This window comes from Thalassophryne amazonica, chromosome 17, assembly GCF_902500255.1.
Source record: "Thalassophryne amazonica chromosome 17, fThaAma1.1, whole genome shotgun sequence".
In the NCBI taxonomy this organism is placed as follows: domain Eukaryota; kingdom Metazoa; phylum Chordata; class Actinopteri; order Batrachoidiformes; family Batrachoididae; genus Thalassophryne; species Thalassophryne amazonica.
In genome coordinates this window covers 44,428,199-44,572,377 of record NC_047119.1, presented here as the reverse complement: position 1 = coordinate 44,572,377, position 144,179 = coordinate 44,428,199, and the positions used below count along the sequence as shown (strand labels likewise).

The 144,179-nt window shown below is 41.4% G+C and overlaps 1 protein-coding gene and 2 long non-coding RNA genes across 4 annotated transcripts; 1 reads left to right on the top strand and 2 right to left on the bottom strand.

The window, feature by feature from the left end:
- Positions 1-42,976: 42,976 nt before the first annotated feature.
- Positions 42,977-44,248, bottom strand: LOC117529230. Its single transcript, XR_004565952.1, has 2 exons — positions 43,202-44,248; positions 42,977-43,088 (listed from the first exon to the last, which is right to left on the bottom strand). It is a non-coding gene; the product is annotated as an uncharacterized LOC117529230 (long non-coding RNA).
- lpar1 (lysophosphatidic acid receptor 1) lies at positions 43,212-142,297 on the top strand. 2 transcript variants are annotated; one of them, XM_034191952.1, is made up of 4 exons: positions 43,212-43,339; positions 94,414-95,169; positions 140,835-140,983; positions 142,078-142,297. In XM_034191952.1, exons 2-4 carry the CDS (start codon positions 94,431-94,433, stop codon positions 142,087-142,089), a joined length of 900 nt encoding a protein of 299 aa, XP_034047843.1. In that variant the 5' UTR covers positions 43,212-43,339; positions 94,414-94,430; the 3' UTR covers positions 142,090-142,297. The 2 variants fall into 2 exon arrangements, with proteins under 2 accessions (XP_034047843.1, XP_034047842.1); XM_034191951.1 differs by lacking the exon at positions 142,078-142,297 and having other exon boundaries at positions 140,835-141,611.
- On the bottom strand, positions 128,403-143,691 carry LOC117529232. The gene is made up of 4 exons (XR_004565954.1): positions 143,519-143,691; positions 134,082-134,085; positions 133,299-133,304; positions 128,403-128,413 (listed from the first exon to the last, which is right to left on the bottom strand). It is a non-coding gene; the product is annotated as an uncharacterized LOC117529232 (long non-coding RNA).
- Between the last annotated feature and the right edge of the window lie 488 nt (positions 143,692-144,179).

Here is a 144,179-nt window from a genome sequence, read left to right as displayed (position 1 = left end):
GTGGTGTTTGAACAGATGTGGGCAGACTGAGCGAGCGCCCAGGTCCCCCCATGACCTGAACATGCACTTCCTGCCCTGAAAACTAAAACCCAGAGAGAACAATCGCAGTCTGTATGCTGCAGCACAAACACACAGTCACCTATATGGTCAGTACGTGAGACATAATCTCCCAAACAGTGCGTGCGCACGCAAACCCCCTCTTTCACAAAACAGTCGGCGTGTGTTTCTTTCAGATAACACTGAACCAACAACAGAATTTATAGCATGGGTTTGACTCCACAGAGGAACTTTTAAGAAAGCGCCGTGCCGGAAAACATTTGTACTTTCTTAACTGCTCCACACATTCCTGGGAAACAAAATTGTGGGGTTTTACTGAATTTTTGAGTGCCCTTGCGTGGTTGACGTCATACCTGACCAGTTGTTCTCACTACGTTTTGTACAATAACACTACCTCTAACCTTAGTGACATGAAATTTGGGGTTCCACAGGGGTCCATCTTAGGCCTCCTGCTTTTCTCCCTTTATATAGCTCCCCTTGGATACATATTGCAGCGTTTTACGATTACCTTTCACTGCTATGCTGATGTTATACACGCCGATAACTACTGGTAATCTCATCCACATAAAATCCTTAGAAGATTGCCTTGCATCAGTGAGCAGCTGGATGTCTAACAACTTCCTACTTTTAAACTCTGATAAGACTGAAATGATGGTTCTTTGTCCAGCAAGACATTGGCATCAATTTGCCCAGGTAACACTTAGCCTAGGCTCGTGTGTCATACATCACACTGAAAAAGTGAGGAACTTTGGGGTAATTTTTGATCCTACGTTGTCCTTTGACCTCCACATTAGAAATATTACAAGGACTGCTTTCTTCCACCTGCCAAATATAGCGAAGCTTCGTCTCATCCAGTCTATGGCTGATGCTGAAACCCTGACTCGTGTTTCTCTTCTAGATTGGACTACTGCAATGTTCTATTTTCTGGTTTACTGCAGTCCAGCATTAGGGCTCTCCAATTGGTTCAAAATGCTGCTGCCAGACTTTTGACACGAAGCAGAAAGTTTGACCACATTACACCCATTTTGGCATCTCTTCACTGGCTTCCTGTCCCTGTGAGATCAGATTTTAAGGTCCTATAAAATTGTTCACGGACTGGCACCTCCCTACCTAGCTGACCTAATGAAACCTTACGTACCGGCCCGGGCTCTGCATTCTCAGGGTGCAGGACTACTTTGTGTCCCTAGGGTGAATAAGAAGTCTGCGGGTCACAGAGTTTTCTCTTATCATGGCCCTGTTCTGTGGAATGATCTCCCTGCGTCAATAAAACAGTCAGATTCTGTGGAGACTTTCAAGTCCAGACTTACTTTCCTTTTCGTATGGCTAGCATACTGACATACTTTGTTACTAAGCTTTTTACTTTTCATTTTATTACGAAACAGAGCGAGCCGCGGCCTCAACTTTATCTAAATTCTGGGTCTTTTAGTGAAGCTTAGGACAGGCTGGTGATCACCTTAGTCATTTCTTTTGTTCTTCTTGTTGCTTAATGCTGAGAAATTATACTGTATTTGTTGTCTTTTTGATGCCTGATTCTGTTTTTTTTTTCCTGTCTGTTTGAGGTGCAGCTCCATCCAGAGATGGGTGTGGTGTCTGTTTCTGAACCCTCCTGCCCTGTGCACCAGCAACATTTCCTGTATATTTGTTTTGTAATTTATGTCTGTAGCATGGCCCAAGCAGAGGGTCACCCCTTTGAGTCTGGTCAGCTTTAGGTTTCTTCCTCAGCGGGAGTTTTTCCTTACTGCTATCACCTGTGTGCTTGCTCTGGGGGTTGGTAAGGTTAGACCTTACTTGTGTGAAATGCCTTGAGGCAACTTTGTTGTGATTTGGTGCCATATAAAATGAAATAAATTGAAATTACTAAAGCATTGGGTGGAGTTTAAGCTGTGAATACTGGTGTTCCTCAAGGATGTGTTTTAGTGCCTACACTGTTATGTGGTTGCATGGACTGGGTCTTGGGTCTGGTTGAGGAAAGCTGGTGGCTGAGGTGCCTAATGAAAGGATTACTGACTTACTAACCAGATGTCATACTCAGAGAAATATGGGTTCCACCAGGACACTTGGACAAACAGTCAAGAGCAAAAGGTAGGAGGACACCCCACTCTCCCCTCTGAGCTCTGCTGTCATAGAAACATGCTTTTATTCTGAAGTACACGGTTATCACAATAGTCACAAATGATTAAGAATTCCTAGAAACTTTACCTCCACAGTTTGCTGGCTTCTGTTCTGGAAAAGTCAACATCCTCAACAAGTATTTCAAATATGGAGAAGCACCCACAGATCTGGACCCGGGTTCATAGAACCAAGGTAATTCTTAGCTATTGTAACTAATGTGACCTCACCTTGGCACTGCAGCATCACAGTCCACAACAACATACTGGCACGCGCGTCTGTGTTTACCCAGAAACACTTGCTGTGAAGCAGAAGATAAGATCAATGGCTTTGAGTGATGGAAACGTTGTTAACGGAGGGAGATGACCTCATAACACATATACGGTTGCTCAGCAGCACCCCCCCACCCCACCCCCACACACACACCCTTAGTGACATTCCCGTCACCATGGTGACGGTGGGTGACTTTGACTGAAGATGGGTGCTAAATGTCACATCTTTGAAGAGAACAAGAGATCCAGTGTGGGTGTTCTTAACTGTAACATACACATTAAAACATTGAAGTTTAGTGCATCAGGCTTTCACAGGAATCAAAGAATTAAACAAAATAAAATCTAATAATAAAAGAATAAATGCCAATAACAACAACAACAAAAATACACTACAACAATGCACAAAAATCCCTAATTAAAGAGCTGATTGTTAAGTTTAGTAATGTCAGAATGAACCCAAATATGCAGGCAGCAACCAAGCGGGGAAGGTGAAAACAAATGTGATTTATTGTGCAAAAACCCCAGAATCCAGTTCAACAAACTGCGAGGTTATGTGTGTGTGTGTGGGGGGGGGGGGAATAGTCCAAAACCACACAAAATGAAATCCAACATGAAGGGTAAAAAAAAAGAACTAACACAAAAACTAGACAGTGAGTAATCGAAGGTGACAAATATTCTCACAAATATACGATACGCACAGAGGAACCAAAGAAAAGGAACTGGCATACAAACAAGGAAAAGGTGCAGGCTGAAATACACAGAGGATAATGAACAACAAGCGACAGGGGCAGAGTTGGTCTTGACCACAAGACCAACCCCCCCCCCCCCACAGGGGTAAGATATCCTAGGAGATGCAAACTGGGAGACACTCAACCAGTGGTGGGCACAGTTCCGCTAATCCGGTAAATGCGAATTAGCGAAGCTATCTTTTTGTTAGTGGATTAGCTTTTCATCTCACTTCGAAAACCATTAGCGGACCAATTAGTTTCTGCTAAATTCGGTCAAAAACAGTCAAAAACATTTGTAAACCTTAAAATCATATGTGTGTTGGGGAAAGTGTAGTGACACGGACCCACAACAGGGGGCGCAAATGAACGGTCAATAGATGAGCCAAAAGGTAACAATTTAATGCTGTGAATGTACACAACGATTATACAGACAATCACAGAATCTGATAGCAGTCAATACACCAAGGTGACGTGTGGGCAGGCTCGAGGATAGAAGACGTCTGTCCTGAGAAGAGCCGGAACCACACTATTTCCTCCGCCACAGAACCCGGTGAATACTGGAGCCGCCAAGTCCCGAATTCCCAGGTGATCACCGTCCCCGACTGTTGGATCTGGTACTGCTGGCGAGGAGCACAAACAGTGAGATGTGGGTGTGTGCACACCCAGTAACAAAAACAGTCAGAAGGTGGAAAGTCACCTCCACCTCTAATCACACACTCGTGCAGCTCCTGATAAACCACCTATCTGGTTTGGGTGTGAAGCGAAGCCGTCGCTGTTCACACCAAACGCCAATCCAGCAGATAAGGCACACCACAGGAAAATGGCTGCAAAAGAGTTCAGACTATTATTCAGTATTAAGTCAGCAGAGAAATTACCTCCACAGGTAGATGATATCTCGGCAACGAGATGGAGATGACGTCCGGTTTTTATGGAGTGAGATGATGAAGTGTAGATGGGTGACAGCTGTCAAGAGATAATGAGTGACAGCTGTCACCCCCGGCTGTGTCCGTGGCAGCAGCGCCCTCTCGTGCCTGAAGCCCGCACTTCAGGCAGGGCGCCCTCTGGTGGTGGGCCAGCAGTACCTCCTCTTCTGGCGGCCCACACAACAATGTGTTAGTTCTTGTCTATTACATGTATTGCAGCTGTCAGGCAGCTGTGAGGAGCTGAGGTGAACTCTACCCCAGCAGAAGGTTGTGGGCTACCAGACTGCTACAAAGAGAAAAAAAAAAAAGTAGATGGCAGTGTTCTATGGATTTTGACCCAAAATAAATAGAACATTGCCATCTACTGGATGGGAGAGTGAATAGCATCCAACTGTCACATGGTAGCTATTCGTTGCGCTGAATCACACTTAACAGAATTTTCAGTTTTGCAAATGCCTTTTTTTTTTTTTTTTACAAATTTTTTTTTTTTTTTACAAAAAATGATAAATACAAATAATTTGTTTGTAAAAACCAACACACATAAGTTACAGTAACTTGTGTGTTGGGTTTTTACAAATAAATAAATAAACAAACAAACAAACCAACCAGTGATGAGGAGGATTGTTTTCCCATAATGCCTTTTGGCATATGTGACTTGTAATGCTCAAACCTTCAGAATTACTGCATTACTTTAAAACTAAAATATATTTGTGATATTTTTACTTTATAAAATGACAGAGTTGACCTTAATGCTGGGGAACTGTCCAGAATAAGTTTGGTTTTTAAATCAAACCATAAGTCAAACCTGCTTTGCTTTTTATGCCTTCTGCCACACATCTGGAGCACTGTATGTTGAATGTTAATGACTCTTCCTTATAGCAGTGGGCAGGACGCACAAAAACAGTTGTGCTGACTTGTTGTTTGTGTTGGGTTTGTGATAGCCTTTGATTCTACTCAAAAGCGTTGGGAGTGCTTAAACTGGCTTGTCAGTAGCTGACAGTTTACTGGACTCAATATTAAAAGTTATCAGTTAGCTGTAGCTTCTGCTAAATGTTTTATCAGTTTAGCGCTATAAAAGTTAACTTTTTAGTTAGCAGATTAGCGGTTATCAAAGCTAATTTTTTAGTTATAGCTGTGCCCACTACTGCACTCAAGGTGATAAACAGGTGACCACGGGACTGAAACATAATGACAAAACACAGAGACAGAGGACCAATAACAAAGACAATGAACAGACAGATGAAAGATGACAAACACGGATGACAGACATGAACAGGGGAGAGGACACAACGAATACAACCAAAAGGATGTGGACAGAAGACAATGACAGATAATGCATGAACCTAGACAAGGAACTAATCACAAATACAGACAGGGACAGGACACTAAAAATACAAACAACTGGACACGGACATGAACAGAGAGAACAATACAACACTGATAATACAGAAAAAAGGTGCCACTTGTACTACAGAAAATAGGGTACACACAAAAGGGTTAGTGTAATTGTTTCCAGAGCAGAAGGTTCCCAGTTCAAGACAACCCATGCCTGTTCTCCATCCAATGTGGAGTCACGTCAGGAAGGGCATCTGGCGTAAAAAGTGCCAAAACAACTTGCAGATGCATCTTGGATCTGCTGTGGCGACACCTCTTCAAAGTGCTAGTGAAATGAAAACTGTTGTGTGGGCCGCTGAAGAGGAGGTACTGCTGGCCCACCACCACCAGAGGGCGCCCTGTCTGGAGTGCGGGCTCCAGGCACCAGAGGGCGCTGCCGCCTCACAGGAGCAGCCAGGGTGACAGCTGTCACTTATCACCTACAACAGCTGTCACCAATCATCTGATCAACAGTGGTATATCAGCAGGACGACATCTCCACCTCTTTGCCGAGATATCGCTCTACCTAGAAGGTACCGTACTCAGCTGACTGTGTTGTCTTTTTTGACAGTAACCCTTTTCTACTTTTGTGCGTTAACTAGCAGACATTCTTCCAACGAGAGGTGGAGGTGGTTTTCCCGCCATACGGATTGCTGGGTGCAAACGCACCCACATTTAACTGTTTTTGTTCCTCGCCAGCAGTACCAGATCCGACACGCGGAGGCAGTGGCCACCTGGGAGTTCGGGACTTGGCGGCTCCAGTATTCCCGGGGTTCGGTGGCGGAGGAAATCGTGTGGTTCCGGTTCTACTTTGGACAGACGTCTCTTATCTTCGAGCCTGCCCACACGTCACCTTGGTGTATTGACTTCTCTGTCTATTGTTGTGATCCGTTGTGTTTGTTGTGCTTAATCACAACAGTAAAGTGTTGTTATTTGACTTCCTCCATTGTCCGTTCATTTGCGCCCCCTGTTGTGGGTCCGTGTTCCTACACTTTCACAACAGAAAACAATCTACTGAATATGGCGTTAGCTCTGTATAAAGATAATACAGACCAGTGGATTAGCTCTCCATCCACTAAAATTATAACTAACTTACTGTCCTTACAAAGAGCAGTAAGCGTCTTCCTCGTGCATAATGTGCAACTCATAGTGTGACGTGGCCTTTTCAGTTTAAGACACAGGCAGACAGACACAAACAACAAACAGATGGACAGCCAGAAAGAAATAAACCAACAGAAAGACCAACAAACAGATTTAGCATGTATATGTTTATGAATAGGCAGTATGGTGGCTTCATGGTTAGCACTGTTTCCTCAAAGCCAGAAGGTCAGGTCCAGGTGGGTAAATATTCCTTTTCAAGTTCATAAAATCTGGATTATTATGTGCTGGTAGATCATCTATATACCTAAAGGCTTCACTAACCTTTCTAGCAAGAATAAGATCTTTGGGATTTTTTAGTGGTTAAGACCAACTCTTTGGAGGTGAAGGTGGCAAGACCAAGAATGGACTGAAGAACTACAACACTACTGAGTACTGATCTAGTTTATGTCTCTATAAGGGTATACTGTAACACACTGAGTAACTTAATGCTTTTTACTCACTGAAGGTGTGTCACGTGAACTGTCTGAGAATCTGGGAAAAGTGATGAGCTAGAGGGAGCTGAACTGTGACTTTCTTGAAGCAGACAAGGGCTTCATTTACCCCCATTTCCTCCCCTTCCTCCCTCCTTTTATGGGTCTTTATATCTTCACCTCCGCCCTTCCTTCTTGCTGCCGTCTTTCTCTTGCTTCCTCTCTGTCCATCACATCTGTCCTCGGCTGACTCCCTCTCTTCACATTCTGGCTTATGAACTGACATTGTGGGTTTGGACCACATATCCTTTGTGTGTGTGTGTGTGTGTGTGTGTGTGTGTGTGTGTGTGTGTGTGTGTGTGTGTGTGTGTGTGTGTGTGTGTGTGTGTGTGTGTGTGTGTGTGTGTGTGTGTGTGTGGTCACCGTGACTTGAAAGCTGAACCCGGATTCTGTCCGCAGCCTTTAGCGTCATATAAATCACACAAACTATACAGCAGCGTCAACGCAAGACGAGAGGAAACACGGGGAAGACGTGGAAATAACAGGACAAAGTGCTCCCTGCCCAAAAGCTTTTCCCCATATTTACCTCTGTCAAAGAGATCAAAGTGTTCATCTATTTGTTGGCAAAGTTTCAGCAGATCTCTGAGAGCGCTGATCAAGAGGACAAACCCAGTAAATGCTGGTGTTGACCAGGACTGGGATGTGGATTCTGCACCACTGTTGGACCTCAGAGGTTTGGATCCAGATCAGTTATTTTTGTTGGAGTTGCTGCCAAATAGTCATACATGACCAGAGGAGAAGGAAGGAAGGTGTTTCTACTGGCTGATATTGTCAGAATTCCCTGTTGGAGCTTGAACTTTCGAACTGTACGCAAACACATCACCAATCAAAATCATTACTTCCCCCTAAAACACCAAAGAAGGTTTCAGGACCTACTGATATTTGGTTTTTCCCTCTTTCCTGATTACTTCCTATGAGATATGTATATGTCACTTACTGTACATGCATGTGCACACCATGCTCTGTCTCCAGCCTTTAAATATAAAATTTGTTCTGGAAGCACATTCCTCAGCCATGCAGCAGGTGGCATGGTTCAGTAGGTCTACGGTATTTCACATAACCAAAATAAAGTTGCCTTTTTGATTGAAGCTGTACATCAAATTTAACCACTGTCTCATAACTTCCTGGACTCAGCCATCAAAAGCCTATGTGTGTGTGTGTGTGTGTGTGTGTGTGTGTGTGTGTGTGTGTGTGTGTGTGTGTGTGTGTGGTGAACGTGGTAAAGTTGTCGTGACATTCACTTATCTCAGCAGGCTTTGTGATCCAGAGACACCTGAGAAAGTTTATGGAGTCATGAGGCTGTGGGACAGAGGTGTTGAAGGTCCAAGTCTTTAAGGTCTTAGTGTCTACTGTCTTACCGTATGGTTGTGACTTGGACTCTGAACTGGTGACCTAAGGAAATCATGGAATGTCTTTGGCACATGGCCTCTTTGGAGATCCTTAGGTACTGCTGGAATTACCTTTTAACAACAGAGCGGTTACTTATTGCATTGTGAGGGAGCATCATCAGCAACATTTTGACCATGTGGCACGTTTCTCTGGTCATAATCCAGCATACAGGTACCTCAGTGTTGAGGACCCTGGTGACTGGAGATGGTCAAGGACACACCCACAGTTCACCTGGCTGCAACAGATACTGTAGATGTTATTTTTTATAGAGGTGGAGACAAACCATTTGCCATCCAGGACCCAGTGTAATTCCGTAGAGTAGTGGATGTGGTGACACGTGGCACCAACACATGCTCCAAAATCGGACCTGAACCCTGAGCAAGACACAGCCATGCTCCTGCTAAATAACCCAGCAACACATTTTCAACAAGTTTATTTCCAAAAATACTGCTGTATCTCAGGTCTAGAACATTTCAGTGGGTGTATCTCAGTAAGTGCAGAAGGCCTCAGTGGGCGTCTTTCAAAGACCAATATAAGTCCATATATGGGCTTCATGTATTATGGCACATATTATAAAGGGGAATTTCTAGAGGCACTGTATTGTGGGACTTTGAAGATGTTTAGTGATGAAACACATTTTGCACGTGATCTTTTTTTCATGTCCACAGTAACAAAGTGGGCTAGTTGTTTGACCCGTGGACTCTGACCTTAATGATTGTTTGTGTTTTAACCACATATTTTTGACAACACCGTGACGTCTCTTGATGTGGGATTTTGCTTGGACGGGACAGTCGTGGCGTGCCGTGGAGATCGCCGTCTCCTGCTGCTGCCATGGCTCCGACGTGGCTTTTTCAGAGCTGTTTGTGTCTAACAAGCGCGTTTAACCACCGATTTTCTTCACATAATTCCTGAGAAGTGCCGCAGTCAGCAGAGCGTCACGACGGGTGGCAAATCCACATCCTCCCCGCCGCCATTAAAACAAACAGCTCTGCAGCATGAGAGCAAGCAGACGTGAGCCGACGCGGACCAACACAAGCACGTGTCCATCTCAGGTTTCTGTACGTGCACGTGCATTTGTAGGCTGAAGGTTTTTGGCACCTCTAGGCAGTTCTTTTTTGATAAGGTATAAAATCAAAAAGAGACATATGACATATTTATATTAGATCATGTTGATGTGTTTTAATTTGGCAGTGATGAAAGATTTGACACTGGATTATTGCATTCAGAGTGTTTCACTATTTATACCAGTGATATACAAGCTGATACAAGTCCTATATCAGCTCTGAGGCTCATCAGGCTGGTGCTTATCTCTGGAATCTGTACCGTGAAAGAGATAAAAGTCTCCACCTCCCTCTAGATGGGATGCCAGTCTGACACAGGTTACTTACTCAGTCAAAGCCAGTACCCATTTACAGCTGGGTGGGCTACTGGGCTGAGATGATGCAGATAAAGCGTCTTGTCCAAAGACACAGTCTACATTTACATGCCGTTAATATTCGGGATAAGGTCAATATTCCGGTTTCTGAATCATTAGGAATAACCTGTTTACATGCTTAAGCAGACAGAGTTACTCCTGTATACATGGTCATTGGTATCATTTGGAATATCCCCATCTAAACAGCGATGCACGTCTTCCACCGGTGCTTGATTTGGTCTGGCGTTTGTGCAAATCCTGCTTTGCGTAACTTTTCGGCCACTTTCTTGTAAATGTCACTATCTCTGTACTTTCTACCATCAATAAAAGATATTATATTCATGTCTTTCATGATACTAATGAAGTACTCGGTTTCCTCCTCACTCCAAAAGTGTGGTGCTGTGCTGCCACATCTGGATTTCCCCATGCTTGTTTACCTCCGCTTCTGTGGTGTCCGGTGGATTGCGCACGCCGCATACAAGTTGTTGCCGTACTCAAAAGACCAAGATTCCTTGCGGACAGGACATGCGCAGAACACAAAATAATGTTCCTTTCTATGGGGATATTCCAATGCGTGTTTATATGACCTGATATTCGGGTTAGAAAAGGAGTAACCCAGGGGTCATATTCGGGTTTTTAAAAACCAGAATATGAGCATATTCTGGTTTTTGAGAGTGTTTACATGGCCGTGCGCAACCAGGTTATTGCTAATATTCTGGTTATGAAAGGGCTATGAAAGGGTTATTGGCTGCATGTAAACATAGTCAATGTCATTTAGCATGAGCAGGATTCAAACACAGGTCTACATATTGGCAGGTCACCAACTTAACATCAATATGGTGCATCTCAGTAAAGATGGTTTGCATTTGAACAGTGCGAATGGTTGCTAATGCGGTGGATGCGAATGGTAAGATTGAAATGGTAATGCTAATATAGCTGGTGCTCTGAGCAGGGCTGGTGGCCAAGACTTGTTTCAGTTCAGGGATCAGTCAAAGGGACTTAATAATATAGCTGGTGCTCTTGGTTTCAGCAGAGTTCCGGTGTCAGGAGCTCAGCACTCGCAGTGTAAATACACCTTGTGAACTATGGACAATAAGACAACATCAGGGCACGGCAGAGGTCCATCACAGGCTCTACACCTCCTCTATCGTCATAATCGCCCGTGAACTCACTGGATCAGTGCCATCCACATCCTTGCTAGCCACTGTTTACATGCGCTGTGAGATGGGGGAACTGTGCTGGCGCTACGGTGCATTCTGGGAAGTGGAGGGGGCTGTCAGGGGGATTATGGGACGTATCAAATGAGGTTTATAGTAAAGCAGTTAATGCAAATACTCATGTAATAGATACTAATGCTCATGTAACAGATACTAATGCTCATGTAAAAGATACTAATACTCATGTAATAGATACTAATGCTCATGTAACAGATACTAATGCTCATGTAATAGATACTAATACTCATGTAACAGATACTAATGTTCATGTAACAGATACTAATGTTCATGTAACATACTAATACTCATGTAATAGATACTAATGCTCATGTAAAAGATACTAATACTCATGTAATAGATACTAATGCTCATGTAACAGATACTAATGCTCATGTAACAGATACTAATGCTCATGTAAAAGATACTAATACTCATGTAATAGATACTAATGCTCATGTAACAGATACTAATGCTCATGTAATAGATACTAATACTCATGTAACAGATACTAATGTTCATGTAACAGATACTAATGTTCATGTAACATACTAATACTCATGTAATAGATACTAATGCTCATGTAACAGATACTAATGCTCATGTAATAAATACTAATGCTCATGTAACAGATACTAATGCTCATGTAATAGATACTAATGCTCATGTAACAGATACTAATACTCATGTAATAGATACTAATGCTCATGTAACAGATACTAATACTCATGTAATAGATACTAATGCTCATGTAACAGATACTAATGCTCATGTAAAAGATACTAATACTCATGTAATAGATACAAATGCTCATGTAACAGATACTAATGCTCATGTAACAGATACTAATGCTCATGTAAAAGATACTAATACTCATGTAATAGATACTAATGCTCATGTAAAAGATACTAATACTCATGTAAAAGATACTAATACTCATGTAACAGATACTAATGCTCATGTAAAAGATACTAATACTCATGTAATAGATACTAATGCTCATGTAAAAGATACTAATACTCATGTAATAGATACTAATGCTCATGTAAAAGATACTAATACTCATGTAAAAGATACTAATACTCATGTAACAGATACTAATGCTCATGTAAAAGATACTAATACTCATGTAATAGATACTAATGCTCATGTAACAGATACTAATGCTCATGTAACAGATACTAATGCTCATGTAAAAGATACTAATACTCATGTAACAGATACTAATGCTCATGTAAAAGATACTAATACTCATGTAACAGATACTAATGCTCATGTAACAGATACTAATGCTCATGTAAAAGATACTAATACTCATGTAATAGATACTAATGCTCATGTAACAGATACTAATGCTCATGTAACAGATACTAATACTCATGTAATAGATACTAATGCTCATGTAACAGATACTAATGCTCATGTAAAAGATACTAATGCTCATGTAACAGATACTAATGCTCATGTAATAGATACTAATGCTCATGTAACAGATACTAATGCTCATGTAATAGATACTAATGCTCATGTAAAAGATACTAATACTCATGTAACAGATACTAATGCTCATGTAACAGATACTAATGCTCATGTAAAAGATACTAATACTCATGTAATAGATACTAATGCTCATGTAACAGATACTAATGCTCATGTAATAGATACTAATACTCATGTAACAGATACTAATGTTCATGTAACAGATACTAATGTTCATGTAACATACTAATACTCATGTAATAGATACTAATGCTCATGTAACAGATACTAATGCTCATGTAATAAATACTAATGCTCATGTAACAGATACTAATGCTCATGTAATAGATACTAATGCTCATGTAACAGATACTAATACTCATGTAATAGATACTAATGCTCATGTAACAGATACTAATACTCATGTAATAGATACTAATGCTCATGCAATAGATACTAATACTCATGCAGCTGCTGCTCATGACGTTGATGCTAACGCTCATGTGGAAACATCCCACTAGTCCGAATGTTCAGGTCAACAAATGAATATAAGAATAAGAAGCACTTTATTAATCCTGAAGAAAATATATTTTGATGCCAATTTCAGTAGGCTGCACTACTAGTAGTATACTTATATGCACTTTTTGTTTCAATTAAAAAGACATTTCTTTCATCTGTGATGTGAGATTGAATGTTACTTTAATTAAAAAACACGTCACATCACGTTATAAAGATGCAACATACAATGTAAATGTCATACACAGTATTATGTAATTAAGACTTTAGCATTGAATTCAAATGGCAATTATCCAGCCTTCATGGGTGACTGTGAATTGTGATGGTTTGGCTTAATTTGGAGTAAATTCACACACAGGCTACTGAATCTTCGGACAAGTAAACCCTCCAATTTTCATGAAGCTGGTGGTGAAACTGATGTTAATGCTTGTTCCAGTGGCAGACTAATTTTATTAAACAAGGTGATTTTAACTTTTAACAAATTTAAAGAAAATCTTCAAACTGAAATGAAAATTCAAGATTTTTAAGATGCATTCTTTAAAAACAAATCCTTAAATGTAACTGAGATTGTTGTCTTATATGAAGTTGTCATGATCTGGCCCTTTAGTCCCTGCTGGTATTGTTCTTGACCCTGTTCATCTTCTATGCTCTGAGCCTTCTGTGTTTAGTCACGTCCAGTTTTCATGGTCATGCTTCGGTTGTAATTGTTTTGTTTGATTTACTCTCTGTGTATCATTTGCTTACCACATTTATAGTTTTACTTTACTGCTTATTGTTTTGCTTTCACTCTTGGTCCCTTTAGTTGTTTTAGTCTTAGTTTTGTTCTGTTTATCACATTTATTGTTTTATGCTTTAGTCTCAGGTTTTGGTTATTTATTTTGTAGTGTTTCTTATCAGGTTAAGTTCTGTTTGTTATTTATTGTGCTTTTCTATAACCTCTGGTTTTGTTTGCTTATCATTTATTTTCTAGTTAGTCATTTGTCTCTTTGTCCTCTTTAGACTAGTCACAGTATTTCTTAGTTCTGCCCCTTTTTGTTTTGCTCACGCATTATTGTTTGTCTAGAACACATCACATTATTCTGTTAGTTCTTCTGTTAGTTCTTCTGTCACCTACTTATCTTGCTTTGCACCACTTTTGTTTTGCCCCCCTGCACGCTCTTGCCTTTTTTCTCTCTTCTTTGTTCACTTAACCACACCTCTTTCCAGAACCTTCCACACACCTGCTTCACATCAACCTGATTAGTTTGCTCCTCTTTAAAACCCTCACAGTTCCACCGCTCTCTGCCCGATTGTTGACTTTGTTCACTTTCTAGCCTTTCGTTCTTGTCCAGTTTGTTCGTGTGTGTTTTGACCTTGCTTTGTTGCTCCGACCTCCGCCTTGCCGTATCCTGAACTCTGCCTGTATTTTGACTCTGCCTTTGTTTTGCCTGCTATATACCTCAACGCTGTGTGAACGAACCCTGCCTGGTTTATGGACCACGTCCCAGCCTGTACCCTGTCTGATACATCTGCTTCCATGTCTGACTACCCGTGTACTGAACCCAATGCCTGGTTTCAAGATAAAGCCTATTATTCAACTAAACCAACCATGCCTGTGAGTCTGCATTGGTCTCCCACTGCTTCCGGTTTCAGCCCACCACCAGCCCTGATAGAACAATCAGGCCAGTAGCAGGAGGCTGCGGACTCAGACCCAGAACTCAACATGTCAGCACTTAAAGAGGTATTCGCAGACATAAGATTCTTTTTTACCTGCTTTCGCCACGTCAGTTCCCCAGGTGAGAAATTTGACTATCTGGATCAGGCTTGTGAAGTTGTTCTAGCAAACACCTGGCTTTATCGCTACTTCCCTGATCTAGAAGATCTGGACAGTTTGTTTGCTGCAGAGAGGCTACCTGATTGGGTCAAACATCCAGAGTCATATCTGCAATTCACTCACCCGCCACAAGATGATGACTCTGACTGGACCGACCTGGAAGAGGATTCCTCGTCAGAAATGGAGGATTCATCACTCCAGAGCAAGGCAGAATTTTTGTTCAAAATTCAGGATTTATTTTTTGAGTTCATGGACAGTCCAGACGAGCGGAGCAAGCAGCGCATTTTGTCTACTGTAGATCAACTACTCCTCACTGCTCCGGAAATGGTTTCTGCATTCCCTGAGTTAACCAAAACAAAAGCACTATTCAAGCAAGGTAAGCTGCCTACCTGCGTCGAGGACCCGATGGACTTCCTCTTTGAAGCAGACATCATAGCCAGTCTTAACACACCTCGCTCCATTACGCTGTCTGACGCCGCAGTATCTCCTGCTTATTGTCACCCGCCGTCCTCTCAGACGATTCTTGCATCATCTCCAGCCTCGTCTTCTGCACCAGTTCCGGCTCCACGGCGCTCCACAGTACAAGAGCTGGTAGAGCAGCCCCGGACAAGAGAACTGTCTCCACAGCCAAGTTACACACTGAGATTGGCGTCACCTCTCCCACCTCCAGTCCCCACTCCACGTAAGCTGGGGCCACATCAGCTGCAGCACCCAGCTCCAATAGGCTCTGCTTCCCGAAAGACTACAGCTCCAACGGTGCCTGAACTCTTGATGGAGGAAAGTTCTCTGGAACCATCAGCTCTGCTTCCAGCTCCTGAACCGACTGTCAAGCCGTTTGGAAGTTCCATGTCGGTGCCGCAAACTGCAGCGCACGAGCTCAGCGATTCAGCTACAGCACCGGAAATGACAACAGCAACGCTAACGGCACTTATTCAAGCCATTCTGCCCTCTTCGGTCTCACCAACCACGGCTTCTGTGGGAACCATGATGATGAGCATGCTAGTCGGTCCTGCCTCGGCGGTGAAGGCCCCAGCTGAACGTACTCCGATGAGTTCGACAACAATGCTGACATCATCAGAGCTGCCTTCTCAGCCCTCCTGGAAGCTCTCACCTCAAGCCATGCCCATGACACCTGCTTCGTTCTCAGTGAAGCTAGAGTCACCGTGTTCTTTTGCCACTCCCACAACGACATTGAAGCTTACGTCACCGGGATTTCCTGCCACGCCCACTCCTACAGAGCCATTGCCTCCTGACCAACTGTCAGCTGAGTCCTTGGAGATGTCCTTCGGAACCAACAGTCACCAAACAGTAATTGTTCTTTTGTTTGTTCACTCTTTGATGATTTTCCTTTTTAGCTTTTTGTATAACCCGTTTTGCATGCAATTTTTTGCTCTACTAATAAGCCTGGTTTGGTTATCTGACAATTCATGCACCCAGATTTTGACAGTCATTCTCCACCTGCTCTGTCTCAAGTTTATTTTGTTTCTCTGGTCTCCTCACAGCTTGCCCTTAATTATGAGACATGTTCACCACAAACAGCTTTGCTTGATTGCTACCTCCGCTGAGTTGTTTATGAAGTTGCCTGGAATTTGCATGTCTTTTCAGCGAGTTTGTCAATTTTTATGGAGTTTAATTGTTGTGTGGGCCGCTGAAGAGGAGGTACTGCTGGCCCACCACCACCAGATGGCGCCCTGCTTGGAGTGCGGGCTCCAAGCACGAGAGGGCGTCAGAGCCGCTGGAAGTGACAGCTGTCACCTATCAACACCAGCTGTCACCCATCACCACCACTACAAAGGCCGGACTGCAACTCCACCTCCTCGCCGAGAAATCAACTACCAAGCAGATAATTTTCTCTGCTGACTTAAACTTTGAGTATTAGTCTGATCTCTTTTTGCAGCCATTTTCCTGTGGTGTGCCTTATCTGCGGAGTTGGCATTTAGTGTGGACTGCGACGGCTTCGCCTCACACCCCACTCAGATAAGTGGTTAACTCAGGAGCTGCACGAGTGTGTGATTGGAGGTGGAGGTTCTCCCTCCTTTACTGCATACAGACTGTGGGATTACTGAGTGTGCGACCTCACACTCATCTGGACTGTCTCTGTTCTCTGCCAGCAGTACCGGGTCTGACTGCTGAAGACAGCGGCCACCTGGGGCGCAGGGCTTGGCGGCTCCGGTGTTCTTCAGCTCCGTTGGCGGTGGAACCTGTGTGGATCCGGCTTTTCTCTCGCCAGGCGTCTTCTATCGTCGAGCCTGCCCACACGTCACCTGGTGTATGATTGACAGTCCCTGTATTGTTTTTGTCTGTACATCGTTGTGTGATTCACAACATTAAATTGTTACCTTTTGGCTATTCCATTGTCCGTTCATTAATGCCCCCTGTTGTGGGTCCGTGTCACGACACTTTCACAACATTAATGAAGCAAATTCTCTTTTCATGTCAGAAATCCCTTGGCCTTTCACACAGTTTTGTTTTTGATGTATCTGTTTTTGATTTTTACCAAAACCTGTTTTCCTGGGTATGCTATCTTCTACATTCACTCAGAAGGCTGCTCAGCATCCCAAAAACATGTTTCACTAGTTTAGCTGGGTTCAGTATCCCCCTCCATCAGGTCCAATGCCAAATACGTTCTTTGATTAACCGATGTCTTGGTTCATGTTTGTCTCGGTTTGTGTTTTTCTACTGTCCAAATAATTGTAGACCTGGAGGGGTTCTTCAATATTTTTGGATATGGTTTAATACAGCTTATTCCTCTTTTTGTTATTTAGTTCGCTTTTCTGGTTTAAATTGCCCCCTGCGTTTGTTTAGTTTGGGATGTGACCTTGTACGTACTTTTTTGACACGATTTAGCGCCCTATGTTGTCTTTTCTTTATGTCTATTATTGCATCTGGCCTTCACGGAACTTCTGTTTGTCAGTTTTTTGTTTTTGTTCCTTTTTTTGAGCACTTTAGTTCTTTTTGTCATCACCGTAATTACCTTTCTCGCCGGGTCCTTGTTGGTATGTTTTTATCGCCGCTGGTACAGGTTTCATTTTGGGTCCTTCGGTTCTGGTTGCGTCTGGGTTTACATTCCAGTTTTCTCCATTGTCTTTTCCCCTTCTTTTTGGCTCACTGAGTTGTGTTGGGATTTGGTTGGTTAATTTTTTGCACCTGTTTCCCCTCTTTAAGTTTTCTGGTTTACATCAGACTTTCTCGGCTCTCTGTCCCTTTCATTTATTGCCTCATCTCCCTGATCACTGTCAGTTCAGTGAAGTTATCAACCATCAGGTCATTGATGTCGATTCCGTGGTCCATCCCTGTTCTCGCTCTGTACCTGCCACGGTGCCTGATCATTCACATGATGGGCCTCCTGAGGTCTCCTCGCACTGTAATAGGCCTAGTGGTCGCCCTCCAGACTTCCCCATATATCAGTATAGGCCTCTGGACCGTTCCCCTGGTTATCATTTGGGTTTCGGACCGTCACATGGTTTCCCGCCGAGTGTTCCATGTTGGTTCAGCAGTTCCCTGCCCTTTGTCCCTGCTGTTGCTGCCCTCCGGCCGTTCCCCCCTCCACCCACCCATTGTCAGTCTTTCTGTAGTTCTCTGGGGACTGCCGGTGTCAGTCCCTTGGGGAGGGGGTACTGTCATGATCTGGCCCTTTAGTCCCTGCTGGTATTGTTCTTGACCCTGTTCATCTTCTATGCTCTGAGCCTTCTGTGTTTAGTCACGTCCAGTTTTCATGGTCATGCTTCGGTTGTAATTGTTTTGTTTGATTTACTCTCTGTGTATCATTTGCTTACCACATTTATAGTTTTACTTTACTGCTTATTGTTTTGCTTTCACTCTTGGTCCCTTTAGTTGTTTTAGTCTTAGTTTTGTTCTGTTTATCACATTTATTGTTTTATGCTTTAGTCTCAGGTTTTGGTTATTTATTTTGTAGTGTTTCTTATCAGGTTAAGTTCTGTTTGTTATTTATTGTGCTTTTCTATAACCTCTGGTTTTGTTTGCTTATCATTTATTTTCTAGTTAGTCATTTGTCTCTTTGTCCTCTTTAGTCCAGTCACAGTATTTCTTAGTTCTGCCCCTTTTTGTTTTGCTCACGCATTATTGTTTGTCCAGAACACATCACGTTATTCTGTTAGTTCTTCTGTCACCTACTTATCTTGCTTTGACCACTTTTGTTTTGCCCCCCTGCACGCTCTTGCCTTTTTCTCTCTTCTTTGTTCACTTAACCACACCTCTTTCCAGAACCTTCCACACACCTGCTTCACATCAACCTGATTAGTTTGCTCCTCTTTAAAACCCTCACAGTTCCACCGCTCTCTGCCCGATTGTTGACTTTGTTCACTTTCTAGCCTCTCGTTCTTGTCCAGTTTGTTCGTGTGTGTTTTGACCTTGCTTTGTTGCTCCGACCTCCGCCTTGCCGTATCCTGAACTCTGCCTGTATTTTGACTCTGCCTTTGTTTTGCCTGCTATATACCTCGACGCTGTGTGAACGAACCCTGCCTGGTTTATGGACCACGTCCCAGCCTGTACCATGTCTGATACATCTGCTTCCATGTCTGACTACCTGTGTACTGAACCCAATGCCTGGTTTCAAGATAAAGCCTATTATTCAACTAAACCAACCATGCCTGTGAGTCTGCATTGGTCTCCCACTGCTTCCGGTTTCAGCCCACCACCAGCCCTGATAGAAGTATAGTTTGATATTTTGACTAGAAAGTAGACTTGGGTCAGTCTCAATACCCTCTCTTTGCCCGTTCTCTTTAGGCGAAGGGGCAGGATAAAGGGAGGGTTTTGGGATTAGACCCTAATAAAAGTTTTTGTTTTTGAGGCATCTGTTGAATGGCAACTAAGGACACAGACTTTCCAATCTTCAACAAGGAAAGAAATTGAAGAATATGATACTCAATATCGGATTTCATAATTGGGAAAGGCTTGTCAACCTTAACTTCCACATTATTCCTCAAGTTATCAGCAGGTAGATGAATGGCAAATGACTGGGTTTGATTCCCATATAAGTTTAAAGGTAGATTACAAAATAAAAGTCTTCAATAGGATCAAATGGATCTCTCTGGATAATGTAAGTTTGAAATCTCTCAAATAAGCCAATAAAGTTCCATCAGAAAACAGACTAAATCAAATTGACAGAGAGGAAAAAACTCAGATGTAGAGATCTAAAGAACAGAAGAACATGTCAGGGAGACTGTGTGCATGTGATGATTACCACAGTGTGATGTGGTCACATGTTACAACACTGCTGTGTTGTAACATGTGAACACAGTCTATGGTTATAACCACAGACTGTGTTCAGCGAGTGTGAGTGACAGCATGTGCCAGGAGGTAATGATACAATATGAAACCTGGTATTTTTGTCACTGTGAAACTTGTCATTATGAAATCTGAGCCAAAATCGATCATATTCATGTTTCAAAAGCAACAGGTTTAAAAACGAAATAACAGTGTGTAAATGTAGAGGAACAAATTTAATTTGGGATTTAGACCAAACTTGTTGCACACATGTAGATGGATACAAGGTCGACCTAAGTTCAGTCAGTCAGGTGAAGCTCGTCAAAGGTCAGGTTTCCACCAGGGTTACCAGTAAACCGTATCATAATCAGAGCGTAACTAAGTCCCTTTGGCTGCTCCCTTGTTCGTAATCGGGGTCGCCACAGCACATCTGAGGTGGATCTGCGTAGGTTTTATGCTGGATGCCCTTCCTGATGCAACTCCACATTACAAGGAGAAATGTGGCAGGAGTGTAGTTTGAACCGAGAACTTTCCACAGTGAAACCAAGTGTACTAACCATTTGGCCACCAGCCCTGCACTTTCTTGTAGATGCTACACTTGCTCAAAGTACCTGCCATAGCCCTTAGTGTCTTTATGCCCATGGGTACTATTGTGGAGTGAAAAAAAAAAAAACCCTATGACCTTCTTCATTAATCGTGATGCTGACCATTTGTATCAACTGTGGTTAACGTTATCTTTTAATATGAAAAGTCAAAGGTTGAAATAAGAATGTGTGGTATAAACAGTAGGCTGCCGTGTAAGGGGCGGTCTTTAGAGAGACCCTTGGGGGGGGGGGGGGCGCTGAGCCTTTCTTAGGTGCAATTAGTGGCGGCTCCAAAGAAAAAAGGTTGGGAACCCTTGCTGTAATGTCATTAAAAACAGCCATGAGCTTCAATGGCCTCCTAATTCACATAAACACGTCTCATGTTGTTGTCTGCTGCTGCTGTGTTAGAGAGCAGCTCCAACATGAGTCCATACATATGTGATGTGGATTGATTCCCTCAGATGGGGACGTGCACTACTACGACATTAACGCCAAAGTGAAATTCCCATAGTGCTTTTGTAGCTATCCCCGCCCAGGGTTGGGTTCAGCACTGAGGTCATGTGATCAGCTTTGTCTGTCTGTCCACACACACAGGAACACAGAAGACAAACTTAATGCTGAGATGGTTTTTCATCTGATTCAAAATATTTGATCTGCCTTCCTATCATCAGAAGCCTACTTTATGACATCAGAAGTCATGCTGCACAATGACCAGATTGAAACCAGTCCATTGTGGGTTGCTGTAGGTTAAGACAGTTGTCTGTTAGTACCCCGGCGGAGGGATGCGCCCCTTGGAGTTCCAAATGTTTGCTTTATATTGAAGAAGGGAGGAAGAGTGATGGGAAATGGAGAGGTTAGAAAAAGAAACATAAATTAGTACAGGGGCAAAAGGGCAAGTAGATGTTATGAGAGGAGTGAGGTTGAAAGAAATCTTTGAATAAGAGGTTAAAAAAGTCAAAGTGAGGTAAGTTATCAGGACAGGGTGGAGGAGATGAAGAAAAACAGGGAGTGAGCCAGGAAGGAAAAGGAGGGTGAGGATACAAGGTAAAGCAAGGGAGGAATAAAGGAAGGAAAGGGAGGGCCAAAACAGGAGCCAGAGTGGGAAGAGAGAAGTGGGGGATGGATGCAGAAAACGGCAGAGGTAGGGGGTTCTTCAGTTCTCTTCTGTGGGAAACATTTGAAGGTAATTGGTTCCTGATGTGAACCTGGGCTTAGTTCTCCAAATAAAAGGCCTTTCTGTCGGCCGTAATGGCTTTTCCATGCTGCTCGCCTCTGCTGAGCACTGCATTAGTGTCCTAGCATAACTGTTCTGCATTAGGCCCAATGCAATAATACAAATGGGCCGACTGTGATGGTGGATCAAGACACGCAGCACAATTGGACGATGCGATCTGCAGACCACGTCAGAATCTGAGAGCTGCTGCTCCGACAAGGCGTCTGTAAACTCTGAGGCAAACGCAAAATATCAACTATCAAAACTTCAGTTAAGTGGGTTTAGCATGACTCAGCATAATTCAACCCATGATGTCATAAATACTCATCTTTGTAAGAAGCGATGACTCACTTTTACTTTGCTGGTCTGGAATACTTCTGAGATTAAAATCTAGATTTCTCAAGTTTCATAAATACCAGCTCATCAGGGAATCCAAAGGAATCACTGTTGCCAGATTTGTCTTGGAGAAACAAGCAACCATTCCTGTGAAAACAAGCACAAAAGAGGCAATCTCCTAAAATCAGAGATGAAGATATTCCCAGATTTACTGGATTTGTCAATGTTGAGTGTACTACAGCACGGTGGCTTAATTGATTAGCACCGGTGCCTCACATCAAGAAGGTTGTAAGATCACTTCCCGCCCTTTGTGTGGAGTTTGTATGTTCTTCTCGTGTCTGTGTGGATTTCCTCTGGGCACTCCGGTCTCCTCCCACAATCAAAACATGCTTATTTAGGGTCTGCTCCTTTCTCTGTCCCTGACCAAGATAGCGTCTCTACATCTGGAGTTGGTGCCGGGGCGCCGGACTGTGGCTGCTCACTGCTCCTAGTGGTTGGATTGTGTATAACAGCAGTTAGTATGGGTTAAACACAGAGGACAGATTTCATTGTACGTATGTATATATGTACAATGACAATAAAGGCACTTCTTTCTTCTTTATTATGGAAAAAATGTTATGTTATATCTACGAGGTCTGTCAATAAAGTATAGGTCCTTTTTATTTTTTTCAAAAACTATATGGATTTCATTCATATGTTTTTACATCAGACATGCTTGAACCCTTGTGCGCATGCGTGAGTTTTTCCACGTCTGTAGGTGAGGTCATTCGCCTGTGAGCACTCCTTGTGGGAGGAGTCGTCCAGCCCCTCGTCGGAATTCCTTTGTCTGAGAAGTTGCTGAGAGACTGGCGCGTTGTTTGATCAAAATTTTTTCTAAACCTGTGAGACACATCGAAGTGGACACGGTTCAAAAAATTAAGCTGGTTTTCAGTGAAAATTTTAACGGCTGATGAGAGATTTTGAGGTGATTCTGTCGCTTTAAGGACTTCCCACGGTGCGAGACGTCGCTCAGCGCTCTGAGCCGCCATCGTCAGCCTGTTTCAAGCTGAAAACCTCCACATTTCAGGCTCTATTGATCCAGGACGTCGTGAGAGAACAGAGAAGTTTCAGAAGAAGTCGGTTTCAGCATTTTATCCGGATATTCCACTGTTAAAGGAGATTTTTTTAATGAAAGACGTGCGGGCGGATTGCAGCGTCGGCTCGCAGCCGCCGCGGCGCTCCGCCACAGGAAAAACACCTCTGTTGGAAGCCTTAAGGACAAGTTGGAACATGTCCAGCTGTTAAACAATTTCTCATATACTCACTCCACTGAAAGCCATCAAAAGCCGCCTGGATTTTACAAATGGTTATCAACACGGAGGTGTTTTTCCTGTGCCGCCGCAATCTATCCTGTCCATTTCATTCCTTGCGTAATAAGATGCTGACATAGAGACAGCTGTTGAATGGAAACAGCAGCGTAATGTGCAAGCAAAGTGAGACGAACATCCCTTGAATTTTAATTCATGACTGATTTGGCGTCTTTCTGTTGTCTTGGCAGAAGTTTGCACTGAAAGTCCTGTGAGTTTGTCAGTAAATGTTCCAAACAGCTTCCCTGTGGAAGTTCAAAGCTCAGCAGCTCCTCAGTGTCTCCTTTCACACTAAGACGTGTTTACTTTATGATGTCATTCATATCTTTCTTTCTCTCTCTCTCAGTCCCCCCGAGGGTGTTTATGTAGCCTTGTTTCTCATCCACATTTTTCTTCCAATTCCTCGATTACACCATTTGTAACCCCTCAGAAAGCCTCCACCAATGAAAGTTGTCTCTAGAACCCCCCCAAGCCACTACCCCCCATGTGTCCTCACATCTTAAGTATTTCTCCATAATTGAATTTTACTCTGTTATCTGACCCCCAGCTTTACTCAACGCTCCAAAAATCAGACTTTTCTTTTTCTTCCGAGTTGATCAGCAGAGGAACTTAATTGTTGTTTAACCAAAAACTGGTTTTCATTCAGTGACATTCTAACTGGCTCTACCAGAGGCTTCATCACCACATGGAAAATACTGATTTTACTCGGCATTGCTGCAGAACTGCAAACTTTGAATTTGTGACTCTTGTGAAGGATTATTTTCCTCATCAGGTAATCTAATTGCTTTTTTCTTTCTTCTTTTTCTGTTAATCTGTTTGTCTATAAAATAGTGCAGGTGCCAGTTTCATGTCATGTGCTGTGCAAGTTTTGGCAACACCTATAAATGTTTTCTTCTCTTCAACTGATGTTGCCATTTTTTCCCCCTTGTTGACCTTAAGGGGTTCATGTCAGCGGTCAAGCTTCTCCAGTGGTCAAATTTCAAATTAGATAAAAGTCTTGTTGAAAAACAGGCCCAAGACTTCCTTTTGTCTTAACAATTCAGAAGAATAGTTTGCCGGTGTGTCGCTGACTGAACGGTCCCCCCCTAAATATCAGTCCACCCTGCCTTCACTACGCATGAGTCATTAGCCGCGGTTCACTGATTAACACCTCATGTCTGCTTAAAACTGCACTCCAGTCATCATCTACCTCAGCAACAGATATCTTCAGTTTTTGTACAACCATCATTTCCACATAAATTCAGCATTATTTCATCATAAAAGATGGAGGAACGTGGAGTGTGCATCGGTCATTTCAAAGCCTCACCGTGTATCGCCTCATTTCTGCTTAAAATTGACTTTAGAATGATTTAAGAGGTTTTACCTTGTCATCTGATGATTAATAATCACATTAATCCATTTGATCACTTTGGATGAAGAGACTTAGAAATAGCTGACACTCTGCTGAGCTCCGAAATGACGCATGTCCAGGGACATAGCGGACCATTCGGTCTGCAACACCATGTCTGTGATGTATGGTAAAAAAAAAAAAGAAAAAAAAAAAGGTCACATGGTGTTAAAGTAATAAAATAATAATAATAAAAAAATGCTCAGATTTTCATCAAATTACACTCAAATTGTCCGTCTTGCAAAACAATCAGAAATGACATTGATTTGCTAGAATGTCTCATTACCTCGGTAACAGGATGAAAGTGGTCAAAGCTCTTTGGATCAAACTGACAGTGATTTATTTTGATGCTTCATGTAAATATGGTGCTTGATGATTTAACAATGTGAGTGATTTATGGTGTTCGAAAGTGATTTGTTGCTGAAGGCGTTTTCTCAGTTCCGCTGCACCGCTGCAGTTTGTTTACGGCTAAACACCTCAGTAAACGTCTCCAGATGAGGCACGATCCTGTGGGTGAAACACATTAAAATAACTCAGCGTTTATAGTCGTAGCAACGCTGGGATGGACTCTGTGTCTCCAAACATCACGACATTTAGGACAAAAGGTTCCAAAAGACTTCTGGAAGACACTCATTAAAACGTGCACATTCACCATGAATGACCTAATGGACAGTATGTACAAGTATCAAAAACACTTCAGAAATGTCTTGATGTCATAGATGGTTACAAGTCTGGCAATGACCAGCATGCATTGCATAAGAGGCATAATTCAGTTGTCTACAACAGCTAACCTACTAGTGGCTAATTATCTGTACCAGCCAGAAGTTACTTTAAAAAAAATACACACACACACACTGGCATTAATTCATGTTATCACATACTGAAAGAACAGTATTCCAGTTTCTTTTTTCTGTTGCGTTGCGAGGTTTTGGCACATTACTCCCACCGTCTGGACCGAGGTGTGTTTTGCATTCCAAGTTTGGAGCCACTCCCCTTGTGGGCTGGAGGTGCAATTGCAAGCTTGCAAAAATCTGGAACCTTCCAGTGATCGAATGCTTACATTGATCAATACATTTTATGGATCTTAGCAGCTCACATTTTCTGCTATAATGTGAACCCACCTCAAAATAGAGGGGCGCTCTGAAGGGCACATACACTCTACCAAGACCTCAGAGATCCAGGACCCATATGCACGAAGCAGCCTAAGACTAAAACAGCTCCTAATGACGTTATTCGAAGAAAAATCTTCAAATTCTTAGACATTTCTTAGACTTTTCCCTTTGTAAGATGAAAGTTGTCTGCAAAGCACCTTAGGCCTTAAGAGAGTGCCTAAGGTGCAAAACTGGTAAGACGAGGGAGGAGGACTTTTAAGAAGCCTAACAGTGTCTTAAGCAGAGGAGATAACAGAAAAGCTGGAGGAAGCAGAGATATTCACCGTATGTAGGTGTAACACTCTACCGGCTTGATCTATATAATTATTTGATGTTAATTTACTGTCTTAATGTATTTATAAATTGTTTAGGTTCTTGTTATCGTATACACTGTTAATATTATTATTATTACATTATTATTATTGGGTGGCAGTCGAGGGCGGGTGGCCCGGCGGTCCGGTCCGCACTCACAGCCCCTGGCTGTTGGGACATGGAATGTCACCTTGCTGGGGGGGAGGAGCCTGAGCTTGTGCGGGAGGTTGAGAGATGCTGACTAGAGATAGTCGGGCTCACCTCCACGCACAGCTTGGGCTCTGGTACCCAACTCCTGGAGAGGGGCTGGACGCTCCACTTTGCCCACGGGGAGAGGCGGAGAGCTGGGGTAGCATTGCTTATTGCTCCCCAGCTCGGTCTCCATGTGTTGGAGTTCACTCCGGTGAACGAGAGGGTCGTGTCCCTACGCCTTCAGGTCGGGGACAGGTCTCTCACTATTGTCTCAGCCTACGGGCCGAGCGGCAGTGCAGAGTACCCGACCTTCTTGAGTTGCTGGGAGGGGTACCAGATAGTGCTCTGACTGGGGACTCCATTGTTCTCCTGGGGGATTTCAACGCCCATGTGGGTGGCGACAGTAAGACCTGGAGGGGGTAATCAGGAAGCACGGCCTCCCCAATCTGAACCTGAGTGGTGTTCAGTTGTTGGACTTCTGTGCTAGTCACAGTTTGTCCATCACGAACACCATGTTCGAGCACAAGGGTGTCCATAAGTGCACGTGGCACCAGGACGCCCTGAGTCGGAGGTCGATGATCGACTTTGTAGTCGTATCATTTGACCTTCGGCCACGTGTCTCAGACACTCTGGTGAAGAGAGGGGCTGAGCCGTCGACCGATCACCACCTGGTGGTGAGTTGGATCCGCTGGGAGGGGAGGAAGCCGGTCAGACCTGGCAGGCCCAAACATATCATGAGGGTCTGCTGGGAACGACTGGCAGAACCCTGTGTCAGCAAGGTCTTCAACTCCCACCTCCGGAAGAGCTTCTCCCAGATCCCGGGGGAGGTTGGAGACATGGAATCTGAGTGGACCATGTTCTCCACCTACATTGTCGATGCGGCCGCTCGTAGCTGTGGTCACAAGGTCTCTGGTGCCTGTCGCGACGGCAATCCCCAAACCCGGTGATGTACGCCGGAGGTAAGGGATGCCGTCAAGCTGAAGGAGTCCTACTTGAAATTCTGGCAAACCGTCCGACGCCTCAGGAGGCGGAAGCAGCTCACCACTGGCACTGTCTACGGTGCGGGTGGCCGCCGCAGGGTGGCTGGGCGCTCCCTTAGAGATAGGGTGAGGAGCTCGATCACTCGGGAGGAGCTCGGAATCGAGCCGTTGCTCCACCACATCGAAAGGAGCCAGCTGAGGTGGCTCGGGCATCTTTTCCGGATGCCCCCTGGATGCCTCACTGGAGAGGTGTTCTGGGCGCGTCCCATCGGGAGGAGGCCCCGGGGTAGACCCAGGACATGCTGGAGGGACTACATCTCACAGCCAGCTTGGGAATGCCTCGGGGTTCCCTCAGAGGAGCTGGGGGAGATGTGTGTGGATCGGGAGGTCTGGGCGGCTTTGCTTGAGCTGCTGCCCCCGTGACCCGAATCCGGATAAAGAGGAACAAAATGGATGGATGGATATTATTATTATTAATATTATTATAATTGGTATATTAATATTATTCTTTTATTTTATTATTACATTTTTATTTTGTGTCATGCATGCATTTTTAATGTATTTACACTTATATTATGTACTCCCAATGAATGTACTAAATAAACTCACACATGCTCGCTTTTAACAAATAGATTTCCAGCATGTGATGAGGTAAGTTCAAACATTTTCAAGCTGTGTAACACTTCATTTAATTTTGCTGGGTGTCATCATCATACAGTTATCCTCACGATTCCACATCTTAATGCAGTTCAGGTTATATGATCAGTTGATTTCACTGTCCATTCATGACTAGGAGGGCAGAGTGCATTTGTTTTTTATGTCTCCTCGCCTTTCTGTGACAACCAATCACAGCTCTTAGAGGACTGTCATACCTAGCAACTGGGTCAACCCCACCTCTCACAAAGATGGGAGTTTCTGTCCTCTTGTTGCTCTCAGACACTGCTGGCTCATTCTTAGGCTAAGATTCCTTGCCAGGAAATTTTAGGCTAAGTTAGGAGCTCTTTGAGAGGGCTTTGAGTTGCTTCGCGGGTACAGGCCCAGGTCATTTTGTGGACCAACGAACACCTGTGGATAGACCATCAAGAGACCTTCGCACTTGCTTGTAATCCTGAGGACTCATCTTTGATCATGTTCATGACCTTTAATCCTAATTGTTGACCATTGATCCTGATTAATGGCCTTGGCTCATAACCTTGAACTCTGAGCCAGACTGATGACCTTTGATGACCTTTATCATAATTCTGACCTTTGATCATAATCTTGACCTTGGAGTATTGACCTTCATTATAATTATGTCATTCCATCTTGACTACTAATCTTGGATCATAATCTTGTCCTTTGAGCCCGATTACTGACGTTTATCATAATTCTGAACTTTAATCTTGACTGCTGTTTTTCAATCATAATCTTGACTTTAAGCCTTATTACCAACCTTTATCATAATTCTGTCCTTTGATCTTGACTGTTGACCTTTGATTATAATCTTGACCTTTGAGCCTGACTGAGTTTTATCAGAATTCTGACCATTGATCTTGACTGATAATCTTTAACCATAATCTTTACCAGAGGCTGTTTGCTGTCCTGTGATCCATATAGCAAAAGTGGGCTTGTGAGCAGCATCAAAGATCAGCAATCAAGATCAAAGCTCACAAGTCATCACCAAATTTGAATCTGCACCAAATTTAAATGGGTGCTTCCTTGACCATGTCCTACCCCTCTACAAAGAGTCATTCAAATAAGTTAATTATTTTTTGCATAATGTTGCTCGTGATCATATAACCTTGTTTTCTAAGCCACAACATGCAAAATATCACATAATAATCACAATAACAGAAAAGAGTCCCCAGAAATGCAGCAGTTTACTCTGTAAATACATTATTTCACAGGCATGAAATTGTGTCAGTCTGGCATATGGTTAAGAATTTTACAAGGTACAAAGTAAAGGTTCTGCAGAACTTAATGAGCCTGCAGAGTGAAGGCACTGTGATGTCATCATCACATCATAAAGAGCCTCTCTGTGCCTCAAGCCCGAGTCTGTGTAGCCGTCAGTGGGATTCTCCTTTGGCGAACTGCTGCATGTTTGCTTTCCACTGTGGGGAGACCACAGTTTAAATTTGGTCTGTTGGTCTACTGTGAAATAGAAGAGGTTCTATCACAACAAGAGCACAAATGCAGCGTAGCGGTTGTGCAAGTATTTTGAGAAAACTCTCAAAGCAAACAGATTTCCCAGAGCTGCGTTCTCTGCGGTTTCACTTCATCCCTTCTTTGCTTTGACTCGGCCGGGCTCCACGAGTCATGACACAACATGACCTTCTGTTTTCAAAAGATCAGGTCCAGTGTAATGTCATAAAACTCTAGATTAAAGACAAACGGAGGAACAACACTTATCATGACGCAGCATGTCTTTCACAGTCCAGAACTAAATGAGCAACTAAACACTTTTACTTGTCCTGCAAAAAAAAACAAACAAACAACTTCTCCTGCAACATCTTTAATATATAATATTTTAAAATATTGAGTTCACCTGGGATTATGCACAGCCCTCACACCAAAGAACGGCCTTGGATCCTGGATGACAACCACCCAGGCAGACAACCAGTCCAACCACACCGCTTGAGAGTAGCTTCAAGCGACTGAGGTCCTCAACACTTGAGGCATCTACATGCTGGATCATGACTAGAGAAGTGCATCACATAACCAAAATGTGATGGAAGCACCAAGACCCTAAGGACTTGGACATTTGTTCTCTTGGAATATTCAGAATCTTACTTTATGTGTAATATTTTTATATACCATATTCATGCATCTGAGGGCCCAGGGCAAGCATCCGCCAACCTCCTTTTTTGAAGAAAGCTGGTTAAACACCCACCTGAAATTAAATTATTATTATTTTTAATTAAAGTATATTGAATGCCCACCACAAATAAATGAATTCTGTGACCCCTAGCATTTGTAAACAGCAAAAAAAAAAAAAAAAAAATCACGTTTTTCTCCTCTTCCATGTCGGACTTAGGACGACATCATCTGTTTGTCCTGTGCTCTTATTGTGAAAGAGTCTTGTGCAAGAAATAAGACGTTTTCTGTGACAATGTGGCTGGCTTTATAGAAGCCCAAAGAGCTACTGTCAGTTTGTGTCCTTTTTGTCTGACAACAATCCTTTTTCTCCATCCAGAAAAATGAGTCCCTCATCACCTGATGTCTGCTAAGTTCTTCTGAAAGTTTTGTGCGCGTTCAGAACTTTGAGGGGATTTCAGACAGAGATCGTTCCTGGTACCTGGACATTTGTTTGCTGTTATGAGTGTGAGTAGGACATAGTGAGAACATGCAGCATTTCTGGACTGAACATAGAGAAAACTGACTTCGCGTGTTGACAGTCAGGGACAGACTGGATGTTCCACTGTTTTCAGTGAGAGGGTGACGGGAACATTTTGGATTTTTTATCTTAAGCAGGAAAACGGACAGTAACAAACGGTTTACTGTATTTTACTGCAGAGTTGCCTGGATTTAAACAGGTAGGAGTTTGGTTGAATCTTCCTCGACAACCAGATGTTTCTGTTTTAATACAGTGCTGTGCAAAATGTTTCAGTGAAATAAACTATTGTCTGTGTGATTAACATTGAAAACTGACCACGCACATCATGTCACTTTATTTATTTAATTTATTTGCTGCAGAGATGGAAGTAGGTTAAATGCCCATCCGAAATTCAGTTATTATTATGTTTTAAATTAAAGTGGTACCTACAGGTCCATGACTTTGTTAGGAAGCAATTTACTCAGTTTCCAACTCTGCCTCCACAACCAGACTCTGACACATTATTAACATTGTTTAAATCTTTTAGGGGAATGATTTCCCCATATGGAAAAGATATACATAAATTCATAAATTTTATAAAGTTTGTATCTGTTCTGTCTGGAACTTGTAAGTAATACATGTGACAGTCAAACCAGATATAAGATCCTTAGTAAATTTGTACAATATGTGACTTATATAAATTGGGAACATAAAAGAACAATATATGACAGTAATTCCACATATCAAACTGAGACTTATAAGCACAACACATGTCAAATATAAAGTTTATTACTGGAACTGATGTAACTTCTTGTAAGTTTTGTCTATTTCTTTTCCATATGGGTCAGTTCTTTATAATGCATTGTTATCATTCAGTGATCCATCTCTTGACATAATAAAAACAAAATGGGAACAGGACCTAGGAAGAGACCTGTCAGGGGAGATATGGGCAAAAATTCTCATTAGGGTCCATATTTTGTTAATCTGTGCCAGACACGGCCTTTTGCAATATAAAATAGTCCATCGGGCTCATTGGTCCAAGGATAGACTATCAAAAAGATTTCCTCACATAGACCCTAACTGTTGTTGTTGTTCATTCAGCTGCTCCCGGTTTTGTTCGGGGTTGCCACAGCGGATACAGCCAGATCTGCATTGGTAATTGGCACAGGTTTTACACCGGATGCCCTTCCTGACGCAACTCCAGTTTTACCTGGAGAAACACACACAGCCGCTGGTGTTCCAAAGAGGTCCCCCATCCAAGTACTAACCAGATCCTGCTCTGCTTAGCTTCTGAAATCTGACGGGATCAGGCTGACACAGAGCAGAGTCTATGCTGCACATAGACCCTAACTGTGATCATTATAAAATAACATGTGGTACCTATTTTAATTTATTTTGGAGCTGTTCAAAATTAATGCCTTTCTGGACAGGTGTGTTTAAGACATTTTCGAACACTTTTAGGCTATGTTTGGACCCATGCCCAGTAGTGGCCCTTTTTGGCGTAATCCCAGACTCATATAATTTAAATAAATGCCGACAGGGCTTTCTGGCCTACTGTCCACTTCTTGCTCGCAGGCAGATTTTGCTAAACTGGAAAAATGCAACACCTCCAACACACTCACAGTGGATTAAAGACATTTATTACTTCATGAGAATTGAAAAGGACAGACATACCCTCAAGGGCAAAAACACAGCATTTTTCGATATCTGGCAACCCTTTCTGAAATATGTAGAAGAAAAGCTTGATTTTACTTTATAAACTGTGTATGAGACACTGTCTAGTTGTATTTTTGTTTTGTTCTTTGTTTCTGTATTGTGTTATCTTAGGGGTGCTTTTGCTTTGTTTTTTACCGTTTACTTTGTATTGTGAAATGCAGGGGTGGTGGCCAAGTGGTTAATGCACTTGGTTTCAGTTCAGAAGGTTCGAGTTCAAATCCCACCCCTGCCACATTTCTCCATGTAATGTGGAGTTGCGTCAGGAAGGGCATCCGGCGTAAAACCTGTGCCAATTCAACATGCAGATCCACCTTGGATTTGCTGTGGAGACCCCGAGTGCAAACAACGGAGCAGCCGAAGGGACTTACTTACTTTGTATTGTGAAATCATAAAATGTTTATAAATAAAGTTTTCCAAAAAAATGAAAGCTTATAAGATAAGATAATCCTTTAATAGTCTCATGACAGGGAAATTTACAATGTTACAGAAGCACATGGACAGTCACCGAACAACAGTGGAAATACAGTAAAACGTGCATATAATGGATTCAGGTGGACCAGCGAATTTTGTTTGTTATAATTGAAATACGTTATATGTATAAAACGGACAAAATCCGTAATGCGTATAAATGGACAAAATCCATATCCTCCTGAAGGATATGTAACGGAGTCAGGAGGCACCAAACGATCTACGGGGAATCCCCAGCACCAATTAGGCTTACGTATTTCCTTTATTAAAAGCCAGACCTTGTATCAAGACCTGCCTCATTTAATGACTGGGTCAAAACTAGGTCTAAAAAAATAAACGCTTGCCTCAAATAAGCTCTGGTGTTGCAGTCTCAACGGCTCCCCTTAAAAATGGTTCCGCCCTGCTTTCACTGTGCATGCGTCATTTTGGAGCGTCAGCAGCAATTCACCGATTATTGCCTTGTTTCGGCATAAAACTGCACTCCACTCATCATTTATCTCAGCAACAGATCTCCAAAGCTTTTGTACAACGAATTACGCTCTGCCTTGGTTAGATCCCTGTGTCTGAGCACGGTTTGAAAAATATAAATGCCGGGTCTTTTAATCAAGGAAATACGGTACCCACTCTCCTCGAATCAGCAAGTGTCAGTAATAAACTTCATTTCATACTTCTGTTACTGTGCACATCCAGACTGCTCTGTCCGGTATATGTGAGGGGCTTTTAATGGAAATATGTGAGATGTTTTGTCAGATGTGAGTGAAAATCCGTGACACATAATCCATCATATATGGTGTTTATTACATGGAAAAAAAACCATACAAAAGCATTGAGACTAGCTTTTGTCCGGTGAGTGCGACTATCCGGTTTATACGATGACTGTTTAGGTGAGTTTTACTGTATGCAAAAATAAGGTAAAAGAAAATAATTACCAAAATACAGAAATCAACTTCTGTGCGGATAACAATATATACCCATGAGTGTTCAAGTGATGTTGTACACAAATGTGACAAAGTGACAAAGTTTTTAAATTGACAAAGTTTTTTATTCGGCACACAAAATATTCAAATAGAAAAAAATTAACAATTCCACAAACAAACACAGACAAAACTAGTGAGTCCGAAAGGGTGTGGGCTGAAGCAAAGCTTATTAGCGCCCACCCCTGCTAGTACAAGTCCAACAATTCTAATCAGTCATATTTACATAAATATAAATTCACTACTACATGTCGACACACAGACATACACATCAATATACTATTCACTTATAATTATATTTATATAGTACCAGATCACAAGAAAGTCGAATCAAGGCACTTTACGCCAGTAAGGACTAACCTTACCAACCCCCAGAGCGAGCACTAGGCAACTGTGGTGAGGAAAAACTCCCTATAAGGAAGAAACCTCAAGCACACCAGGCTCTTGGGGGTGACCCTCTGCTTGGGCTGTGCCATATATACCTATACACATACGTATATACTTTACAAACATAAATATATACATACATATACACAGTCACTTATATACATATACATATACACCTACCCATATCTATATATCTACATACGCATATACATACCCACACATTCAAATATACAATAAGTCCCACTTATAAATTGAACATTCCATATAAATCAAATTATATTTGCTTCTTTATGATACTTAGACATAATGTTCTTTTTGAGTAGTTTCTTAAATCTCACTAAGGTACTACTCATTCTAACCTCTGTTGAACATTTGTTCCATTTCCTCACCCCAACCACAGACACACAAAAACCCTTTACATTTGTTCTTACTGGTGGTTTCATAAAAATTGCACAACCTCTTAAACTATATCTGGATTCCCTCAATCGGAACAGACTCTGGACATGTCTCGGTAAGGCTTGGTTTTTCACTCGAAATAAAGTTTGAATTGTAATGTAATCGACCAAATCAATGAATTTTAATAAATTTAAAGACACAAATAGAGAATGAGTTGGTTCACGATATTGTTTATTGCAGATGATTCGTATGGCTCGTTTTTGCAAAAGGAATATTGGATTGGTATTTGATTTGTGTTTCCCCATGACTCAACACAATACGTATGTATTGTATGTCATATATGGTACCATCAGAGAATGATATAAAGTAAGTAACCCTTCTTGCGGCAGTAGGTCTTTGGCTTTATACAAAATGGCTATAGTTTTTGACAATTTTGATTTCACATAATTTATATGTGGTTTCCAGCTAAGTTTATTATCAATTATAACACCTAAAAATTTATTCTCTGTTACTAACTCAATTTCCTTATTGTTTATAGTTAAAATTTACATTTGGGTGCCTGTTTATTTCCAAATATAATACATTTAGTTTTCCCAAGGTTGAGTGACAACTTATTAGCGTCAAACCAAACCTTAAATTTTTCCAGTTCTTTCTCCACTATGTCCAGAAGCTGTTCAAGATTTTCACCGCTACAGAACACAGTTGTATCATCCACAAAAAGGACAGATCTCAGTGAACTCGACACCCAACTTATATCATTTATATAGATTATAAACAACAAAGGACCCAGCACTGAGTCCTGCGGCACCCCACATGTGACATCCCTGAGTTCAGAATTTGTATTATTGAATTGAACATACTGAAATCTGCCTTGTAAATAACTAGCTATCCATTCATATGCCAGACCTCTGATTCCATATTTCTGCAGTTTACTTAATAGTATTCCATGGTTAATTGTGTCAAACGCTTTCTGTAAATAAAAAAAAAACACCTATTGTGTATTGTTTATTATCAGTTGCAGTTGCTATACTTTCCACAAAGTCCATCAAAGCATGTGATGTAGTTCGAGACCTTCTGAATCCATATTGTTCTTCACAAATGATGTTATGCTTCAGTAAATAATCATTTAATCTTTTAGCAAATATTTTTTCCAAAATTTTGGAACATTGTGGCAGGAGTGATATAGGTCTATAATTAGAAAATGTGTGTTTGTCACCAGTTTTAAACAGAGGAATTACTTTGGCTATTTTCATTTGAGAAGGAAATTTACCAGTACTTAGTGACATATTGCAAATATAATTGAACGGTTTTACTATACAATCAATAACTTTTTTTAATAAAGCCATATCCAAATTATTAAAATCAGTCGATTTCTTACTTTTTGAACCATGAACCAGATCAAGTATTTCCCTTTCATGAGTACCACCAATGAACATTGAAACAGATTTGTTAAACGTTGAATTATTTACCCAGAAGTTATTAGTTGATGAGTCAATCTTACTGGCAAGATTTTTACCCACATTAACGAAGTATTCATTAAAGTGTTCAGCAATAGACTCGTCGTTATCAATCGTGATGTAGTTGTTACTCTGAAAAAATGAAGGATAATCTCTAGTTACTCTCTTTTTTACTATTTCATTTAATATGTTCCACGTGTTTTTGATGCTATTTCTATTTTTGACAAGTAACTCATTATATGTTTTTTTACTGAGTCTCATGATATTGATTAACTTATTCTTATATGTTTTATACTTACTTTCAGCTTCCTTAGTTTGTAGTTTTATGAATTGTTTATATAGTATGTTTTTCTTTTTACATGCCCTCTGAAGTCCCTTAGTTATCCATGGTTTGTTGCTATATTGATTTCTATATATTTTGTCAACAAATGGATAGTGTTTATTATACAAACTGTAAAAAATGGAAATGAAAGCATCGTATGACCTGTCAACATCATCAACAAAAACATCTGACCAATTCTGACTTGATAAATCCTCCCTTAAATTATCAATTGTTTCAGGTCTTACTTTTCTACTCATGAATTTGATATTGCTTCGATACTTACAACAACCCTCCAATGCAAAGACTGAGAAAACTGGCAAGTGATCACTGATATCACTGAGCAGTAGTCCCCCACTAAGATTACCGGATATAACGTTAGTTAAAATATTGTCAATGAGAGTTGTTGAGTCCATAGTTATTCTGCTAGGATGAATGATGGTTGGAAACAGTCCTAAACAGTACAAGGTGTTTATAAATGAGGTAATTTGTGGATGATTGTGAGGGTTTAAAAAATCTATATTGAAATCTCCACAGACAAATAAATGCTTATTTCTGTTGATTTTGTTATACATTCCTAAGATAATGTCTTCAAAGGTGTCAATATTTGTCCCAGGAGCTCTGTAAATGCAACTAACAACTATGTGTTGGAGTTTATAGATGTCATTTCTATGGTAACACATTCCATGATGTTGTCCACTGTAAATGACATGTTGTTAATGAGTTTACAGTTATAATCTGACCTTACAAACAATGCAACGCCTCCGCCCCTTCTCGTCTGTCTATTAACCAGGAACAATTCATAACCATCAAGATATACCAGATCTTTATTATCCTCCTTTAACCATGTTTCTGAAATTGCAATAACTGAAAAACGTTTTTTGGATGTTTTCAAACAATCATTAATAGTGGACAGATTACGAGAAAGACTTCTGCTGTTGAAATGTATAATTGAAAAATCTTCATCATTGATTTTATAATTTTTGAATTGTTCTTCTGTAAAATATTTGCACTGTCTCACAATATTCTCACTGAAAAAGGTATCAGGATCATTTTCAGATTCGAAGGGGTGGTTAGCAGAATTATTATAATTAAATGTATCTAGACAGAGCTCCTGGGCAGAAATAAACGGATCATTATCCTTAGTCATTATGTCTCTCTTGTCTCCGGGTGTAGATGATGTGGATGAGTGGGTTGCTCCAGTCTGCATCATGGTGCTGTGATGTGTTTGAGTCCTCATACCTATTGTTCATATTTGTCCAGCTCCTCGATGTTCCTTATTGCCATAACCTTTGCTTGTTCAGGTGTTCCGTTCAGTTTGATGAATATTTTACAGTTTGAAGTCCATGTGTGCTGGATTTTTCCCTGTTTCTTTAAGAAGCGTGCTTTCCTGGCGATGTCGGCATTCCGTTTGGTGAGATGTTCATTGATGAATACGTTTGTCCCTTTCAGTTTTCTTCCTTGTTTTAACAGTGCTGTTTTGTGTTTTCTGTTGATGAATCTCATGATGACGGTTCGTTTATCACCGTCATTTCTCCGGGGCAGAGGGTGGCACGCTTCAATGTTATTTAAATCCATTTCTATACCTTTAGATAGGAGGAAATCAGCAACCTGTTTTTCCACAGAGCTGACCTCCTGTTCACTGGGATCCCCTCCGCTCTCATCTGTTACCGCCCGTGCGTAGGACCGTGGTTTGATGTGAAGACCTGTGATGATGACGTTGTTGATTCTGGTGTACTGCTCCAATTCAGCCACTCTATTTTCTAGCTGCACCAGATGCCGGTCTTTCTCGGCGTTCTGGAGCCGTAATGCCTTCACCTCCTCCACCAGATCCATAATTGATTTCTGTTGCTGCTTCACAACAGAAATCTCCTCTGATAGAAAGTCCAGAGATTTTTTAATATCGTCACCTTCCTCCGCTGTCAGAACCTTCTTAGGCCCCATGGTCGGCTTATGAGCAGCTTGTCGATCGCCGATGTTAACAGCCTGCGTTGTTTGTCATCGGGATGGATCTGCAGTGCGCTGGTGCCGCGCGGCCTCGGTGTTTCCGCGCTGATGGATCCGCGGTGGCTGCACGAGGCCTCGGGGAAGCGGCACTCGTGACGCGCGGCTTTAATAACGCAGCGCGCGGCCTCAGTGAATTCACCACGTTGGGCGGGCCTCGGACGTTGTTGCTGTCCAGTCGCGGGGCTAAGTTGCCGGTTGAGGTGGTATTCCCACTGTCCGGGTTGGCAAACACCGGCGTGGCAGATGGCAACTACAAACACCACCTCTGAAAACTCAGGTACAAACTTTTTGCAGCTCGCTCTGACGACACGCGTCAGAGAGCTGCGTGTACAAGTACAAATGTACAAGTATTATTGCACAGAATGTGTTGTATTATTGCAAATGGCTGAAAAAGTGTTACTATAACTATATTAATGACTTGAGTGATGTGTGTGGTCTACTGGGAACAGTGGTGGTTGTGGAGTCTGACAGCAGGAAGGAAGGACCTGTGATATCGCTCCTTCACACACTTTGGGTGAAGCAGCCAGTCACTAAAACAGCTTTCTAGTGCAGTTAGGGTGTCAGGCATGGGGTGGGAGGTGTTCTCCAGCACAGATGACAGCTTAGCCATCGTCCTCCTTTCTCCCACCTCCTGCACCGAGTCCAGGGGACTTCGCAGGACAGAGCTGGCCTTCCTAATCACTTTGTCAAGTCTCCTCCTCTCAGTACTTGGTGATACTGCTGCGCCAGCAGATCACTCCGTAAAACCTGGCTGATGCCACCACAAAATCAAAGAAGGTCCTCAGGAGCGCCTCCTGCACTCCAAAGGACCTGAGTTGCCTCAGCAGGTAGTCTGTTTTGGCCTTTCTTATTAAGTGCAGTAATGTTTTTTGACCAGTCTTGTTTATTGTTTAGGTGAACACCCAGGTACTTGTAAAAGTCCATTATCTCATTCCCTGGATCATGGAATGATCAGAGACACAGTCCCTAGCTCTCACGTACAGTGGTCATTCTGTGAGGTAGTTCAAGATCCAAGATGAGAGGTGGATGTTCACACCTGTGATCTCCAGCTTATCCCCCAGAAGCACCAGTTGTATGTTATTAAACTCCCAGTTATTAAACAATTATTAAGCACTCACCTAAAATAAATTAATTCTGTCACCCACAGCATATTGTAAAAAGCAGAAAACATTGAGTTTTCACTATGTTTGTCTCGTCAGCTCTTTGTCCTGTGCTGTTACTGTGAAAGACTTGTGCAAGAAACAGGACGTGTTCTGTGCAGCCCAGTCTGTTTTTTCGTCCTCCCGTCACAAAATGATTCAAATGTCCGTGACGGGGGTTTTCTAAACTCACGATTACTAACCCTACTCCTACCTCCAGCTGTAACCTTAACCATAACCTAACCCTGCTCCTTCCCCTTCCCCTAAACATAACCACCCCTGAAAATATGGAAATCTGTAAATATTACTAAATATTTGCCCAAATTTGTAAAGGGAACCGAGCTAGTGTCATGACCCTGTATTCTTCATAGTGTAATGTCCATTAATTTGAAATATATTAATATAAACAAATATTAATTTGAAACTCGGTCAGTGGATACTTAAGTCCATGACGTGAGTATGTATGTTTTTCTTCACGGTGCGTGCTGAAGATTCCTCAACACGTAGTATTCAAAATCTGTGCAAAGCAGAAAACAATAAAACTGGACCATTTTAAAATTGACCTTTACTCTTGTCATATGATCACACTCATCCAAACAGCTTTTGTACTTGTCCTCTACAATCCAGGAGGACTCTCATCCACTTCTTGCTACGGAATGCTGGGAAAAGCACTGACCTGATTGGCTGTAGCTCCTATAAAGCACTTAGCTGTTGTTGTCTTTACTCTATTTTCATTAATTTGCTGGAAGCTCTTTAGGGAAGAACAAAAGAGAACAAGGAAATGATTGACAGCAGGAAGTCATAATGAAGGACGAACAGAATAAATGAAGTGAGCGGCGCTGTGTTTATTCTTTCAGGAAGTAGCAGTGAATGAGTTGGTAGAGTCCAACTGATGCGAACAATTCCTTCAAGTCAACCGTACACAGTCAACTTCACATTAGGAACTAACATGCTTCCTCATTCCTTAGTGTGTGTGTGTGTGTGTGTGTGTGTGTGTGTGTGTGTGTGTGTGTGTGTGTGTGTGTGTGTGTGTGTGTGTGTGTGTGTCAGTGTATTGTTGCATGTGTGAATGTGTGTGTGTGTGTGTGTGTGTGTGTGTGTGTGTGTGTCAGTGTATTGTTGCATGTGTGAATGTGTGTGTGTGTGTGTGTGTGTGTGTGTGTGCGTGTGTGTGAGTGTATTGCTGGATGTTTGTGTGTGTGTGTCAGTGTATTGTTGCATGTGTGAATGTGTGTGTGTGTGTCAGTGTATTGTTGCCTGTGTGTGTGTGTCAGTGTATTGTTGCGTGTGAATGTGTGTGTGTGTGTGTGTGTGTGTGTGTGTGTGTGTGTGTGTGTGTGTATTGTTGCATGTGTGTGAATGTGTGTCATCAAAGGTTGCGGTTTTTCTCCATCCTGGACTTTTGGGACAGCAGTTATATATGTATCTTGATTGCATGACATGATTCTTTAATCATTTCATTATTGGGTTTTCTTCCATTTTCGACTTTTTGGCTTTGATGTGAGTTTGTGTGTTCTCGTCGTGTTTGCGTGGGTTCCCTCCGGGTGCTCTGACTTCCTCCCTCATCCAGAGACATGCAGGTTAGGTGAATTGGAATCTTTAAATTGTCCGTAGGTGTGCGTGTGGGTGTGAATATGTTTGTTTGTCTATATGTGGCCCTGTGATAGGCTCCAGCCCCCCCCCCTCCCCGCAACCAGCTTAGCAGACTCTACCTGCTGATAAACAATTGAAGATGTGTGTTGTGTGTGTGTGTGTGTGTGTGTGTGTCTTTAATGTAAAGTACATTCAGTTCACTAAGGCTGTAATGAAATGTGCTTTATCAATAAAATTTTGACTTACTGTGAAATTTTAGAAACCTTTCCTCCATTCCTGATTTTTTTTAAACCTCTTTTTTCAGCAACACAGTTTGTGAAGGTCTTTAGCACAACTTTGCACATCACCAAACTCTTAGTTGGTGTCGATCACAGTTTAGTGTTTGGGTCAGACCCCTGAAAGTGGGCGTGCCACTGCCAACAAGGGTAGCAAAACGTGCCTCCCAAAATTTACTACAGTGCCCTCCAAAAGTATTAGATCACTTGGTATTTCACACATTTTAAGTTGTTTATGCCATTTGAAATACAAAAAAAAAAAAAAATCTAAAATTATCTTCTTTAAACTCAAACTGAAAACAAATCTCTACAACCTGATATAAATTAATTAAAAATACAAACGCCAAGATGATGGGTTGCATAAGTAATGGGCCCCTTTGGTATAATATCTGTAAATTTTTGGTTTTATTGCCAGTTTTCTTCAGACATGTCAGGGGATGGATACATGAACATTTCTGAGTCACTGAATATGTCTTGGACTTTATTTACATCAATTATGAATAAATACAAACAGTATGGCACTATGGTAAATCTGTGTGGAGTAGACAGTTCTCAAAAACTGAGTGAGGAAAGCCACCAAGACACTCAGAAGTTATAAGCTTCTGTGGCTGTGATTGGAGAAATTGTTCACAGTGCAGGTTTTGCATTTTGTATCACCAGTTATACAGCTTCAGGATGCAGTGGTTTAGAGGAGGATTTTATTAAAAAGAAGACCTGAAAGTTCAGCTAACAACAATCAAACATGAGTTTTATATTAAATGGTAGAACAAAAAAAAAAGCTTCCTGACCAAAAACATTTTAAGTATTAAAAAAGGGATCCTGAAATTTAGGTACTTTCAGGTGGGCGGAGCCTCATCTTCAGGGTCAGAGTACAAACTTGCTGTATTCTGCAAAAGTTAATGGAAGTGTGTGTGTGTTTAAAGTGTTTTGGTGTTCATGTGTGAAGGTTTCACTGATCCACATGGTGACAAACCCTAAAAACTGGCCTCACTGGTAAAGAACATGTTTCAGTATTTTCTCTCTCTTCCTGGCTGTCTTTATAACAACTTACTGAAAAAAAATGTGTTTCCAATTAAAAGATGGAAAAGTCTGAAGTGTGAACGCTGCAAGAAATACAGGAAAAAAAAATCTGTCAAACAGATGCAGACTGCACTCAGGAGACAATGAGGATGAAAATTGTCTCAGAAATGTTATATATAAAAAACCCTCAAAAACCAAAAAAGTCTTCATTTTTCGATCTAATCGTCTAAAATGTACATTTTCTCAAGAAAAACGTGAAAGCTTGACGCTGTAGAGAAAGGAATGACTTTTTGCAGTGTGTGACGTCACGGGCAGACCTCTCCTGCAGAGTGCGCGCGCGTGTCAGTCCGTCAGTGCCGCCGCGCCGCGCCGCGCACGCAGACAGCAGGGACGCTCCATCTGGGATTAAACAAAACAAAACACAACAGAAAAACACCGCAAATCGGCGGCACACTGCACGGAGCGGCGCGGAGTGCGGGTTTTTGTGTGCGGACGTAAGATGAAAGGTTTACCTGTGCCGGATCGGAACACACTGCTGCGCCTTTGACACTTTGGTCGCGCGCACTGGACGAATTTCAGGCACCAGAAGGATCAAAGTTAAAGTTTGGACTTCTCCAGACCGCGGTCCGGATCTTCACCCCGCTCTCTCTGTAAGTATGACCTCTTTCTTTCTTTCTCTCCTTCTCATAAGTCCGGCCAGATTTCCGTGCGCGCGTCTTTTTACGCGCGCTTGCGGTTTCATTTTTGCATAATAAATTTCTACCTGCTGCCACGTAGACGCTTTAGAACTTTGCATCGGTTCAGATAAAACCCGCTTTGATTGCATTAGCAGATGTGCGGATGCGCAGCGCGCATCGTCACGTCGGTGGGAATTTGCGCTCGGAACGTGCGCCTGGAGTGATGTTGCGCCAGAGCTGGATCCGCATCAAACTGGAACAGTTTTTGTGGAAGGGAGTGACCGCAAAAAAAAAAAAAAAAAAAAAAAGTTTAGGGGGGCTGGGAAACTTTGACGTCTGTGTTAACTTTGTGCGCTTTCACACTTTTTTTTTTGAAGAGAATTCCTAAAAGAAAACTGACTTCTCTTCTTCATCTCGGATTACTCCTGGTAAAAAACCAACACAAAAACAAAAAACAAACAAAAAGAACTAATGATGTGTGATGGAGATGAGGATGAGCAGACTTTGGTTCTTGTTGGAAATCTTCCCAAAGTCAGCACAGGAATCCCAGCAGGCTGCAGCAACCTGATCTGGGAACAACTAGAGCAGCACTCAAAGCAGACTTCTGCCAAAGCAGAGGAACCCTCCACTTTCACGATGTGGTTAATGCGCCTATTTCACTCTGGTTATCTGTCACATGATGCTGTTCAATGCAAACCTTTAGTCACCGCAGGAAAAAAGTTTATATTATTTTTGATCATTGTTAATGAGGGCATAAAGTGCAAAAAGAGTTTGTCAACAATGACAGGAAAAATGTAGCTGTGTGCATGTAGAAACAACACACAATATGTCGACCCGAAATTCCTCATTGGGGACTTCTGTGACACAGACATCCATACCTGCACTCTAAAACATTGCAGCCTCGTTTAGTTATGTTAACATAAAGAGCTCTTACAAGTTTCGGATGTTGAACTCAACTTGAGTTCAACATCCGAAACTGAGTTCTTTATGTTAAAGAGAGGCAGCAAGTGAACATAACTAAATGAGGCTGCAATGTTTTAGAGTGTGGACTCCTACTTTTGTGATGTATTAGCCTAATATTTGCAGTTTGACAGGATAAGACAGTGTTAGTGTTAAGGACTCATGTCACAAGTTAATGCTAGCTTTATGGCCTGATAGGATGAGCTAATGCTAGCTTTACAGGCTGACGTGATGAGCTATAATTGGCTTTATGGACTGCTGTGATGAGCTAGCTTCAGTGACAGAATAAGGTTAGACTAGTTTTATGAATTGGCGGGACAAGCTAACATTAGCTAGCTTCGATAACTGGCATGATGAGATTAGACTAGTTTTATGAATTGATGGGACAAACTAAGATTAGCTAGCTTCAATGACTGGCAGGATGAGGTTAGACTAGTTTTATGAATTGACAGGACAAACTAACATTAGTTAGCTTCAGTGACTGGCAGGATGAGGTTGGATGAATTTTCTGAGGTGACGGGACAAGTTAACATTTGTTAGCTTCAGTGACTGGCAGGATGAGATTAGACTAGTTTTATGAATTGACAGGACAAACTAACATTAGCTAGCTTCAATGACTGGCAGGATGAGGTTGGATGAATTTTCTGAGGTGACGGGACAAGTTAACATTTGTTAGCTTCGGTGACTGGCAGGATGAGGTTAGACTAGTTTTATGAATTGGCGGGACAAGCTGGCATTAGCTAGCTTCAATGACTCAATGACTGGTAGGATGAGATTAGACTAGTTTTATGAATTGATGGGACAAACTAAGATTAGCTAGCTTCAATGACTGGCAGGTTGAGGTAAGACGAATTTTCTGAGGTGATGGGACAAGCTAACATTAGTTAGCTTCAATGACTGGCAGGATGAGGTTAGACTAGTTTTATGAATTGGCAAGACAAGCTAACATTAGCTAGCTTTAATGACTGGCAGGATGAGATTAGACTAGTTTTATGAATTGATGGGACAAGCTAACATTAGCCAACTTCAATGACTGGCAGGATGAGGTTGACTAGTTTTATGAATTGACGGGACAAGCTAACATTAGCTATCTTTAATGACTGGCAGGATGAGATTAGACTAGTTTTATGAATTGATGGGACAAGCTAACATTAGCTATCTTTAATGACTGGCAGGATGAGATTAGACTAGTTTTATGAATTGATGGGACAAGCTAACATTAGCCAACTTCAATGACTGGCAGGATGAGGTTAGACTAGTTTTATGAATTGGCAAGACAAGCTAACATTAGCTAGCTTTAATGACTGGCAGGATGAGATTAGACTAGTTTTATGAATTGATGGGACAAGCTAACATTAGCCAACTTCAATGACTGGCAGGATGAGGTTGACTAGTTTTATGAATTGACGGGACAAGCTAACATTAGCTATCTTTAATGACTGGCAGGATGAGATTAGACTAGTTTTATGAATTGATGGGACAAGCTAACATTAGCTATCTTTAATGACTGGCAGGATGAGATTAGACTAGTTTTATGAATTGATGGGACAAGCTAACATTAGCCAACTTCAATGACTGGCAGGATGAGGTTGACTAGTTTTATGAATTGACGGGACAAGCTAACATTAGCTATCTTTAATGACTGGCAGGATGAGATTAGACTAGTTTTATGAATTGATGGGACAAGCTAACATTAGCCAACTTCAATGACTGGCAGGATGAGGTTGACTAGTTTTATGAATTGACGGGACAAGTTAACATTAGCTAGCTTCAATGACTGGCAGGATGAGGTTAGACTAGTTTTATGAATTGACAGGACAAACTAACATTAGCTAGCTTCAATGACTGGCAGGATGAGGTTGGATGAATTTTCTGAGGTGACGGGACAAGTTAACATTTGTTAGCTTCAGTGACTGGCAGGATGAGATTAGACTAGTTTTATGAATTGACAGGACAAACTAACATTAGCTAGCTTCAATGACTGGCAGGATGAGGTTGGATGAATTTTCTGAGGTGACGGGACAAGTTAACATTTGTTAGCTTCGGTGACTGGCAGGATGAGGTTAGACTAGTTTTATGAATTGGCGGGACAAGCTGGCATTAGCTAGCTTCAATGACTCAATGACTGGTAGGATGAGATTAGACTAGTTTTATGAATCGATGGGACAAACTAAGATTAGCTAGCTTCAATGACTGGCAGGTTGAGGTAAGACGAATTTTCTGAGGTGATGGGACAAGCTAACATTAGTTAGCTTCAATGACTGGCACGATGAGGTTAGACTAGTTTTATGAATTGGCAAGACAAGCTAACATTAGCTAGCTTTAATGACTGGCAGGATGAGATTAGACTAGTTTTATGAATTGATGGGACAAGCTAACATTAGCCAACTTCAATGACTGGCAGGATGAGGTTGACTAGTTTTATGAATTGACGGGACAAGCTAACATTAGCTATCTTTAATGAGTGGCAGGATGAGATTAGACTAGTTTTATGAATTGATGGGACAAGCTAACATTAGCCAACTTCAATGACTGGCAGGATGAGGTTGACTAGTTTTATGAATTGGCAAGACAAGCTAACATTAGCTAGCTTTAATGACTGGCAGGATGAGATTAGACTAGTTTTATGAATTGATGGGACAAGCTAACATTAGCTATCTTTAATGACTGGCAGGATGAGATTAGACTAGTTTTATGAATTGATGGGACAAGCTAACATTAGCCAACTTCAATGACTGGCAGGATGAGGTTGACTAGTTTTATGAATTGACGGGACAAGCTAACATTAGCTATCTTTAATGAGTGGCAGGATGAGATTAGACTAGTTTTATGAATTGATGGGACAAGCTAACATTAGCCAACTTCAATGACTGGCAGGATGAGGTTGACTAGTTTTATGAATTGACGGGACAAGTTAACATTAGCCAACTTCAATGACTGGCAGGATGAGGTTGAGTAGTTTTATGAATTGACGGGACAAGTTAACATTAGCTAGCTTCAATGACTGGCAGGATGAGGTTAGACTACGTAGTTTTCTGAATTGACGGGAGAAGCTAACATTAGCTTTATGTACTGACAGAGGAACTAACTTCAGTGATTTGACAGGATGAACTAACATTCACTTAACATGCTGACACCAGCTGTTTGACGCATCCAGAACTTTTAAATAATCTTCAGACATTGATCATACTGAAGTGATTGATTCAAATGACTGCTGAAAATGTTCAGTTAAACTTGATACGCTGCTCTGTACGCGTTGACTTTGAAGGCATCACAAATGGTTCATTTTCTCTTTGAATGCACATTGACGCCAAGCAGATATTTAAAACATTTTTCATGTGAATCAAATCTGCTTAAAGCCTGTTCAACTTTATTTCAGCCTCATTTTTAGTGTTCTACATTCACTGTTGTGTTTATGAATGAACTTTTCAAGAGAAAAAAAGATTTTCACCTTCTTGGAAAAATGTTTATGCAAAGTCTTAAAATTCCAGATTTGTGCTTTTATACAGAATTCAGCCCAAAATGTAATGAAATAATTTAATACGTTTGTCCAAACACACAGTTCCTCAGCGGTTCAAGATGAAAATCTGAACCCTGACATCACTTTGGGGTTCAGTGTCTTGCTCAAGGACTTTGGCACATAGGCCCAAGTAGTAAGGATTGATCCCCCCACCTCTCTGTTACCAAATCAGTAAACCAGGTGGGTTTTGAGTCACTAACCCCAGGGTTAGTAGAAAACCAGCTGAAATACCAGCTGAGCCCACTTCCCTTTATTATTATTATTATTATTATTATTATTACTATACATTTTTGTGCACTTAAGAGTTTCTCTTCTAGCTCAGACAAAAACTTTTCACCCAGTTTGACGACCGTGAATTGATTTGCATACAAAGCAAATTTTCATGTTACGCTTTGAGTAATCCTAATTTCATAAATACACATAACAGTGTCTAATTAAACTTCAAGTCAAGAGATGTTCGACAAATCAGCTACAGTAAAAATAAAAACAAACAAACAAACAAAAAACCCCACACTCGCCAAATTTCAAAAGTATTTTAATTGGAGCCAATATTTGATTTTTTTTTTATTATTATTATTTATTTCATTGCAACTTTACAATAATTTTTTAAACCAAACAAGTGTTTAAAAAAATCTAATTTTTGACTAGTAAACTTACCACCACCACCACCAAAAAAAAAAAAAATAAAATAATAATAATTTACGACAGATGGGTTAAAAGTGTAAAAGCTACAACCTAAGATAAGGATTCATTTTAGAAAAAATAATTACTTGGATGTTGTTGTTTATTGACTTTTCTGTTGAAGTAATCCTTTATGTACAGCCTTGATGTGGGTCCCAAGAAAATTTCACTTTTTTAGTGAAGGGATGTGATGGTCAGGTGGTTATTGTTGTGAAAGTGTAGTGACACGGACCCACAACAGGGGGCGTAAATGAACGGTCAAATATGAACACTTTACTGTTGTGAATGAGCACAACACAGAGGAATGTGAAATTTTACAGACAGTCAATCACTAGGGTGACGTGTGGGCAGGCTCGAGGATAGAAGACGTCTGTCCTGAGATGAACCGGCTGCACCAAAACTGGCGCAGTAGAGAACCGTCGTTTCAACTCCTTGAACGCGGCTTCGCACCGATCCGACCAGGTGAAGGGGACTTTTGGAGAGGTCAGGGCTGTCAGGGGGCTAACTACCTGACTGTAGCCCTTAATGAACCTCATATAGAAATTAGCGAAGCCGAGGAACTGTTGCAGCTTCCTATGGCTTGTAGGTTGGGGCCAATCTCTCACCGCCGCAACCTTGGCCGGATCAGGGGCGACGGAGTTAGAGGAGATGATAAACCCCAGGAAGGACAAAGAAGTGCGGTGAAACTCGCACTTCTCGCCCTTCACAAACGGTCGGTTCTCTAACAACCGCTGCAGGACCTGACGTACATACTGGACATGGGTCTCAGGATCTGGAGAAAAGATGAGAATATCGTCCAGATATACGAAGACGAATTGTCCCACAAGACGTCGTTAACCAAGGCTTGGAACGTCGCGGGGGCGTTGGTGAGGCCGAACGGCATGACTCAAAGTGACCTAACGGGGTGTTAAATGCCATCTTCCATTCGTCTCCCTTCCGGATCCGAACCAGGTGATATGCATTCCTAAGATCCACCTTAGTAAAGATTTATAGCAGTGAGTTTCTGACCAGAGGAGCCTCAGTTCGATTCTCCATTAGGCTGCAAAGTCACTCATGGCTTGGGCAAGGTCTATAATCCCCAAGTTATTCCCAGTGTGCCGAAGAGCACCTTGCGCGGTGGCATTCTGACATCGATGCTTGTGAGGTATCAATGTAAAGCCCTTTGACCATGAAATTACTGTATAAATTCAGACCATTTACCATCACTGTCAATGGGCGGAGCCACATAATAACTATACTTTAAATGTATAAATGGTTGTTAATATTTGTCCAAATTATTAGTTTATCAATTAAAATTCTAATGACACCCCAAAGATTTGTTGTATTAATTTCCCATTTAACATAAAGCTTTCCCATCCTTTTTTTTTTTTGATTGTGACACAACACTTGAGTAATTTGCATCACACCTAGCATCACAGATGCCAGATTTCCTTGGTAACCACAATCCATCTTGGCCATTAGAGGTTGTGTTTTGAAGCGATTACTGTAATACTGGTCTTGACATCATTCCATTAAATTTTAATGATGGTGAAAAATGCTGCATGAGTCCAGGAGGTGAGACCAAAGAGATGGAAGGTTCTGGTGAAAGGGTAACCCCTTCAGGAACCCCTTCTCTTCACAAGGACTGTTTTATGTTTCCCCCCATGAGCTGTGACCTCTGTCAAAGGAAAACCAGCCGTTGAATGTTGTAACTGCTGAAGGCCTCACTCCTCCACCGCCGTCTCTGTGGACCTGCATTCCACCCATTCCTGCTACCATGGTCGTGTAGGTACCACATAGTGTGTGCATAGGAGCTGTGGAACTCACACTGTGTACATGATCCTCTGGATTTTTAATCGAACCCAGAACTTCCAACAACCCCTGAGAAAGTTTCTAGTTAAATCCAGTTAATTCTTAAAACATCCAAACCAGAGTTTCCAAAGATCACAACTAAGTGTGCTTTTATTTTGAAATGCAACTCAAACATAGTTCAGCAATAACAGCATTTGCTTGTAATACCGTTATTTAAAGGTGAGGTGATCTTTCTGGTGAGAACGGGCTGTTTGCTTCCTCCACAGAGTGTCCCATTATGTTCAGGTTTACTTGGACACATGCTGTACCCACCCCACCCCCCCCACCCCGTGCCCCCCCTACATACTCACTATTTCCCAAGTAATAATAATAATTATTATAATAATTAATAATAAATAAGGATGATGTATATAACAGCAGTTAATCAAGAAAATAATTGTTAATTGATTATGAAAATAATCGTTAGTTGCAGTGTGTGTGCACAGAGGGCGATATAGAGTGCTCTCCAAAAGTATTGGAACACTAGGTATTTCACACATTTTAATTTGTTTATGCCATTTTAAATACAAAAAATAAAAATTTCTAAAATTATATTCCAAAAACTCAAACAGAAAGCAAATTTCTACAATTTGATATAAATAAATTAAAAATATAAAAACCAAGATGATGGGTTGCATAAGTAATGGAACGCTTTAGTATTATACCTATAAATAATCAGTTTAATTGCCGGTTTTCTTCAGCCAAGGATACATGAACATTTCGAAGTCACTGAATATGTCTTGGACTTTATTTACATCAATTATGAAGAAATACAAACAGTATGGCACTCTATGGTAAATCTGCATGGAGTAGACAGTTCTCAAAAACTGAGTGAGTGTGCAAGAAGTAGAAGAGTGAGGAAAGCCACCAAGACACCCAGAAGAAGTTTCAGGCTTCTGTGGTTGTGTTTGGAGAAACTGTTCATAGTGCATGTTTTGCATTTTGTATCACCAGTTATACAGCTTCATAATAAAGTGGTATAGAGGAGGATTTTCTTTCACCAAAACATCAGCTCTAGGCTTGCATCTCTAATGTACCTTCTGGCAAATTGTAGCTGAATTTTGAGGTCTTCTTTTTAATAAAATCCTCCTCTATACCTCTTAATCATGAAGCTACGTAACTGGGGATACAAAATGCAAAATATGCACTATGCAAAATTTCTCCAATCACAGCCAGAGAAGCCTATAACTTCTTCTGGCTTGTCTGGGTGTCTTGGTGGCTTTCCTCAGTCTTCAAAGGTTGTTTGAGAAATGTGAACTCTATTATAGTGTTGTCGCTATATATAATTGAACTAGCTGGGGTACCCGGCGCTGCCCGGGTTAACCTGTTTTAGACATAAGCCAAATGCCAATCATTTTAATCAAAACAATTGCCCAACATTTGTTTTTGTAATGCTGATGTCTTATGAATATAATAGTTAATGGGCTAAATTTTGTCCAGCAGAACTATAAGAGGTGGACTCCCCAAACTAAGTGGAAATATTTGGTTAAAAGACAAACACATCTGAAGTCCTTCATGGAGACTTTGTTTTGCAATCAAATTTATAACAAAATTACACACAAAAGGGAGGTAACAGTAAATGTAAATATCAATGAATCAAAACTGAGGTAGTGGTGTATTTCACTGTTTTTACACTGCAATTTTACAAACATAAAATGAATGTATTCAGACAGGAAGGCAAACTGGGTTGTACAGGACAGTCAGGTGCTTAACAGTTGAGAACATAAAGCAGCTGAAAGAAAGGGATTAAATAAACAGAGATGGCCAACACATACACAGGGCTGGAAATTTGAATCTGCCTGGTCATACCCACAGCCTCAGCCTAAGCATGTTGTTGTTTGGCTGAGTGTGCTGTAGCTGTGCTGTGCTGAGTGTGCTGTAGAAAGAGATTAAATGAATAGAGATGGCTAACACATATACAGGGCTGGAAATTTGAATCTGTCTGGTCATACCCACAGCCAGCTATTTTGGGGGTAATTTTCAGTTCAACTTTTAAAAAAAGGTACCAGTTTGTTCCCACGTCATGAGGATTGAGAATATGTATTGTTTTTAGGGCTACATATTATAGTTTGGGAGTTTATCCCGGACAGACAGAAAGACAGACAGAAGTGGCAGCATGAAAAGCACATGGTACAACACTGTATGGTCTTACATAAATGGCTATTTTGGGGGGTAATTTTCAGTTCAACTTTAAAAAATGGTACCAGTTTGTTCCCCATGTCATGATTCAGAATATATATAATTTTTAGGGCTACATATTATAGTTTGTGAGTTTATCGCACATGGTACAACACTGTATGGTCTTACATAAATGGCTATTTTGGGGGTAATTTTCAGTTCAACTTTTAAAAAAGGATTCAGAATATACAACCCCTGGCAATAATTCTGGAATCACCGGCCTCGGAGGATGTTCATTCAATTGTTTAATTTTGTAGAAAAAAAGCAGATCACAGACATGACACAAAACTAAAGTCATTTCAAATGGCAACTTTCTGGCTTTAAGAAACACTATAAGAAATCAAGAAAACAAATTGTGGCAGTCAGTAACGGTTACTTTTTTAGACCAAGCAGAGGGAAAAAAATATGGACTCACTCAATTCTGAGGAATAAATTATGGAATCACCCTGTAAGTTTTCATCCCCAAAACTAACACCTGCATCAAATCACATCTGCTCATTAGTCTGCATCTAAAAAGGAGTGATCACACCTTGGAGAGCTGTTGCACCAAGTGGACTGACATGTGAACAACCAACATCTTTTGCAACATTGCGTGATGATTTACCCTCTTTTAAGAGTTTGATAATCCTCTCCTTTGTTTCAATTGACATCTCTCGTGTTGGAGCCATGATTCATGTCAGTCCACTTGGTGCAACAGCTATCCAAGGTGTGATCACTCCTTTTTAGATGCAGACTAACAAGCAGATCTGATTTGATGCAGGTGTTAGTTTTGGGGATGAAAATTTACAGGGTGATTCCATAATTTTTTCCTCAGAATTGAGTGAGTCCATATTTTTTTTTCCCTCTGCTTGGTCTAAAAAAGTAACCGTTGCTCACTGCCACAATTTTTTTTCCTGATTTCTTATAGTGTTTCTTAAAGCCAGAAAGTTGCCATTTGAAATGACTTTAGTTTTGTGTCATGTCTGTGATCTGCTTTTTTTCTACAAAATTAAACAACTGAATGAACATCCTCTGAGGCCGGTGATTCCATAATTTTTGCCAGGGGTTGTATAGTTTGGGAGTTTATCCCGGACAGACAGACAGACGTAGCCCTTTATGTATATAGATTCACATTTCTAAACCAACTTTTGTGTTGATAGAAACATTTTAACAAACACAAGTGTGTCTTTTCACTAGATCTATGATGCATCCACATTGCAACAGTTTGAGCTACATTTGCATGAACTGCAGCAAAGAATGCCAGACGTTCTGCATTTGCAGCAATGAGAGGAACAGCCAGATGTGCAACTGCAGCTTACAAGTTGCAAGCGGGGTTCTGGCATGGGCACCAGTGTCAGCAGATTTGGCAGATTTCTCCCAGCCCATGTCGATTGTTGCTAGGACTTTAGGAAATGCTTTGGGTGCCTGCAGCAGATCTGACTCCTTTTGATATGAAGTTGTACAGCATTGCTTGTTGGTGGCAAAAGCTCTTGCCTCACTCCTTTCTTGAACAGACTGACCCTGGCACTGTCAGTGGTATTGCCAGAAGTGCCATAAACAACACATATGAACTTCTCAGCTTTTGTCCATGTTGCCAGGGTGGGAGGTTCCTGTACAAGGTTTACAAGAAGCACCTTGTGCTGACTGAATACTTTTAGAGCTGTCTTTTTATTGTGTCCAGCAAAGTAGGAAATCGAATTGCTTCCATTGAGTCCATGGAAGAGCAACAACAGCTTAACCTCTTCATCACTCGTGGCATTGGCTTGGATGACATCTTTGATTGGGATGTATTTTGACGTCTTTTAGTACCTTCCTTCATGAAGACAGTCTGGCCTCCCATCTGGCCTCCCATCTGCTGATAGTGTGCCATCAGCAGGAGTAGGACATGTGTCTCTGGCAGACACAACAATGACCCTGGTGTTGGAATTCACGCAATGAAGCACAAGCCGTGTATCAGCCTCTTCATGGCAAGCTTTCAGTGGTTCAAGGTTCACAGCATTGTTGTTTGACAGCACAGTTGTTTCATCCTGACAGCCACTAACAGCAACCATAACTTTGTCCTGTGGCGCCTGCTCAACCTAAGTTATTGCCAACAACCTACACAGGTCTGCCTTGTTCTTGGGTACTGACAGAAATCCATTCCAGTCAGTAGGAAGTGGAACTGTGGCGTGCACTACTCACCTTATTGCTTTGCCTTATTTTGCATCAGCAAACTTATGCAAAAATTTAATAAAAACAGGTAGCCATGTTCTTCTACACAAATTAGAGGCAAATGAGTAGAGATACAGCTTGCCAAATGATTTTTTTTAATTCAGCAGGTCAAAATACATGGCAGTAAAAGCTTAATTTTATTTTCAAGAGCAAATACATCAAATTTGTGGAAAATTTGATAAATTAGGTGGCCATGTTGTTTTATGCAAATTAAGGGTTAAAGGAGTGGAGATACAGCTTTCTAACATCAATTTTTGAATTTGGCAGGTGAAAATACAGGGAATACCTCCAGGCTAAAGTTTTGGCTTAAAAGTCGCCAATGTTGCACCCATGTGTAAATAGCACTGTGAGTGAAAGAGTGAGTGAAGGAAAGAAGGATCGAATGAACGAGTGTGTTAACATACAGAAATTCAGTTTTTAGACTTTGCATATTAGAGATGTGTGTTGGTAAGTGTGGAAATGCAAGAAAATTTTACGTGTGAGAAGGTGGACCAATGATTGAATGAAATGGTGAGTGAAGTTGTTAATTATATAAATTGTTAATTATGTAAATTGTAGAAAGGCCCAACCAGGGACAAGAGTTGTGAATTAGCTGTAGTTATAAACTCTTTGTGAATCACATCAGTTGCAAACACTGCTTGGTCTTTGTCTGATTGCATTGTCCCTCTCTAATAAGCAAGAGCCAATACAAACAAACTTGTGGAAAATGTGATAAAACGACCATGTTGTTTTTTGTAAATTAGGGTGTGAAAGAGTAAAGATGCAACTTGGCAAAAGCAAATTTTAATTCAGGAGGTCAAAATACAAAAGAATCCCTCTGCTGTCTGCTTTTAACAGAAAATGCCTTGGACAGTCTACTTTTCTGAAAATGGAATGTAACTATAATTTTAAAAAGTGCAGAAAAGACAGGTTAAAAATGGTTTAACATTTTGCATTGAATGATAACATTTGCCATATATATTGCACACTGCACACTTTGGATTATATTTCACATTAAGGAATGTATTTCACATGGAATTTATATTGCACATGGCAATGATTTATTTTATATATGTGTAGCCTCTTTTCATATTAAAATGATGAACAAATACTGTTTTTTTCATTAGGAACTGAAAATGTAAACACTCGTCTGTGTGTCCAGTAGCTGCCGAATAATCAACAAGCCTGTTCATGTGTGCATGTTCTGCAACAGAATGCCACAATATTTCAAAGTTCATCAGATGAGCCGCATCTACGCACAGACCACATGAGTGTTATTTCTGTGTAGAGGAAATACACGACATCAGCGTGGCATCAGTTACTGAGCCTGTGAAAATTTCATGATGGATGTTTATTTTAAATTTTTATGTTTCTAACAAACAACGATTTTGTGTGTGTCCCTCTCCTGTCCAGTCAGCACCTCAGAATTGAGCCAAACGTGGCACACACATACTTTGACAAAGGGGGAGTGACACAGGCTATTCAACACTTTAGTAACAGTAGTAGTAGTAGTTAAGGGGAGAGACACTTTTGTGCTACATTATCATTGGCAAGTGTGGTAAAAGGTGTAATGTCATACTTTTCTATCCTCTTTTTTTTTCTTTGAAAATTTATTTTTGCAAGAAGTAGTAGTAGTAGTAGTAGTAGTAGTAGAAGTACCTGTTCCTTAAAGGCCCAGGCACATGGCGATAGCTGAACAAAGGAAAAAAGTCACAAATCATCAAGAAAAAGTGGACAAATGTTCTGCACTTCTCCCATCACCGAAAACCCTGCCAGAGCGCATAAAAGAATGAAACAAATCCAAAACTAACAAAAGAAAAACGAACCAAATAGTGACCTAAACGCTTTTGAACAAAATCAAAACAAAACATTCATGATTACATGACTTGACAGCGTGTATGAGACAGAGCGCCAGCCTGTGATCATTTCTGCAGCCACCCTGCGCTCTCCACAGCACCTGCAGTCATGAGATCTGGTTGTCTTGACAACAGGTTTGCCTTGGCTAGAACATGGCTAAATAATTAAAGTACGAGGTCTATTAGAAAAGTATCCGACCTTATTATTTTTTTCAAAAACCATATGGATTTGAATCACGTGTCATTACATCAGACATGCTTGAACCCTCGTGGGCATGCAAGAGTTTTTTCACACCTGTCGGTTACGTCATTTGCCTGTGGGCAGTCTTTGAGTGAGGAGTCGCCCACCCTCTCGTCGATTTTTTTCATTGTTTAGGAATGGCTCAGAGACTGCTGCTTTGTTTGATCAAAATTTTTTCAAAACTGTAAGGCATAACTGAGTGGACACCATTCGATAAATCCAGCTAGTTTTCGGTAAAAATTTTAACAGCTGATGAGAGATTTTGGTCTGGTAGTGTCGCCGTAAGGACGGCCCACGGCGCCTGACGGCGATCTGCGCTTCGAGGCGGCAGCGTCTCGCCGTTTCAAGTTGAAAACTTCCACATTTCAGGCTCTGTTGACCCAGTAAGTCGTCAGAGAACAGAGAACTTTCAGAAGAAGTCGGCATGAGGAGTTTATTCGGACATTCCATTGTTAACGGACATTTTGTAATGAAAGAACGTGCGGGCAGAGTTGCATGTCGGGCCGGACCCGACCGCGGGGGGTCGCGACAGGAAAAACACCTCCGTTGGAAACCTTAACGGACAAGTTGGAACATGCCCAAGCTGTTAAACAATTTCTCAGTTACTCACTTGTTGAAAGCCATCAAAAGCCGCCTGAATTTTACAAATGGTTTTCAACACGGAGGTGTTTTTCCTGTCGCGGCGCACACAGATTCACCGAGTCACGGAAATGACTCGGCAAATTTGCGCGCACGTCTTTCATTACAAAATGTCCTTAAACAGTGGAATGTCTGCATAAACTCCTCATGCCGGCCTCTTCTGAATCTTCTCTGTTCTCTCACGACGTCCTGGGTCAACAGAGCCTTAAATTAGGATGATTTCAGCTTGAAACAGGCCGACGACGGCGCCTGGAAGCGCTGCACGACGTCCCGCTCCGTGGGAAGTCCTTACAGCGACAGAAACACCCCATAATCTCTCATCAGCCGTTAAACTTTTCACCGAAAACCAGCTGAATTTCTCAAATAGTGTCCACTCGGATATTCCTCACAGGTCCAGAAAAAATTTTGATAAAGCAACGCGCGCCATCTCGAGCAGCGTGTGAAACAAAGGAATTCAGCCGAGAGGGCGGGACCACATCTCACTCAAGGCCTGCCCACAGGGAAATGACGTCACCGACACGCGTGAAAAAACTCACGCATGCGCACGAGGGTTCAAGCATGATTGGTGTAATCACATGTCAATCAAATCCATATAGTTTTTTTTTTTTTTTTATAAAACTGCCGGTTAGTTTTATAAGATACCTCGTAGTTGATAAAACGTTCTTGCCGCTATTGTTTGTGTGTGAAAATGTTGCTTTTCGTTCCATACATGTACAAGTCACATTCAGTTCATCTGAGCTTTAGTTATTGATCCGTTCAGATATTGTCAGTTTTCGTGCAAGATGTCAGACTTGGGAGGTTGGACAAAGTTGGAAGATAACCAAATGGAACGCTGACGGTACGGGAATTACGCAAATGATGAGGAACTGTGAAGACAGAAAGCAAAACGGAATACGGACGAATTGAAGTTGTCCTCTGGATTTGTTCACATTTTTCAACAGTTTGAAAATTCTGATGAAGCACCAGCTACAGGAAAGAAGCTGGACGATGGTTAACCACTGCCCCAGAAAGTCAGCGTAAGTCCAGATTTCTTGTTTTGTTGTGGCTTCGGTGTCCTTCATTAGTGCTGTGTGACCGGGGCTTAAGACAGCTTTAGTTGCACCCTAACAGCTGTCTGGAATCCGGGATAGGTGGGAGGTGATAGCTTTGTTGGCGAAGATGAATTTTTCATTTCAGTCTCTGAATCAAAGTATTCACAGTGCTTCACTTTCTCTATATTTTATGTTACAGCCTTATTACAGAATGATTGAATGATTTTTTTCCTCAAAATTCTACACTCAATAGCACATAATGACAATGTGATGTTTTTTGAAAGATTTTTGCAAATTTATTAAAAAAAATTAAGAAATCACGTACGTAAGTATTCACAGCCTTTGCCATGATCATCCTTGAGATGTTTCTACAGCTTAATTGGAGTCCACCTGGGGTAAATTCAGTTGATTGGACATGATTTGGAAAGACACACACCTGTCTACGTATAAGGTCCCACAGTTGACAGTGCATGTCAGAGCATAAACCAAGCAAGAAGTCAATGGAATTGCCTGTAGACCTCTGAGACAGGATTGTCTCAAGGCACAAATCTGGGGAAGGGTACAGAAACATTTCTGCTGCTTTGAAGGTCCCAATGAGCACAGTGGCCTCAATCATTCATAAATGGAAGACTCCTCCTAGAGCTGGCTGCCTGTCTAAACTGAGTGATTGGGAGAGAAGGGCCTTAGTCAGGGATGTGACCAAGAACCCAATGGTCACTCTGTCAGAGCTCCAGCATCCCTCTATGGAGAGAGAAGAACCTTCCAGATGGACAACCATCTCTGCAGCAATCCACCAATCAGGACTGTATGGTAGAGTTCCCAGATGGAAGCCACTCTTTAGTAAAAGGCACATGGCAGCCCACCTGGGTTTTACCAGAAGGCACCTGAAGGACTCTCAGACCATGAGAAACAAAATTCTCTGGTCTGATCAGACAAAGATTGAACTCTCTGGTGTGAATGGCAGGTGTCATGTTTGGAGGAAACCTGGTACCATCCTTACAGTGAAGCATGGTGGTGGCAGCATCATGCTGTGGGGATGTTTTTCAGCAGCAGGAACTGGGAGACTAGTCAGGATTGACGGAAAATGAATGCAGCAATGTACAGAGACATCCTGGATGAAAACCTGCTCCAGAGCGCTCTTGACCTCAGACTTTGAGGGACTGCTCATCGTTCAGCAGGACAATGACCCTAAAAACACAGCCAAGATATCAAAGGAGTGGCTTCAGGACAACTCTGTGAATGTCCTCGAGTGGCCCAGCCAGAGCCCAGACCTGAATCCGACTGAACATCTGTGGAGAGATCTGAAAATGGCTGTGCAATGACGCTCCCCATCCAACCTGATGGAGCTTAAGAGGTGCTGCAAAGAGGAATGGGCAAACTGCCCAAAGATGGGTGCTCCAAGCTTGTGGCATCATATTCAAGAAGACTTGAGGCTGGAATTGCTGCCAAAGGTACATCAACAAAGTACTGGGCAAAGAGCGTGAATACTAATATACATGTGATTTCTTAGGGTTTTTTTTATTATTATTTTTAATAAATTAGCAAAATAAAAAAAAACAACTTTTTAAATGTTTTTTATGGGGTGTTGTGTGTAAATTTTTGAAAGGAAAAATGGATTAACACGAATATTACTGCTTTCATCTTGCTGTGCTACTTAGAACTAACATCTGACAGATTGTCTTGACTGAAAATCCGACAGTCATCGGACGAGTTGTTGATCTTCAAGTCATTTTTTTTCACCTCCATGATGCTTTGGAAAGAGAGAATTAAATGTTTAGGTTGGACTGTTTAAAACACTTCATCACTGCTATGGTGGAAGTTGGGCCAAGCCTCTTGATCTATGACATCAGTGCAGAGACTCGAAAGTACCCAAACAAGTGTCAGGTGTTCGTCAGGCTTAGTGGGCGGAGCTGTGATTACTTTCCACTCTTTGTTTCTTAGCTGTCGTCTGTTTATATATATATATTTTTTTAAATTCTTATCGTTAACGACTGAGGAATGTTTCAGTTTAGCAGTGCATGGTGATGGACAGTGGTGGGTAAAGGTTTTTGGCACCCCAGGCATTTTGGGTAAATGCTTTGTTATCTCAAAATTAGTCTGACTTCTTGTTTATTCTTCAGGCCATTTTCACCACGAGTGAGTTTTTGTGAACACTGCAGCGCTGATGCAATCCCACATTTCTTCCAAAATGATGTCATCGGTCTCCAAGAGTCTGATTTTATTAGGCGAAGGCTGAACACACCCAGCGTGTGCACACGACCACTGGATGGTGGACATATATGCAATAGAGCCTTCACCCATGACGTCATATTACCCATGAGCCTTTGTATGACCTGTTTCCTGAAGGGACGGCCATACACACAGAACAGCAATCAAATGCAAATAACAGCAAAGAAATGCTCATGTTGAGGTCTGGTATTGAGAAAGAATTATGTGGAGTAGATCTCTGTTCAAACACATTTCCTACGGGATACACCGGGATACAGTGAATTATCTTGTTCACAAACACAACTGCCTGTGATGGTAACATCATGAACATTCCAAAATATCAACATGAACTTGTGTATCATCTGCAAATCAATTTATACTCCACATAAAAACTCTTGTAACTTGACAGAAGTCACTTGGCTCAGTTAGTGCTGATACTAACCTAGCCAGTTAGTATGCAGACTAACTTACTAACAATTAAAAGTGGCTACTTTAAGTTTCCAATTAGTACTAGCACTGAGCCTTATGTAAGAACCGCTTGTATAGATGTTGTATTTGTTCATGTGTCTCATTTAACAGGACTTAACCAAATTCACAAATTATATTGTATTTTCAAGTTTGTTTTACTTTTTGCATGGTCTAGACTACAGCCCGATCAATATATCGGCCGGCCGATTATCGGCCGATATAAGCCCTTTTCAAAGTACTCACTATCGGCTGAAATTTTGCCGATATAACACCGATAATTTCTCAGAAACAGAACAGTTACTGAAATAATGTCAGCAATGTAAAATGTCCTTGCACCGTTTGTCCAGTAGATGGAGCTCTGACTCCATTCAACTGAGAGCTGCTTACACCCCTGCTTAAATGTGTTCATCACCACCCCCGTAGTTCGCTGTCACACTGCACTGATTGGCTGACAAAAGCATACAAGTAAGTTTATAAGGATGTTGTTTGTAATAACTTTGCGATTACATTCACCCCACATTTCTCCCGTTTCAGTTCAACTCAGTTTGATTAACTCAGTTTATGTAGTAATGTGTCAAACAGTGGTGGGCACACTTCCGATAATCCGATAACAGATAATTATCGAAGATAATGTTTTTATTATCGGATTATCTTTTTAGATAACTTTAAAAACCATTATCGGACCAATTATCTTCCGATTAATTTTTGTCTGGTAACTTTTAGACCGATAAAGTAAACAAAGCTGAACAGCGACAAGCATTTTTAAAATTTAAAATCAGTTCAGCACCTACCTGTTAAAAGTTTTGTAACAGATGGACAGTTATACCCTCTGCTAACAGAAGAGAGCTGCTTCTATGAAAAGCATCTCTATCCTCTGTAGACAAAGGCGAAATGGCCCAAAAAAAAAAAAATACCTTTAACACCATACCAATATGCTGGCAATATCACCTAAGTCATCCAGAGGCATACATTTTTTAACTTATGGTTCAAATTTTAACCAAACTAATTTTGGACAGATTATTTAAAATTACTGTCATGTCTGAAGTTTTATAAAGTGAAAATATCAGATATATGTTTTCGTTTTAAAGTAATGTGCTATTTTTTATGGTTTTGTGAGCACATGCTGTGTCCAGCAGTGCATTATGGGTAGGATGATGTAATCTCAGTACGATCACGACAGGACAATTGCATTTCAGACACTCTGTTCAGGCTCCACGGACAACAGCATTAAACTCTAGTGCCTAAAACTCTCGTGAATATATTCTCTGGGTTTATAGACGTTATTGTATTTGTGTTTGTTAAATTCCACGCATTTTAAATGTAGCAGACAGGGATTATCTGGAATTTTGTTTTCAAGGCCTCTACTGCCATCTACTGGCCAGTAGTGTTCATGGCAGTATTCGCCCTAAGTACTAAGCATCTGTGCACCAAATCAACTTTTTGGCTTTGCAAATGGCTTTTTTTTTTTTTTAACAAATGAAGTTTAAAAAAAAAAAACAACAGCAAAAATAAATAAATAAATAAATAACATTACAAGACAGCTCTGCGGTGTTTGCACAGGCACAGTGCGAGCGTTTAGATGCTTGTAGCTCTTCAGCAGCAGGATACCCTCACGACGGCCGACCAGAATAATATCAAACAGGTTTGATTTTCATTGGACCATACGATCGGCGATCAGGAGGTGGTCCTGAGATGTTAAACGCAGCTTGTTACTCCATGTACACTACACGATGCAGGACGCACGATTAATCTGAAACTCGGTCCAACAAATTCCTGCATGAAAAATCATCTTGCACAGTGTAAAGCACGTTTTACAACATCATAAAATGTGCGCACATTCTCTGCACATGCAAAACATTTTGCGATGACACTTCCAGGGCTCCGTAAAAATGCCTATTTTTACAAATAAAAACAATTGAATATTTTACAAAAGCACATTATCTGTAAACACCAACACACGACAGACATTACATTAACGTGTTGGTTTACATAATGAATGACTGAACCATTCAGTGTTTAGCAGAGGCACTTTTACCCAGAATCCTTTGCGATCTGTCTGTGTTTGTTACAAAACCTCAGAATTAGTGCATTATTCAACATTAAAAGATATATGCTATATTTTAACTTTGTACAAATGACAGAATTGACATTAATGGAGTTATTCTATCGGTATTAATGTTATTTATAAATCAAAACCATAAATGAATGAATGAATGAATGAATGAATGAATGAAAACTGTTTATTTCGAACATTTGATACAACAACAATTACAAGATAGATCAGTGAAGACAACAACAAAAAAGTTCCTACTGTGTACCCAACATGTCCGAAAAGGGGTAGGGTGAAGCATCAGCTTATTTTTCCCTACCCCTTCTTCCCCACAACCAGTGATACCCTTTGCCACATATACACATAGATTCCTACACACCTAAACCGATAATATATATATATATATATGTATATATATATATATATATATATATATATATATATATATATATATATATATATATATATATATATATATATATACACACAAACATAAATATACACCTACACATACCTACTTACATACAAAATACTATATATTTACAAGCCGAAGCAAAAAACAAAAACACCCTAACCCTCATTACCCTTCCTCCCTATACCTAGAAAAAAACCATATTTTTGTACCGCTGTTTGAACTGGTTCATGCTTGGACATTGCTTGAGCCCCACTCCCAATCTGTTCCACATCCTCACCCCACAGACAGAAATACAGAAACCTTTTAATGTTGTTCGTGCCCACTGATGCTTTAAATTAAATTTCCCCCTCAGACTGTAATCCCCTGATCTGTTAAAAAACATATTTTTAATATTTGCTGGAAGTAAATTGTTTATTGCTTTATACACGATTTGTACTGTTTGAAAATGAACCAAGTCTGTGAATTTTAAGAATTTGGATTGTAAAAATAGTGGATTTGTATGATCTCTATAGCCAGTATTATGAATAATTCTTATAGCTCTTTTCTGCATGACTGATAGTGATTGTGTTGTACCTTTATAAGTATTACCCCATACCTCTGCACAGTACTGTAAATATGGTAAAACCAGTGAGCAGTAAAGAATGCGGAGTGAGTTGTGGTCCAGAATATGTTTCGCTTTGTTTAGAACTGAAATGCTTCTTGACAGTTTACTTTGTATATGTTTTATATGAGTCTTCCAGTTTATCTTATCATCTATTATCACCCCCAGAAACTTATTTTCATGTACCCTTTCAATATCTACCCCCTCGACTTGTAACTGAACCTGTATGTCTGTATTACAATATCCAAATAACATGTATTTTGTTTTACTTAAGTTTAATGATAATTTGTTTCTGTCAAACCATATTTTCAATTTTCCCATTTCTATACTGATCCTCCTCAGTAACTCCTGCAAATCCCCCCCTGAACAAAAAATGCTTGTGTCATCTGCAAATAATACTAATTTTAATATTTTGGAAACATTGACAATATCATTTATATAAATTAGAAACAGTTTTGGACCCAATACTGACCCCTGTGGGACGCCACAAGCATTGTCCAAGCATGATGATGTATATTCCCCCAACTTCACAAACTGTTTTCTGTTACTTAAGTAGCTTCTCACCCAGTGCAACACCAACCCCCTAATCCCATACTGTTCAAGTTTACTGATTAATATGTCATGATTGATTGTATCAAAAGCCTTTTTAAGGTCTATAAATATTCCAACTGAATGTAATTTGTGGTCTATGGCGTTTGTAATCTCCTCAACTGATTCTATTAATGCAAGTGATGTTGAACTATGTGCTCTGAATCCATATTGACTATCAGTAAGTAATTTATGTTTATTTATGAATTTGTCTAATCTATTATTGAATAACTTTTCTAATAATTTGGAAAATTGTGGAAGCAAAGAAATGGGTCTATAAGTTGTGAAGTGGTGTCTATCCCCAGTCTTATACAGCGGCACAACCTTAGCTATTTTCATTTGATTGGGAAATTTACTGGTTTGAAATGATAAGTTACAGATGTATGTTAATGGTTCTACAATCCATTCAATGACCTGTTTTACCACCACCATATCAATTTCATTTAAATCGGTAGATGTTTTATATTTACAGTTATTCACAATGTCTATAATTTCTTTTCCATCCACTGCTGTGAGGAACATTGAACAGGGATTTCTTTCTATGAGATTATTATCCCAATCCTCAGGTTGGGAATCAGGAATTTTTTCTGCCAAGCTTGGTCCAATATTTACAAAAAAATTATTAAAACCATTGACTACCTCATCCTTATTTTCCTTCTTGATTCCGCCGATGGTTTCTATTATAAACGATGAAAACTGGTAGATGATCACTAATGTCATTGATTAATAATCCACTCACAGTGTTATTCTCAATATCATTGCTGAATATATTATCAATTAAGGTGGCACTATGGGATGTAATTCTGCTTGGCCTGGTGATTTTTGGATATAAACTCATACTGTACATTATACTGATAAATTCATCTGTTGTTTTATGCTTATTTGGATTGAGCAGATCAATATTTAAGTCACCACAAATGAACACAGTTTTTTGATTAGTTTTTGAGAACATTTTTCCCATACAGTCAGTGAATGTTTCAGTACTAGATCCTGGTGCTCTATATATACAGCTGACTAATACATTTTTGCTTTTTTCTTCACATATTTCAATAGTTATACATTCTAATAAGTTATCAATCACAGTTGTCATATTGTCTACTATTTTATAATCCATGTTCTTATCCACATACACAGCCACTCCTCCTCCACTCTTATTCTTTCTGTTTACACAATTAAATTCATATCCATCCAGTTCAAAATCCATTCCTTTATCTTCATTGATCCATGTTTCTGATATAGCAATTATGTTAAATATTTTTTAAATTGACTTAAATATTCTTTAATGTTGTTAAAGTTTGCATATAGACTTCTGCTGTTGAAATGGATTATTGATAATTTGTTATCCGTTTTAATGATCTGATTAAACTGTTCATCTGTATAATAGCAACAACTGTCATTGATATTTGAGAAGAAATTATTGTCCAGGTCTATATCACGTGCTCCAAGTCCAGTACATTGTGGTCTGTGTATTTAAATGTTCTCAGTTCTACTTTTCCATGATCAGCAATCCTTTGAGTTATATCCTTCTTGTCTCCAGATGTAGATGATGTAGTAGATTCCTCTGGTCTGTGTCATGGTGTTGTGATCTGTTTGTGTCCTCATACCTTATTGATCGTAATTGTCCAGTTCCTTGATGTTCCTGATTACCATAACCTTCGCTTGTTCTGGTGTTCCATTCAATTTGATAAATGTTTTATAGTTGGATGTCCATGTCTGTTGAATTTTTCCCTGCTTTTTTAAGAAACGAGCTTTCCTGGCGATGTCTGTGTTTCTTTTGGTCAGATGTTCATTGATGAATACGTTTGTTCCTTTAAGTTTCCGTCCCTGTTTTAACAATGCCATTTTATGTTTTCTGTTGACAAACCTCATTATAACTGCTCGATTGTCTCCATCCTCTCTCCTGGGCAGGGGGTGGCACGCTTCAATGTTATTACAGTCCATTTGAATACCTTTAGATTGCAGGAAGTCAGCCACCTGTTGTTCCACTGAGCTGGCCTCCTGCTCGCTGGCCTCCCCTCCGCTGTCTTCTAACACCGCCCGTGCGTAGGATCGAGGTTTAATATGAATTCCTGTAATAATAACGTCGTTCATCCTTGTGTACTGTTCCAACTCCGCAACACGGTTCTCCAGGTACACCAGACGCCGGTCTTGCTCGGCATTCTGGATCCGGAGAGCCTTCATTTCTTCCACCAGCTCCATAATGGATTTCTGCTGCATTTTAACAACAGAGATTTCCTCAGACAAAACGTCCAGGGACTTCTTGATATCGTCTCCCTCCTCCGCCGTCAGTGCCTTCTTCAGACCCATGGTCAGATAACTCCGCGCTGGCGCCTCGGGCCTCGGTGGAGCCGCGCCGGTGGAAAACAATCCTGCTGTGGATCAGCGAACTTCACACTAATAATGTGATTATTAACTAATCAGCATGACTTTATTTTTCAAGACCTCCGCCTGACCGGAGCGTTGTGATTGATAGAGAGTTGGCTTTATGGCTGCTCTCAGAGTGCCTCTGTGCTGGGAGCTCTGTAGTAAACAAGTGCTTCCAGCAGGGGCAGAATGTTCAAAGACAAAAGTGTGTTCTCATTGTTTGGGTCTGTTGTTACTTTTAATATTACTAGAAGCTATTGTGGCATTAAAACTTAAATTCGTTTTATTAGCAGATGTAAATGTACCAGAGGCAATATTGGAATTTATCAGTTATCTGTAACTTCCGATACATTTTGGGGTGGTTTATTGTTTTATCTTTATCGAAGATAACTTTTCAGTTATCTGATTATCTGTTATCAAAGTTAATTTTTTGGTTATCTGTGCCCACCACTGGTGTCAAATGTGCTTCATTGCATCGGTCATGCTTTTTATTAAGCCCACGTTGTGTAGACCTTATTTCTAGCATGAAAAACTTTCGTTTACTGCTAAGAGGTTGAAACATTCAGATTCACTTGTCGTCCGGAAGGGTTCTGGGAATTACTGCCGTTCACCATTAAACCTCTGGGGCTGATGCCGTCATATACGACGGCTGGGACCAAGCTTTACTAAATTGTAAATAACGTTTTAATGATATGAGATAGAAACTTACTCTTTTTTTGCTGAAAAGGTAACTGCGCTCACTTTCGATCCACCATCGGCCATCTTGGTACTCCTCATAGAAGATGTGTGATGACATGCGCAATGTGAGTGTCCAATCTGAATTGGTTCTCCGTCACATGGTTTTCCAAAATCCAATCGTATGGCAGATTTACCTCACATGATATGGCAAAGATCATTTTCAGGAGTGATATCTTACTAGTTGGCCCGTTTGAATAGCCCCCTAACTGCGCCAATTGCATTTTTGTATTTTTTGAACTTGAAAATTCTTCTCTGTTATAAAGTTAATCAATATGAGGACAAAACATCAGCTTTTAGCTCATACCTTTTTGTTAAGGGTCCAAAAAAGAACATTTTATTCATTAAAAAAAAAAAAATCAGCTGATTTATCGGCTATTGGGCAAATCAGCCAATTTATTGATTATCACCATTTTTTTCATCCAAATATCGTTATCGGCATCGGCCTCAAAAAATCCATATCAGTCAGGCTCTAGTCTAGACATTCAGTCTACTGTCATCCAAGCCTTCAATAACCGATTGTATATTTCATTGTTTTTTCTTATTTCAAAAATCCCACATAAGTCACATGTTATTTTGATGAAATCATGTTTAAATATAATTATTTTTTTAATATCATTCTAAATTTTTTGATACTGTATGGCATCTTGATATGAAGTTAGATGGGCTCTTCATTGCTGTTGTATAACAGCATAAAATCAACATTCATTTTCTGTTGCTGGTCCGGGTCACGGTGGCAGCTCACCGCATATTCCCCTATCCTGGATCAAGTAACTAACTCTTCCTGTTGGATCCCAAGGTCTTCCCAAGTCAGCTGGGAGATGTAATCTCCCAGCATGTTCTGGGTCTTCCCCAGGTCCTCCTCCCAGTTGGACAGACAGACAGACTGACTGACTGACTCATTTTAAATTTCACAATGTCAGATTTGGATCTGAATGTTGGTCATATTGGCTTTTTATTATGCAACTGTCTAGTTTCCCTTTTAAACGCTACCAACAGGAACTTTTTTTTTTATGGTGGCTGTTTTCTCCGAGTCATCCAGGCATTGTACTATTCTTGTTTTCAATTTCTTTCAAATAAGAGATTCATTTGAATCGGGTAAGCGTACCTACAATATGTCTTCATAAATCATTAATGTCCTAAATGTTGGATCTTGTCTTCTGCAGGGAAAAATCTCTTGTGTAGCTTGTTTTTTCCATTCTTGTCTGTTCTAGTCTATTCCAACATGTCAGTTATTCTGTCTAAACCATCAAACAAATGTAACTTTCTCATTTATTCTACATGTCCTCCAGCTCCTGCTGGTAGATCCAAAAGGGTTGCTAGACCAGAAGTGAGTCCTGTAGGTCCTGAAACCTGTTGGTGCCAAAGCTTGTTACTCCTCCCAGATGGGACTCCAGTCCATCACGGGTTTCTTCTTCAGCCAAGGCTGGTACTTGTTAATAGATGGATGAACTGGGACACAAACAAGTAGCATGTTTGGGGATCAAACCTGGGGATCAAACCTTGTTGCTCAGCTCTTGACTCCTTAACTAAGTGAGATTTAAAATCCCTGCACTGATTCTGGGTCTGCCCCAGGGTTTCCCTCTCAGATGGACCAGAAAACCTGCAATGACCATGTCAGCTGGATCCTGTCAGAACAAAAACGTGTGGCCTCTAGTCTGAGCTCCTTCCAGGTGTCAGAACTCCTCATCCATCTCTGAGGGCGAGTCCAGAATCCTGGTTCAGGCACAAAGCCCAGGACCACAGACCGGTTTTGTTTTCCTCACCACAACAATCCAAACTAACGGTTTCTACTGAAGCCACCCGATCCAACTTTCAACTTCATGAGTCAGTTTCACATCACTCGTGGACACACTCTGGTTTAATCTGTTCCAGTTTGTTCTATTCTGGTGATCAACTCTAAACAAAGCATCAGGGATCTGTTCTTAGCTGTTGTCTTGTTTCTACACACCCTCCACATCAGAGCTGCTCGTGTTTATTTTGTCCAAAAAAAAAAAAAATCTGTTGTATTTTTATCGCAGTCGTCGTGGGATATAACTCAGTAAAGTTATTTTGTACTCTGCTTAAGTAACCTAATTTTTAATTTGCAATGATGTTCGTAGGTCAAGAGGCGTTAGGGAAGTTAGGCCAGTACTGCATTGTCTAATATTTTGAGGCGGTGGTTGCGGTGTTGGAGCTTTAAAGTGTTGCTGAAGTTCATGTGATAAATGTGATTTGGACAATTATGATCTCAAAGTGTCACTCACAGCACTTGATTAGAAATGACTGATTGATACGAGCTTTGCATCATCTCTTGAGACCTACTGGTTCTGGAGATACCCTGGAAAATGTAAAAGACTGCAAGATATTGTTGACAACAGTGACCTTTGACACTCACTTCCAGCCAGCTTTGCTGAGAATCTGCTCATTTATTTCTGATTAATTTCATATACAAACACACGAGTGATTCCAGCCAATGTGCAATATAAGTATTGTACTTTTTATTTCATTACATTTATCTGACAAGTTATTTTACAAATGAAAGGTGTGAGGGGGCTAATTTGTACCCTGCACATTCAACACACACCACGATGTAGATGTAAATGTGCACGTCTGAAAAGGAGTTTTTCACTATGTATGACTTCATCATGTGGCTTCTGTGTGACTTCATTATGATGTCATTCATTCCGATCAATCACAAATATTTTGCTGATCAATAGATTCTTCAGATCGCCATCTAGACGTCTTTGTTGTTGAGATATACAAAAATAACGTAGGTTTTTTTGTTTGTTTGTTTGTGTGTGTGAGAGAGACCTTTGACTAAACTACTCAAAAATATAATCACCTATAGATGTGGATCCAAGTAATATTCCCACCATGTTTTTGAGTTATCTTGTTTACACATCATTGAAACAATACTCAGCAATCACTGCTTCGCCAGCACACAGGATAAGTAATATTCAGTGCCTCTATCATGGTGTGTATGCCAGTAATGTGAGTGAGTGAGTCAGTGAGTGTATCCACATTCTTTCAGACACAATAACTCCGAAACTAAGTGTGCCAGCATCTTGTTATTTGCCGTTTCACATGTTGGTACGCAAGACATGATGTGATTAACTTTTGATCAATGTAAGTATTTGGTAACATGTTTAAATATTGAGCTGCCAACTACATCCAGTATGCCCATATTACTTAACCACCCTGAAATGCAAAGAGACAGATGCCACGTGTTCCATATGGCTGATTGGCCTGTAAGTTAGTGTAAATGCCGTACTTTTTATTGTATTGCAGATCTGCCTGATATTTAATGTTTATTGAATGAATTTTTGAAAGTCAAGGGAAAGAAGTTGAATTTAATTGTCAGCCAGAAAAATGACGACACACTTCTCTCACGGCAAGAAGGTCTTGGATTCGAGGCCCACCTCCATCCAAATCTTCTTCTACATCTTGAGTTATGCCATGATGGGAATCTGGTGTGAAACTTGTGCCAAATTATGATGCGGACGTGCTGTGACAACCCGGAACAAAATGAGAGGAGACAAAAAAAAAACCTTCTTAGTTACATAAACTTTAGAAAGTGTGTTAGTTGTATGCAATAAATTAAGCTTTAAATCCGTCTTTTGAAATGGACTTACTCTGTGTCTCCTGGATTTAATTTTTTTTAATATTTAGTTTTTTCATGAGGCAGTGAGTTTTCAGGCCTTTATAAAAAATACAATTAAATTCTGCTTCATTTTGTTACAGTGCAGATGAAGTGGTTCGACACTTGTCTTGAGAGTTTGGGGTTTTGTGTGCTGGCGTGTTTGTAGACGTGTCATGCGGTGACGAGCTGTGACCCGGCCTGTCACGCCCGCAGTCACCCATGACTCAGCGTCAGCTCTGAATCCCACCGTTTGTCATCCTCCAGCAGTGCGAGGTTTGTGTGCATGCACCATGTACACAGAAAGAGGAGTCCTGAAGTCGTGTTTCAGCTCTTCTGTAAGGAGGGAGGAGGCAAACAAAGGACACATTGTGTGGGGAGCTGGCAAGGAGGAGAGAGGGGGGAAATGAGGAGGAGAAGAGAAGGAGGAAGGGTGGACCTGTGTGGAAGAGAGGAAGAATGTGAGTGAAGGGAAGAGAAAAGTGGAGAGAGGAGAAGTTTGGAAAGGAGACGGAGATGGGGAGGAACACAGGAGAAACTGGATATGTGAGGAGACACCTAAACCTGAACCAGGTCAGGTCACGTTTGATAAACAAATGTCAGGTCACGTTTGATAAACAAAGGGCGGGTCACGTTTGATATACAAAAGTCGGGTGATGTTTGATATACAAAGGTTAGGTCACGTTTGATATAAAAAATTGGGTCACGTTTGATATACAAAGGTTAGGTCACGTTTGATATATAATATTCAAAGGTCGGGTCACGTTTGATAAACAAAGGTCAGGTCAGGTTTAGGGTTGGGTATCGAGAACCGGTTCTTTTCGGGTATTGTTAAGAAATTATTCTATCCACCGATATCAATAGCCTTTTTGCTTAATGATTCCCTTATCTCTCCTTCAGAGCGACAGTTGTTTTTGAGGGTGCTTGTTGGGAAAATGATCATTCCTGTACATTGATTACAGACCGTGCAGTGGCTCTGTAATCAGCCGTTTCTGCAGTGCGACTCCACTTTGAAGCGTGAACCAATGAAGCAATGCTTTGATCCGACGGGTCGTTGGTTCTTTGATTCGCTGCTCTTCAGAAGCGGCAAGTCGGCTTCTTAACCCCTCTCAAAGCCATGAAAATATGTCAATCGTGAGTCACTTTTGTGTGGATTAAAGTCAGTAACTGGGACTTTTGTCTTGTTGCAGTCAAGAAACGTCTTCCGTTGGCACAGCTCCAAATGCTGGGCGGCTCTCTGGCGAGACAGAGTCTAGTCAGAATTAATAACTTCAAAATGAATTGCTGCATTAAATAAAATGACACCTCTTTACAAACGCTCTAATACAGACAATAAAACGACAATAGACTAAAACGTTTTTTTCCTCCCAAAATGAGACATCCTGCATTCTTTATGAATTACATCCTGACGTGCAGCACAGCACAGCTGCAAGAGCTCAGCTCAGATGTATGGAAAGATATTCATTCCAATAATGTCTGAAAGGAAATGCTTTTGACAAAAACTACAGATTTTGTTTATTTCTATTTATGTCAAGAGATCAAGGATCCACCATGTAGAGTTTATTATGTCTAGAGTTTCAGTGGTGGGCACAGTTCTGCTAATCTGCTAACCGCTAATTATCAAAGATAATGTTTTCATTATTGGATTAGCTTTTCAGATAACTTTGAAAACCATCATCGGACCAATTATCTTCCGATAAATTTTGTTCCGATAATTTTTAAATCGTTAACATATTTTTGCAGGTGACATAAATAAAGCTTTAACAAATAAAAACCTTTGTTAAATCCAATATCAAAGATTTTAGCACTTACGTGTTTTGTAGCAGATAAACAGCTCTGTTCTCTGTAAACAGAGGAGAGCTGGTTTAGAGAGAAACTGCTCTATCCTCTGCAGTCAGAGAAGAACTGATCACAAGGTCATTGTTCTTGACACCATACTAATTCACCGGCAATATCACCAAGTTATCCAGAGGCATACAGTTTTAACTTTGGACATGTTATTTAAATTAACGTCACTTCTGAAGTTTTATAACGTGAAAATATCAGCTATATGTTTTAGTTTTAAAGTACTGCAGTAATTTTGAAGGTTTTAGTGTGGACATGCTCTGCTGCCTAGTGCATTATGCGTACAGTCACAACAGGAGAAATGCATTTGAGACGCTCTGATCAGGCTCCACACGGACAACAGTATTAAACTCTTTGTATATTGTGCCTGAAACTCTCATGAATATATTCTCTGGGTTTATAGACGTTACTTGTTATTGTGTTTGTTTTAAATGTCAGAAGAAGCTCAGGTTGCTTTTCCAATATTTTCCTGTTTGCTCTACGGTCTCTACTGCCATCTACTGGCCAGTAGTGTTCATGGTAGTATTCGCACTAATTATTGAGATATCCCATAAATTATAATTCTTTACGCTCCTGAGATTTGTTGCAGCCTCTTAGTGCAGCTAAAGAAATAAAAGTATACATTTTGGTTTATAATGTTCATTTACAATTGTCATTGTGGATTTTGTTGTTTAAAAAAAACTGGTACGCAAAGGATTATGGGTAAGGGGCTGAGCATCTGGGCACCAGTCGATGGCAGTGTTCTAAGTGTTTTGACCCCGGTTACATCAGATGGTTTTCAAATCACAACTTGACTTAGTTGGCTTTTGCAAATGGCTTATTTTTTTGTTTTTTTACATATAAATAAAATGGCATATTTTACAAAAGCACATTTAAATACCAACACATACGTCACATCACATTAACATGTTGGTTTTTACATAGAATGAATGAGTCAACCAATCAGTGTCAGTGGAGGCTCATTTACCCATAATCCCTTTCGCATCTGTCTGTGTTTGTTACAAAACTTCAGAATTAGTGCATTATTTAAAATTAAAATATATGTTATATTTTGACTTTGTACAAATGACAGAATTGACATTAAGGAGTTATTCTCTCCGTATTAATTTTATTTATAAATCACAAACCATAAGTCAGCACTACTTTATTTTCCAAGACCGCCGCCTCACGGCGACACTGCTATTGAGTAGAGAGTTGAGCTTCACTGCTCTTCTCAAGTGTTTCGCTGCTGTAAGCTATGTAGTAAACACGAACTTCCAGCAGTTGGCAGGCTGCACAAAGACAGAAGTGCTGACTCATTGTTTGGGTCTGTGGTTATCTCTGACGCTTCCAAAAATCAGCTTGTTAGTAGTTGTAAGTGTACTGGAGATAACACTGAAAAGTTATCGGTTAACTGTAGCTTCCGATACATTTTTTTAATTTTTGGGTAGTTTATTGGTTTATCTTTATAAAAGATAACTTTTTAGTTAGCTGATTATCTGTTATTGAAGCTAATTTTTTGGTTAGCTGTGCCCACCACTGCAGAGTTTAAGGATCCAGTGACTAATTTCATATTTATTTACTTTAAGGCTCAATAAAATGTTGTTGACATAGAAAACCTGTAAAGCCTACTTTTAGTATGCAGAAAATTCACAAGAGGTATCGATAAGGGAATCGATAAGGAATCGGATTGATAAGCAGAATTGATAATGGTATCGATATCGATAAAATCTTATCAATAGCCATCCCTAGTCACGTTTGATAAACAAAGATCAGGTCACATTTGAATACAAAGGTCAGGTCACGTTTGACAAAGTTCAGGTTCTGGGGTGAAAATCAAATGTCTGTGTGTTTATTTATTTCCCCCCAGGTCCTTTGTGCAGTGTCTATAAAGCTTGGTATGCACATTAGGTTTGACCCCAGAATTATCCTGAAATGTTTCATTTTGGGCTAAGGTCAAGGTCATTGGGGTCAAAATCAAGAATATTGACCCACCCCCACCTGTAATCTGGACCAAAATTGGCACCAGCGTGGGAGCATTTCAGACTTACCCTGACAAAGTCAGCCAAATGTCAAGCATTCAGGTGAAGGTCAAGGTCATTAGAGTTAAAGGTCAGGCTCGCACCATGCAGTATTTTGTGTTCTTTAGCAGAAACATTGTGTCCTAAATAAGGTGACCACGTCCTTTTTGGTGCTGTACCTCCTCGACCTGTCTGCCACAGTTTTAACGTTCTCATGGCCATGTGTCTGTAACAAGCAGCACCTGGATGTTGACCTTTCAGAGCATCTGTGTTTATTTTGTGTTCACGTAAAGTCGGCAGGATGATTGTTCTCACTGTCGACAAGTTTTTCCCCCTTTTCAGATGAAACACTTCAAAGAAAGCTGCACAGCTGCAGTTTGTGAGATTCATTTAAATATTGACAAAGTGTAGAAACGTCTGGATTATGGTCCAGATGTGTTTGCTGTAAACGCTCCCAGGAACTCTCTCTGTTTATGAAAAGGAAGAGATCTTCCTGAACTTAATTGATGATGCTGGTAGTTGCTGATCAGATGGCTTTATTCTTCTGAAAAGGTGAAAACTATCTGTGATGATTCATCGCACTGACTTAGATTTGTGCACTTTGTCTTTTTACTCAGTACTTCTAAAATTCCATTTTAAATCATATTTTTATCTCAGATTGGGAAACGTGTCTGTGTGTGTATGCGTGTGTGTGTGTGTGTGCGTGTGTGTGTGTGTGTGTGTGTGTGTGTGTGTGTGTGTGTGTGTGTGTGTGTGTGTGTGTGTGTGTGTGTGGAACTTATCAAAGCTGAGATTTCCCTTCTGATCCTGTTTAAGGTTGTAAAAGAAGACAGAATGAATGATTAATTTTCTGTCCCTTATCTGGTGTTGCCAACCGAACAGGCCCCCCCTAAAAATCGGTCCGCCCTGCCTTCACTGCGCATGCGTCTTTAGCCGCAGTTCACCGATTATCACCTCGTTTCTGCTTCAAACTGCACTCCAGTCATCATCTGTCTCAGCGACAGATATCTGAAGCTTTTGTACAACAATCACTTACACATAAATTCAGCATTATTTCATAACAAAAGACAGAAGAAGCGATCAGAGCGCTGCAGTTACACGAGCTGCTAGCTGATGCGTTCATTGTGCATCGGTCATTTCAAAGCATCACTGATTATCACCTCATTTCTGCTTAAAACTGACTTCAGAATGATTTAAGAGGTTTTACCTTTATCATCTGATGGTTAATAATCTCATTATTCTATTTGATCTCTTTGGGTGAAGAGACTCTGTCTCAGACAAGCTGCTGAGCTCCGAAATGACTCATGCCAAGTGGAGGGGGCGACCAATTTTTAGGGGCAGCAGACCAAGCAGCTCAACCCACACTTCCCTATCCTTAGCCAAGTCCTGTAACGCTTTCTGGTGGATCCCAAGGAGCTCCCAAGCCATCTGGGAAACATAATCCCTCCAGAATGTCCTGGGTCTTCCCCAGGGTCTCCTCCTAGTTGGACATGTCTTGCAGACCTCCCTAGGGAGACTACCTGGGGATATCCACACCAGTTGCCTGGAGCACCTCAGCTGATTCCTTTTGATGTGAAGAAGCAGCGGCTCTACTCAGAGTCCCTCCCGGATAATCGAGCCACTCACTCTGTCCAGGAGTGTAAACCCAGATACCCAATGGAGGAATCTCATTTCTGCCACTTGCATCCACAATCTTATTCTTTCATTTGTTACCTACAGTTCATGACCACAGGTGAAGAATTTGACTAGTAAATTGAGAGACTCTCCTTCTGGCTCAGCCTAAAATTTTAACATGTAATTTTCCCATTTATCGCCAAGAACTCATTAGGTTTTGATGTTGAGCAGATACATGACTGGATTCTCAAAGATTTCACATTGAAGCACTGATGTGCAACTTTTTTGTTGCTGCTGTTATGACAGTTTGATCAATTTGTACAAAAACAATCCACTGATATTAAAAAAGCCTGTCCAACATGTTCCAAAATAATCAGCATGTGAGACGCTGCAGTCACGGAAATGTTCTCATCTATTGGAATATCTCATTCTGTGGTCTTTTCCTGGCTGAATCTCTCTTACCAGACCCACCCACTGTGTATACACACACACACACACACACACACACACACACACATACACACGTGCTGCAGGCCTCTGTTAGGTGTTGGGCATTGCAAGGCCATTGACATTTCCTCCACATTGGACGTCACTGGGACATCTCCACAGTCCCACTGCCTGGTGGTCCACACCAGTAAAAGCCATTAAACACAGATGAGCGCCTGTTCCCTCATTATGGTTCCATCAGCTGCTCCTTTCACTGCTTCTAATGGACAATTTAGTGTGATTTCAAACCTCCAATATACACACAAATTGGACAGTCTGTTTTTCTCTAAACAATTAAAAATAACCACAGACCATCAGAGACCCTGCTCAGTTCATCACGTTTATCTTGTCGGGTTCTGTGAGTGCAGTTTGTTCAGCTCTCTGCAAACAGCCCAGCGTACTTTTAAGTGATGTTGATGCACATCATCACGTGCACCAGCTCAGAAATTGCACAGTGCAAGTACACAGGCTAAAATTTTTTTCCTTTAACAAGAGTTATGCTTGCAGGGAAGCTAACAGCACAGTGGCTTAGTGGTTAGCACTGTTGCTTCACAGCAAGAAGGTCATGGGATCGATTCCCACCTGTGGCCTTTCTGTGTGGAGTGTGCATGTTCTCCCCGTGTTTGCAGGTTAGGTGAATTGGAAACTTTATAATTGTGCAGGTTTCCCTTGCAAAAGAGATCTTTAGCTCAAAGGGATTAAACTGGTTAAATAAAGGTTAAAGTAAAAAAAGTAAACAGCATTTATAAAATAGATAATTGTCCCAGATTTCAAAACTGGTGCAGATGATGACCATAACTAGTACGGATACCAAGTTTGTTCAGGATTGACAAAGATGGATCAAGAAGTTTGTATGATGCTTCAAAACGCACCACAATTTGATCTTTGGGAAGAAACAGGAAGGCAAGCTGTGGAATTCTGTGGAATAGCGCCATTTAAAATGACCCATTTTTGTTACTTTAGTTCCTTTTCTTCTTCTACTGTCTGAGGATTGTTGTTGCTTTGGATTGTTGTTTTTCTTCTGTTGTTTAATGGTGATGATAACCTGCCTCAACTTCCTTTAATAAGGCATTGCAGTCTAGTTTGAACCCTGCATGATATCGCAGGATTTGAGCACTTATGGGGACGCCGCGCCCGCTGTGCAATATATAAACAGCATAACTTCACACAGATAAATGGAGTATTGTTTTGTTTTCAGCTGCAATCACCGAAGCAGTTGCGAAAAGTTTTTTTTTTTTGTTCAGTTCCCAGTGGAGAAGGGAAGACGAAGCGAGTGGGAGACGTCGTGTCGGGACATGTTAGCCTACACAGCTAACCAGAGTAGCTATGTTCTCTCACAGCAAAACCACCTCGACATGTTTGTGCTCCGGGTCATAAACAAACCGCAACACATGTCCACTTTCCACCACATCGTCACTTTTTCTTTGCATTTTCACTTTGTTTGTGTGTAATTTGCCCAAAAACTCAGAGAAAATGCTATGTTTTTTCCCCGGAAGTAGAGGAATTACATCATATGGGTCATATTTTACCCCTTTACTGCCTGCCCTCAAATGAGACTGCGCTGCCCATTTGGTTCAAAAGTCTGAATCATCCAGAAAGTGTTTTTACACTACAATCATTTATTTCAGTCTCTGAATATCTTCTGTTCACGTCCAGAAGTGCTGCACACCTGCAGGCGGCAGTTGTCCCTTCATTCCCTCAGAACTGGAAAACCGATGTATTACACTATTTTTGCTCCTGGATAAATTATTAATTAAATCCATCTTGATCAGTTTAGTCAGTCCATCACAGATCCATTCCACCTCACCTGTAATACACAGCTCTCTTACTGCAAACTTTCAAACTGACGTCATTGTTATGTGACTCCTTCCAACACACACTGATGATGTCGTCACAGGTAATAAGCAGAAGAGACAAGAATTTTTTTCTTTTTTTTTCCAATGTATTGGCGTCACAAAATGTCTTTATTTTATGGTGGGCGTTTAATAAACTTTAATAAAAAATCATTTAATTTTGGGTGGGCGTTTAGCAGGCTTTCTTCAAAAAAGGGGGTGTGGTCTGATGCTCAGCCAGGGGCGGTCCAGCGCGCGGATACAGTATTATTGATATTAGTAACTGGGGCTGTTTTTTGTGACACCTAGAGGTTGGGGGGGGACTTGTGGCCAGAGGACCATCTGTTCAATTCCCCATGTGGCGGTATTGTAAAGCATTTGAGCGTCTGTATCAGGTGGAAAACGCCACCACTGCACTCAGGCGTATTAAAGGTTTTAAAAAGACATTTTGACTGCTGATGATTTGAGATGTCTCTCTTCAATCTGGACGGTTTATTCAATGGGCGATGCTGCTTTTGGCTTGAATAAATATTCATAAATGAGCTGAGTGTAATATTTATAGCACTGGGCAGCGTTAATCGCCCATAAGTCAGTTCGTGATGTGTGCCGTGCAGCGCAGCCAACAAAATCAGACGTAGTGTTCCTTTGTGCAGGAGTGACCAAATATTTCAGACAAACTTCAGCTTTCATAGTTTTCCCCAGAGAATCTGCTGTTTTTGCGTGTGAAGGTTGTTGTAGTCCCCCCCCCAACACTGCAAATGGGTCCAAGTGGAAAAAGTCCAGGTTTGTAAGAGTGTTCTGGAGCGAAGCCCCATCCCCACTCCCGCCGCTGCAGAGACAACAGACTGTTTGAAGGACTGGACGAGTCCTTTTAGAAGACGCATCAAGAGGGAGGCATTGACCTTTTGACCCTAGGTCCTAGCACTCGCGCTTTTATTCCAAAACTCCTTTATTTGAATTTCCTCTAACGCTTTCTCAGACACACAAACTTTGTGCTGGAGCCCTGAGGTCATGTTTCCAGTCTGCAGTGAATCCAGAGTGTGTGTGACTGTGGGGTTGAACACACGTTAACTGTTTGCCATGTGTTTGTGTGACTTCATGCTGAAGCTGCAGACGTTCTCTGTGCCTTGACATGTGCACAGATTTGATTCCTGCACTGACACGCAATCTTGCATGCCAGTGAGTAAATTCGCTGTAAACTGTTGTAAACTGGGTGCAGCTGCATGCCAGTGCTCAAAGAAAATCTTGAAATGTTCAAACCTTCTGGCAGGCATTAATTTTGTGAACTAATCATGAATGTTGCACAAGCTATTCGAAAACACTGTGTGTATTGCGCACATGGAATCTGAGCGATTATAACAAGATGTTACATTGATAAGAAACATAACTTTACAGATACGTTATCAAACTCATAAGAAGGAATGAAAATGCACCTGTTTCACCAAACCAGTACAAATATATATACAACCCCTGGCAAAAATTATGGAATCACCAGCCTCGGAGGATGTTCATTCAGTTGTTTAATTCTGTAGAAAAAAAGCAGATCACAGACATGACACAAAACTAAAGTCATTTCAAATGGCAACTTTCTGGCTTTAAGAAACACTATAAGAAATCAGGAAAAAAAAAATTGTGGCAGTGAGCAACGGTTACTTTTTTAGACCAAGCAAAGGGAAAAAAATATAGACTCACTCAATTCTGAGGAAAAAATTATGGAATCACCCTGTAAATTTTCATCCCCAAAACTAACACCTGCATCAAATCAGATCTGCTCGTTAGTCTGCATCTAAAAAGGAGTGATCACACCTTGGAGAGCTGTTGCACCAAGTGGACTGACCTGAATCATGGCTCCAACACAAGAGATGTCAATTGAAACAAAGGAGAGGATTATCAAACTCTTAAAAGAGGGTAAATCATCACGCAATGTTGCAAAAGATGTTGGTTGTTCACAGTCAGCTGTGTCTAAACTCTGGACCAAATACAAACAACATGGGAAGGTTGTTAAAGGCAAACATACTGGTAGACCAAGGAAGACATCAAAGCGTCAAGACAGAAAACTTAAAGCAATATGTCTCAAAAATTGAAAATGCACAACAAAACAAATGAGGAACGAATGGGAGGAAACTGGAGTCAACGTCTGTGACCGAACTGTAAGAAACCACCTAAAGGAAATGGGATTTACATACAGAAAAGCTAAACAAAAGCCATCATTAACACCTAAACAGAAAAAACAAGGTTACAATGGGCTAAGGAAAAGCAATCGTGGACTGTGGATGACTGGATGAAAGTCATATTCAGTGATGAATCTCGAATCTGCATTGGGCAAGGTGATGATGCTGGAACTTTTGTTTGGTGCCGTTCCAATGAGATTTATAAAGATGACTGCCTGAAGAGAACATGTAAATTTCCACAGTCATTGATGATATGGGGCTGCATGTCAGGTAAAGGCACTGGGGAGATGGCTGTCATTACATCATCAATAAATGCACAAGTTTACGTTGATATTTTGGACACTTTTCTTATCCCATCAATTGAATTGGTTTGGGGATGATGAAATCATTTTTCAAGATGATAATGCATCTTGCCATAGAGCAAAAACTGTGAAAACATTCCTTGCAAAAAGACACATGGGGTCACTGTCATGGCTTGCAAATAGTCCGGATCTCAATCCAATTGAAAATCTTTGGTGGAAGTTGAAGAAAATGGTCCATGACAATGCTCCAACCTGCAAAGCTGATCTGGCAACAGCAATCAGAGAAAGTTGGAGCCAGATTGATGAAGAGTACTGTTTGTCACTCATTAAGTCCATGCCTCAGAGACTGCAGGCTGTTATAAAAGCCAGAGGTGGTGCAACAAAATACTAGTGATGTGTTGGAGCGTTCTTTTGTTTTTCATGATTCCATAATTTTTTCCTCAGAATTGAGTGATTCCATATTTTTTTCCCTCTGCTTGGTCTAAAAAAGTAACCGTTACTGACTGCCACAATTTGTTTTCTTGATTTCTTATAGTGTTTCTTAAAGCCAGAAAGTTGCCATTTGAAATGACTTTAGTTTTGTGTCATGTCTGTGATCTGCTTTTTTTTCCCTACAAAATTAAACAACTGAATGAACATCCTCCGAGGCCAGTGATTCCATAATTTTTGCCAGGGGTTGTATATATATGTATACAAGGTCTGTTAGAAAAGTATCCGACCTTTTTATTTTTTGCAAAAACTATATGGTGTTGGGAAAGTGTCGGTACACGGACCCACAACAGGGGGCGCAAAGGAACGGACAATGGAGTAGGTCAAATAACACACTTTACTGTTGTGAATGTGCACAACAAATACAACAGATTACAACAATAGATCAGAATCAATTCACAAAGGTGTCGTGTGGGCAGGCTCGAAGATAGGAGACACCTGTCCAAAGCAGAACCGGAACCACACGATTTCCTCCGCCACCAGACCCCGGGAATACTGGAGCCGCCAAGTCCCGAACTCCCAGGTGGCCACTGCCTCCGCGTGTCGGACCTGGTACTGCTGGCGAGGAACAAAAACACAATTAAAGGTGGGCGCGTTTGCACCCAGTAATCCGCACGGCAGGAAAGCTACCTCCACCTCTCGTTGGAAAAAAGGTCTGTTATCACTCACAAAAATCACAAAAGGTTACTGTCAAGCAGTCAGCTGAGAATATTACCTTCCAGGTAGAACGATATCTCGGCAAAGAGGTGGAGACGCCGTCCTGCTGATGTACCCCTGCTGATTGGTAACAGCTGTTGCAGGTGATGCGTGACAGCTGTCACCCTAGCTGCTCCTGTGAGGCGGCTGCGCCCTCTGGTGCCTGGAGCCCGCACTCCAGGCAGGGCGCCCTCTGGTGGTGGGCCAGCAGTACCTTTGAATCATGTGCGCTTGCATCAGCCAAGCTTGAACCTTCGTGCGCATGCATGAGTTTTTTCATGCCTGTTGGTTGCGTCATTCACCCAGCTCTCCACAATTTCGACTAAAAAGCCACCGAAAGCCGTCTGAATCTTCTGAATGGTGGAAGACCTGGGCATGTCACAACATGTCCCGTGAGACTTCCAACACGGACTTGCTTTTGTTCTCCACCATTGCAGCTTCATCCTGACGCGCGAATGCCTCTGCACGTCTTTCATTACAAAATCTCCTATAACAGTGGAGTCTGACGAAAAATGGCTGATGTCCACCTTTTCTGCCATTTCTCTGGTAGTCACACGACGTCCCGGATCAACACAGCCTTCACTTTGGAAATGATCTGGTCATTTCAGCCTGTCAATGGCCGCTTGAAGCGCGGCGCGCCCTCAGCCGCTGTGGGCCGTCTTTAATCCGGTTGTAATGCTCCTTAATCTGTGTAATGCCCATAGGATTTTCACCGAAAGCCATCTGAATTTTCCGAATGGTGTCCACCTGGCTGTCTCACACAGTTTCTTGAAAAATTTGATGCAGCGCTGCTGCAGCCGTTCAGACATTTTCCTGACAATGAAAATCCTACGAGAGGGGTGGACCAGTGCTCACTCAAAGCCTGCCCACAGGCGAATGACGCAACCGACAGGCGTGAAAAAAACTCACGCATGCGTACGAAGGTTCAAGCTTGGCTGATGCAAGCGCACATGATTCAAATCCGTATAGTTTTTGCAAAAAATAAAAAGGTCGGATACTTTTCTAACAGACCTCGTGTATATATATATATATATATATATATATATATATATATATATATATATATATATATATGTAGAGAGAGAGAGAGAGAGAGAGAGAGAGAGAGAGAGAGAGAAAAGTACACCAAAAAGCGCTATTTCCCAGGGCCTGGGTCATCAGCTGAGCGCTATCACTCCTCGGGATTTTGACCCATTAAGCTCAGTATCCCTCATGATAGTGGGTCCGCAACAGCTGTTTCCTGTTGCGCCCAGGCCCATAAAATCCAGGTGCTGCCATCTTCTGCTCTTTCTCCCATTTCTTTTACCACCATACGACATCCATCAACACCAGCTGCCCTCAGAAAACGACCCACCGATGCTGCAGGGAAACCCCGGCATCCCACCTCAAAAGGAATGACCTCCACCTTCCAGTCTCGCTCCCCTATCTCCACCCTCAGATCTTCATAGCAGTTGAGCTTCCTCTATCGAGCTCCATCATAAAAATAATAGACAAGATTCCAAATGCGTTCTCCACCACAGATGCGCACAAGAGAAGCTGCAGCTGTAGATAATTTCTCTGTCATTCTAGGAATGATGAGAGAATAGTTTCATCAGCCAAGTTCTGAAAGCAAATGCGTCATCGGCTACAAAATTATTATTTTATATAGCGTGGCATCAAGCAAGACAACATGGAATGCATTGGCGTGATGACTTGCACGGCAGTGCGGGGGATCTTTCACGTTACCTATTATTGGTGGGTGAACAATCCAACGCTTGGTGAATTCTGCTTCATGATTACAGGAAGAGTCGACATCGAAGGATCAAAAAGTGACATCCCTATGAACACTTGGCCACCAAATGCCAGTTATCCCTGTGGTAACTTTTCTGACACCTCCTACTTAAATCCCAAAAAAGTTAGAAGGCTCATGATAGAGGCCCCGCTTTCGCGGTCTGTATTCGTACTAAAAATCAAGATCATGTGAACTTTTGCTCTTCTGCTCCATGGAAGGATTCTGTCCTCCCTGAGCTCACCTTAGGACACCTGTGTTATCGTTTGACAAGTGTATCAGACTCCCCATCTGCCACTGTCCCCAGAGCGGGTGACACCCAGCGGGGCCGGCGCTTGACACCAGAAGCGAGAATCCTCTCGCCTCCAACCCCTTCCACCCCAAAAAATTTATTTCTGCTGAGATAGGGTTTGCAATCAAGATTTCCTGAAGTAATTGATCCGTAAACTAATTAAACCAAAAGAAAATATATATCCTAAATGATATTCACATTTTGTGACTTACATTTTTACGAGGCCTGCGTTCATATTTTATGGGATATTTGATTTGGGATATTTTCCTCTACTTGCACCCATCTTGTGTGTTTTTTAAGAGCTGACGTAACATGTGAATTTCTCCTCTGTGAGATCAATAAAGTTTATCTTTTCTTATTCACGGTTTGCAGCAAAATTACTAACAGTTCACGGATATTCACTGTTTGCATAAATTTTCATTAATGGTTTGTGGATAATTCACAATCTGCAGCAGATACACGTTTTGGGGTCAACAGGACGCAGGCAATCCAAAATGAGTGGAGAGTGAAACGGCGACACAAAAAGAAAGCCGGGCTCTTGTGAAACAGAACAGTCATTTATAGTTACACAGTAAATTTTACTGAGTAAAATTTACTCTGCTGGGATAACATTTGGTCCCAGTCTAAATAGAGTAAAATACACTCTATTATAGAGTGAAATCCCCTCTACTGTCTTGTCAAATCAAGTGTTTCTTGATAGAGTTGATTTTACACTGTGATAGAGCATAGCTAACTCTATTTGGACTGGGACCAAATGTTATCCCAGCAGAGTAGATTTTACTCTACAAAATGTACTGTATACACAGTTTGCCAAATTTAAGAAAAAAAAAAAAAAACAACTTTGCACACATCACCACTACCACTCACTGAGAAGCAACCAAACACGGTGCTCTTTGCGCTCTCGAATCCAAAACATGGTGCCGCTTTTTTACAGTGATTTTCCGTGAAAATTTTAAATAAAATAAAATGAAACAGCCATGCCAGCCAGTTTTGTTGGTACTGAAGTTTTCCCCTTAAGTGTGTATGAACTCTGATCGTGCACTCGACTCCAGCTGGAGCCGATCCGTGTGTGTGTGTCTACGTCGACGTTTGCATGTTTGGAGTCCGGAGTGCAGATGGCCCCCTTTTCAGTCAGTCCTCTTCCTTAGTGGGGGTGCAGGTTCAACCAATTCAGACAGTTTTTTGTCTTTTAAACTTGTTTTATGTCAAACATGGCACTTGATGCTGCAGGGGTGAAAGTTGCTCTTCCGATGTGTATCCCTGTGTACCGGCTGTAGAAGACTGTATATCTCTTCCCGGTACGGTGTACTACTGCATTCCGGCTTACTTTCACCTCTGCAAACACGCATTGCCCAATAAAATTTCTTCTACTTTTATATTGTAGTAACAAAGATATTTAAGGGAAATGTATCAGAGTAAAAGTATACACTTTATTGACAAAATGTAGTGGAGTAAAAGTGAAAGTTGCCAGAAATGTAAATAACAGAGTAAAGTACAGATAGGTCAAAATTATACTTAAGTACAGTAACACAGTAGTTCTACTTCATTAGATTACAACATTGGTTGTAGGCCAGTCACGATAATGATGAAGTATGCACTGCTGCACCCCAAGCCCAACCTGTTGGGTATTTTCTCCTCCAAACATTCTTAAAACCTTTGATAAGACAAACAGAGTCAAGAAACACCAGTGAGACAGAAAGTCAAATTAATCACGTGCGGAGTGCAGCCAGGCTGTACACCAAGGCTACACTAAAGTCTGGCCTGTGCTCCCGCTCTTTTTATTAGAGATGCCCTCATTACATCATAAAACTTGTCCTAAGGGGGGGGACAACGCGAGACAAGTTTCTTCCCGTAACATAAACACATACGTCAATAAGCGCAGCTGTAAGGACAAACAGTTTCTTTCTTTTACTCTTATCGTCGGAGGTCAGCACATCTCGTTCGTCTGTTGCAGTTATCAGCTGTTGTGCATCTGCCTGGAGTGTCCTGGTCTTCACACTAAGCATCACGTCACAACAGTCAAAAACAACCTTCAGGTCTATTACTCCCAGTTCATGACTGACCCCGTCATGCTTCACTCCCAGTCGTTAGCGGCTACAAAAACAAGTTGTATAATAATAATAATAAGTACATCCAGCTCTTCATTCCCAGTTCAGATTGACCCCAGCATGCTAAAACAAGGTTGAATAACACATTCTCGGGGTTAGGTGCAAACAGCACAACACCGTTTTCATAAGAAAGAAGACGAAGGTACAAATGTTTAACAGTGATAACATATATATATATATATATATATATATATAAAATCCTTAACATTTCCCACCTGTTTATCGCCTGTTAAACATATAGTAGGCATCACCCAGCTTAGGTAGTTAGTTTATTAACTTAGTTTATTCTGTCCACGTTTTTATTAATTGAACACCACCAACAGATGGAAGATTCGAATCCAGCTGCTATTTGATCAACCAGTTTATACTCGTCAGGCACTCCTCTGGGGACTCCTATTGCGTCAATATATGTTGGATTTCCTACTCCTTTCCAATCTCTTTTTACTCTATGTCTGGCTATGCCTTTCTGCCAATCCTCAGGAATAAGAGAGGCTGCATATGTCGTAACGTCTTCAGGGGTCATGGGTAACAATAATGATATTAATGCACAATAACCTGACACATTTCGTGGCAGTCTGTCAAAGATTCTGTTATCACCACACCACCATACATCACTTCGGCTGACTGGTATAAATGAACCGTTTTTCTGTATTATTCGACTACACCACTTGTCTTATTACTTTTTCAGCTAAAGCTTCATAGGCTAAGAGTGTGTTAACTCATCACGTCAACAGTTCAAGCTTGAACTGGAGTTGTGAGCTTTTCAATATCATCATAATTCTCAGTACAGTCATTATAGTTTTCTCCACTAAGGTCTGACTGTTTCAATGCTTGATATTTTGGCATAGTTTGTTGGAAGGCCAGATTACACTGTACAAATGTATTTGACACCATTTTGCCAACCATTGTTTTGATATAAGGGATCACACAACACATGCAAAGTCCAATCAGAATTAGGACTATAATAACTGGTGTCACCATTTTCAATAGTAACTGCCAACATGGTCCTAAAGTCAACCAGGACCAGGGATTCCACCGGTTCACGGCTAGGGTGTCTTTATGCATTGCATCACAAAGTTTATTCAGCTCTTCCAATGCGTCCTGCATATCCACTGAATGAATGGAGTCTGGGATGAAAGTACAGCATGTTGTGTTCAGCAGAACACAAACTCCTCCCTGTGAACCAGTAAGCAAGTCTAAAACCATGCGATTTTGCTACCACATATGTATGGTCAGTCACCTGGGTAGGTGCACACACACCACCCCAATTTGGTGGGAGACTCATGTACAGTCTGGAACCACAAAGCCAATAGATGTCATCATACACCGGAGTACCATTTACAGGTGGTAGCAAAAACTTACTAACATAAGCACATGATTCATCCGTTCCCCATGGACAGGAGCCTGTATAATTACATCCCCGTCCAATGTGATGAAGATAAGTACCATCCACATATTATGTTTTGGCTAGGCTTAAATTATTTGATAAAACATACGTTTGGGTACACAGACGTTTCTTAATTTTACCTACAGTTTTATTCCCTGTCCCGTAAAAGCAATTTGGGAATGGCCGTTGTGATGACAATTTAACGTGATGATATTTTTGCGTTTCCCTTCAGTCTAGTCAATGGAGCAGCACTTGGGCACGCTTGTACGTCCTCTGTTGAAATCCCTATCATATAAGTGGTTGCACTGAGGCAAGTGGTGTTACATCTTATCAGATTTGCTGAGAACTGCTGCCCCCGAAATACAGTTTGATTATGCATCCGTATGATAAGACATTCTGTCACCCTAGCAGGGTACGGTTTAGCCGTCAGAGCTGGGTGTGTTGAGGATATAGGTATTTGCGAATAAACATAACAATTAGTAACGTAATTCCATAGCCAATAAATGAACATATCTGTACCACATATTAGTATGGTATATATGAGGGTGTCCATCTGTCTCATTCACATTATGAATAAACCTCTTCTGACGTTGCTTGCGTTGTTCTCTGGCTCGGTCCACAGTGAGCTGCAATTCTTGGGTCAACCACCAGGCCAGGAATCCGAGGAGCACGAAACACACTAAGATCACAACGCAACCGGCTGCCCTACCAACAGTCCGGCAGCGGCGGCGCTGAGCACGCCGCTCCGGGGTCTGCTGTAGTTCAGTCATGATTGCTAGGATACAGTGTTGTTAACCACCTCACCTAATAGTGCAAGGATCTCCCTGCTTCACTGGCATTGAGACAATCTATTGCTAATTAAATAGACTCCCTTTGTAGCCAGACTTCCCCTTACACTGTGGAGGCCGCCAACACACGCTGTATCTTACAGTGATGTATCCACGTTGATCTCTCCGCTATCTTTACTGCAGTTGGTGTTGTTAACAGCACTTGGTATAGACCTTCCCAACGGACTGGACTCTGATGAACACCCAGTCTCCTGGCTAGACTACTGGAAGGCCGTCCTGTGGAAGATCAAAATTATTCGGCAGTAAATGTGTTTAAGTTATCTCTTTCTGTGTTAATGTCTTTTTCATAAAATTTGCTAATGTTTGTTCCTCATCTGCTGTTTTAGTATCCATGTCAAAATTGGTAGACGATATGGTCGTCCATAAAGTATCTCAAATGGTGTTAACCCTGATGGTGTTGGTGTTATTCTCATATACAATTTTACTAGGTCCAAACATTCAATCCAGGTTTGTTTTGTCTCTTCTATACATTTCCTTAATCTTATTTTTATTGTGCCCTTTGTCCTTTCCACTAATCCTGCACTGTGTGGATGATAAGCACAATGATTTTTGAGATTGACCTGTAGCGCTTCTCCTACGTATTGCACTATTGTATTAACAAAATGCGCTCCATTATCTGAATAAACTGTTTCTGGTATTCCAAATCGTGGAATGATGTCTTTGCACAATGCCTTAGCCACTGTAAGTGCATCTGCATGTTTTGTAGGGAACAATTCTACCCATTTTGAGAAGGCATCAATTATGACTAAACAAAATTCCTTCCCTTCATGTTTACTTAGCTGTATATAATCCATATGAATCACTTGAAAGGGATATTGTGGTGTTGGAAATTTGCTAAACTCTGTCCATGGTTCTCCTTCTTTCTGAGTTGTCCTGGTAATTTCAGTATAATTTATCTTTGGTCCTAACACACCTTTTGCACGTGTAATCATAGCTTCCACTCTTGTTTTCAAGACTAGATCATCATGTGTCAGTGGTACGCCTTGTTGGTCTGCAGGATTCCAGTCTCCGCGTATCTGACTCCATTTAGGGCCACATGCTTTCATCCACACCTGTTGGACTTCAGGTCCACTAAGGTGGTAAGAACTTCTAATGTTTTCTATATCCTGCATAAATCCCTCAATATCGACATGTGGCGATGGTATCATGTCGACTGCTGCTTTGATATCATCAGCATTCCATGTTCGATATACGAGCATGGTTGATCGATGTCCTGCTGTTCCTGCACGAGGATTTGGTACTTCTATCATAGGATAGGCACCTCCCTGGTCACTGTGTTCCACCATGGGAGGGGCTGTGGGCACTTTCGCTTGACTGCGTGTTTGTGGTTTTTCCCTCATACCACGTTTAAGCAGAATGACCCAGCAACCACGGAGAGTTTAGTCCACCGGAAATTTTTTTGTATACATTGCAAACAGAGGGGAAAAAAAAAGAACATTTCTGGTCCAATTTTTCAGACTCATGAAGCAGAGAACATTTTGACATCAGTCAGGCCTCGGTGTGTCAAAAAGTTTGCATATTTTGAAATTTTGCAAAAAAAAAAGTGTTGTGTGTGGTCTGTACAAATGGAAAGAGCTCACTCCATTGATCACAACAGTATAACGTTTCCTATGTGTGACTGAAATTTCAAAAGTTAGAAGTTGTTTTTGTCAAAACAAACTTTTTATTTTCCTATATCACATAATATTTCCCCCCCCAGTTTTGAGATTCACGAACCAAAGAAAACCTGTGGCTTTTTTTTACATCAAAAATCCAGAGACGAATTAATTAGGGCCAAGTTTGCATATTTCTCAGTATTGCTAAAAAAAAATTGAGGCACAAATTGACGTGGCCTACGGGTTAGATAGGGCTCACTCCACCGATCGGCACGGTATAAAGTTTTCCTATTGTTGACCTCATGGATCAAACGTCACTAATGCCAACATATTTTTATTAGTTATAGTGCCACCTAGTGTTTTTCGTTGGCCATTTTTTGTATACAGGTAGAGGGCCAAGAGAGCTACTAACCCTGTAAATTTCACATTTCAACTCCGCCTGGTTTATGCTGTACATTGACTTTTTGCGTGTAGAAAAAAAATTAAATAAATTGAAATCAGCACAAAAACAATAAGGTCATTCAGCCAGGTTCTCAGACCCTAAAAAAAGCTCTGTCTTGCAATGTTAAAGAAAGTTGAGGAAGAAAAAATTTCAACCAGAGTTGCTTCAAAACTTGACGGGTTCTTGCACCCATTTTCATGAAAGTGGGTCCATACCACAGAAGAGTGGATTATTACATACAGTAGGAACTCTGGCGTGCTTTAATCACCTTAATTTGTTTGTTGGTTAAAGTCCAGGCAGCACGAATGGTTCGAACCTTTTGGGTGGATTCTCACCCAGTAGGTTTGTCCTCACACCCTTTAGCACAGTGTTTTTTTCCACTACTCATGTAAATCTTTTCTGATCTTGTAAACCTTCACCGCTTTGGCTTCTATGGCTCAGTTATCACTGCGGAAAACAATCAGACACCATGTCTGGATGAAGTGAAGCGTTTCCAGGCCACTCTGTCCTTCCTGGTAAAAACAAAAAACAAAAAAACGATGGCATAGATTAACAAGAATCTACTTTCATGTTGACTAAAGAAAAACTGTGGGAATGTTCACAGTTTTCATGGGAATTAAATGCTTGTTTTGTGTAAGTGGGAATTCTGGGAAATATTTAGGACATGCAGTTCTGCTCAGAATTATCACCGCCACTAAATTTTAAATACACAGTGTCAAAAAGATTCAGAATTAAATACAAATGAACAATTTTTGTATCATCAGAATGTTTAATAAAATACCCAAAGTTACTGAATAGAAAAAAGTCATGTGACAGTTATTGGCACAGTTTGAATTGACAGTAAATCATCACTTTCACAGCCACCATTCTTTACATGATTCAGGAGCATTTCCACATCACTGAATATGTCTTTCCCTTAACTGGAATAAGTAGGGATAGACAATGGATGGATGGATGAATATGTCTTGGTTACATGAAGTCACTTGAATCATTAAAGCTACATTGTGTAGGATTTCGTGTCATCTAGTGGTGAGGTCACAGATTGCATTGTGCCAGTGTGTTTTCTTTCCCTTCATGTTTTCTCTTCTTTAGAAAAGAGGGTTCATGCACTCTGACCTTCTGTTGTGAGAAGGAATATAGCTGATCCTCAGGGGCGGAGCTAGACTTTAATCCTTGGGGTGGCCAGGGGGTGGCCAAGGCCATGTCAGGGGGTCCACAGATTATGACAATTAAATTGTTTCACTCAGTTGCACTCAGTCTGTAAATGTTGAAATATATTAAAGTATTTAAATATTAAGCGCATAGGAGATGAGATTTTTGTATGTAATTTGCCGTTTATTAACAACATACAAAATGTAAAACACAATCTATTTTTGAACAACACACCATGTTGACATAAATGAAAATGCACACACACAGCTACTCATTCACACTCACGCTGAAAAAAGTCATCAATTTTTCTAAAAACCATTTTGGCATACATGAACACTGTGCAGGTTTTAACTATGTCTGACTGCTAAACTGTCCTTAGAACATAATGCAGAGCTTAGTCATAACCAGAGACAATATCAAAGTGCCTAAAGACCTTTCCCGCCACCAACTGTTTGGGTGTGGAGCATTGGTTAAAATCTAGCTTAAGGCGAAGATTTTTCTTCTTCTCCTAGTAAAGTGGATTACAACTCTTTGTAAATGGTAAATGGACTGCATTTATATTGCACTTTTCCATCAGCATCACACGCTCAAAGCGCTTTACACATCAATGCCTCACATTTACCCCGATGTGAGACACCCCTACACACTGGTGGATATATATATATATAAAATACAAATAATGGATGGTAAGGAGTCCAACATACAGAAATATTGGATGAATAAAAGTTTTCTTTTCTGAATCCAATATTTCTCTATGTTGGACAACTTGCCATCCATCAATTGTTATGTTCTCCACCCCCCCCCCCCCCCCCCCCAAATTAAGCAAACAACAAAGAGTCAAGTAAATTAGATCAATTTATTTTGTTGTGAACAGCATATGATTGATTCAGAGTACCTTCTTAGTGTTTTTGGCATCCTTGGAGTTCAATATTTCCACCAGTTCCTCCTCTGTGAACTCAGCAAACCTCACTGGAAGACGATTTTCTGCTGTTGTTGACATGTTTGTTGCCATTTTTTCAACCAGCGTCTGTCAGCTAGTTCCTGACATTTGTATACCATGCGCTGATTGGCTAGCTGTTGGCAGTAAGCTCTAACGCTATTGGTCAGTGGGAACCGATCCAATATAACTTTTGGTCCTAGCCTTTTTGGATCCTTTTGGATCCAACATAACTTTCTGGCACCAGGCATGCCAGAATAAAGGCTAATCTGTGATTGGCTATTGCAATCTGAGTGGAGAACATATATATATATATATATATATATATATATATATATATATATATATATATATATATATATATATATATATATATATATGTGTGTGTGTGTGTGTGTGTGTGTGTCTATATACAATATTTTATATCTGCTGTCTACATCAGGGGTGGCCAAGTTCGGCCACACACCTGAAAGGCCACCAATGAAAGGCTCATTAAAAGTCTGCTAACGAGTCTTTCATTGGATTTAGGTGTGTTGGAGCAGGGAGACAACTAAGAGTGTCAGGAAGGTGGCTCTTGAGGACCGAACTTGGCCACCCCTGGTCTACATGGTGGTCTCACTTTTGGAGCCAACCTCAAGTGGCCATTCAAGGAGTTGCAAGATGTTGCACTTCCACTTTTGCTTCATTTAAGAGAACAGGAGGTTGAGGCTGAAATAAATCCCAAATTTGCCTTTTTATGTTTTCCCACCAATATGCAGATTAAAAGGACAGAGAGAGAGAGGCAGCTCTTACAGTCATAAAAACAAACTAAGCTACTTTCAGACTTTGATTTTGTCATATTCTGGGGACTCATCAGTAGTTGTTCGGTTTTTACAGAGGATTTTTCTATTTCAACACTTTGTGAATTCTTCTTTCTTCTTCTCCTTTCAGAAAGCGCCTTTGCCATCATGGACGAAGAGCAGTGCTACTACAATGAGACCATTGCCTTCTTTTACAACCGCAGTGGGAAATACCTGGCGACTGACTGGAACACCGTCAGCAGGCTGGTGATGGGACTCGGCATCACGGTGTGCATCTTCATCATGCTGGCCAACCTTCTTGTGATGATTGCCATCTACGTCAACCGGAGGTTCCACTTCCCCATCTACTACCTGATGGCCAACCTGGCTGCTGCTGACTTCTTCGCCGGACTGGCCTACTTCTACTTAATGTTCAACACGGGGCCAAACACGAGGCGTCTCACTGTTTCCACGTGGTTGCTGCGTCAAGGCCTGATCGACACCAGCCTGACGGCGTCCGTGGCCAACTTACTCGCCATCGCCATCGAACGCCACATCACCGTGTTCCGCATGCAGCTGCACACGCGCATGAGTAACCGGCGCGTTGTGGTGGTGATCGTCATAATCTGGACCATGTCCATTGTTATGGGGGCCATCCCCAGCGTTGGCTGGAACTGTATCTGTAGTATCCAGTCCTGCTCCAACATGGCGCCTCTTTACAGCAACTCCTACTTGGTCTTCTGGGCGGTTTTTAACCTGGTCACGTTTGTTGTCATGGTGACACTGTATGCTCACATTTTTGTGTACGTGCGCCAGAGGACCATGAGGATGTCGCGGCACAGCTCGGGGCCGCGACGAAACAGAGATACCATGATGTCTCTGCTGAAGACGGTGGCCATCGTTTTGGGTAAGAAGCACCAACGTGCTGATTGGTTGGTTGATCAGATCGGTCTGTCTGTGTGTCTCAGGAACAGTGCAGCGTCTGAGGTCATCATCAACCACATGACAATCGGTCTGTTGTTGGGTCGGGCCGAGCAGCTGTGTCGCCGGGCGCTGAGCCGAGGCACGGCGTCTGCCTCGTACCAACCCCGTTTATAAATCATGTCAGCTGTAGTGTCGTCTTCATGTAACGCAGCACCACAAGCACAGATAAGGCGTTTGCGCCAACATCCGCCGCTGTCCGTCACTGTCTGCACTTTGGACACTCATAGCCCATCAGGAAAATCAATATCCACTCTCACGCCACAAGTACCACAACTAATGGCGCCTAAAGTGCACGAGACATCCGAGTCTCTGTGCTGAGTTCAGGGACCATTAAAATCTCAAGGAAATCTGGACTTTATCTGGTGCTGCTTCAGTGATCATGTGTTACCTTTGCCAAAGAGGTCACATGACCACCACAGAAGAATACATTTAAAAATTCTGAGTAGATCTTAATTAAATCTGATGATAAAGAACCTTTAAATTTCAGTGCGAATCGGGATCCACGTAAGGATCCTGTTCAAATGCATCCACATATGGATCTGGATCGATAATGAAAAGAGAGCGGTGAGCTTTATGACGTGTTCTTCTTTCTATAATGAATAAAGCTACAAATATGGAACAGTTTTGTCAAATTTTACTGTTAGTTTGCAGTTAAGTGAAATCTAAAGGACGCTTGTTTGATGTGTGCTTGTAGCGCCGTGTACTCGCATCGTTCCAACCCTCTAAGGTCGCTATGCATTTTGCAGTGTTAAATTAACATTTTGCATTTTTGCAGTTATTAAATAAACTCTGATCACATAAATTAATTCTGTTCCTGCTTGCAATCTTGATTTAACATTATTTTGAATGTTACCAAATGAACTTTCTGTGGTGTTAATTTAACACTATAAGACTTAACTGTGTGCCACTAATGTGGGCACACAATTTAGTCCAAAATATACAGTTAGTCTAATAGTCCATTTCACACAATCATTTTACAAACAATTTAATTTTGAAGCCTTTAGTTAAGAAAATTTTGTTCCAGACCTTCCATATGTGTCAGTGATTTCAGTTCATTGGGGCTCTTCCCCCCCCCCCCCCCCCCAAAAAAAAAAAAAAAAAACTGGAGTTATTTGGGGTATAAAAACTGAATATGCACAAGTTGTGAGTAATGGGTCAGTGAAGTCGCGACAGGCCCACGGTTATCGAAGAGGGTTGGTTGGGGCAATTTTCTGCACTGTCAGTGTTTCTGGCTGGTAGTAAAGGCAGACACACACACGCACACACACACACACACACACACACACAAAAGATCAACAGCAAAAGCATTTGTAATCACAAGTACTCATAAACTGTTGGTCTGTCACAGATTGCTTAGCGGTAAGGTTGTGATGACAGACAACTATTGCGTCCGTTTTGTTGCACGTGTGAGAGAAGCATTCAATGCCTTTTTCCCCTGTATCACACAATTTTACAGTTTTTATGCAATTAAAATGTCTGTGAGTCATATGAATGTGTTTGCAGATTTCACGTTCAGTTGTGTTGTAATCACAACTGGAACACAACAGAAAAGTACACATTAATTTGACCTTTTTAAAAAACTGCTTTCTTGTCAAATATTTCATTTTTTGTCAGTAGTTTTCAGGGTTGAGCCAGATACTCGTTTCAGGTGAGTATACGGTACGGATAAAGCATTTTTGACGAGCACGAGCATGATCCAAATAAAACTTATCAATATCTGTGCTCGTGCTGAAGGAAAATTCTCATTGGCTAACTGACTGTCTTCCTGCTCTGTGATTGACCAGTCAGACACAGCGCCCGACCCTACCTACAGACACGTCTGTCTGCAGCTTCTCTCTCTCTCTCTCTCACACACACACACACACACACACACACACACACACACACACACACACACACACACACACACACACACACACAGGATCTCACTCTGTGCTTGGCTGGATTCTGCCTCACGTTGCTCTAAGTTTTCTTCAGCTCGCCTCTTTTTCGGTTTGTCTGATATTTAAAGTTACTGGGTGAACTTGTTTCATATCATACTCGGTGCTTTTGACAAGACAACGCTAAACACGGCTCCTGTCGCGTCGGTCACTGCCTCCACTCCGGTCGGGTTATTTATTTATTTATTTTAAACCGTTTGTTTGCTCGTTGTTTTGTTGGTGATATAAAGTCAGTTGGAAAACTTTGCTCGTACTGAACGCGGTGCTTTTGCGAAGAATACAGTGAATAAGGCTGACATATTATTTCCTTGTTTGCCATCACTGGATGTTTGCATGAATCACAAAGTTCACACAGATCATTAAAAAATAGTCTTACAGACCACTTACATACACACATGTAGCTGAACACACAAAGTAGCCTATATTCATATTTTTATTGAATATGGCTGCATGCAGTATCTGACACTTTCTCACTCCAGTTCATAAAAATAAATTGGACAGTTGAACAACCTCTCTCTCTCTCACACAGACACTAAGTCATGCACACATGCACACACAGTCATGCACACACAGACACAGACACACACACCTTAATCAATATTGTTTAACTTTGTCTGGAAAAAATGCCAAGAACATTAGGTAGTAAAAATAAATAAATAATTGGGAAAAAAAATCACAGTTTGATCATAAAATTTTAAAAAAGAAAGTTGGGTATGACAACTCTTGTTCATGCATACTTAGTAGTTCATAATTTCCTACGACATTGAATGTCAATTCTGAGGCTGTTCTGTTATTCATTCACACACTTAAGAATATTCATGTTCTGAGTTTATAAAAAAAAAAAACTTGTTCTGTAAAATACTTCTCTTACTTTTGTGATCAAAAACATTGATTTGAATCAAATTGAATTGAATTTTGAAGCTGTTCTGTAAATAGTTTTCAAATAAACAATAAATATAGCAACTTTTGATCAATCCATATCAATTTCAGACTTAAAATAATGTACTGATTTAAGCCCCAGCCATTTCGGGTTAAACCATGCCCACTTCCGATTTAGGCCCCGCCCACTACGAGTACAGATACAGATACAGATCATTTAGCTGGTTGAACAGATACAGATACAGATAGTGGTGTAATCGCTCATCCCTACTAATTTTGTCCGTTCTTTACCTTTGCACTTGAACACACCACCTGAAAATATATTCAGACAACTGGCTCTGGTCTTTTAATGTCACTAAACTCAGGGCCCGCCCACGTGGAGATGAGTTTGGGTGTATCATATCGCCGTTTCCTTCACACAGAACACTCCCAAAAACACAAATTTTAGAAAACTGGCCACTGAAGCAGATGAATCTCAAAATACTGCCTTTGCCTTTTTGTATGTACAACCATTTATTGTATGGCTGCAACGCTATGCGCGCTCTGATTGGCTGATTACCGGTCGGATATTTTCCCATATCCGGACCGGTTGCCATGAAGGTCTGCAACACATATTTTCATTACAAACCAGTACAAACTGCATTTATATATATAGCGCTTTTCCATCTGCATCAGACGCTCAAAGCACTTTACAATAATACCTCACATTCACCCTGATGTGAGGGTGCTGCCATACAAGGCGCTCACTACACACCGGGAGCAATTAGGGGATTAAGGATCTTGCCTAAGGGCCCTTAGTGATTTTGGGATTTGAACCAAGGATCCTCTGGTCTCAAGCCCAACAGCTTAACCACTAGACCATCACCTCCCTTCCCCTGATCAGAGCACTCTGCTTCTCATTCATGTAATTTCATGACTGTACATCAGTGACCATGGGTCATCTACAGAGGAACAGACGTATCATATTTTTATTGCCTGCTTGATAAATGCGGTGTTTTTATATGGTATCATATGAGCTCTACCGCCATGAGTCGCCCTGGAGTTGTACATGAGTGATTTTTTAACTACGGGCACTATTGGCCTTGTAAATGTAATTTCCACCACACCATTGCCTTACAATATAAAGCGCCTTGAGGCAACTGTTTGTTGTGATTTGGCACTATATACATGTGCTCTGATGTCACTGTTTATCTCCATAGAAACTACCCAAATAATCTTTCATACAGACTGTTTAGGGACATTACAGTGTTGTGGTGGAAATTACAGCAATAGTGTGGGACAACTACATTTTGTTTAAAAAGAATCACAACAGTTGTATGACATTGAATACCCCAATTATGTTTTGATTATTTTACTGATATTTTATTCAGAGATATTTTAAAACATTAGAAAAAACATTTCTTTACCATTCATTTTTATCATTGAAGATCAAAAGTCTGGGTGTGGGACAAGCACAAAACGGCAATATTTGCATATAATGATGCTGAAAAAAGGTGAAAAAGTCATCATAGACTACTAGAACAAATTTCTTAACACACTTTCATTGTAAAGATAACTATAAAAGTGTGAAATTTCCCCTTTTTTCTGTTTTTCATACAATATGATCAAAGGACATAATAAGTGCCCGTAGTCTAAGAATCACCCACATATTCACACTATGTGTGAAGGGGCCCTTAGTGGCGTAACATATTATTAAATATTAAAACCATTCACACAAGGAGTAAATATATAGTCTTACCTGTCCGTTTCAGTGAGATCGTCTTCCCAGACTGATGAAAATGTATACATGTTTGGAAAATGACATCTGAAAATAATTTAATTCCTTGTCCTGGCTTTATCACACCAGCAGTTTAGTGCCAGGTTACAACACCAGCACAGGTGTAATCCGTTAATTGCGTCTGCGCGTGCTGCTTCAAGTTTCTGCTGTGCTGATCCTGGACCAGCACAGTCATCTACAGGTGTAATCCATCAATTGCGTCTGCATCTGATGTTTCGAGTCTTTGCTGTGAATGGAATGTCCTCTTCTTCTACTGCGTGCTGCTTTGTGCCGCAAGTTGAAAGACTTGCAGCACCTCATCTGCTGCACACAAAAAGTGTGGAAAAAAGTGCTGCTAGAAATGAAGCACTTAAACACAGAAATATGTCCGATGTCTAACCAAACAAATTAGTCTAGCAGATATGTGAAATCCAGCAAAGAATTGTGCGTTTTTACATAGAAGCCTGAAATTTGGCACATGCCTCGACCATGGCCCTAATTAACTTTTCAGTTATGGAGCCACAGCGAATTAGGCCTTTGTATGCTTTGGCAGGCATTTTTCAAAATGGCGGCTAATAAGCATAGGCAATAATAATAAAATAGAATTTATAATGCAATGAGAGACTTTTCTGGTTGCTATCTAACCTTAGATTACTTCCTTATGATGCAAAGACTATTGTGGATCCATCATATGCCTGGCTGTGTCCAAAATATATGCTGCCTCAGCAAAATGTCACAATTTACCACCAGCGAGGTGAAGCAGGAGGAATGTTTGACACATCTGGTGCTTAGGATAAGGATATTGGTAAGAACATCTGGTCACTTACATTTATGCAAATTAATAATCCAAATAATCCCTTGATTTTTGCAGGTTTCCTCTAACCATCCCCATGTATAGCTGTATAGTGTAGTGTTGGTGCTTAATTGGTGGTGGTACATGTCCACAGACAGCCATGTCCAAAATCAAGGTGTATAAGTTTGTTGATCCACAGAAGGCTGGACCCTCTCAGAAGACACTACCTGTAACTGACTGGACATTGTGCTGTCTTTGCCAAGCAGTAACTCGAGAAACAATGCAGTGCCCAGCTGAAAGCAAAGAAACTGATGTTTGTGTTGGTCAAGGGTATGCTACTATGTCAAAAAACCTCATCCGTTTTGATGAACTGCAAGCTATGCCCATGCCAATTAACCTTAGCTGCCTTGATGATGGTGAAGGCATAGAAGCTACCATGTTGAAACACATGGCCAGGTGGCACAAATCCTGCCAAGCAAAATTCAACAGTTCAAGGCTAGAGCGAGCAGAAAGGAGACATTCTGAGAATACCAGTGAATCTAGTTCAGGTGCTTCCAAGAAGTTCACCCGGCAAACTGCAAAACATGAAGCAGTGACAAAAGATGTCTGTTTCTTCTGTGGGAAGGATGACAAAGAAGACACACTCCATAAGGCAGCCACTTTTGGTCTCAACGAGAAGGTTAGAAAATGTGCCAAAGAACTTCAAGACCAGGGACTTCTTGCCAAACTCAGTGCTGGGGACTTGATAGCACAAGATGCAAAATGCCACCTGCGTTGTTTAGTAGCACTTTACAACGAAGCTACAGCCACACAGGAAGCAAGGAAAGGACAGCATAATAGAACTGACAACATAAGTAAAGGCATTGCTCTCGCAGAGTTGCTGGCATACATCGATGAAACGAGGATGGATGAAGATGGATGAAACTGATCGCAGGGAACATTGCATCCTTGAAGAGACAGCATTTACCAAGACAATGGCTCAGCTGCCTGAGTCCTACACCAATGTACACCCACTGGAATTGAGGAAGGATGCTTTATACACTTTATGTTCATGGTGTAGCATTAAAGTGTGTTATTTGGATGATTTGGATTGTCTAATTAATAATGATTGTTTCAACATAAAATAAATGTTCTTATGTCAACGCCCTTTTGGCAGCCATGGCTGCCAAAGCTGACACAGACTTTATTTCAAGTGGCTCCATAGCTATTTCCTTTACTAGTCCCATGGTCTAGACATGTGCCAAATTTTATGCTTCTATGTACAAACCCACAGTTTTTTCACCTATCTGCCTGACTAAATGGGGCTGTTAAGTAAATGGTTCTCGTGCTGATGTCACTTCCTCCTTCTCCAATGTCGTAACGCACCCGGACGTTCCTGGTTTTTAGTGGCGCACAACATATATCTCTTCAGTAACTACACACTGGGAAAGTATTAATTTCAAGCTGTTGTTTAATTTTAGTCTTAAATAGTAAATAAGTCCCTTCGGCTGCTCCCTTGTTTTGTACTTGGGGTCGCCACAGCAAATCCAAGGTGGAACTGCATGTTGAACTGGTACAAATTTTACGCCTGATGCCCTTCCTGACGCAACTCCACATTACATGGAGAAATGTGGTAGGGGTGGGATTTGACCCGGGAACCTTCCGCACTGAAACCAAGTGCATTAACCACTTGGCCACCACCCCTACTAATTTTAGTCTTAAATACTCAAAAAAAAAAAAAAAAAGAGAAAGCGTTACATATCATGTAACCTACACTTTACACACACAGGCTTTATGAGCATGTTCCAGGTCTTCTTCTCTCTTTTGTAGGAGTGTTACAGTGCCACATACAGGCCTGGCATATATTCTACAGCGTTTTCAGTCACTTGCAGTGGCTTTGTGTGCACACAGATATTTCTTGGCACGGTGCCGTATTTAGCAAACACTTTTTGAAGACGACAGACAGAAAAAGTTGTATAAGGAAAGTTCCATTGCTGTGTGGTATGAAAGGCATGAAACTCGAAAATGATGCAATTTAGAGGAAATAAAACAGTCTCTTTTGCTGTGATGGTTTTAAGGATCAATAAGCTGATATATTTTGGATTAAAAAAAACCCATCAAAATGTACATGTTTCATATGGACACATATGTCTCAGAAATAAACCACTTTTTGAACGCATACTCTGCTCACAGTCATGGCGTAAGCTTGTGTGTCGAGGTCATCGTTATCGTTCTGTTGAACTCTGGTAGTTTTATTTCTCAGCCTTCAGCAGAGATGTAATGGGTCAACACTTTGCGTCTCCTCAGTCAAACGGAGGTGTGACTTCAGTGCATAAGCTGACAAACTGAACTGAGCTGTGAGAAAAGGACGGTTTCAGGTGTACCAGCAGGCTGTGTTTGTCCCAGACTAAATGTACTACAAGATTTGCAGTTTACACACCGTCTTATCTCTTCCTGTTGTCTTTACTCCAGCACACAGATAAATGTTTGAAGCAGGTACGACTCCTTGCTTGTTATTTTGGTGCATCATGAGCTCAGCAGTTCTCCAAAGAGGAGGTTTGGTTTATGTTAGGAATCATCAATTGGCAGCTCGTGGGCCCTAAACTGACCCACAACCTTTGTGGCCCTCAGAGAATGCTTGCTTTCTTCTTTAAGGAGCGGAAAGCGGTCTCTTTCTGGAATGAATTGACTCCATACATTCTTCACATTGAAAGGAGCCAGTTGAGGTGGTTCAGGCATGTAGTGAGGATTCCTCCTGGTTGTGTCCCTAGGGAGATCTTCCAGCCATATCCAACTGGACGAAGACCCAGGACATACATTTCTCAGCTGGTTTGGGAAAGAGTTACAGGACTTATAAATGGCAGAGAATGAATGAATGAGTGAATATAAAGTGTAATATTACCTCCAGGTTTGATTCATCTAGGCTTCTTGTTTGTTATGATGTATACAACCCCTGGCAAAAATTATGGAATCACCGGCCTCGGAGGATGTTCATTCAGTTGTTTAATTTTGTAGAAAAAAAGCAGATCACAGACATGACACAAAACTAAACTTATTTCAAATGGCAACTTTCTGGCTTTAAGAAACACTATAAGAAATCAAGAAAAAAAGATTGTGGCAGTCAGTAACGGTTACTTTTTTAGACCAAGCAGAGGAAAAAAATATGGACTCACTCAATTCTGAGGAATAAATTATGGAATCACCCTGTAAATTTTCATCCCCAAAACTAACACCTGCATCAAATCACATCTGCTTGTTAGTCTGCATCTAAAAAGGAGTGATCACACCTTGGAGAGCTGTTGCACCAAGTGGACTGACATGAATCATGGCTCCAACATGAGAGATGTCAGTTGAAACAAAGGAGAGGATTATCAAACTCTTAAAAGAGGGTAAATCATCACACAATGTTGCAAAAGATGTTGGTTGTTCACAGTCAGCTGTGTCTAAACTCTGGACCAAATACAAACAACATGGGAAGGTTGTTAAAGGCAAACATACTGGTAGACCAAGGAAGACATAAAAGCATCAAGACAGAAAACTTAAAGCAATATGTCTCAAAAATCGAAAATGCACAACAAAACAAATGAGGAACGAATGGGAGGAAACTGGAGTCAACGTCTGTGACCGAACTGTAAGAAACCACCTAAAGGAAATGGGATTTACATACAGAAAAGCTAAACGAAAGCCATCATTAACACCTAAACAGAAAAAAACAAGGTTACAATGGGCTAAAGAAAAGCAATCGTGGACTGTGGATGACTGGATGAAAGTCATATTCAGTGATGAATCTCGAATCTGCATTGGGCAAGGTGATGATGCTGGAACTTTTGTTTGGTGCCGTTCCAATGAGATTTATAAAGATGACTGCCTGAAGACAACATGTAAATTTCCACAGTCATTGATGATATGGGGCTGCATGTCATGTAAAGGCACTGGGGAGATGGCTGTCATTACATCATCAATAAATGCACAAGTTTACGTTGATATTTTGGACACTTTTCTGATGTTTAAGGACGATGAAATCATTTTTCAAGAAGATAATGCATCTTGCCATAGAGCAAAAACTGTGAAAACAGTGTGAGTCCATATTTTTTTCCTCTGCTTGGTCTAAAAAAGTAACCGTTACTGACTGCCACAATCTTTTTTTCTTGATTTCTTATAGTGTTTCTTAAAGCCAGAAAGTTGCCATTTGAAATGACTTTAGTTTTGTGTCATGTCTGTGATCTGCTTTTTTTTCTACAAAATTAAACAACAGAATGAACATCCTCCGAGGCCGGTGATTCCGTAATTTTTGCCAGGGGTTGTAGTTGCTTTTGTATATTGGGAAGCACGGTGGATTGGTGGTTGGCACTGTTGACTCACAGCAAGAAGATCATGGGATCAATTCCCACTCGTGGCCTTTCTGTGTGGAGTTTGCATGTTCTCCCTGTGTTTACGTGGGTTCCCTCCAGGTGCTCCAGCTTCCTCCCACTTCCAACAGCATACAGGTTAGATGGATTGGAAACTTTAAATTGTCAGTAGTGTTGTGAAAGTGTAGGAACACGGACCCACAACAGGGGGCGTTAAATGAACGGACAATGGATAAGCCAAACAGTAACAATTTAATGTTGTGAAGTGCACAACAGAATACAGACAAACACAGTTTTGGTAGTACAGACAATTATATGTAGCGTGACGTGTGGGCAGGCTTGAGGATAGGAGATGTCCGTCCCGAACCGAGCCAGATCCCACACGGCCTTCACCGCCAACGGATTTGAAGAACACCGAAGCCGCCAAGTCCTGGATCCCCAGGTGGCCACCGTCTCCAGCTGTCAGACCTGGTACTGCTGGCAGAGAACAGAAACAGTATTGATGAGTGTGAGTTTGCACACTCAGTAATCCCACAGTCTGTGTTCTTTTGGGAGGGAGCACCTCCACCTCCAATCACACACTCGTGCAGCTCCTGTCTAACCACTTATCTGGTTGGAGTGTGAAGCGAAGCCGTCGCTGATCACACCAAACGCCAATCCCTCAGATAAGGCAACACCACAGGAAAACAGCTGCAAATAAGTTCAGACTATAAGTCAGGGTTTAGTTCAGCAGAGAAAATTACCTCTCTAGTGGCTGATTTCTCAGCGGGGAGGTGGAGTTGTAGTCCGGCCTTTATGGTGGTGGTGATGAACTGTGGATGAGTGACAGCTGGTGCTGATGATGAGTGACAGCTGTCACTCCCGGTTGCTCCGACGCCCTCTCGTGCTTGAAGCCCGCACTTCAAGCAGGGTGCCATCTGGTGGTGGTGGGTCAGCAGTACTTCCTCTTCAGCGGCCCACACAACAGGACCCCACCCTCAACAGGCACCTCCTGGCGCCCGACCAGGCTTGTCCGGGTGACGGGTGTAGAAGTCGGCCAGGAGGCCCGGGTCCAAGATGAAGCTCCTCTTCACCCAGGAGTGCTCTTCGGGTCCATAACCCTCCCAGTCCACCAGATACTGAAACCCCCGGCCCTTTCGACGGACATCCAGGAGCCTGCGCACGGTCCAGGCAGGCTCTCCATCCATGATCCGGGCAGGAGGCGGCACCGGTCCGGGGGTGCAGAGAGTTGATGTGTGGTAGGGTTTGATTCGTGAAACATGGAACACTGGATGAATCCGCAGTGAAGCTGGTAGCTTCAGCTTCACTGCGGCCGGACTGAGGACTTTAAGTATGGAAAATGGTCCAATGAACCTGTCCTTTAGTTTTTGGGATTCTACCTTTAGTGGAATGTCCTTCGTGGATAACCAAACCGCCTGCCCGGGCTGATACATAGGGGCCGGGGCACACCGGCGGTCTGCATGGGCCTTTGCCCTCATCCGGGCCTTGAGCAGGGCAGAGCGGGCGGTACGCCACACCCGACGGCACCTCCTCAGATGGGCCTGGACCGAGGGCACCCCGACCTCTCCCTCCACTAGCGGGAACAATGGGGGCTGGTACCCCAAACACACCTCAAACGGGGAGAGGCCGCTAGCTGATGATACCTGGCTATTATGAGCGTACTCGATCCAGGCCAGATGGTCACTCCAGGCCGTCGGGTGTGGAGGTCACACAGCGGAGGGCCTGCTCCAGTTCCTGATTCGTCCGCTCTGCCTGCCCGTTCGTCTGGGGATGGTACCCGGACGAGAGACTTACGGTGGCCCCCAGTTCCCTGCAGAAGCTCCTCCAAACCTGGGAGGAGAACTGAAGACCACGATCCGAGACAATGTCCGATGGAATCCCATGCAGACGCACGACATGGTGGACCAGGAGGTCTGCAGTCTCCTGGGCCGTCGGGAGCTTCCGGAGGGCTACGAAGTGGGCCGCCTTGGAGAACCGGTCCACTATCGTGAGGATGGTGGTCTTGCCCTGGGACGGCGGGAGGCCTGTGACGAAGTCCAGGCCGATGTGAGACCAGGGGCGATGAGGCACGGGCAAAGGCTGGAGGAGGCCCTGTGTCTTTTGATGGTCCGCTTTGCCCCTGGCGCAGGTGGTGCAGGCCTGGACGTACTCAGAGGGTATCGGTAGGCAGAGGGTATCGGTTGTGAACCGTGATTTCGTTCAGCCCCCTGTAATCAATGCATGGATGGAGTCCGCCGTCTGTCTTGCCCACAAAAAAGCAACCAGCACCCATCGGGGAGGTGGAATTCCAGATCAGCCCGGCAGCTAATGAGTCCCGGATGTAGGTCTCCATTGATTCTCGCTCAGTACGTGAGAGGTTGTACAGCCTGCTGGACGGGTACTCGACGCCTGGGATCAAATCAGTGGCACAATCGTACGGACGGTGCGGGGGAAGGGTAAGCGCCAGATCTTTGCTGAAAACGTCAGCAAGATCGTGGTACTCACTTGGCACCGCCGTCAGATTGGGGGGGACTTTAACCTCCTCACTAGCTGTCACACCAGGTGGAACCGAGGATCCGAACTGTGGATGAGTGACAGCTGGTGCTGATGATGAGTGACAGCTGTCACTCCTGGTTGCTCCGACGCCCTCTTGTGCTTGAAGCCTGCACTTCAAGCAGGGCGCCATCTGGTGGTGGTGGGCCAGCAGTACCTCCTCTTCAGCGGCCCACACAACAAGTAGGTCTGAATGTGTTTGTCTGTATGTGGCCCTGTGACAGACTGGCATCCTGTCCAGGGTGTACCCCGCCTTACACCCTATGACTGCTGGCAAGGGCGTAGGCTTGGTCTCAGCTTTGGTAGGGACAATACCACCACCCCCGCCCCCCTGCCCACCACCACCACCCCCTAACCCACTCATACCATTAGACGCACAAGTACAGCATAATACATAACATATGACAACATAATGCTGAATAATTTAACACTTGATTTACAATATTAAGTGTGTAGGCAAACAAAAAAATAGCTTAAATAACAAAATTGCACCCAAAATCATGAGATCACCTGAGAGAACAAGACAACAACAACAACAAAAAAAATACTTGTGGAGCTAACAAAAAAAAAAATTTTGCAACCAAGATGTATAATCTATTCTCTTCATCAGTAATGCAGTTGTAGGTATCTGGCAACCTAATTTGCCAAAAAAAAAGGGATTTCCAATGATATATATGGTGTATTACGGTAAACGTAAGCCTGTGACGTCATAACGCAGAGGAAAAACACGGAAGTTTCACACTAGTGCGCCGCTGATTCTCATTACCGTAAGTTCTCATGTAAGCCCTCACTCTGAAAAATTTCAACACTGACAGCAAGCCAAGAACCCGTGCTTTCCAGCAGTATGCTATATGTTGCATATATTACAGTAAAGTGCATTCGGTTCGGTGACTTTTGAAACGAGGGAAAAGTATGAAAAAGAGCACAAAAGTGACAGAAAAGTACAGAGACAGACAGCATAAATGTAGTAATTTTTGAGGAAAAGGCAGAGTGTTAGTGTCATTTGTGAAGGTGTGTGTGCGTGTTTGTGTGGCTGTGCAGTTTGGCGCACAGTGTGGCGCACAGCATTGTTCGCAAGCCCCCCCCCCCCCACTCTTCTTGTTTTTCTGCACTGGAGCAGTGTTGCCAGATATGAAATAATCGTACCAAAACCTCAAAATTATCGTATTTTGGGATAAATTATCGTACACAAACAAAACGCATACAACGTAGCTATTTTAGCGTTTTTTGTTTTTTTTTATTTACAAAGAATTTTATGTCACATTTTTAAACAGTAATTATAGTAATGGGGAAACTATGGCACAAAAAGAACGCAAATGCACAAGCAAATACACTACCAGACTGTGAAGTAACACAAACATGTGTTAATTACCAGACTAGAAAGAGTCGAATTCAACCTCGAGGTCGCTGTTGTCATCCGATGCCATGGCCACTTGTGCAGATTTTGTTGAACACAGAAAAAATGTTGACACCTCCATAAGGAACTTGAACTTTTTTTATTTTTCTTGTATATCTCTTTACTCTTGTGTTTTGTTCGTTTGTTATTGCATTTGTTGAAATAAAGTTTCGAAAAAAAAAAAAGATGTTGTTGGTTGGGGAATCTTTGGTGGGGGAACTCATTACTTTGTATGGGGAGGGGGCGGGCTTTCAAATGACTGTCCCGGTCGCCCAAAGCCAGCAGCAGCCCTGTGTGTGGTGTGTCTTTGATGCTGTCTGAGTGCAACGCCTGCAAAATGATTCTTGGGTGTCAGAGAGAGATGCGTGTTTGGGCAACCAACTGAAATTATCGTACATATTGGATTTTTTTCCCATTATTGATCGTACATCGTACAGAGGGCAAAACTATCGTACAAATACGATAATTATCGTACATCTGGCAACACTGCACCGGAGCCACCTATCCGGGACCTCCCACTTTACAAATTAAGCACTGCCTGCCATGAGATGCGCTTTGTTTACATCCATGTGAGAAGAACGTGAGCCAATGAAATTGCAACATGGGTTACCCTGTCACTCTGGCACGTCAAAAACACAAAATGTGACGACTAAAATTATAGTATCGAGTTCGCAAAAAAATAGTGAATGATTTTGTTATATAAAAAAAATGCTAAATATTGGTAGGGACTATTTTGCCATCCCAAAATATTGGTTGTGACTTGTCCCTATGGTCCATATGCAAACCTACGCCCCTGACTGCTGGGATAGGGTCCAGCCCCCTGTGACCCTTAATTGGAGTAAGCGGTTGAAGTGAGTGTGTTGGATTTTTTTTCTTCAGACTGTTTTCTTTAACTTTTGAACAAACTACTCCAAAATCTAATCATCTCTAGATATCTGTCAACGTAATATTCCCACCAGTTTTGAAGGAAGTCCATGTAGCTTGAGATTTTCATTCAGTGAAAACAAAACTATTTTTGCCGCTTTGCCGGTGTGCAGGGTTATGCTAATGATAACAATAATACAGATGCACCAGATTGTTAAAGAAATGAAACCCCCATAACTGGATGCTGCGCAACAAGTTGAATCTGTTTGAATTAATATTTTCCACCAGTAAGAGCTGCTAAATGTCAGTAACATCATACAACCAGTTGGGGCAGCAAGTGTCCAAATGAACATTTTAAACTAGAGTTTTTGCCACGTCGTAATTAGTTACATGGGTTGCATCCAGGAGGGGATCTGGCATAAAACTATATGCTTGGATCAGGCAATAATGTTCATTAATGCACAGATTTTTATTATTGTTATTTTTTAATGGGGGAGGGGGCATCTTAAAATGCCTTATGTTGGCTAAAGTGAAATACAGTCATTTTTTATAACGAAGGTTGTTGCTGAATTTTGAGGTTTTGATGATCTTCAGCCTGTTGCAGCTGAAGATGAAATTCTGCCGTTGCACTTTCACCCAAAATAAAAGCCTCCCCTCTGAACCCCCCCATCTGCCGACCAGATGATAATAACAGATGTCTCTACTTGTTCCTCTGCCGTGGATGATTTCTGCTCAGCAGAACAGAGAATAGATACAGCTGAAGCAAACATCAAGATGGTGGCACACAAACACCCACAGGCTCAATGAAGAGCCGTAGGTGCGAGATCGTTCTAGTCACATAAACTCAAAAGCAACAGAAAATAAAACTTGTACTTTGTCTGTCTTAAAGGAAAAGGCTTGAGTTGCATTGGCTCCGGTCAGGATTTGGTTCTGGGTCCTGTTCAGTGCTTGCATGGAGTTTGTGTTGGGTCAGGTCTTTGTGTAGTCCACTGACTTTGACTTTTCAAAGGATGCTGTGATTTTTGTGGAATCAACAGATACCTGATTGTAGTACTGGAGAAGCTGAGTAATAGTCTCTGGAATTGGAATTGTCCAGGATCAAAACTAAGATTCACAGATTCTGTGTATCTGTGTGCGATGAAAGTAGTGAACTTGTTGAGACATTAACTTATTTTGGCAGTAGGGGTGGGCGATATTGCCTACCGTTAATATTAGTCTTACACTATTTGGACGGTGACTGTATTTTATTTCTGCGTTAATTGTTTTGCACTATGTGACCCCTTTAATAATGATCTTATTTTAGCAAGAGTTTAACTTAGAGTATTTTAATTTTCAAATCTGCTCCTTCAAAGTCAAAATCTTGGTGAAAAACTTTGTGAATCAAAGGTTTTTACACAACGTTTTATGTTTCAAAGGTCTGTAGTTGTGTTTAATGGTAGTTAATGCTTAATCTAGGAGCCAGTCTGTTCTGTGTAATCCTGATCAAGTCAGTAATCAGAAGCTAAGCAGAGTGGGTCGTAGTTAGTACTTGGATGGGAGACCTCTTTGGAAGACCAGGGGCCATGTGTGTTTCTCTAGGTAAAACTGGAGTTTGGTCAGGAAAGATATCTGGTGTTTTTTATATATATATATATATATATATATATATATATATATATATATATATATATATATATATATATATATATATATATATATATAACTTCTGCCAGATCTCAATGCAGATCTGTGCTGGATCTGCTATGGTACTCTGACCAAACTGGTAGCAGCCACAAGGGAAGTTAAGACTTAAGCCATCAGCACAAAAAGTCTGCTGATTCACACAACAGACAACACACACAGTTTTAACCCTTTACTGACTTGTGTTTCCATATGAAAATGATTTTATAGTTTGTTCCATCTATAAAAAAAGTAACAGGTGTCTTAACTCGGGCGGTCGGAGATGTGCTGAAATGACTGCAGATTTCCGAATAATGGATATTTGGAGTTATTTTTCATTATTTCATTTGCTACATTTTTTTTGTTGGCATCATTTGAAAACACTTTCTGGTGGAGGTTTAGTTCTATTATAAGGGGAAAACTGAATTTATCACAGTGCCGAAGGTACGGCCCCATCCATATGGTGGCACACTGTAGCACTATGGTACCGCCCACACCTACCTGATAGTGAAGTTCCTGTCTGAGTCCTCGGCCTTTGACATCTGGGAAGAGCTTATGAAGTCATGAGGTCAAAGGTTAGGGGTGTCTGGTGATGCTGATATGTTTTCAGGAGAAGAAAGGTCTAAGTCTTTAGGATGCTTCCTGACTCACTGTATGGTTATGAGACTCAAACCAGTGACCTAAGGTGATGCCTGGAAGGCTTTGTTCTCTTTGGAGTACCGCTGGAATGACGTATCAAATGAGTGGTTACAAAGGAGGTTTGGATGAGGAGAACTACGTTAGCTACAATGTTTTGATCTTGTGATGTGTTTCTGTGGATGTTCCATGCAGCTGGTGTCTCAGTGTTGAGGACCGCAGCGGCTGATAAAGACAGAGGACACGCACACATTTCACTTGGCTGCAGCAGATCAATGGACTACTTCATACCACTAACCAGTTATCAAATACGAGGTCTGTGAGAAAACTATCCGACCTTTTTATTTTTTTCAAAAACTATATGGATTTGAATCATGTGTGATTGCATCAGACAAGCTTGAACCTTCGTGTGCATGCGTGAGTTTTTTCACGCCTGTCGGTTGCGTCATTCGCCTGTGGGCAGGCTTTGAGTGAACTGCGCGGTGTAAGTGAGTGTGGGCACCCCCCCCAAAAGTCAGCATTCATGTATCAGTGCATATGTACCTTTGTTTTTATTGTCAGTTCTGTTTTGGTGCACGTGTGGGTGCTTGCAAGTGGGTGTACGTGTTTTCCCATGCGCCCCTCCTGGGGTCTCGGGTGTGCGTGTGGGTGTGGCTCATGTGTCAGTTCCCCATTTTAGTCCTGCTATACCCCACCGGTCACTGTGCTCTTTCATTTTTACTTGATGTCTCATTTTGGTTCATGTATCCTGGGTTATGTTTATATTGTTATGTTCAGGGGTATGATATGTTTTTACTGGTTGCTCCTGGTCTGCGGCTGCACTCAGTTGTCAGGTGAAACTCTGACAGCCGAGCGTGGCATTTTGACAGCTGTACTTGCGAGGTTTGTTTCTAAGTTCCTCCTCACTGTCACTTTTGGCAGTTGTTTTTCAGTTATTGGTTTTTATCACATTGTTTGTCTGAGCAAGAGTAGTTTCTCCTCACTGTCACTTTTGGAAAGTTGTCTTTTAGTTATTGAGCTTTTTCCACTTTGTCTGCCAGTGCCACTGGTCACTTGTAGTATTTTTGCCACCTGTGTATTTTTCACAGTCACCTTATATTTGCACTTATCTTTGTGTGTGGCTGTCTGCATCTTGGGGTCCATCCTAGTTCCAGTCATTCCAATTCCTGCTCTCTGTGGCGCTAACCCCAACATGAACAGAAATTTATGCAAAGACCAAACTTTGTGAATGAATGTAAAGGAGTTACAACAGCAGCTCGTTCACAAACCAGCTGGTGGGAAAAAAACAAAAGTTTGAATGACATCAACAGAGATTCTCTGCAGCATTTTCCAGTGAGCCACTGTCAAATGTAGAGTGACATTTATTCGCCGTTTGCGTGTCTGTGCGTCAGGTGTTGGCTCGTGTCAGCTTAGTCTCTGAATGATTTGATTATCTTCGAGTGATAAATGTGGTCACGCCTTCACACAGGATGCCAGCAAAACCCCGCCTCCCAACACATGCACACAGATGTCATGTTACTGACGGACACAAATGCACTTGTAGTTTACAACAACACTACACAACCTCAAGTACACACAAACTGAAGAATGTTTCTACTGCTCACACATTTATTTCCAGCAGATATCTTTTTTTACTTTTTGTTTTGTTACTGTGAAGCCACAGAGTCAATAGACTCCAACAGTTGCAGAATGTTTGATAATTTTTGTTTTGTTTCAATTTCGTTTGCAATTTTTTCTTCCCCCGCGCACAATTTTCCCAACTGACTGTTTCTTCTCATTTATTTGTTGTGCTTCTCTTGTAGTTATACAGCCCCTGTAGTTTATGTGGGTATTGCAAGTGGTGTGTTAAATTTTTGGATACAGGATGTTACATCACAAGTTTGAACTAACTGACCTTTGACCTTCATTCTTGGAATGCAGCTAGGTACAGATCCTGTCTTGTCTGGGATTGAAGGTCATAGGTCATGTTCCAAGTCCAAATGTCCCATCTTTTAACTTTTGAGGTAAATGACCGTTGATACTGATTTTCAGCATGCATGCAGGTACTGACCCAACTTTGTCTGGGATTAAAGGTCATGGTCAAAGGTCAAGCTCATGATTTTATTATTTTTGCATCTCTGGATAATGTTGAAGCAAAATTGACCATCAAAGTCAAAGTCACTGTCAGTGATCAACTTCAGAAATAAAATATCAACGCCAAGGTTAAAGGTCAAGATACTTTGCAGTGAAAAATATACTTCTGCACATACTGTATAACATTATTTCTTTTAAGGTTCATGATGATGCAGTCAGGTTGACCTTGATTTAGACCAGAAATGAGTCATGGTCGGGTAGTTTTAGGGCCAGAGATTTAGGCTTGTATTTTTTTTTTTTTCCTTGTCTTTGGCTGCCACTTTGCTTTCTATTCGAGAAGGGCATCCATAATAACACACTTGTTCCTCACTCCTGTGATGTATTGTAGCACAAGCAACAGAATCAGATTTCAAATACTTAGTTTTTCCATACAGGATTCGTCTGTTTAATGGGCTTTTAAACTGCTTCAAACTAAATTTTAAACCAGACTGGGCTCCCCAGAAAGCTGGATTTAAAAACAACTGAAGGTCTTTTGGATTTTGCACAAGAACTGTGAAGCTATGTATTTGGGCAGAAGTGAAGTTTTTAAAGATTCTGACAAAGTTTTTTTTTTAAAACGCATATGGAATAAAATGAACAGATTAACTGGTAAAGCAACTACCGGTAATTGTTGCTTGCGGCTTGCACACGCAATAATTATCAGCCACGTGTGTGTTCTGGCCAACTGCGAGTGGAACCAATCAGGGATTACAGCAATGTGCCAAATGTGCCAAGCCACTCTGGTCATAGAAACAAGCGGCATGCAGCCGGCTGTGTCACCTGTTTTCTCTGAATGTGTTTGTGTCCAAACTGCAGCATCTGTCTTTCTGAGATCCAGCAGCAGCCATCTGGTTTCTCTCTTAAAGGTCCATTAATACAGTTTGATTTAAGTGATGCAAAGAAAGGGAGGAAGATACGCTGAAAACTGCAGATTGTAACTTAATCACGGGAGTTAATTGTCCGTCAGAGCGCCGCAGAAATGTACATTAGTGGGAATCTAACCTGACAGGAAGATACGAGAAGGGATAAAGGAATTAGCATCCGTGATAAAAGAGTGAAGCGACACAATCAGTGTAGCATGTTGCTACACAGGAATAGTGCAGCAGATAAGAGAATATTTAGAGCAGAATCCTGCAAATGATGATAAAAGCATCAAATTTGGCAGAAATACTCCTTTGACATTCCTCTTTTGGAAAAAACGATTGGCCACTTGAATTTTCAGTCAGCGTTCAGGTAGAGGTCAATTGAAGAATTACACAGGGGTCAAAATTAAAAGATGCTCCAATCATATTGAAACATATACCACATTATTTACCTGATCATAAAGATTCCAAAAAGGTATAGTTTGGACTATCTGTGACTGAATTCTATGGAGTTATGGGATTAAAAACAGCAAGAATGGTGACAAAGGTCAGTCAGTTTGTACAGGGGTCAAAAGTTAAAGTTGCTCCAATTTTGGTAAAAAGTGATGTAAATTATTAGTTGATGTAACAGGGTTTTAAAAAGCAATAGTTTGGACCATGTATCATCCTTACTTATCACGTTACGGGGTAACATATGTCACATGTCACAGAATTCAATGGACGTTGACCTTGTTTGACCTTTACTTTGGAGACCAAGCATTCAACACTGTCAAAACTATTCCATTTATTAATCCTATTAGGTCAACCAATAATTTGTATAACTTTTGACCAACATTGGAGCAACTTTAACTTTTGATCCCTGTACAAACTGAAACTGACCTTTGTCACCATTTTTGCTGTTTTTATCCCATAACTCCATAGAATTCAGTCACAGATAGTCCAAACTATACCTTTTTGGAATCTTTATGACCAAGCAAATAATGTGGTATAGTTTTCAATATGATTGGAGCATCTTTTAATTTTGACCACTGTGTAATTCTTCATTGACCCCTACCTGACCACCAATTGAAAATTCAAGTGGCCAATCTGTTTTTTCAAAAGAGGAATGTCTAAGGAGTATTTCTGCCGAATTTGATGCTTTTAATCACCATTTGTATGATTGTTTCAGTTATCTGCTGCACTAGAAGGAGCACAGTGCTGAAAGTTTGTTTTTTTTACTCTGACAGCTGCTAATTGTCAAAATTGCATTAAAGCTAACAATGAAAAATATATATTTTTTAATATTTTCCACCTCATCGTGGGTGTTTTCTTTCTTTCTTATATCATCGATGTATTTTCCCTTCCACTAAAATACCAGGCTACACTAATCTAATACCTCTGCTTTATTTAAAATTTAAACGTCACTGTGTGAAACTGATGACGAACATCCTGTTAAGTCATGTGACTTTAAAATAATTTTAACAATAAATGGTGTTCATGAGCCAATATTATTGGTAGAATGGTGGAAATTTCAATTCTAGAATGTTTATGACAGCATTAAAATATGTCTGCTCACCTTTTTCGTTCACTGTCACCACAGGGGGCAGTGCTGCGTCCAGCACCACAGGGGGCAGCATAGAAGCCCGGAAGAAGAAGAATCCAGATGTTTTCAGCTTGTTAGCATAGCATAGCATTGTATTTGTCCCAGAGAGATCAACAGCGGTCTCTTGGGTTTGTTTCTTAATGTTTAATGTAAAAATGAAACTTCTCCTTTGCACTTTGTTCTCGCGATTGTGCAGCAGAGCTGGTGTGTTATTACAAGATGAACATGTGCACATCAGCGCGTGAGAAAACCTCTGTGTACTTTGGTTACCCATAATTCTTTATATTGGGCAGAAGTGACACCATTGTGCAGAATTAGTGGTGTTACACCAGCTGACCGATTAATCAGGTGGTTGATTAATCAAGTCATTTAAAAGCATTGCTAGATATCGTCCTTTGGTGATGGCTATGCTTCTTAGTCTTTTTTTTTTTCTTTAAGAAACAACAAAAATCTACAGCCATATCTGACAAACAAGCATGTCTGTTTGGCTTCTGGGGAACGACGCAGGGACTCCGATCAGACGGGTGCCTTAAAACAGTGGGAATGGGCATGCCTGTATATAGAGGGGGTTCAAACCCCCCTGAGAATTCTGCTGATTTTTTAATGCTGATTTTTTTCTGATCTGGATATCAACATTATGTATTTTCTTTTCATTGATAATAAGCAACAAGCACTAACTGTTACACAGCTATTATCACACACTGTCAAGTTTCAATTTCCTCTGCCAGAGTAATCCCTTAAGTGATGAAAGGGGAAACTATTAGATAAACTTTTCCCATGGGGGTTGAGAATTTTTGCTCCCTGGTCCCTATCCTCCTCTGATATCAAACAGATTAGTAGGCTTGTAAATACCCATGTAGACACACAATTACACTTGTCTGGTTTGTAAAAACATGTTTGTATGTATAAGCTGAGAAATAAAGGGAGCTTCTCCTTCCTGTTGCAAACACTGTAAAGGTGCAAATATTCGCGTGGGATTTATTATGCGAATTTCGCGAGTTAAACAAGGTCGCCAAATTAAATACTGCTATTTTAATACATAACGTACATATACGTACATATTCATAATGTAAACGCGAATATTAATACCACTAAATATGAGGTCTGTTAGAAAACTATCCAACCTTTTTATTTTTTGCAAAAACTATATGGATTTGAATCATGTGCGCTTGCATCAGCCAAGCTTGAACCTTCGTGCGCATGCGTCAGTTTTTTCACGCCTGTCGGTTGCATCATTCACAACCGACAGGCAGGTATAAAGTTTGCATTAATGTTATCTTGGTTCTTCCTGGGTGGGTCTTATGGCAACTGATCCAATCCCAAGCATGGACTATTTGTATATAAAAATGCATTTCCTAAAATGATACATTTTGGGTTTCAAATGAAATTTATGTAGCTTTTTACCCCTCAAAATCCTCAAAAAGCTTCTGCTTCGGGGGGCTTCGCCCCCCCTGAGCCCCCCACGAGGGCGTTGCCCCTCGACCCCACCGGGGACCCTGCGGCCCACTGGACCCCCAACTCAAGGATTTGAACCCCACTTTCACATTCCTATATACGGCCCTGATGGATGTTTGGAAACAGTGGGGAAACATGGCAGTGCTGGACAGGATGTATCATTAAGATTTGAATTAAACCTAAAAGAAATTCAAAACAGTGGTACTTTTGAGTTTAAGGACTAAAACCGCCATTTTATCCTTTGAGGCATTTTCAACCCGTAGTTCTTCTACAGGCTGCGTGCAACCATCAGCTGCTATCTGTTAAACAAAAGAACAAACATCATTCACACTGAAAAACTTGGGAAAACATCTTAATAATGGTTTGTCTTTGGGGGGACGTGACGCATTGGCCATTAGAATAAAACCTTCCCTCAGAAAATCTCACTTTGATGTGAAAAGAGATCAGCGTTTCCTGATCTGACAGCTGGAGTGGCTTAGTGAGATTAAAACTAGTCACAGTTGTCTGTAAAATGGGGAAAAAGCAGGAAAAGAAACAAGGCTGTTGTTAATTACAGACGTCAGATTAATTGAGTTAAACTTGCGGGTTGTTAATGCACACTTTGGAAGTAGGCGTTCGCCTCTGTCTTTCCATGTGTGTAATTATGGAATTGGTGCTTGTTTGTTTGTCTTTGTGTCTGCACACGTGTTTGTGCAGAGACGGAAACTGATTTTATTGATCAAATGACATTAGTGGTTACATAAACAGAGTGCATTTCTATAATGCTTTTACAAGGATCAGCCTCTGGTCACAAACTCACCTTAATTGGAATAAGTGGGTACAGAAAGTTTCTCACTGTGAAGAAAATGTTTCGGCTTCTGTGGAACCCCTAAAACACTCGAGCACTGCAAAGAGTCACATTAGTCATTAATGAAAGTGCACAGTTCCTCCTCCTCTGAGGAGAAATTCTTATTTTCTCACTTTCAGACTTTTCATTCATTTTTGACATTTACGCGTCTTTTACCAAACAGCGTTGCTGTTTCTTCTGTCAACAGTCACCCTATGTGAACCTGATTCATAGCATCCACCGCTTCAGTTTTTGAGCGTGTAGCACAAATGTCCCAGAATAGCTGAGGATTGAAAGAGGAAATGAAATACTCATTGGTGAAGAGGAAGGTGAAATTCTCTGCAGACTTTAAACAAATATACTTTTTCATTTTTAGGGGAAATGAGATGTTTTGTTTTTTTTGTTTGTTTTTTTATGAGTTGCAGAAAAATAAAGATTCTGAATTGAAACAGTCTGACAGATATATACAGTACTTTGCAGAAGTTTTAGGGTTTACATAAATGTGCCAAAAGCCTTTTCATTAAAAAAAAAAAAAAAATTCAGACCCCCCCCCCCCCCGCCAAAAAAAAAACTATGTAGTTTGCATTTTGTGCTTCATTTTTATGATAGTTCTATTTGAAATGTTGAACCATAACTGCCCCAATCACAAACAATTTTGATACAGCCACAGCTCCAAAATAAATTAATAAATAAATGCTGTATTTTCTGGAGTCTAAGTCGCACCTGTTTTAAACAAAACAAAAAACAATCATAGATAAGCTGCACTGGAGTATAAATCACACCTTTTTCCTGTATTATTAGCTCTTTAATTTGGATTTTTGTACATTATTGCACTGTACTTTTTACTGTGTTAAGTTCGTCACACAAGATGAGATGAAATTTATTCAAACATTTTTTTCATGACGAAAACAAGACAATGACAACACTGCCTCTGTGTTCTAAAACGCTAAGGTGAAATTAACATGCATTATTGTTGATGAAAAAAGATGAGACTAAAATGTTTTGCATGAAATAAAAACTGAAATAAAATCTCTCTCCATTTTCATCTTTTGAATGTCATTCAAAAACCGGCTTTTAACGCAATGTTATCTCCGTTTTGTTGTTCTTTCAGTCTCCAGTCTGCGGGTTGAGGCGGTCATCCTTCCATGTGTTTGAGCATAGAGCTGTAAAAGCAATTACACTTAACTTTTTCTCACAAACTAGGAGCCTAAAAGCCAAAATGTTTGTGTTGCTAATTACATTACACATTACAAAAAAATTTAAAATAATAATAATAATGTGCTGGAAAGGACCAATAGTCGAACCTCTGATTGAAGAGGAACAATGCGGGTTCCGCCCTGATCGTGGAACAACCGATCAGCTCTTCACTCTCACAAGGATCCTGGAGGGTGCCTGGGAGTATGTCCAACCAGTCTACATGTGTTTTGTAGACTTGGAGAAGGCATATGATCGGGTACCCCGGGAGACACTGTGGGAGGTGCTGCTGGAGTATGGAGTGAGGGGGTTGCTTCTCAGGGCCATCCAATCTCTGTACTCACAAAGTGAGAGCTGTGTTCGGGTGCTGGGCAGTAAGTTGGACTTGTTTCCATTGGGAATTGGCCTCCACCAGGGCTGCGCCTTGTTACCAATCCTGTTTGTGATATTCATGGACAGGATATCGAGGCATAGTTGGGGGGAGAAGGGTTTCCAGTTTGGTGGGCTCAGGATCTCATCACTGGTTTTTGCAGATGATGTGGTCCTGTTGGCTTCATCAGCCTATGACCTCCAACAATCACTGGATCGGTTAGCAACCAAGTGTGAAGCAGCTGGGATGAGGATCAGCACATCTAAATCTGAGGCCATGGTTCTCAACAGGAAACCGATGGATTGCCTACTCCAGGTAGGGAATGCGGTCTTGCCCCAAGTGAAGGAGTTCAAGTACCTCTGGGTCTTGTTCACAAGTGAGGGGGCAATGGGGCATGAGATTGGCCTGAGATCGGCGCAGCAGGGGCGGTGTTGCATTCGCTCTACCGTACTTTTGTGATGAAAAGGGAGCTGAGCCAAAAGGCGAAGCTCTCAAGCTACTGGTCATTCTTCATCCCTACTCTCACCTATGGTCATGAGGGTTAGGTCATGACCCGAAAGAACTACATTGTGGGTACAAGCGGCCAAAATGGGTTTAGGAGGGTGGCTGGTGTCTCCCTTAGAGATAGGGTGAAAAACGCTGTCATCCATGGGAAGCTCGGAGTAGAGCCGCTGCTCCTTCACGTTGAAAGGAGCCAACTGAGGTGGTTTGTGCATCTGGTAAGGATGCCTCCTGGGCGCTGCGGATCCACAGCGCTGTGAATTTACAAGAAAACTGAATGTCTAATTGTATCTGACAAGAAGCCTTACAGATTTAAAATATTGGGGGAAAAGACCACAAACCTAACAACTGTATTTTGTCAGGTAATGATAACATTTGGTATTTGGGATGTGTGAAACAGTACATTAACTGAAATGGTAATCAGAAATAACTGAATGTGTTTTTTATCAAAAGATTAAAATGTCTTGACTGAAACTAAAATACATTCAGTTCTCTTTTGACTTAAGCTAGACTAAAACTGACTTTTAATCAACTAAAACATGACTAAATAAAAATGGTATGTGAATGACTAAATATGACTTCAATGAAAAAGGACATTTGACAAAGACGAAGCATAAATAAAAAACAGGTGACAAAATTAACAATAGTACTTTTCATTATTGACATGTATTCCTTTATTATTGGAGTTTATTATTTTTTAGTGCTTTGTTTCCTGGGAAAGTCTGATATAAATGGTCACTCTAATAATTATTGTTAACAATGATCTGACTTTTCGGTATATAACTCACGCTGGAGTATAAGTCTCAGGACTGTTGTGTGGGCCACCCGAAGAGGAGGTATTGCTGGCCAATGCCAGAGGGCACCCTGCCTGTTGTCGGGTTTCAGGCACCCGAGGGCGCAGTTACCACCCAGGAGCCAGGACTAACAGCTGTCAGTAATCATCTCATCACCATCCCATCCCATAAAAGACTGGAGGAGACACCACATCTCTGCTGAGATATCAGCTTACCTCTCAGCCGTTTGACTGTGCCGTACGCACATGTTCTCTTTTTCTGAGTGTTGCAGGAGTTCCTGTCTACTACTGCCAGCTGGGAGCTGGGTTTGTGGTTAGTGGAGGAGTGACGTCTTCACCCCTCACTCCAACCGGCTAAGTAGTACTTTACAGGCTCTACACGAACTGTGTTTCCTGTGTAGGTGGTGGAGGTGTTTTTCCCACCCTACTACAGTGAGAACTTATTTTTGCTGACTGCTTACTGGGTGTCCACACACCCACCCTTAACCTGTTTTTGTTCCTGCCAGCAGTACCGGATCTGACAGCTGGAAGCAGAGGCCACCTGGGGACTCGGGACTTGGCGGCTTCAGTATACTGCAGGTCTTCGTTGGCGGCGGAACCTTGTGGGCCCCGGCTCTTCTCTGGATAGGCGTCTCCTACCCTCGGGCCTGCCCACACGTCACTTATTGTATCTTGTGATTGACTGTCTAAAAGCAGTATTTGACCTGTTGTGCAATTTTGCCGCAATAAATTGTATTTATTGGATTATCTATTGACCGTTCATTTGCGCCCCCTGTTGTGGGTCCGTGCATTACACTTTCCCCAACAAGGACCTCCCAAACTACTAACAAAAAACCCTGCAAGTTACACTCCAGAAAAAAAATGGTAAATATTATTAAATGCCCAATGTTCCCACATTTAGGAAGTTCATGCATTGTTTGCTGAATACCTCTGGGCATCAGAGCATCATTAAGTGATTAAAGTTAATAGATGTTACATTTAGTGAAATTTCATAATATTGTAAAATGCTGTGGAAATGCTTTGTGCTGAAGTTGAACTTTGCCGCAAAGCTGAAATGTTTAAACTTGAGGTGAATATCATATATGCTAGCTTCAACACAAGATACAAAAATGTAAAATCATGCAAAGAATAGTGAAAACTGTTCTCAAAAAAATTGATCTGATACAGTTGTAGCCCTTCTAATACTCACGAATTAAATGAGTGGGCTCTGGGTTCTGTTTGTCTTGCTCTATGTTTACTTAAAAGATTAAGTAATATTTTGGATCTCTGCACTGTATTAAAATTAAGGACCAAACACCAAATCTGAGCGTAATGAGGCACACCTGACACAAGGTATCAATCAATCAATCAATTTTTTTATATAGCGCCAAATCACAACAAACAGTTGCCCCAAGGCGCTTTATATTGTAAGGCAAGGCCATACAATAATTATGTAAAACCCCAACGGTCAAAACGACCCCCTGTGAGCAAGCACTTGGCTACAGTGGGAAGGAAAAACTCCCTTTTAACAGGAAGAAACCTCCAGCAGAACCAGGCTCAGGGAGGGGCAGTCTTCTGCTGGGACTGGTTGGGGCTGAGGGAGAGAACCAGGAAAAAGACATGCTGTGGAGGGGAGCAGAGATCGATCACTAATGATTAAATGCAGAGTGGTGCATACAGAGCAAAAAGAGAAAGAAACAGTGCATCATGGGAACCCCCCAGCAGTCTACGTCTATAGCAGCATAACTAAGGGATGGTTCAGGGTCACCTGATCCAGCCCTAACTATAAGCCCTAGCAAAAAGGAAAGTTTTAAGCCTAATCTTAAAAGTAGAGAGGGCGTCTGTCTCCCTGATCTGAATTGGGAGCTGGTTCCACAGGAGAGGAGCCTGAAAGCTGAAGGCTCTGCCTCCCATTCTACTCTTACAAACCCTAGGAACTACAAGTAAGCCTGCAGTCAGAGCGAAGCGCTCTATTGGGGTGATATGGTACTACGAGGTCCCTAAGATAAGATGGGACCTGATTATTCAAAACCTTATAAGTAAGAAGAAGAATTTTAAATTCTATTCTAGAATTAACAGGAAGCCAATGAAGAGAGGCCAATATGGGTGAGATATGCTCTCTCCTTCTAGTCCCCGTCAGCACTCTAGCTGCAGCATTTTGAATTAACTGAAGGCTTTTTAGGGAACTTTTAGGACAACCTGATAATAATGAATTACAATAGTCCAGCCTAGAGGAAATAAATGCATGAATTAGTTTTTCAGCATCACTCTGAGACAAGACCTTTCTGATTTTAGAGATATTGCGTAAATGCAAAAAAGCAGTCCTACATATTTGTTTAATATGCGCTTTGAATGACATATCCTGATCAAAATGACTCCAAGATTCTCACAGTATTACTAGAGGTCAGGGTAATGCCATCCAGAGTAAGGATCTGGTTAGACACCATGTTTCTAAGATTTGTGGGGCCAAGTACAATAACTTCAGTTTTATCTGAGTTTAAAAGCAGGAAATTAGAGGTCATCCATGTCTTTATGTCTGTAAGACAATCCTGCAGTTTAGCTAATTGGTGTGTGTCGTCTGGCTTCATGGATAGATAAAGCTGGGTATCATCTGCGTAACAATGAAAATTTAAGCAATACCGTCTAATAATACTGCCTAAGGGAAGCATATATAAAGTGAATAAAATTGGTCCTAGCACAGAACCTTGTGGAACTCCATAATTAACTTTAGTCTGTGAAGAAGATTCCCCATTTACATGAACAAATTGTAATCTATTAGACAAATATGATTCAAACCACCGCAGCGCAGTGCCTTTAATACCTATGGCATGCTCTAATCTCTGTAATAAAATTTTATGGTCAACAGTATCAAAAGCAGCACTGAGGTCTAACAGAACAAGCACAGAGATGAGTCCACTGTCCGAGGCCATAAGAAGATCATTTGTAACCTTCACTAATGCTGTTTCTGTACTATGATGAATTCTAAAACCTGACTGAAACTCTTCAAATAGACCATTCCTCTGCAGATGATCAGTTAGCTGTTTTACAACTACCCTTTCAAGAATTTTTGAGAGAAAAGGAAGGTTGGAGATTGGCCTATAATTAGCTAAGATAGCTGGGTCAAGTGATGGCTTTTTAAGTAATGGTTTAATTACTGCCACCTTAAAAGCCTGTGGTACATAGCCAACTAACAAAGATAGATTGATCATATTTAAGATCGAAGCATTAAATAATGGTAGGGCTTCCTTGAGCAGCCTGGTAGGAATGGGGTCTAATAAACATGTTGATGGTTTGGATGAAGTAACTAATGAAAATAACTCAGACAGAACAATCGGAGAGAAAGAGTCTAACCAAATACCGGCATCACTGAAGCAGCCAAAGATAACGATACGTCTTTGGGATGGTTATGAGTAATTTTTTCTCTAATAGTTAAAATTTTGTTAGCAAAGAAAGTCATGAACTCATTACTAGTTAAAGCTAATGGAATACTCAGCTCAATAGAGCTCTGACTCTTTGTCAGCCTGGCTACAGTGCTGAAAAGAAACCTGGGATTGTTCTTATTTTCTTCAATTAGTGATGAGTAGAAAGATGTCCTAGCTTTACGGAGGGCTTTTTATAGAGCAACAGACTCTTTTTCCAGGCTAAGTGAAGATCTTCTAAATTAGTGAGACGCCATTTCCTCTCCAACTTACGGGTTATCTGCTTTAAGCTACGAGTTTGTGAGTTATACCACGGAGTCAGACACTTCTGATTTAAAGCTCTCTTTTTCAGAGGAGCTACAGCATCCAAAGTTGTCTTCAATGAGGATGTAAAACTATTGACGAGATACTCTATCTCCCTTACAGAGTTTAGGTAGCTACTCTGCACTGTGTTGTTATATGGCATTAGAGAACATAAAGAAGGAATCATATCCTTAAACCTAGTTACAGCGCTTTCTGAAAGACTTCTAGTGTAATGAAACTTATTCCCTACTGCTGGGTAGTCCATCAGAGTAAATGTAAATGTTATTAAGAAATGATCAGACAGAAGGGAGTTTTCAGGGAATACTGTTAAGTCTTCTATTTCCATACCATAAGTCAGAACAAGATCTAAGATATGATTAAAGTGGTGGGTGGACTCATTTACTTTTTGAGCAAAGCCAATAGAGTCTAATAATAGATTAAATGCAGTGTTGAGGCTGTCATTCTCAGCATCTGTGTGGATGTTAAAATCGCTCACTATAATTATCTTATCTGAGCTAAGCACTAAGTCAGACAAAAGGTCTGAAAATTCACAGAGAAACGCACAGTAACGACCAGGTGGACGATAGATAATAACAAATAAAACTGGTTTTTGGGACTTCCAATTTGGATGGACAAGACTAAGAGACAAGCTTTCAAATGAATTAAAGCTCTGTCTGGGTTTTTGATTAATTAATAAGCTGGAATGGAAGATTGCTGCTAATCCTCCGCCCCGGCCCGTGCTACGAGCATTCTGACAGTTAGTGTGACTCGGGGGTGTTGACTCATTTAAACTAACATATTCATCCTGCTGTAACCAGGTTTCTGTTAGGCAGAATAAATCAATATGTTGATCAATTATTATATCATTTACCAACAGGGACTTAGAAGAGAGAGACCTAATGTTTAATAGACCACATTTAACTGTTTTAGTCTGTGGTGCAGTTGAAGGTGCTATATTATTTTTTCTTTTTGAATTTTTATGCTTAAATAGATTTTGCTGGTATTGGTAGTCTGGGAGCAGGCACCGTCTCTACGGGGATGGGGTAATGAGGGGATGGCAGGGGGAGAGAAGCTGCAGAGAGGTGTGTAAGACTACAACTCTGCTTCCTGGTCCCAACCCTGGATAGTCACGGTTTGGAGGATTTAAGAAAATTGGCCAGATTTCTAGAAATGAGAGCTGCTCCATCCAAAGTGGGGATGGATGCCGTCTCTCCTAACAAGACCAGGTTTTCCCCAGAAGCTTTGCCAATTATCTATGAAGCCCACCTCATTTTTTGGACACCACTCAGACAGCCAGCAATTCAAGGAGAACATGCGGCTAAACATGTCACTCCCGGTCTGATTGGGGAGGGGCCCAGAGAAAACTACAGAGTCCGACATTGTTTTTGCAAAGTTACACACCGATTTAATGTTAATTTTAGTGACCTCCGATTGGCGTAACCGGGTGTCATTACTGCCGACGTGAATTACAATCTTACCAAATTTACGCTTAGCCTTAGCCAGCAGTTTCAAATTTCCTTCAATGTCGCCTGCTCTGGCCCCCGGAAGACAATTGACTATGGTTGCTGGTGTCGCTAACTTCACATTTCTCAAACAGAGTCGCCAATAACCAGAGTTTGATCCTCGGCGGGTGTGTCGTCGAGTGGGGAAAAACGGTTAGAAATGTGAACGGGTTGGCGGTGTACACGGGGCTTCTGTTTAGGGCTACGCTTCCTCCTCACAGCCACCCAGTCAGCCTGCTTTCCCGGCTGCTCGGGATCTGCCAGGGGGGAACTAACGGCGGCTAAGCTACCTTGGTCCGCACCGACTACAGGGGCCTGGCTAACTGTAGAATTTTCCACGGTGCGGAGCCGAGTCTCCAATTCGCCCAGCCTGGCCTCCAAAGCTACGAATAAGCTACACTTATTACAAGTACCGTTACTGCTAAAGGAGGCCGAGGAATAACTAAACATTTCACACCCAGAGCAGAAAAGTGCGGGAGAGACAGGAGAAGCCGCCATGCTAAATCGGCTAAGAGCTAGTAGCTACGCTAAGCTAGCGGATTCCTAAAAACACGCAAAGTGAATAATGTGTAAATAATCTAGAGGTGATTCAGCAGAAGGAGTGCTTTAGTTAAGGCACGTAAAGATTACACTGGGAAACAAATCGTAATCTAGATAACTAGATCAATCTAACTGCGCAGATTAAACAGCTAACAGATACAGAAAAACACCGCTGTGCTCCGGAACAGGAAGTGATACAATACCGCAGTGAGAGCCAACCACCAGTAGAGGCAAGCAAGGTATAATGTATGAGCAATAACCCACCCTTTTATTAAAATAATAAATGACAAATAAAAGAAAAGTGTTCTCTGATTTAAAAAAAATAAAAAGTAATAGCAGGCTCTTCCCCACTAAAACACAAAAATCCAACACAGTGTGTTACTCAAAGTTGACAGTCCAATCTAGTTTAACGAAATGTTTCTTAACTAATGCTAAGGCCGGCAAACCATAAGTTAACACTACGTTGCAGGCCTGTATTGATGCTTGTGTTCGTGGAGACCAAAAACTTATTGATCACTTCACTCAAAGAGCAAACAAAATAAACTTAAGGTACCTTGTGTAAGTGTTAATCCCACCAGATTCAACCTGTTGTGTGTAGTTCTCGGTCCAAGTGAAAACACAGCTCGGCATTACCAGTCACAGCTCCTTTAGTAAGAAGGGTGCGTGGTCCACGCCCAGTCATGAACTCCTTGTGCTTGTCTCCCACTGTTCACAGAGACACTCTGAGAGCTGCCGGTGGCTCAGAGTACTTTCTGAGTCCAGTTTCTCGTTGTCCAGTTCGGTAACGATGCTCTACCAGCTCCCCGGTCCTGCTGATTTAGCAAAAGGCAGCTTAGCAGTCCTTTAGCGAGCTAATTAGTGTCGGCTAATTGCTATGCCAGAAGCTAGCGGCAAAAAACAGTTCAAAGAGCTTCGAGTAGGAGCTCAAAAGTCCTCCACCACAAACTTTAGCATAGATACTTAAAGTGGATTATCTTAGGGATAAAACCACAACACAGATAACTGTTATATTTACAAGACAAGCAAAGTCTTCAAGAAAGGCTGCCGACCCATGGCCGTCCGAACCGGATCTCTCCCTTTTTGTTTTTTTAACTCCCTCCTCTCCAAAAAACTTGCGTGGCGTTCAAGGACAGTCTGTGTGTAGGAAAATAACACATCTCACAGGTACCACAAATCAGATAATCTAAATATACGATGACATTTTTAAAACAAATTTGTAACTGCATTTTAAGAATGAACATTTTTAATAAACAAAAAATAAATGAATTTACTCTTTTTAACCTATTTATATATTTATGAACTCATCTATTTACTAACTATTACTCCATGGATCGATTATTTGTCTGGGCTACACCCTCCCCCCTCTAAATGTCTGGTGTCCCCAACAGACTACCAAAGAACTCTAAACCAGAGAAGCAGTATAACCCTTATGTGTACAGTGCATATTAATCTTGTCCAATAGTAATCACAACCCCTCTGTGGATGATTATGATTGGCTGATCTTTAGCTTTTCCAGGTTCATCATAAGTTAAACGTACTACCGGTTTAACGGTTCTCTTAGGTTTAATGTCAGGAGTTGTAGCCAAATGGTTACGAGGTGTTTTCTGTTTTGGGACCCTGACAGACCGCGGCATTCGGGTGTCCATCTCCGACTCTGGGGTAGGCACCTGGACTTGCACGTCTTCTTGATCTGATTCTTCTTGATTTGTCTCAGGCTCACTAACCAAATTAGGCTCCATAACATCCTCCAGTTGTGCTTCGTCATTTGCACTTTCCTCATCTGAAGAGGTTTCATCATCGTCACTTTCTTGGTCATTGATTAGAGTCTCTTGCAGTATCTCTTGAGGTCTGAGGGCATGCTTTATAACTTCTTGAACTCTTTCTCTTGTGTAATATGGTCTTTGAGGTTCATAGTACTCATACTCTGAGGATGAGTCTGTATCTTGAGGCTCCAGCACAACTGTCGATTGCTTTGAGGGCTTAGCCTTTGTACCATTCTTTTCTTTGTGGGGGACTGGCAGTTTCACATGCTGTCCAATAGGCAGTATATGGTCTCTGTGGACTGTCTTAACTTTTCCACTCCCACTTTCTTTTTTCAGTTGGTAGACAGGAAGGTTTGGCATTTTCCCAACAACCTTGTAAGGTACTGGACTCCATCTTGGTTGCAACTTGTGTTTTTTCCCTTTAGGCCCCAGTTCTGTAGTAAGACTCTGTCACCAACTTCTAAGGACTGGAAACCAACTCTTTTGTCATAACTGTTCTTGTTCTTCCGATGAGCTTTGTCTGCCGTCTCAGAGGCCAACTTGTAGGTTTGATGCAGATCTTCCTTCAACTTTGACACATCATGAGAATGACTTTCCACAGTTGTGTCAAGGGATGTCCCAAAACACAGGTCTACTGGCAACCTTGCTTCTTGGCCAAACATGAGAAAATAAGGTGAAAAACCAGTAGCATCACATTTTGTGCTGTTGTAGGCATGGACCAAATAATGGACATGTTGACTCCACTGCCTCTTTTTTCTTCACTCAGAGTGCCCAGCATAGAAAGCAAGGTGCGGTTGAACCTCTCAGGCTGCGGGTCTCCTTGTGGATGATAAGGGGTAGTCCGCGACTTCCTTATCCCCTGATCTTAAGTAAGTCTTTAATCAGGCGACTTTCGAATACCCACGGCCCTGATCGGAATGGATACGGCTGGTAGCATAGTGGACAAAATAGTTATCACAAGGGTCTTGGCCACCGTTTGAGCAGTTTGGTTCTTGGTTGGGAACGCTGGGCATAGCGTGTAAAATGATCTGTGACTACAATACATTGCCCATGCCTCTTGAATCCTGCCTCCATGGAGAGGAATCGATGCACACCAAGTCCATAGGACCACTACTGGAAATCTGGTGAAGCGGTGGCAGCGTTCTGGGCGGGAGATTTGCGTGTGACACATTCGCCACAGTTCTGTGATTGTTGCTCAACATCTTGTGACATTTTTGGCCAGAAGAACCTTTTACGAATTAAGTCAATGGTTCTTTCAATGCCAAAAGTGTCCTGACTCATTGTGAACAGATTTTAGTACACTGCCATGGTATTGTTTGGCAGGAGGAGCTGGGTTACCTCTTCATCACAAGGTCGCTTGGTGGACACGATAGAGCAATCCATCTCGCATAGTCAGTTTGTCTTTTTCACGTTTCATGTGTGATATCTCAGGACTCGTATCTGTCCACTGGTTCTGTTGCAGTGCTCGGATGGCAGGCTAATTATTGTATCCTGTTGTTGAGCCTTTGCCAGATCAACATTTGAAACATGTTCCAATGACTGAAGCTCCATTTGCAGTGGGAAGGCATAGAGATCTGGAACACAATCTGGGGAAGCTCCAATTTGGTCGACACACCAAGGGGAACTATCTGATATTTCAGACACCTGGACTCTTTGACAGATCGACTTAACTGCTGATTCAGATATGGTTTCCCATTCAGTGGCTGGGTCTACCTCAGGAAAGCGTCTGGAGAGAATGTCTGCATCAATGTTGTGCTTTCCCGCTCTGTATTGGACATCAAAGTCATACATGGACAAAGCAACAAGCCATCTATGCCCCACTGCGGTGAGCCTGGCTGTCGAGAGCACGTACGTCAAAGGGTTATTATCGGTACGTACCGTAAAACGAGCTCCGTACAGATAATCATGAAAGCGCTCTACCACTGCCCACTTTAGAGACAGGAACTCCAGCTGATGTATGGGGTACCGTTTTTCAGACTGGGCTCAGTTTTCCTACTAGCAAACGCAACTGGCCTTAAGCCATCCTCTTGCTGCTGATAGAGGACTGCACCAAGTCCTTTGAAGTTAGCATCCACATGAAGCATGTATGGCTTGGCAGGATCTGCAAAGGCTAATACGGGTGCATGGGTCAAGCAGTAGATTATATGGTGGAAAGCTTGGTGCAGGAATCATCCCACCGCTCACCAAAGGGCTCTGACTCTTGAGTAAGTTTTGGTGGGATCTGGGCATTTTTTTTCCGGCTCTTTTGGGTGGACCATAGCCTTTAGTCAGCTCTGTAAGTGGTCTCACAATAGTGGCATAGTTGGCTATAAACCTTCAGTAGTACCCACAAAAACCCAAAACGACCTCAGAGTCTTTAGATCTTGGGGCTGAGGCCAAGTGGTTTACGGCCTCAATTTTCTGTGGATCGGGAGAGACGCCCTGGGGCAGACACACTATGTCCGAGGTACTTCACCTGAGGCTGACAGAATTGGCACTTGTCCAGGGAGATCTTTAGTCCGCCGCTCCGAGACGATCCAGCACTTTGAGGAGCCTTCCTCATGTTCCTCCAGTGACTTTCCAAAGACAATCAGGTCATCCAGGTAGACCAGGACCTGAAGTAGTTCATGTCCCCACTGTGTTTTCCATTAACCTTTGGAACGTTGCAGGCGCTCCGGTTATTCCCTGTGGCATTCCTCAATTGGAAAAAACCAAGCGGGCAAATGAATGCCGTTTTCTCCTTGTCTTCCTCCGCCATTGCTATCTGGTAGTAACCACTACGCAAGTCCAGTACGGAGAACCATTTGCTTCCAGACAAGGAGTCAAGGTGCTTCGTCAAGGCAGGGGGTTGTGTACTGGTCAGGCACTGTCCTGCTGTTTAGTAAACCTGTAGTCTATGCACATTCTTATAGTTCCATTTTGCTTACGACTATACAATCGCGAGCATAGGGGCTACGGGATTCCTTGATGATGCCTGCACACAGCAAATCTTGTAGATGCTTTCTCACATCCTCTATGTCTGCAGGAGCCAGCCCGTCGGGATCTTTGACGAAAAGGACTTTGGTCAGACAGACGGATATTGGTGCTCTACACCCTTTGGCAAGGCCAACATCCCACTCATTGACTGAGAATACTTGAGAACGTTCAGCTAGCTTTGTCGAAGCCAATCCTTCCACTCTGTTGGCACAGGAGAGTCGCCAAAATTGATAAGATCTTGGGGGCTTCAGCCTTGTGGAGTGGCATTGAGAGAAACACTTTCAGTGTGGTACATGTGGCCATGACTGTCCCCACGGGAATGAATGGTTTCTTTGGTGGACCTGGTTTTGGACTAGAATCCTGAAGTTGTTGACTTGCACGGCATTGGTGGCACCACCATTGGCTGTAGTATCACATCACCAGGCAGAGGGGCTAATGGAGAAGAATCAACCATCGGATTTTGTTGTCAACAGTTTGTGTGAAGTCAACCTTACAGGAAACTTGCAGGTCTTTCCCAGGAGGCAATATCAAGGGCTCGGACCTTCCATATCACGTGGCCAACCATCATCAGTCAGTTGAGGTTAAGAACAGAGCCTGCGAGTGCAGCATTCAGTTCATGGTCAGCTTGGAGTACCAAGAGCTTTAGGGATGTCAAAGCCCTCTTTCCAGCATTGCTTTACCAAGCTACAAACATGGCTGGTGTTTGTGCCCACAATAACCGGAATCTGCCTTCTTTTGGACTTGGGCAAATCAGGGCTAGCACTGTTACTGTATGTTTGGTGCCAGTAACTTCAGCTGGATACTCAAAATCAACCCCAGAGGTCGAGACCAGTAACTGGATGCACAGGAACAGAGGATATATGCTTTTTGGTACCACGACTCAATGATGATGGTGACCTGAGATTCCACTGTCGGATAGGGCATCGCAGGATTGTCCATTGACTTTTAGCGGTATGACACTGGGTGGTCCAATCAGACCTTCAGGGATCCCTGTTGGAGTGGGGGAAGTCAGCAGATCGTGCTTGACATGGCAGTTGATATCTGAGGTACTAGTGTCGGTACTTGGGTTACTTTTCATTGTCTTTACTGTTTGGATGAGCTTTCCTGATTACTTTGTTCTGATTCTCAGGATTGCGACATTTTGCCAAAAATGACCCTTCTCCCACATCGATAGCAGAACTGCTCATCTGACTGTTGCCTATTTTCGGTTGGGAGCATTCGTTTTTTGCTTAGCCTCCACTGCTGTGACTGTAGTCGGCTTTGCTGAGGTTTCTTGAACAGAGTTCCTTTGAGCCACTTTCTGCTGTAGTCTTTTGACTTGTTTCCTCAATGCTGCAAGCTCAGTGTCACCACGGTGTTCTCTTGACTGTATTGTGGACACAGATTGAGCACAGTGACTTTTCTCTTTTACATCTTGGGAACTTATCATGCAGGAAGCCAACTTGGTCTTGAGCTCTTTGACCCTCAGCTTTTGAGATTTTGTAATTCTGCATGGCTGGCCTCTGCAGATTGTTTGGTCTGTACTGGGTGAACAGAGGTAGTAAGCTTTCTCGTTGAAGCTTCATATTCTTCCTCTGTACGGATTTCGCTTAGGAGCTGTAGGAAATTTGGTTTTTTTTTTTCCTTTCTTTCTCGTAAGCGTAACTGAATTAGCATGAGATCTGAAACAACAGCTCCTCTCAAAAGCTGTTCCAAACGAGCTTTGTCTTTGCATCAGCCGAAATCCTCCTCTCTGTACAACTTTATTGAGAGCTCTTTCCAGCCGTCTTAGGAAATCAGACAGTTTTTCTGCTGGCTGTTGCTGCATTAGCCGAAAGGCGAAGTAGAGGTCATCTCCCGATTCAGCAGTGCCAAATGCACTCTCTAGGGTTTGCGTCTGCATATGCATCTTTGACTGACCTTTGCAATTTCCAATGCGCGGCCCCTTTAAGCTTTCCATTATCCTGCGCCTTTTCTCCCTCTCTGTACAGTCACTTTCTTCCACCATGAGCCATGTCTGTTCAAGCCAGTGGTTGAATGGTTCCTCATTGGGGGGAATCGGCAGGTTCCCTGAGTACAGGCGTAAACGCCGATAACCACCTTTGCCTGTGGCTTGCGAGTCTTTTCCAAGAAGTTGCCAACCGCTTGCAAGATAGACTCAGTGGAGTTGACCTTGGGAGTGGATTCTGGAAATAGGCCTTTAATATCATCCATAGTCTTGCCCTCGGCATCGAGCAGGGTTTTCAACTTGATATTAAAGTCACTTACAACTGGAACTTCACTTGGTGTGATTACTGGCCAGAGTTTCCCACTTTCCACATGAAGCACTTCAGGAGGTACATTGTCAGTGCACTCTTCTCTGCATTCACACAAAACCGTTATGCAGTTTTGGGAGGTGTGGAACATTCTGCCTCGGACACGGACTCGACCCAAACATTTAACAGTCTCTAGGGTTTCCTCTATTTTGTCTATCTCCACATCTTCAGGGACCATAACCATGAGGGCCTTAGCTTCTTCCAAACCTTCACCCCGGCACCACCTCTTCAGTTCTGCAGCAAGCTCGGTGCGGTCTGCCATTATCCAGTCAGCCAATTAGAGTGAGAAATGTCAGAACTGGTTACTTTTAAGTGACGTTAAAATTAGTGTAGTGTCCCTTTAATGTGCCTATAAAGACCCAAAAATCCCAGCGGTGCCTCCATTTTATGTAGCCCTTCTAATACTCACAAATTAAATGAGTGGGCTCTGGGTTCTGTTTGTCTTGCTCTATGTTTACTTAAAAGATTAAGTAATATTTTGGATCTCTGCACTGTATTAAAATTAAGGACCAAACACCAAATCTGGCATAATGAGGCACACCTGACACAGGTATAACGTATGAACAATAACCCACCCTTTTATTAAATAATAAATGACAATAAAAGAAAAGTGTTTCTCTGATTTAAAAAAAAAATAAAAAGCAATAGCAGGCTCTTCCCCACTAAAACACAAAAATCCAACACACAGTGTGTTACTCAAAGTTGACAGTCCAATCTAGTTTAACGAAATGTTTCTTAACTAATGCTAAGGCCGGCAAACCATAAGTTAACACTACGTTGCAGGCCTGTATTGATGCTTGTGTTCGTGGAGACCAAAAACTTATTGATCACTTCACTCAAAGAGCAAACAAAATAAACTTAAGGTACCTTGTGTAAGTGTTAATCCCACCAGATTCAACCTGTTGTGTGTAGTTCTCGGTCCAAGTGAAAACACAGCTCGGCATTACCAGTCACAGCTCCTTTAGTAAGAAGGGTGCGTGGTCCACGCCCAGTCACGAACTCCTTGTGCTTGTCTCCCACTGTTCACAGAAACACTCTGAGAGCTGCCAGTGGCTCAGAGTACTTTCTGGGTCCAGTTTCTCGTTGTCCAGTTCGGTAACGATGATCTACCAGCTCCCCGGTCCTGCTGATTTAGCAAAAGGCAGCTTAGCAGTCCTTTAGCAAGCTAATTAGCGTCGGCTAATTGCTATGCCAGAAGCTAGCGGCAAAAAACAGTTCAAAGAGCTTCGAGTAGGAGCTCAAAAGTCCTCCACCACAAACTTTAGCATAGATACTTAAAGTGGATTATCTTAGGGATAAAACCACAACACAGATAACTGTTATATTTACAAGACAAGCAAACTCTTCAAGAAAGGCTGCCGACCCATGGCCGTCCGAACCGGATCTCTCCTTTTTTGCTTTTTTTTTTTTTACTCCCTCCTCTCCAAAAAACTTGCGTGGCGTTCAAGGACAGTCTGTGTGTAGGAAAATAACACATCTCACAGGTACCACAAATCAAATAATCTAAATATACGATGACATTTTTAAAACAAATTTGTAACTGCATTTTAAGAATGAACATTTTTAATAAACAAAAAATAAATGAATTTACTCTTTTTAACCTATTTATATATTTATGAACTCATCTATTTACTAACTATTACTCCATGGACCTTTTAATACATCGATTATTTGTCTGGGCTACACTGTTTTAAGTCACTTTGGAAAAGTGTAGAAGTTGCACATTCTGTTCCATTTGTTGGCATTTTATTATTTAGGTAGTGATTGAGACTACCAAGCTACCTGTGTTAGCATTGCCACGCAAGTTAGCTTGAGTAGCTAGCATGTACTTACCACCTATAATATCTATCTGAATTTTTGGTTTTGCAAATTTGTCTGCTGATAGTTCGTTTACTGTTTAAGGTTAGATCATCCAGCTAGTAGATTTAGTAATATTTTTTTTTTACTTTGCACTTGTTTAATATTTGTGTAACTCAACGTTATCAAAGCCACAGATGGTAGCTGTCCTGCTTGGAGTGCAGCTGATCCCATAGGCTCTCAGAAGTGAAGCAGAGTCCACCCTGATTAGGGCTTGACCGGGAGACAACGTAGGAAGACATGGAATTATATGTGTTTCCCCATGTGGAACTCCAGTTGTGTCAGCAAGGAGTAAAACCCCAAATCCCGAAGCAAATCTGTGGTCTGCCTGCTATGGGGACCCAGAGGACCTGGGAGCAGCCAAAAGACAAATGCCAACAACAACATCAAAGCTACAGATAGGTCTTGAAGATAAGTCATTAACCCTACAGTCAGCTAGAAGAGACAGAGGCAAAGCGACCAGCTGCCAATAATTTTCAATTAGAGTGGGCATTTTACAGTGACAAACATTAAGTGGTCACTGTGCCAGCAACTAGGCAAGGCCAAAATAAAAAAGAAGTCTATTTTATGCAAATGTTGACCGATGCAACACCATGACTGTCAATCTGCCTGAAGGCAGCGTGACATATGTTGGATGCTGAACTAGGAAAAAAAAAACTAAGATTGTGGAATACACTCCCAGACAGCTGCATTTCTGTATAAATCTAAATAGTTTGGTTTTTTTGTCTTATATTTTGTAAAAGTCAGCCAGAAATGAACGCTTTTAAATGTAAAAATCCTATTTTGGTAACCACATCATACCTCTGAGGTGATTTACAAGACATGTTAGGGGAAACCGGGGCAGTGGATCAGAAATGTTTTGTGGCAGCATAAACACATTATGCATAGGCTTAGGTCATTCTATTGTGGATTTAATACAGCAAGTTATTGTTTATAAGGCTGTGTTATTTATTTCCCCCCCAAGTGTAATTTACAGGTATTTAAAATCAATTGTAAAATTTTTGATTCGCTGTGCCCTGGACACTAATTCATGGGGCACAGTGAATCAGTGTCTGGGGCACAGTGTATCAACTTAGAATATAATGAAAAAAACACATGATTATAAAGATTTCTTCAACATTATTAAATATATGCTGATGCATATACAAGCTATAATACAGCAAACCAGCTATGTAATGTGAGAGTGTCTTATATAGTGATATGAGTCCTTTAGAAACTATTACAAATACAACTGTCATAATTTCTGTTCAAACATGAAAACAGTTGTTTATATACACAAATTATAGAAATAATTCATGGAAAAATAAATGTATAAGCTTCAACAAGCAATATTTGTCATCCACTTGATACTGGGGCTTAGTAAATCACTTTCTAGACTGATTCACTATGCATGTGACACACATGAGTCATATTATCAAATAGCTGATAGTCTGGAGAAGACATAACACATGTTCATCAGTTGGATGGGGTAGTCTTCTAACTAATAACAATTTTTTGGGCCACCTTTCCTCTGTTTTGACAAATAAATACAAAGACACTGACATCCACAAAATTTACTTTTGATAGGAACAAACTGACTTCACTTGCCACTTAGTTTTACCCTTAATGTATCCAAAAACAAAACACTAATTTATAAGGGGGGTGTCTTTATGCATAAAAATATGGCATAACTGTTGCAAATATATATGTAGTTTTCCAGATAGAGCTACTGATTCACCGCGCCCCAGTTTCCCCTACTGCTAACTACAGAAACAGGAGCATCACTGTGACACAGGTTTTACTGAAACAAATGAATCGGACTGTGAACGCACATCAAGCAAAAAACATCCTCATTTGTAGCTAATCTGACCTTTTGGATAGATTCAAGAATATGGGGAAAGAAGGGAAAAGCTTAGGTTTGTTAGTAATGATATCACTTATGTATAGAAAATGATTTATTCACCAACCTGTTTGTTTCAACTTGTTTCTAAATTAAAAAAAAAAAAAAACAAATCCTTGGTAAAGTTTTTACAGAAGTGTGGCGCCTGTTTCTGTGTTCGCGGTGTTCCCCTGTTTCAGATATTTCATTGACAGACAAATAGTTGAGATAGTTTCTCTGCTGGGCTGCAAACGTTTGAGACATTTATCTGTCTCAGCCGCATATTTGGGAAGTGAGGTCAAGCCTTTGCTGCAGCTGCTGCCTGCTAACCGCTAACAGATAACAGGCCGCCTGTCAGGATGGTCTCTCCTTTTGTCTCATATCTTAACATATTGCCATTTGTCTGTTTGTTTCAATGTGATGTCCCGTAGTTCTAATCACAGCACAGAGCAGCTGTCGACTGAGCGCGGAAACGTGTCAACTCGATGGGTTTTAGTCGTGAGTCACTGAGCCGCATCGTGTTCAAGTCACTCAGCCATGTTAGGCAGCTTTGGTTTACTGATGGTGGAATTTTTAGATAATGAAGTGGACGTCAGTCACTGCTTATGTTTGGTTTTTAGAAGGTGATGACGACGGATAGAGTTGATATTAACATTGTTTTGAATAATTATCTTGGAGTAACCTTTAGAGCCACAGTGGAAAATCAGCCCTGATAGGGGGCGCCACCTCGTCATTCACACTATAAATGACAGCACTATAAAAGATGTTTCAGCCAGTGCATTACATTAACTTAATAGATCATTTAGATCCTGTATAGAGCCACGTTTGGGTTAAATTTCAAGCCGGATGTCCTTCTTGATGCAACTCCAGTTCTACATGTAGAAACACACACAGCTATGGTCTTCCCAACTGGCCTTCTGGCCAAGAACTAATCAGGACTGACTCTGCTTCACTTTTGAGGTCTGACGGGATCAGGTGCACACAGACCAAGCGGCTGCTCTGCAACAGGAAATAGTGGTTAGACCTCAATGTCACCCATTCACTGTTAGCAAACAGCTGTTGCTGATAGATGTTTGTTCTTTCTTCCTCTATCCATATGTCACACCCAGTACCTTCCGTCTCCCTCACTACATCTGCAGAACTTTTCCAGTTGTCCAAAACTGCTTCCCCTCCATCCAGTGCCTCTCTCACCTGCACACTGAATTTCACACAACAGTCTTCCTCCTTCAGCTTCCACCCTCTGATCCTTTGAGCTCTGACTCTCTTCCTCTTCTTCACTATGCTGTCTGGCTACACTCTCTCCTGCCACCACCTTACAGTCTACAATTTCTTTTAGTTTGCATCTCCAACACAGAATGTAATCCACGTGTGTGCACCTTACTCCACTCTTATGTCACCCAGTGCTACTCCTTCTTCTTAAAATTAGTATTCACATCACATGCTCTTCACCAACATGCCCACTGAAGTCCATTCCTATCACCACTCTTTCATGCTTGGGCACACTCTCCACCACCTCATCTAACTCACTCCAGCAATCTTCTTTCTCCTTCATCTCGCAACTTACCTGTGGGGCATATGCACTGATGATATTCATATCACCCCTTCAATTTCCAACTTCATACTCATCACCCTGTCAGACACTCGCTTAACCTCTGACACACTCTTAACATACTCTTCCTTTAGAATGACTCCAAGACCATTTCTCTTTCCAACCACACCATCATACAGTAACTTGAACCAACCTCTGATAGTCCTAGTCTTACTTCCACTTGATCTCTTTCATACACAGTATGTCTACCTTTCTTCTCTCCATCATATCAGCTAATCTTCCTTTACCAGTCATACTGCCAACATTCAAAGTCTCGACTCCACACTCTCACTTCCACTAACTTTCACCCTCTCCCTCTGCCTTCAGACACATTCTCAACCTCTTTAGTTTTTGTCTTTGCCCATCAGTAGCCCTATTTCCATTGGCACCCTGTTGGGCAACAGCACAGTTGGTGGTCGTTGTTACCTCAGGCCTCGACCAATCCGGTATGGACATTCAATTTGTGACCTGCACATTTTATGTGGCAACATTTACACAGGATGCACTTCTTTGCTTTTCATTAATATGATTTTTCTCATTGTCTCGCTTTCTCTCTTTGGTGATTACTCCCATGGTGATTGGCTCACAGCAGCATGTAACTAGTCAAATTAATCACGTGGCATCTACAGTGATATATTAATTGTTTTGATTTCCATATGGTTGGTTTTCTGTGTGTGTTTGTCGGTGGGGTTGCTGTGGTTGCTAGGCAACAGTCTCGTCAAAAGCGGACACATACATGCTCATAATCTGACTTTTTTGTCTAAGCACAGACCAAGAAACCTGTTTTATGATCAATAATCTTAAATCAGCGCTGTAATAAGCACTGCATTTTGTATGGCGCTGTGATGCTAAATAAAAAACATGCAAATATTCTGAAATTAAACTGTCTACAGAAGAGGTGTGCACACGCCAAACCAAATTTCTTCAACAACCATCAAAAATTGTTAAGCCACTAACGGCAATATGCGTCTCATTTTCTGAAGAGCCATTTTTCTACTTTCACAGCTCCCACATACCCTTTTTTTTTTAATACTGTTTTATTTCTCTTCAGGTGCGTTCATCGTCTGTTGGACCCCCGGCCTTGTCATCCTCCTTCTTGACGTCTTCTGCTCCACCTGCAACGTCCTGACTTATGAAAAATTCTTCCTGCTTCTCGCTGAGTTCAATTCAGCCATGAACCCCATCATCTACTCCTACCGTGACAAGGAGATGAGCGCCACCTTCAGGCAGATCCTGTGCTGCCAGCGACAGGAGAATGTCAACGGGACAGTGGCGGAGGGATCGGACCGATCGGCATCGTCCATCAACCACACAGTGCTGGGCAGTGGTATGCAACACCACAACAACGAACACTCTGTGGTATAGAGAGAGTGGAGATGATGGAATGTAATCGGATTACGTCATAATCTGTACGTGGAAGATTCAGACTGGGAAAATGGGTGGTGGTGAGGGAACGTTAAGTATGAACATGAACTTGAATTTGAAAATTGAAGACAGTGGGTCGGTTGGAGAGATGCCGATGAAGGTGAGGATCATAATGAAGAAAACGAAAAGCTAAGAAGACAAGGATACACATCGGTGTGTAGAAAGTCTGAACGTTGAAGACTGATAGGTTGTTAGTATTTGTTTCAGCTGTTTATTTGTATTAAATGTGCTGATTTGAAGTACGCTATTTAAGATGTAATCTGTGAATGCCAGTATAACCCGTCCTCTCGAATGTTGGTTCCTGCAGCAGAAACGAATTCTCTAAGCTTTCCAAGAAAATTTTTATCCATCATTTGAGTGCAAACCTGCAAAAAACCCTAATAATAGGTGTAGCCAGTAATTTTTTTTTTAAAAGCATTTCTTTTGAGTTTTTTCTAAAATAAAACACACACACACACACACACAAAAACTGTGACCGTACCATTCCTCATCATTTACTTGTGGTGTAACACCACGGTAGGTCAGTTTGGTGAGTTCATTCCATGTGTGCTGACATATCTGTCATGTACAGAGACACATGGTACAATATTATTGATTTTTTTTCCATTTTTTTCACCATGTTCATTTTGTTATTGTTCCAGTGGAGGATTTTCTTACTCTGTACTTCCTTTTACAACATTCATGGTTTTACCATCTTTTAAATGATGGTGCTGTTGTGGTTGACACCAGTTTTATAACTTGTAGCTGAGTTGCATTAATGTTAGGGGACGTGAAGAAGAAACACTTGAAATGAATGTAAGATTCATGTGATTCAATTTATGAAGGAATTGAACAAATCTTACGTTTCACATATTGTTCGCGACACTAAAGTTAATCTGTAATGTGCTCCATTTCAATTACTTCTTCGGGTGGAAAATATGTCCTAATTTCATGAATTTATAAGAAAACAAATGAGAATCTAGCCATATCTGTCCCAAGGAGGAACCAAAAGTCACCCCAAACAGAACCCAGAATGACGACCTGAATAAAAATGTGGACCAGGTGGTGGTGGGTTATGTATTCAGACCCAAATTCAACTTGATGCCACTGAATGAAATATTATCAATTATCAAGTTGTTCACCAATGAATATGGCTTTATACACCCTGAAGAAAACCATACACCCTAAGGCCAAAGGGTGTATGGTTTTCTGAAGGGTGTAAAAAGCCATATTCATTGGTGAACAACTTGATAACGATTTTATCATATACCTATAAATGATAAATGTTGTATGGTTTTCTGAAGGGTGTAAAAAGCCATATTCATTGGTAAAACAACTTGATAATGATTTTATCATATACAGTGGTCCCTCATTTATTGCGGGAGTTACGTTCTAAAAATAACCTGCGATAGGCGAAATCCGCAAAGTAGTCAGCGTTATTTTTTACAATTATTATAGATGTTTTAAGGATGTAAAACCCCTCACTACACACTTTATACGCTTTTCTCAAACAGGCATTAACATTCACTTTTTTCTCCTGTGTAAACGCTCAAAGTTCAAACCTTAGTAGAAAAAAAATAGAACGTTTTCCTATAAATAATTATGACTGGTTTTAGAACTAACGAATTTAATTTTAACGATCAACCTACGATGTTGGACACGTAAGAAATTATTAATAGTGATTCACCAGTATTTCACAGTTCCTCTGACCGCGCCTCTTCGTCGTGGTGCCACTCCACTGTCCAGATTGGCTGATTACTCAGGTGGTATGAAAAATATTACCCGTCTGCGAAAAGGGTGCATTGCTATTTATTCTTTAGTGTTTTCTCCAATCATATTGGCGTATCATTTATATGTATATGATAATGACCCAAATCACCTTACCTCTCAATTCAGGTTTGTGTTCTGAGGAGTCACTTGAACCCAAGAAGGCTCATGCTTGAGACCTTTAAGGAACCTTATAGCTGCTGTAGGTGATGTCTGTTCAGGAAAGACATCAAAATTGCAAATCCAACAAACACAAGCAATGACAAGATGACAAAACAAGATGTCACAATTGATGACCACATTCCACATGGCGGAACTTGTCAGATATAATTTACGGTGCTGTAACAGCTGGCACTTTTCCACTGCAGGGATTACTACCACACTCAGGAACTAATACCTGATCTAAAGGGGAACTCTTTCCACTTGTGCAACCCATACTAATTTTTTAAGTTACGGGAACTTTTTTTAGTCCCTATCATAGAAGTGGTCAAGGGTGTACAGCGGTGGAACTTCTAGCATTAATTGTTCCATCATGCATTTGTCAGAATGTCAGAATGTTCTAACAATCTTATTTGTTTCTTTGCAGCACTGCCGTTATTGTTCACCACTCCTGAGTTTTAGGAGTCTCTCGGATCACATATTACAGTGGAAACAAAAGGTGGAACTATAGAGTATCTGGTCCAGATCAGCAGTGTGTTTGTCTGGATTTGTCCCAGCAGTGACAAGGTTCAACAAAGTTTTCTTCACAGGCTTTGACTGATTTTGCCGTTCTTAACTTAGTCTCCAAAGTGAACAGTGTAGTTTTTCTTGAAATATGTAAACATTCTTTAATAGCTTAGCACAGATTTAGGGTACTGTTCCAATAATGCCAACTGTTATTCCAAAGTCAAACCAATGTTTGTTGTACTGGTCAATGTGTTTATTTAATCCTTCAACTTTAACAGTGAGTGTTCTTGTAATGGGACTCGCTTATTTAATTGTCAAATCCAAATTATGTCCTCTTTTGTGAAACCGTCCCAGCTGTTTATTGCTTTGATCCAACTTAAATACACAAAGGATCCAAGATCAGCAGTAAAACATGAGTTGTTTATTTCCCTGTACGGGATCAAAGACGAGCTGTTCCAGCGATCTCAGCAAAAAGCATACCAGGATGTTTGTGGTTTTGGTAAAAATTTATGCCGCGGAGGATCAGGTGAAGGTCGAATATGCTGAGTGTTAACATGCT

Excerpts from the sequence above, each read along its gene's own strand:
- lpar1 (XM_034191951.1), top strand. The coding sequence starts at position 94,431 with ATGGACGAAGAGCAGTGCTACTACAATGAGACCATTGCCTTCTTTTAC. Across the intron at positions 95,170-140,834 it reads GACGGTGGCCATCGTTTTGG|GTGCGTTCATCGTCTGTTGG; the intron begins GTAAGAAGCACC and ends ATTTCTCTTCAG.